Source organism: Sylvia atricapilla, chromosome Z (genome assembly GCF_009819655.1).
Source record: "Sylvia atricapilla isolate bSylAtr1 chromosome Z, bSylAtr1.pri, whole genome shotgun sequence".
In the NCBI taxonomy this organism is placed as follows: Eukaryota; Metazoa; Chordata; class Aves; order Passeriformes; family Sylviidae; genus Sylvia; species Sylvia atricapilla.
In genome coordinates, this window is record NC_089174.1 from 83,034,704 (window position 1) to 83,178,882 (window position 144,179).

Sequence of the window (144,179 nt, forward strand, 5' to 3'; positions counted from 1 at the left end):
AAACTCCTTTCAGGCAGTTGTAGAGTGATAAAGTCTCTCCCAAGGGTGTGGACTGACTTTAAAGCACGTGTGTAAGATGCAAGTGGTAAACAAATTCAAACCTAAATTTCACTTCGGGGTCTCATGGGACTAATATCTCATACAGCATGAAAAAGTACATTTTAAAGGGGCTCACAAACTTCTGTCAACTTCTATCCCCAGGAAATAAAAATAGCATAAAGGAGCAAAAGCTCCTGAAGCCTCAGAGTTTTCTACATGTTCTGCTTTGGCAGACTTGCAACTTTCAAAAGCCCATTTGTCAATGGCATTTTCTGGGGACATTTTTGAGGACAGTCTAGGTCCTGGTATTAAGTACCTTAATTAGTGTATAAAGTATATTAGTATATTAACTATATAGTGTATATATATATTAATATTAGTATATTAACTTTGTATTCCTCTCTTTACTCACCCTTCAGAAGAGGAGATTTTTTATTGAATGACATAAGTAGACTTGTGGGGGGATAGCCTTGGCAAAGAGTGAAATGCTCACCACCAGCAGGATCAGAGGGAAAAGCACAATGGGAAAAGCACAAGCTTATGGGTCAAGAGAAAGACAGGAAGATTGCTGCCTGGTTTTTGTTGCAGCAGAACATTCTTGACATGTGGAAAATGAATTTGTTGCTGATTTAAAATAACGGGAAGTTAATGGGAGACAGACGGACAAAACACTAGGATAACTTTCTTGCCCTTTTTCCATAGCTCAGCTTCATTCCTTCCCTGTGGCTCCTCTGCCTAGAATCCTCAAGTCGTTAAGATTGGAAGAGACCTCAAACCTCATCAAGTCCAGTGGTTAACCCAACACTTCCAGGTGCACCACTGCCCCATGTCCCCGAGTGCCACATCTCCACCTTCTTTAAGATTGCCAGGGGCAGTGATTCCAGCACTTGGCAGTTCCAATGCTTGTCTGCCCTTCCAGTGGAGAGCTTTTTTCTCATCCCCTGCTGCAACTTGAGACCATTTCCTCTTCTCCTTGTGCTTGTGAGCTGGGAGAAAAGACCAAGCCCACGTGGCTACAGCCTCCTTTCAGGCAGTTGTAGAGAGCAGTGATGTTCTCCCTGGGCCTCTGTTTTTCCAGACTAGACACCCCCAGCTCCCTCAGCCACTTCTCCCAGGATTTGTGCTCCAGACCCTTTGTAAGCTCCATTGCTCTTCTCTGGACTCACTCCAGCACCTCAATGTCTTTCCCATAGTGAGGAGCAATTATTCCACTCAGTTATGTAATAGGCAATTTGCATCATGATTTCATTACATAATTCGCATTTTGAAAAGTTATTGAGATAATTTCAAGGTTGGAATGACTCGTTAAGTGATTTTGTGTGTTGACAGATAATTCAAGGGCTGAGCTGTGTGTCACTAGTTGAGGGGCCATCATAAATCAAGGGACTACATTAAGTTACAGCACAGACTGAGAAAACCATAATAAACATCAGGTAATTGATGACTTAGTATGAACCTTGGTGGAATGCACGTTATGATTTACTCCTCCCCACCTCTCAAAGCAGGAGCAGTTTCCAAGCTAGATATTTCAGTGAGCTAGCCAGCCTGGTGGCTTGAGACTTGATCCCATTCCTAAACTTGTATTGCCAAAGCCAAAACTAAAGTTGCATGTAATTTTCTATGCTATGTGCCTGTGTTCCCTGGATTTTAAATGCCAAATGTAGAGTGCATTATTAGATATTAAAAGAAACTACTATGAGGAATTAACTTGGAAATTTCAGCTCTTCAGACTTACTTTCACAGGAAGTTTTCATGAGGGAAAACCAAGATTATCCAACAAAAAGTACAATTCTGTTTATCCAGAAACTCTGCCAGTGGTGCCATTTCGTGTGCCTTACAGACCTGCCCTTTTTTTTCACTAATGAAGCATATTTTAGAGCCAGTATTCCCAAAAATTGAACTAATTTTAACCTCTAGTGTTGTTAAACTTGACCAGCTCACATAGAGCTGTGCCAGTCCTCACAGACAAAAGATGAGGAGTGAGATGGACTGCTCTATGTACCATTACAGTTATATGTGGCTTGCTTCAAGTACCTTTTTAAAAAAGTTATTACCCTTAGCAGCATCATTATAGCTGTGCATAAACCTGTGCATTGGGTGGGTGAGAGCTGTGAGTGAAACACTGATGGGGCAGTCAGTGCTGGGCAAAAGAAGGTAGCAACATTGCCCAGTTGTTTTGAAGATGAGGGAACATTTTTAGGGCAGGTTTATGCATGCTGCCTCCATGGAAGACCACGTGTCTGAGATTGCAGTTTAAGGATGATGCAGCCTGTGGCATACACATACTGTGGTTTTGCCTTCCATTTGCTCCTGGAGCCCAGTGATCCATTAGAAGCTGATAGCAGGAAGCAATTTGGCAAACTGTGTTGTGGTTCCAGGTGCAGAGATAGAAGACCCAGACCTGTGTGCCTTTTCTTGTGCTGAGCACGATGGACTTGCCTGCTTGTGGTCCTTCACTCTATGGCCCTGGAAGAGATTTGTAACTGGCATGACTTTTATGGCATGGTTAATTTCATCCTGGTGCCCCAGCTTGTGAAAATGGACTGACCTTGTGGAATTCTTCTCCAGAAGAATAAAGTAAGTAAGGGGAGAAGTTATTTCTTGTGAGGGTGCTGAGATGCTGGAACAGGGAAGTTATGGGCGGGCTATGACTGGAAGTGTTCAAGGCCAGGTTGGATGGGGCTTTGAGCAACCTGACCTTTTACTTCTGGTGGTGGATAATAAAAGAAGAGATAATTTTTCCATTCTGCTGCTGCTGCCTGCCATGAGCTGGAGGTTAATCTTTGCAAGGAGGAGGAAGGAAACATGTCTGGCTCCAGTTGACATCTGGGTTGTGTCTGGTGCACTGTGTCCGTGGGAGAGGCCTCCAGCAGGAGACAGGGAGAGGAAGAGAACTGCATCATATGTCTGTTTCACTGTCTGCCATCAGGCCACAGAACAGGAGGGAAGAATCCTGAAACATGTCAGGTGCATCAGGCTGATGCCTTTTAAGCCTGTGGACTTGGCAATATTTGATTTAGAGTTCGACTCAATGATTCTAAAATTCTGTTCCAACCTAAGTCATTCTCTGGTCTGGTGAAGGTGTGCCTGCCACAGCAGGGGGCTGGAAATTAATGCACTTTAAAGTCCCTTCCAGTCCAAACCCTTCAGTGATTCTAAGAGCTGGTCTTTACTTGGTGTTGTGGATCTCACTTCTTCTGTGGGTATTGGTGCCAAGATCTAGATTTTCTATTTTGGTACAGGCTGTGGCTGGAATGAAATTAGTTGTCTCCATAGCAGCCTATATGAGGCTGTGTTCTGGATTTGTGACTGAGAACATTGGTTACACAGCAGTGTTTTGGCTGTTGCTGACCAGGGTTTGCCAGCATTAAGGTTTTCTTTTGTCCTTTTTCCTCTCTTGTATCCACTGCCAGTGAGTAGGCTGGAGGTGGGTGAGAGGCTCTGAAGGAATGCAGGGAGTCACATCTGATCCCAGCTGACCACAGCAATATTGCCATACCAGATGGCATTGTGCCCAGCACCGAAAGCTCTGGGAAAAATGAGAAAACAGGGATATTCGTGGTTATGGCATTTGCCTTCCCAAGTTAATGCTAGTGTGCCAAAGCTCTGCTTGCTGCTAGGGAATTGTGAATAACTTCTTTATTTTGCTTTCTGTATGTGGCTTCACTTTACCTGTTATACAGTGTTTGTCTCAACCTGTGCCTTCACATTTTTGCCTTCACAATTTCTCTGTCCTGTCCTGCTGGAACCTCCAGGGGGTGAACAACAACGCCAACCCACTGTGTTGTTCTAGAAGGCCTGAGCCCTAGTGGATGTGGGAAATTGATTTGTAGAGAATGCTCAAAGCCTGACAGAAGGCTCACATAATGTGCATCTGTGTGCAAACCTTGAGATAAGAAATGTTGACTTAGAAATGCCATGGAATAGGACAGATGTTGTTGAGTGAGAAATTTAACTGGAAACAAGTTTCAAAGGATGGCCCTGTAATAATAAACTAAGCACACCTTTACATATAACTACAATGCAAACTAATGTGCTAAAAGAGCAAAGTCTTAAGTCAGCTTCCCCACAAAGGGTAATTTTAGATGATTGACTTTAAGACATTTATGGCATTGTGTAGCAAATGCTGATAGGCCAAGAAATGCTGATAATACATTGTAATTAGGAAATAGTTTGACTTCTGATTGTGATGGTGTGACCTGTAACATCTGTACTGTCTCATCCTTCTGAGACTGAAGATGGAGTAAAAGTTTTTAAAACACCTCTCAGTTGCTCCATCTCTGGGTCAGAAAAAAAGGCACAACCCAACAAGTGGGAATGCAATGGGAGCAGCTTATGAAAGCTGGGTGTAAAGCTCTTGGAGTCCCCTAAGAGCAGACTGAAGATAGGATGCTAAGTAATTTTGTATTGTGTAATATGCTGCAAAAGCCCTGTAGCACTGAGATGAGGTTAACTTTGGAAGTAGGAAGTAGTTCACCTGGTGAGCAAGGTGAACCTGGGGCCAGCAGTCATCCCCAGGCAGCTGCAGGTTAATCACTGTGAGGAGGAGGAGAAAGGAAACATGTCTGGCTCCTGTTGACATCCAGGTTGTTTCTGGTGCACTGTGTCCTCCAGGCAGGATGGAATTGTCAGTGCTAGGAGTATTGCTGGATGCACACCCATGTCACTGCTCTGTGTGTGGGCCTGACAAGAATACAAACTTGCCCTGGGGGAAGAAAGAATCCTAAACCATCACCTTGTTTCAGCAAGTATCATTGTGCAATGTAAACCTTCCCTAACCAGAGCCGAAGGGAGAAAGAGGCTACAACGTTGAAAATAGTCATGTCCTAAAGGAAATGGAGAGGATGATGTATCTGACAAACACTCTGAGCAGCAGCCAGAGCTCTCGCTGCACCCCAAAAGGCAGCTGGGAGGAGCAGGACAGGCCATCGACCACAGCTTTTCTCAGGGCTGCATTCACCTTACAAACAAGGTTCACATCAGGGCTGAAAATTGTCCAGCGTACTTGTGCACTCCTATGAGAAAGCAAGGGGTTTCCCAGCTATACACTTTTCCGGGAATCAGTGTTCCTGCCCAGGAATGCCTGTGCTGGAGCCTGGCAGAGCCACATCCCTCCAGGTCAGCACCTGCTGTACCACACTTCTAAGCTCACTGGCAGGGCCCTGCAACAGCCCTGCTGCACTGCTGGAACTTCCACACTAGGCAGCAGAAGAGGGCTGGTGTGTTACAAATAGATTCAGGACAGAGGAGAAAGGAGGTAAAGGGAGAAGCAAGGTGGTACCAGAGACAAACACACTATGTTAAATGGCTTTTTGTCCCCCCCCCCTACAATGTTCTAAAACACTTGGAAAGTCATCAGCAGTGGTAAAAGTACCCAAGTTACCGCAACTCTACAAATTCAATTCTAGACAGGTGGTTTGATTCTGCCAAACAGGCCCCAGCAGAAGGTATCTCTAATGGTGCAGTGAGTTAGTTCTCCTCCTCGGGCAAACTGCCTAATTAAGCTTTGAGGAGAATAAATGAGTGCCAACAGGCTTCTGCAAACAAGGGGAGTTGTTCTGGTGTCACAGCCCTGGCTGTGTTTAGCACTGCTTGCCAGTCTCTTCCTTAGCTCTTAATTTAGACTGTCTACACAAATAAGTAAGCTTAAAATATCACAATTAAGCCAATGTGTTTTCCATGGTTTTACTGAAACTGAAAAAGTAGTTCTGTACCAAAATGTACACAGTTTAGTAATAATACAAAAAGTTAATTCTGCCAGACAGAATGTCAGTTAAATCCACCAAAATGAACACTGAACCACCATTTATTGCCAGACCAGTGTTAAATAAAATCATTGAATGAACATAGAAACAAAATAATTCCAAGTTTCCTTGAATAGAAATAGTAGCAATTAGCAACAATACTGCAGGAAGATAAACATTCATGATATTTGCTTTTTACATGCCATCATAACATGTCTAGCATGTAGTATGTCTTCATGCTTGCACATTACATTTATGAGCTCATTACAATGGATATTAATGTGTAAATATACTACAAAGCAACCCACCATGATGTATATCAAATCTGCACATTAGAAGAGCACCTCTACTAGTCACCCCTTTAGGAATGATGCTGCAGTAAACCCAGCCCAATCCACTGATTCCCCCCACAAAAAGTCAAACAAGAAAAGCCCACACTGACCAAACAAAAAAAATCACCAAGCATATTAATAATTTTCCTTCTGTGATTAACTAGGCAGGGCTATGCATTTAGCAGTATTCCCAAAGGTGAATCAAACCAGAATAAACCTGGATTTTTTGTATTACAGTAAGAACACCTGAGACTGCTTCACTGGTCCAAGTACAGTATTTTATTACAAAAGCTGCTTCTTACATTAACAGGTCATTTCATTGAATCCCCTTAATTAGTACTTTTCATTGAAAAAAAAGGTAAGATTTCTTCTTAAAATAAATACTCCCCGCCTCAAAAAGAAAGTTGAAAAGGAAATGAAAAGAAAAAATCCCCTCCTTTTTCTTAAGAACAGTGTGGTTTTCTGGCTTTGTTTTATCTCAGCTTAAACGGTGGATGAACACCTATTCTTGGAGAATAAGTGTCAAACACCTTATAAAAAATCCCCAACATAAGGTACACAATGTGTATGAATATTCCTAAAGAGACTTCTTGCTAAGTAAGTGTAAACATCTGTTCTTGACTCTTGTTTGTTTGAATGCACTCCTATCAAATAATGTTTGAGAAACTCCATTTACTTTAATACCTGACATGTAACTGTTTTGAAGTTATCATTTCATTTTTTCTACAAAGTAACAAAACAGTCGAAGACACTGTTCTTCCTACTTCAGTACAGATTATATTTAACAGTTCAGAACTTTACTGATCACAAGTTTTACATGAAGGAATAACCTAAATTGTGGAGTTAAACACTGAACACTGCTTAGCTGAAGCAGCAGCAAATTAAGTACCGTCTATAGACAGAGATTTCTATTAAATTAATATTATTCAATTAAACGGTCTGATAGCCTAAGACCTGTTTTACATGTGAAAAAATTAAAACTGGGAGTTCACAGAAATTGATTAGGCTTGCCATCACCTTAAAAAACATGCTTGTCTAACCAGAAAATAAAGATGGCAAGGACCAGTGCATTCAATCCACGTTTACACCAACTTCTTTTGTTTTGTTAATTTAAACATACAAAGCACATTACATTACTTTTCAGTTTAGTAGTTACCAGGACCTTGTTAGGTGAAATAATCTCAACCTGTAAAAACATAAGACCGACTCTTTAGAAAATGATGTGTAAGAGTAAGAATTTGAAAGCCATGTTCAAGATGTCTGACAGGACTTCTTTCACAGTCTCTAACCACTGAAGAAGGTCAAGCATAACTAATCTCAAGTCTTGATCTCGTAGTTGCTCTTTCTCAGACATCATTGAGTTGAAGGCAATCTTTATTCTAAACTTCATAGATTTTGGTTTTTTTTTTCCTTGTGCACCTGGTCAATTCTTCATTTCAAAGCCATTTTAGTATTCAAGCTGCCTTTTTAGTGCAGGTTCCTTGAAGATCCTGTAGATTTATCTTTGACCTAATAAAACAGCAAGAAAACTGCATTAGGTAGTTAAAATGTTACACTGCTCTTAGGTGTTGCAATTAGTCACATAATCATTACTGACTCTCCTGTACTTGTAAGAGGATCATAACAGCAGAAAAATACACAAATTTTTGCCCTTTTTACCTGTTGTGGATCATGTGGCTTTTGACTAGATGCCCTGCAGCAAGAGCAGCCATTAGTGATAATTCCCCTGCCATCACTGTAGCACAAACAATTTTGGCAAGCTGACGGGCATTTTCACCAGGGTTATCTTGGCTTGCACCTTGAACTCCTAACATCTGGAGAAAAATAGAAGGCAGTGTTATCCTATGAAATCTAAGTCAATGTATGATATATTTAGTATGAAAGTAGAGCATTCCCAAATTACATCCAAACAATGAGTCTCTTTAATGTTGTAAATGTCTTAAGCTTTGGAAACTGGATATATAAAAACAATTCATTAGACATTTTTCCTAGTAAAGAATTATTATTCCTATTCCCACATCTTTGCCTGAAAGCCCCTTAGTTGCAAAATTATAATAATTTGGATGGAGGGGGTTTACATTCTCCATTCCAAGGGAAGCTCCAGCTCCAGGCAGACACCTGTCTTTTCAAACCAAGATGAACATTTCCAACATTTTCATGTAAAATACACCGAGTTTCAAGCAGCTGCATTCCCACAGTATTGTTTGCACACCACGTGAAAGCAACCTTTGATTTAAGGATTTCAGAACTGTACCTGCAAACAGGCCTGCTGTGGGAGCAAGTTGGTGCCTCCTCCAACAGTCCCTATTTCTATGGAAGGCATGGTGCAGCTGATGTACAGGTCCTCGTTGGTGGGACCAGTCCTCTCCATCAAGGTGATGCAGTTGGAGCTGCCCACGTTCTGTGCAGCATCCTTCAGATCAAGGAGGAGAAACAACACCCAGACATTTAAATCAGTGTTTAATTAGGAATTACTGAAGTAAAGGCAATGTGAACTGGTGTAAAACAAGCCTACCTGACCACAGGCAATGTAGATTGCTGTCACAATGTTTGCTGCATGGGCGTTGTAGCCTCCTATGCTACCAGCCATGGCAGAGCCCACCAGATTTTTGTTTATGTTGACTTCAACCAGATCTTCCGTAGTTGTTTTCAACACCTGGACAGGGTGACAGACACACTTTTACTACCCCTTTCCTCTGGCAGGAGTAGAAATACTCTATTTATGGTTATTCACCCCTTGTTTGCTCCTATATGGAATTTGGCTCAATCGTTGTCCTAGATAGCTTTTATTTCTGTTCCAAAGAAGAATTTCAAATGTTGGATGTCCAAATAACAATGAAGAAGTCAGTACAAAGGGTTTGGACTTGCACAGGCCTTTGAGAAAAGCTCACAGCTGAGTATCCCATTTCAAAGTCTCCCTTTATTTGGAATGGAACAAGCAAAATCATCTTGGCAGAAATATCCCATTAATTTACCTTGACATGATTGTAACATTCCTGTCAAGTTGTTCCAGACACTTAAGTTCCCAAATTTATTTTGTATATTAATATGGAGCCAAACTGAGAAGTTCCGACACAAACCACTATGCTACATAGGTAAATAAATACTGTGCACAGTAATATAAAATTAAGTGGCACATTTATACTATACTGACTGTATTTTGAGACTTTCAAGTAAGAGATTTGTACTGAATTTAATATAAAAATTATCAAAGCTGGTGAAAAGAGATACTGTTGTTGAGCAAAATTTAAGATACTCCTGCACAGCAGGAACAGTGAATGTTTGCAGACATCTCCACCAAGTCTGCAACACTGACAAAAATGTAACATTTATGTATTAATAGCTCAGTATAAGTAAATGTAGTGACATACAGGACTGGGGTTTGAGGAAAACCTTCCCAAATTTACCTAAAGATTATCAATGCCCATTATGAAAGGACTATCTCCCTATTACCACACTGGAATGAAATCCTGAGCTTACAACAGATATTGCCAATGACTCAGCTACAAAATGCCAACGATTTGAAAACGAGCAAACTACCCCAGAAGACATGAACTATATCAATGTATAAATCTGTTCTGCACATACTGTTAGACTCCTGTGTCTAATTCTCTACTCAAAATTTTGGAAATGCTGGAATTGTAGATGATGCAGAGATAAGGATGTTCAAAGACATACTAGTTAAGTCTGTTTACTCATTGCTGACAGAGAAACTGGTACTTTTCAGTCTGAAAATGAGAATAGCTGGGAAGGTGAAAGGACTGTGTCAGAGCTGTAAAACCTTAAGCAGTAGAGTGAAGATACAAATCTTAAGGATCTCTCCCAGTATAAAACTGGGGCATCATCAAATGGAATCAACAAGAAAGTAGTTCTCACACTAGGTGAAGCTGGACTGTGCAATACTGCTCAGAATACTCATTCCAGAAGTTTACATAGTTTCCCAGAAGGGACTGGACAAATCACCAGGGGAAAATAAGCACAAAATCACCCCTATCAAATATGCAAACACCCACTTATAAGATCTTAAACAAGTGTTACAATGTAGTGAATTCTTCCCTGGATATTTGTCTCCCATGGCCAGTGCTGATGACAAGGTAACAGGCTTTATCTGACACACAGAGGCCATCTTCTGAACTCAGGTAGAAGAGAATCTAAGACACTGTTACAGTGGAGGACAAGCTGGCCAGAGGATGCATCTGGCATTGCTTATAAATGTTACCCTTGGTCATGCAAGATGCCAAGACAGCTTTGGAGTAAGTAAACCACCTGATCATCTGTTTCCATTGTAGTAGGCCGAATATAAATACTGGAGAGAAAGCCAGGCGGATGTGAGACAAAAAAATGAGTGAAAAAGTTAAAAGACTGGGTTTAATGACAGACAAAACACCACATGTAAACATCTGTCAATATGTGGCATAATTTTTCAAAGGTTAATCAGAAAATCCTAATGCCTTCAACTAGATATGCATCATGAAATGCACATTATTTCACACTAGACACAATGAAAAAGAAGTTATCTACTGACTCAGAGAAATGGCTTATCCTACAGAAGTACCTGAAAAGATATGTAAGAACTATCCTTACCTGGCAAACAACTTCCAGTTCATACTGACTACGTAAAGTAAGCATCAGTTTTGCAAAATGTATGTATTTTCATAAACAAGAGATCAGACACTTACTTCTCTAACGACCTTAGCTGGAATGACTGCTTCACAGACAACAGACTTTCCTCTTCCTTCTATCCAGTTTATAGCAGCAGGTTTTTTGTCTGTACAGTAGTTACCACTGATAGCTATAACTTGAAGGTCAGGAAACTCTTCATTCAGCCTTGCCAGTGCTTTTTCAGTACCCTGTTAGAGAGAAATAGGTAATAGGCTAAGTTTATCATTATGGGTGTAAAACAAGCTGTTTCAAGGACAGTGGAACAGCATTTTAATCAGATAATCAGTTACAGTGGAAGAAAAGAACAGAATATCATGAAGACATAAGAAACGGGGGGGAAAAAACCCCAAAAAATCATGACTATCTTTTTTCTAACCACTTTGGGAATTATACTGGGGAGTAACTGATTTTTCCCAGTACATACAGACTCCCTGGATCCATGCTAGGTACATGGATACGTGGTTACCATATTGAAGATACAACAGGAACCAAGTGAAACTTTACAGGCGTGGAATGAATTAATTTCAGATGTTAGGGAAAGAGCTTCTCTACCCCAGGAAATCAGACTAGAAAATCTATACTAGGACTTGTATATGGTCAGATCCACTTTTACAATGGTTCTGACTATCTATTCTCTATATGAAATTTAAGTCTATTCATTTCCTACAGCATAAGGCATCCCAGCAATCTAAGGATCACATCAAGTTCTTCCACATGTTTGCATAAAAACAAACAAACAAAACTAGAGAACACCTCTCTGCTGCCAATCCTAATTATTTAATTACTAGGAAGTGATAGACACAGTAACAAAATAATTATTGCTGGATAAAATTTTTGGCTCAAAGCAACACTGCAACCAGCTTAGCTTCTCCTATTATCAAAAATACTTTCTTTCAATAATTATTAAAATATAAGAGAAAAACCACTTTTTTCTTTCATCATTCTCTTCCTATTATTATCTACACTTGACAAAATCAAACATTTTTTATTATTTTCTGCCACAAGCACTGTGCCTTATCTTTCTGTCTTTCAGATGTCAGGCAATCACAGGTTATTAGGCTATCTTTATTTTTAAAAAGGAATATCCATTTTTAAAAAATACTCAAGAGGACTGGTCCTTACTTTTGAAATCATGTTCATTCCCATTGCATCCCCTGTTCCAGACTGAAAACGGATGTAAAGGTTACGACCAGCCAAACTGATGAGAAGTTTTTGTAGGCGGGCAAACCTGCAAGAAAATTTAACTCTTACTTACAATCCTCAAGGGAAAATTAGCTTTAAGTAGCAAAATGGCAGTAAATCTTTGCAAACTGTGCTGCTAAATACAGACTCACAGATTCCTTTACAAATCCTTTGGAAAAGACTCTAAGACCAAAGAGTCCAGTCTTTGACAGACAATCATCTTTTCAACACGACGACAGCACCAAGTGCTACATCCAGTAATTTCCTGAACAGTTACAGGGATGGTGTTTTCTTGAATAAGTACTTTAAAAATATTCACTGTAAAAGTGTTCACTGCCTTTTTCTATCCCTGGACTTCAAGAAATAAAATATCCTGAACTGCTAATATAAATTTTATTCATTTGTATTCCTTAAAACATCTCACTACCAGATATAAAGTAATAATGAGACCTTTGGAAATACTGATGTAAGTTTTACAGCAAGGCAAGAAGCATTGTATCTTCAACAGTGTATCTTCACAAGTCACTCAAAATGCAGAGAATACTGTGTTTAAAAAGCTCATTCTGGCCAAAATACATATGTATCTTTGGCTGACACCTGTTAAGGAACACAACAGGTAAGGAAATCTCTCTCTGAATCTTCCTAAAGTAAGAAGGTAATCATAAGCCCTAGAGAAGACTCTAAGGCTTGAAATAGACTTATTCTTAGCACTGTTTTACTTTTTTTTAGCATTTCCGTTCTCCCATTAGCTTGCCTTGTATTCTCTGAAACCTCACAGATGAATTATTATTATCAATAACATAATCTGAAAGACTAAAGACCAAATTTTCAGGCTGTTTTCTCCATAGTAACTACAGTTACAGATACTTTGCCTAGTAAAAATCACAAGAAGTTTGTAGGATCTTTTAAAAATGCTTAGACAAATTAATATTCTATTATTATGCAATGTGTATCTATTTGTTGTTAGCACACAGTAGTTCAGCATTATCAGTGAAAAATGTTTATTGCTAGCCTTGGTATGGAGCCAGAGTGACTTCTGTCCTCTTAGATACTCACAACATGGGATAGCCAAAACAAAGGTGTAATTTCCTCTATTGCAGTACTCCAAAAAAACAACTGAGATCTTTCTACCATCCACTGAAGTCTTATGTCTGGAAATGAAGCTGGAACAGCCATTGTACTAACCTACTTGTGCTGTCAAAAGCTTCCTTCATTATTTTAAAGCCTTCAGGGCTTTCAAGCCAGACTTTCACCTCTGCAGCCTGGCAAGCAGTGGGCAACCTTACAACAGGTCCTCGAGTCATCCCATCTGCCAGAATGCGGCTACGTGCTCCTCCACCAAGCTAAAAACCAGAGCAGAAGGGGGACAAAGTGAGATTACTGAAATCTGAGTGTCAAGAAGTCAAAACTACACATTCTATAAATCTGAATATGTTTAGGTTTATGCATATTTTTATGAATTATATTTATATGTGTTTATTTATATTATGTGTTTATAATATAGGAAGTTTTTCAAGCTTTTCAAGTCACACAATACTCACACATATTGCTCTACATCCTCTGTTTGTGCTTGCTACAAGACATCCTTCTGTTGTTGCCATTGGCACCTGAAACTCTTTGTTATCCAAAACCAGTGGTCCTGCTACGCCTACAGGAATAGGCATATATCCAATCACGTTTTCACAGCAAGCTCCCATCACCTTACAGAAAAAATACAAAACAATCACTAAGATTACACTCCAGTGGTACAGCACAGCATGCTACATACTACACCTATGACTACACCAAGGTATCTTTGTAAAACACCCACAAATTTACCCATAAAGCCACCTCAAAAAGTTAACAGCTACAGCTATCAACAGTTAACACTATTCTACACTAGGCAGATGTACTGAATCCTGTACAGTACTAAATGTTACTTAAATAACCCTAAAATTTTAAAATTCATTTAAAATAATTTTGAATTTTAACTTGAGCTCAAGGTAGAAATATCATTCAGTTGAAATGTGGCTCAGTATTAGTAGAACTCTGCATTTCTAAGATAAGTCAGCTGCATACTTTGATAAGAAGTATTTTTTGGATAACTTACAAAACTCACACACTGCCCTAGGTTTAAAAACATCAAGAGCAATTGAAGGTGGTGCCTTATGTTTGCCTTTTATTTTTTTCCTTCTATATGAGTCTTGACCAAGCTCTTTGTTAACTCGCATACATGACTATGGAATTATTTCATAGAACCAAAAACCTGTTTGGGTTGGAAGTGACCATAAAGACCATCTAATTCCAATGCCCCTGCCAAAGACAGGGACACCTTTCACTAGACCTGGTTACTCAGAGCCCCATCCAGCCTGGCCTTGAACACTGCCTTGACTGGGGCATCCACAACTTCCTTAGGCAACCTGTTCTAGTGTCTCACCACACTCATAGTGAAGAATTCCTTCTATCATCTAAATCTGCCCTTCTTCAGCCGAAGGCTATTCCCCTTTGTCCTTTCACTATATGTCCTTGTGCAAAGTCCTTCTCCTGCTCTCTTGTATACCTCCTTCAGGTACTGGAAAGTGCTCTAAGTTCTTCCCAAAGCTTCCCCTTCCAGGATAAAAAACCCCAACTCTATTAGCCTGTCCTCACAGGTAAGATACTCCACCTCCCTGATCAACTTAATGGCCTCCTCCAGACTCCTTCCAACAGGTCCATGTTTTTCTTCTTCATGTGTCTGGAAAACAGCTTTACAGTAAGTTCTGCTTGTCTGCTTTGTACTTACCAAAGAATAATTATAATTCCTATAAGGAAGATACTGCAAAGATGAAGGTTCAGGAAGTTTCTTAGATAACATCTGTCTGCGAATGGATACACCTCGCTCCTGGGTTTCCATCAGGGTTTCCAGTTTGTATGCAGGAATATGCTTAGCATTAACTAAGCTGATAACCTCAGCATCAGTAAGGAATTTTGCTCCTTCCTGGAAACATAAAGGGTGGAGAGAGAAAATACAGATCCTGTGGGTGAAAATCCTTTTAAATGTTTCCAAAAGAAAAAGAGCAACAACTTTACTTTGCTAAACGAGTCAACTGCCAACATCAGATTTTACAGCAGGCCAACATATGATCAAAAACTTTCATGATCAGGCACCCACTTGTATGTGTACACGATGAAAGACTTGGTATGTTATGAATGATGAAGCTGATCACTCCTCCCTCCTTTCTCAATTGACTTGAGAAGTAACTCATTAAAGGGTTTTATTTAAGTCATGACCTCTGCACCTCTTCATGCTATTAAAGCCATGTAATTTTCTGAAGAATGATATTACAACCAGTGGGATTATCTAAAAGTTGGGAAAAGAACTCTAACAATTCTTAAATCAGATGTTGCAGTAGAGGTTAAATAAAAAAATTATTTTCCCATACCTGTGCATTTCCAAGTATACGAACACATTCCTCAATAGAACGTGGTTCTTTAGGTAACTCAATCTCTTCCTCTTTTCCACTGAGAGATGAAGAACTTTGCACAGGGCTGGAATTGCCAACCACAAATGTAGCCTTGGTTGATGACTCTGCTAATACAGGTTTTATGACTTCAGCTGCACAAAGAGAATAAAAATGAACCCTGGGTTACAAAATCCTGAAGTTTTGATACCAAACATAATATGCTACCAAAGATTGCATAATTTGTTCCAAATACTCATTAATGGGTCTAGACTTTAAAACTATAAAAACTACCTACCACTTTCATCTTTGGGAATGAAAGCTTCTTCGGCTGTGTTAGATTTCTGGTTGTTTTTCAGAAGCCCAGCCTGCTTCCTGCAACAATTTTCAGGGACCTTTTTCTGTACCATCACAGGAGAAGTTATGGGGTTCTTCAGTGAGAGGGTAGATTCAGTCTCTGCTTGCTCAAAGAAAATGTATTTGACAGCAAGGAGAAGGGCTAATCCAAGTGTGATTACTTGCTCAATATCCATACTGGCCATTCTAAAAAAAGATCAAAAAGTAAATATACAGTATATACAATTTGTTGCTTACAATAGCATTTTGACATTTTTCACTTCAGAAAGGGTAATAATTCCATCATCATTTATAGTTAACAGAAATTCCAGTCAAAAGGTATTTTCTACGAGGACAATGAAGTATGCTAGGCTAGGGTGGAAAAATCATTTTTCATACTATTATCAACACAAAAATCTTCAGATGTCATTAAAGAATTACCTAAATCTGGCTGAAAAGCAGCCCCAGTAGGAAAAATTACTATAAAATATTCACTTATAGCTACATCAAATTGATTTGACCCCTGTCCCCCAGTCACAAAACAGTTTCATTTATCATCCTCTGCCAGCTATGACTACTATGATGCAAGATGGTAAGAGGGGACAAAACCCCCCTGCCTAAACCAGTAAGTTTTGAGTTCTGAGAAATAACATGAAATGACAGGTGACACTAACTTGAATTGAGCTGAACAAAAAGCCATAGTATAAAATGAATTTTGCACTTAGGTGTAAACAGGCAGAGCCTCTGTGTAAGTAATTACTCTAGTGCAGTCTTAAAATTATTTCCCAGTATGCTGCAAAAGATGCAAGTGGGAAAAGAGAATGTTTTCATGCATACAGGACAGCTAGCTCTTGATCATGTCCTTGACTACTTCAAGGGTTTGGAAAAATGGCATAATACTGACATTTCTTCTGAAATGTCACCTCTGCTTCCAGGAAGTCCTACAGTGGTCAGAGCTACAAGTCTACAAGTGGTATGGTCTAGGGCAAGAAGCTTCTAGCTGGGCAGCAGAAGAAATAACAGCACTTCTGTGAAGCCACCCACCGAGAAAGGTAGAACTGCCAGAGTGAAACATTAGGTTCAATTCTCTTTGGGGCATTCTCATCCAATCCCACTGAATTTTCAGCAGTACTGTTTTGAGCAGCTGGTTCCGCAATCCAACGACTGTGGGCGTGAACAAGAACCAAACCCAGCGACTGTATCAAAAACACAAAACAAGGATTAATTTTTCAAATGTAACTTGGTATCTAACCTACTAAGAGTAAATATTGTCCTTCTTTTGTTTGGAGTTTTTTGCTGGTTTTTTCCCCCCATGCTTTCCACGCTTAAAAAGTCTAGACGCTGATTTTCCACACCTCTAACACCCTTTGTGGCCTTACTATGATGCTGTTATATAGTAGCTTTGCATGTGTCCCACCCACACTTTGCTCAAGAAATAAGCAAAGGGAGCTGAGGGTACTGCAGGGGTAAGAGGGAGAGAACTGGTACACATGAAAGGGTGCTGAGTGCTTGGCACAGAAATGGCACAGGCAGGAAAATGACAGGTGAAAGTACAGGGGAAGTTAATTAAAAACTACCACTGTAAGTCCAACTAATTGGCTGCAGAATACAAGTCTATAGAAAACAAAAGCTTGATTTCTGCTCACTGATTGCATAACAAGAGGAGAAAAAGAGCCACAAACCATGATCATTTTGACCCTCTGTGTTACAGGATTTGGTTTATTCTCTTCTTCTTCCAGAACACGAGCAAAATGACTAAGCTGCCATATGGGGCGCCCTTCACGACTCTCTCTTGAAAGCTAAAAACAACAACAACAAGAAGCCTTAAACATAGGTCATATATAGCACCTATTAGATGAATCAACAAATAAGATTCCACATTGCGTTTTTATTTGATCACTGAGAAATTACTAAGTCTATAGTTAGACTTTCAATAGTGAAAAACCCTGGACAGACAGTAAGTTACAGTATCATCTGTTTACTCTGCTTTAGACTGGAACTACTACTGAGTGTGACTCATTTGCAGTGATATTTACTGACACCAGTTTACTTTGAAAGGAAGATGAATATGCTGGCATGTAACTCCATGATGAAAAGTATAGCCTACAGAAACACGGGGCTGAACACAAAACTTGAGGTTGTCTTGAAGTTGGTCTTACCTCTAACACCAAGGACACACAAGCTGGGAAGAAGGTCATGAAGACAAAGTAGTTGGCAAGAACAGACATACACCCAAAGCAGCACATAATTTCAAGCTGCCGTACACCTAAAGAAAAAGACAGTTTTTACACTTTGAATATGCAATGAGCTATAGTTGAAGAAGTGCTGCAGAACTTAGAAAGAAATCATTAAACTGGCATTGCAGATTACAGCATACACTACTGAGATTAATTTAAAACAAGGATTTTAAGCCCTACTCATTGTTCACTGGCTTATTCTAAGCACAATATGTATTTATGTATTGACAGAGAAGTATTTCTAAATGAATAATTCTAAATGAATACAAATAAAGTTCACCAAGATTTTAAAACTTCACAATGAAAGCTTGCAACTTCCTTACTGATTTGAGAAAAAAAAATAAAATTAGCCAACATTATGTACTAAACTCGCTTTTCAAAGATGGGATGTTCAGGCAAGAAGTAACAGTACACACCCCTGCCTACTCCTTCATAAGTATCCAGAAAAAGCCATGCTAGCCACACTGCACATGCATTACACAACTGCCTTAGTAAGGATTAAAGAGCTAACAGTCTGAATTGTTTTAAAATAAATATGCGCAACCCCAAAGTAAGTTTTCATCCCTAACATATAAAGAAGAAAACACCTTATTAATACACAATACCCTGAAAGAACCAGAATTATCTGAAGAGCAAGTGCTCTGCACACCTTAACAGCAAGTGCTATCAAGGTATGCAATACAGTTGGGAAAAAACCCAACCTAAATTTTATGAAAGCAGCTGCACAGAAGTTTATTCCTACTACACAATGCTCAAGCAAAGCCATTACTTGTATTTCAAACTTCAGTTCAACAAGTACATATTATTTGTATTTGCAAGAAACCAGTAAAAAAATAAGCTAATTAGGAGATAGATAAATAAACAGAATAAGTCACTCACTACACTCTTACGGGTAACACCAATTATTTGAATTTCTCCATATCCTAATGTCTCTCAGAAAGCCTTTTTCAAGTGGAAATATTTAGACCTTAGGCTGTATGGCTCACCTGACATGGTACCAACACCAATTACAAGACACTCCACAAGTGCATCCAGGGTAAACGTAGGGCCTAATATTGCCATCCCACGTGAAATATTTTCTCTTACTTCATCCTAAGATGAAAAATTTCCGTCCATTAACATGAAGACAAAAACCAAATTAAGTTAGACATAACATGACAAGTAAATCGAGTAGTATTATGGTGGTAAGGCCTTGTAAAACATTTACTTCATTCTGCTAACATTCGGCCTAGAAATATGGGGTTTTTTCAGTAGTAACACTGTAACATTTGATGTGTCTTTATATACTGTTCCTGAGTCCTAGAAATTAACTTTTTTTGGTCAATAACCATTTTAAGGAAGACTTTGCCTAGGAACTCTAGCCACCTTGGAAGAGCTGGGTTTAAGTTCCAATTAAATGAAGTCATGCTCATACATACAGTTAACAATGCACATGGCTGTGCACACTAGTTTTATAATATTACTCTTCGCTTGAACACTGATCTGGCTTGAAGACAAGAGAACACAGAATCTGGACACAATCTGGTCCTTTAGTTATTTATGTATCCCCAAGACAGTATTTGCCTGTATGTCTCTCCACCTGGATTACTCATACAATTATAAAATTGTCTTGAAAGGGGCCTTACAGCTTACCTATGTTTTAATGCCCTGCCATGGGACAATGCTCAATTCTGAACAATAAATTAAAAATCTCCATTGCAAGACGAACAAACAAAAAACCCAAAGCAAAATATCAAACAAAAAAATCCTCCAAAATAATCTCCTGACCTGTGAGTTGGAACTGAGTGCAAATTTGGCTAAAGCACTTGCTCTTGATAAATCGATCAGAAGCAGGAAGAATGGTAAGGCTTCACTGAAAAAAAAAAAAAAAAAAAAAAAAAAAAAAAAAAAAAAAAAAAAGGCACATGTTAAAATTCAAGGTTTATGGTACAGGAGAAAAAAATGTAAGCATGAAATCCAGAATAACAATTACTTACTTTAAACCTGTCAGCTCTTTATCCAAGAAGTGAATTACCACTGTACTAAAAACAAAACTTGAGAAGATTGTGAAGAGGCCAGCAATACCTTAAAAAACACAAGAGAATGGGAAACTTTTTGTTTATATATATATTTTGGAAGAGGAAAAGAAAATAAAAAGTACCCCAAATGCCGCCACTTTTAGATCAAACATGATGAATGAATGAGAATTCCTGTCTCAGTGCATTAACAGCCGTTGAGATTAACGACAAACTGAAGTAAATGCTGTTTTTATAGATATTAAAATCTAAAACTTGCAACACATTCAAAGTAAGACTGAGAAATAAAAGCAATAAATCTCATTTTATGTGAAGTAAAATTAAAACTGGCTTAAACAGCTCTATAATTTTAAGTATTTCACACAATAAGCAGTTATGTCAAGAATGACATTTTCAGTATTTATATCATCCAACACAACCTTACACTAAAAAAAAAAACAACCCACCACTTTGGTACAGGTAAAACATTTTTCCTGCTATCTAGAAAATCATTATAATAATACTGTTGTGAACATAAGGATTAAAGGATTAGTATTTGTTACTAATTTAGGTAAACCACCCCTCCCAACAATTAAAATGCACACATCAAATAAGAAAAATCACAATACCTAAAATGTATTTTGATCCAAGCTGTCTTAGGTTCTGAAACTGGAAATATATATAAAGAATTGCTATGCAGCGTGTGATTGTCAGGATGATGATGTCACTGCTCAGAACATCCTATATGAAAAACAAAGCAATTTAGTCATCTTTTATACTAAGGAATAACTTGTTAAGTTTCAGTAATAAAAAAAATTCATTGTGAAGCTGCATTAAAAGTGAAATTCCAGAATAAAATAAATATCACTGCTAGTCTGGCCTTAAAAACTAAAATACTAAAAGGCTTAGTCATTAGTGCATCACTGTTTGCATACAGCTTTAATATCCAAAATGAGAAAAGACGGCCATGAAGAAGCTTCTGCATGGCTACTTTACTCCTAATACATCACAGCTTGATCATATTCTACAGAAAACCCTGGATCTACTACCAAGTACTATAAAATTTATTCAAACCCTTACTTCTTCAAGTTTGGGGCACTCATAATTCCAGCCACAGATCTTGTCATTCCCAGTGAACATCTTCATGGACATCATGCAAATAGTGAGAGTCACTGTTCCCACAATGACTTCCCATGGATGAGAGGCCACAAAAAGGCCATGCATTCGAAAGAGTCTGGACAGCATTTTCAAGGCTGGCTTTCTATACTTAGCAAACCTGCAACAAAGGAATATTTTATATAAGTACTAGACAAGGTGAAAAAAAGACAGAGCTCTATACTTCCCTGCAAGACATCCTTCACGAAATAAAAGTAAAACCACTCAAGTCAGAGATGTATAAGGAAACTATTCTTTACCTTTCCATCGCTCTTCCATGTAAAACACATCTATTTCCAACATCACAAAATACAGTACAATCTGCTCCTGTCTTCTAACCTTTTTTTTCTGTAATCCATATCTTCCTGTTTTCTTCACAGTCTTTGCCACTGGGATTAGGTCATGCATTAGAGCATGGTGCTAATAATGCCAAGGTTGATTGTTCAATCCTAATATAGACCATCCACTCAACAGCTGAACTCAATGACTTTCTTTTGTGGATCCCTTCAAATCGGAAGATTCTATGATTCTAACAGTCAAGCCTCACAACTCTAACAAGATCTCTCAAAATCTTCCTATCATACAATTTTGATACTGCTTTGACTCAAAATTCTTGTTTTTACCGTCTATGTAAGCACTCACCAAATTCTGTTATTTCTCTGTACTCACTCTTCCTGTCAAAAATACCAGTGAGCTACAAAAAAAACCATCACTAGTAATGCTCAACAGCAAGAATTGCAATGTTGTATTTCTGACTGTGTCTTCTCTACATTCTGTTCAATATTATTCTATGATACAAATTAATCACATTCAAAAATATTCCTTCTTCATCCAAAGCATGCAAGTCCTCACACAACAGTATTGTGACAGTTCTCTTCTACCCTTTACTGTTCCCTGGTTACTGGTGCATTTCATCATCCCTTTGCTTCCAAAAGATAGCAAACATTTACCAGAAATTTTCAGAGCTGCTTTTCACATTACTAACATGAATGTTCAACACATCCTTCAGGTCTATCTGCTCTGTGTTGTATCTTTATGCAAGTTTATTAAAGACCTTTACTTGTGTTTTATGGCATAGAAACAAAACACCATAACATTCTCTCTTACATACACTGGTAAGTGGACTTTCTTTTCCTCACTGCACAAAAACAACAGCTCACAAATAGTACTGTGAAGTTCAAATAATGCTTAATAGCCTGGCTAAAAGGGACAACCTGCAATTTACACACAGCAACTTAGCACTGCAAGATTTCCATGGAGGCCTGAGGGCTCTACAGACCACTACTCCAAAGTGGATCAAAAAAATCCCTTTGTGTTGTCCTAAATGCAGCAATCCAGCCCTAGGGCTTCAAAAGTGAAGCTGACATTCAATGGAGAAAATAATAAATACGGTATAAAATCTATCTGCCTAAGTGTTCCTGAAGATACCAGAATCATCTTGGTTTCCTACCAATACCACACTGAATCACATGAGCACCAACAGCAATTATTTAATTTTCTTTATCCTTCCACAGTGAAGGTCTTGCAGGATATTTGTGGCTCATGGTGTCAAACCAGGAAAATAACAGAGAAGATTGCCTTCCTTATGAACAAATTATTTCATTTCCTGACTGAATGATTTTTAAAAATAAAATTAAAAATCAACCCCCTCTTTTTAAAGCTGATATTATCCCTTCTTTTTCCCTATATCATATAATCTTCATTCTGTTCTGTAAATTTATGTTCTTGCAAAGCTGTTCCACAGTGATATTATAATTTCTCCTCAGTACAGTGGAAGGTACCTTTTATTTAGTAAAACTAAAATAAAACCCAGACAGAAGAACACCTGTGCTGAAGATTTTGAAACAACACAAAAAATAAAAACAGCATCCCAACATCCTCTGAAAATACAAATAATTTTTAATACCACTCTATTTCAGGAAATTCATAGCAGTTACTACATAATTTTATAGAGTTCTACCAGTCCTAAAATAATACTGCTAATACAACTATTTCAGCAAGTTGAAATTATTATCTAACAATCAAAAAAGCAATTAGGAGGGCTAGAAAGATTTCAAAATCTTTTATTGAGAATTTTTTCCTATTTCTAAGCAAAAATGGTAAAAGTAAAATGGCTTCATATAATCAATTGGGGGAGGAAATGCATTAATTCATTTGTTATAATAATGATCCATAGAATTTTGTATTATTATCAGCTGCTGTCCTAAAATACAGGATGCCTCATCACTCATCTTGGGGTTAACAATGATACTAAATCCTAATCTAAAATGATTCCTTTAAGTTTTTGTGTTTATTTAACCTGCCCAAAGTCCAGGATGCTTTTTGCTGTGCAGTTGACTCTTCTAGAAAATATTGATGTTTTTACACACTGATTCTGCATTAGACTGCTGTAAAAAAAATTCAGTACATAACATCAGCAGATATTTCAGTTTAAAATACTTATACACACACACTGACGTGTGGCTTGGAATTAGCAAGACATAATATTAAAGTATTTAGTAAATATTTACTAAAGTATTTACTAAATATTAAAATATTTAGTAAAGCTAAAATTTAACATTTATATAATTCTGTTGAGTGTCAAAATGGTGGTTCAAAAAGGATGTTTTATAAAAGGCTGCTTGCCTTTGTTTTCATTCAAAAATTTCTACGAGACTAGAAAATAAAGCAATCCATTTTGGGAATCAAAACAGAATGCAAAATACGAAAAAACCCCAACTGTGAGCCCCTCAAAAATTAACCAGGGTGTAAAAAGCAAACTAGACCGATTGTACGTAACCCTTTAGAGCAATTACCACCCACGTTAACAGTAGGACTTGCCTCTTAAATTCTTATGGTTTGTTACACAGCTCTCACTAACCTCAGAGCAATCCTCTGCCACACCACCTATTAGACCAGCACTTGTTTCCCATCTCCTGCTATCTGACTCAGCAATACCTACGGGAATCAAGCGGCAATTACAGCCGGGCGAACACCCGTGCAGGGCTCACCTGGAGCGCACACGACATCGCAGACACCCTGACACACGCCCAGGAAGGCATTTTTTACCAAAGACGGGGAAGCCGCCCCCCGCAGGCCCATCGCCGCAGCCCCCGCGCCAAACACGGGAGGAAATCCATCTTAACCGGGACCGCCCCGCGACCCGCGGGCAGCACGACGGCGCCAGGAAGGTAACGGGACGGCGACACGGGCATCCCCCGCACGCCGCCCAGGGCGGTGAGGCGGGGCGGCCGCCACTCCCTACGCGCGGCGATGGCGACGCCGCCTTTCCCAACAGGCACTCGGCACCCGCAGCCGGGGCTCGCCCGCGTGTTGCCAGCCGCACGTCCTACCCACCCTCCCCGCCATGACCCGCAGCCCCGCCATGACCCGCAGCCCCGCCGGTCCCCGCTCACCGCCGCGCTCCAGCCGCACTCCGCGCTCCGTGCCGCCGCGCCCCGGACTGCACCGGCGGCCGCGCTCCGCCCCGCCGCGCCCCGCCCCGCCGCGCAAGGACACGCCGGCGCCGCCATCGCCCGATCGCGCGGCCAATGGCGAGCGCGCGGCACGCCCCGCCCGCGCGCGTCACCCGCGGAGTCGCCGCGGCAACGGCCCGGCGAGCGCCGCGCGGGCCCCACGCGCCATCAGGAGCCATCGCGCCATGGGCCGTCCGCCAATGGGGCGCCGCGCTCGCGGCTCCGCGGCCTCTGATTGGGCGGCGGTACGGCTCCTTTGCATGCGCCGATGGAGCGCTGCCGCCACCTCCCGGGCCCGCCCCGGGCCGCGCTGAGGGCGCGCCGGCGCTCGGCCTGGGCAGGGGGCTGGCGATGGGGCTGGCGATGGGGCGAACTCCCCGGCGCGTTAATGCCGCCCGCTAGTACAGCGCTTTGCCGAAGCGTTAAAGGCCTGGAAATTCGCCGCACCTGCGTTGTGGGAAGCAGTGGTGGCCCTGACCCCCAGAGCGAGGGTGAAGGCAAAGGCCAAGGCAAAGCAATATATGGCTTTCGGCCAGAGGGAAAGTGCAATTTTTGGTTCATGAGGCATAGGAAGCTCTGAGAGACCCATCAGGACGTGTTCCTGTGTAACCTGTGCTAGGTGGTCTGTAGATGATCTCCGGAGGTCCCTTCCATCTCTAGCGATTGTGTGATTCTCTGGGGCACCAAGTCACGGAGCACTGCAGGGTGTCAGGGCCGTTCCGTGTTTCTGGGGCTGAGCATGTTAAACTGCAATACAAATACCTACAAAGGTTTTTTCAGTGCATGATCCGCGCCCTGGCTTTCCCCGAACTGCACCTTACATGTGGCACCTCACTTGCAAATACTTCTGACAGCTCCACATGGCACTGTGCCATGTGAAGCATTAATGTGATCCTCAAAAAAGGAAGTGCTGATGAAAAGGTTTGTGAAGAACTCCACCCAAAGTAATTGCTTCGAGTGATGAAATCGTGCTAGCTCAGTCCTTTAACATGTAAATACACTTTTCCTTCTTATCTTTGATGTTTACAAGTCTTAATAATTAGTGCTGCACATCCACCTCCCCTGATAGCTTCTTTTTTAACAATAGTGGTTTTTTCAGTATCTCACCTTCATTAGCTGAAAAGTGTGAAGTATCAGCAGTGAGATTTCTGCACTCATTTGTTCATACGTGCAGTAATTGCTCTAACTGCGTATGACTACGACAAAGCAAAACAGCAATTCATACAGTTTCAACCATTACATGTAATTCTCGTATCATTTAAGATGCCCCCGAGTGTCCTCGGGGGTAGCGCTGCCCCACTGCCCAGGAGATGGCAAGAAGGCTGTGCCACAAGGGCCCTGCCTGAGGAAAACGTGGTAATTGACAGCCACTGAAGTGTGCTACTCCAAATACTGAAAATACTGCCAGCTAATAATTTGGTTATCTCAACCTTGTTCCCACTCGTGAGCACATGAACCATTCATTGGTAGCAATGAAGAAAGCCACTTAACCATGGCAGAGAAGTGTTGCCAGTTTAGGGACTCTGTAAACACAGGGACAGAGCCTAGTTTAGAAAGGAGACATTGTTTATTCTATGCAGGGTAACGGGTGGAGTCTTCCACAAACAAAGAACACCAATCCCTGAAACTTTGCACTATATATATATATATATATATATATATAAAATCTCCATATCCAAATCACAGTTCATTCACAGTTCATTGCAAGTTACTTAGTTCTCTTATTAATTATTATACTACCTCCTGTTGGAATGATTCTCTTGTTTCTCGTGCTAATGTGTCAGCATGCTCACCTCTTCTCAAGTACGGTGGGTTAGTTGTAGAAATCTCCCACTGTGAGGCTGAAGAGCCCGTGAATTGGCACCGATCCACTGCATACAAACAGCACGGGGAGCTGTAGCTCCAGCCGAGTGACAAGAGGTACAGCAGGAGCCAACAATTCAGTAGGAACTTTTTGTCAGGACCTGTAGTGATAGGACAAGGAGTAATGGGTACAAATTAAGGGAGAGGAGATTTAGGTTAGATATTAGGGAGAAATAGTTCCTGTGAGGGAGGTGAGACATTGGAACAGGTTGCCCAGGATGCTCCAACCCCGGCTGTGTTCAAGGCCAGCCTGGATAAGGCCTTGAGCAACCTGGTCTCGTGGGACGTGTCCCTGCCCGTGGCAGAGGGTGTTTGGCCTAGATGAGTTTTACAGTCCCTTCCAACCTCCCAATATTCTGTGTCTTCAAGACCCCAAACTACACAGTCAAAGCCCAAGTAATCCTGCATTCAGGGGTCCCCTCTCTGAGGCTGTCTGATAAGACACTGTTTTACAACCCCCTTCTCACTCTCTGCCTCTGTAACTCTCTGGGCAGATGACCGTCTCCGCCTCTTGAGCTGCCAGCGTTGGAAGCGCACAGACTCTGAGGGGCGAGCCCCATCCGAGCGCACAGAGCACGCCGCTCGCCTGCCGGCACTCGGCGGCTCTGCCGAGCGCTGCGAGCCCCAGGGGCAGCCGGGCCCGGCCGCAAGATGGCGGCCGCCGCTGAGGGGGGCGCGCGGCGGCCCGAGGAGGCGCCGGGGGAGGCGGGCGGCTGCACCATGGAGCGCCCGGGGAGCGGCGGGGACGTCGATGTGGGCAGCGATGAGACTGTGGTGGAAGGCTCTGTGGCGGACAGTGATGTGGAGGAAGAGGAGTTCCTTAGGAGGAGGTGGTAATGCGGTGTCGCTGCCAGCTGCACCTGCCCACCTGGTTGTGTGAGGGCGCCGGCGGCTGAGGGGGCCGCTCCCGAGCTGAGGGTTTTTTCCTTCTTTTTTTTTTTTTTTTTTTTTTTTTTTTTTTTTTTTTTTGGTGTGTGTGTGTGTGTGTGTTTTAGTTGGTTTTTGTTTTGTTTTGTTTTTTGTTTGTTTTTTTTTAGTTTTTGGGGGGTTTTGGTTTTTTTTTTTTGTTTTTCTTGCTTTGTTTTTTTGTTTGGTTTTTTTTGGTTGGTTAATTGGTTGGTTAGGTTTTGGGTTTTTTTTTTTTGTTTGGTTGGTTGAGTTTTGGTTTTTTGTTTGTTTGGGGTTTTTTGTTTGTTTGGGTTTTTTTAGTTTGTTTTTTTGTTTTTTTTTTTTTTTCCTCCGCTGTGTTCAGAGCCGTTTTATGTGCTCCCAGACGCAATATTTCTTAGCTCTGCAAACAGTTCCGTTTATTTGCACACACCTTGTCTGCCTCAGAGTTTATGCCTCCGGACCCACCATTTTAATAACATTTTAGTCAGCAGAAGTGAAATGTCCCAAAAAAACAACTCGGAGAAAATAAACACTGTTAAATACAGTTCGTGCTACTTCAATTTCCCTTCAAGTTTGCCTTGATGTAATTTTCATGACATTATGTCTTTTATCCTTTATGGTGTAGCAAGGATTTGAAACCACACGCAGATCTCTGTGATGGCTTTGTGGCACGAAAGTTCTTGGAAATACTTAAAGCAGCGAGGTGCCTCCCTAGTTATGGTTTTCTATACAGAAAATCAAATATATCCCTGGAGCTTGAGGGTTTTTTTACTGTTTGTGCCAGCGCTCGCCCAGGTGTGTCCCCACGGCAGAGGCTGTGATGTGTGCTTTCAGATGCCCTTTGAGTTTATAGGACTGTAATGCTTACAACTCCTTAACGACCTTTTGTTTTATTTATTTTGCAAAGCATGGCTTTTCTTAACGGGGAAGTTGTTCCAGCAACTGAGATAAGTATTAATAAAGGTAGGACATATTCTTTTTTTCAGTCTGTGTTGGTTTTTTCTCCTAAACTGTTGCTTTGGTTTTTGCCTGAGTCCCGATTTAAACTTGGGTGTTGCATGAAGTTCATGCTTAGGAACTGTGCACTCTTTGATTCCATTCCTAATTTTAGCTCATATTTTAAAAGATCCTTCATCACATTTTTATTGTTTGCCCTTGATCTGTTTTTCCTGCGCACTGTGACTGAGAATCCCTAGCTTGAGAGGTGTTATAGTCCTATATATAGGGATATCCTTTTTATTTACATGTACATGTATGTATTTTTGTGTATGTGTTTGTGCAAAATGAATGGATTCTATATGCATAAGAGTTGTATGTAACCCTAGCTGCTTATGATATTTTAAAAAAACCATTAATATTGCTAGTATATCTGTTCTCTTTAAAATAAAAAACTTTGACTAGGGATATTTCAGTGTATGATGTTTAGTTTACCATTAAATACTTTCAGCATAAATGAAAGCATGCTCATTTAAGCTATTAAAATATTCCCTAGTAGCTCCCATAGAGCACACTGGATGAACAAGCATGTTTTAGTTACATAATCGTTTCACATTACTTCCTTGACATTTTTATGTGTTCCATTTGACTTGCATTCTACAGGTTTTATTTCAGTGATATTTCTAGACTGGATATTCTTCGAGTGACATACGGTATTCTTCCAGATTTGGTTGTGTTTATCTTTTTGCCAGTTTGAAGAACTGAGTGGACCAAGATTTTTTGTCCATCTGCCCTGAGTTAATGCAAATCTTATCTTCAGCCCATTGAAATCTGCAGAAACTCCAGTGGCTGTGATTTCCCAATGCTGAATCTTTTATATTATATATAGTTGCCCAATAGTCTTAAGTGAGGAGGAGAGAAGCATCATCCCATTTTGAGCTTCCCTATGATTGTCCACTGGGATTAAATCCTTGCAACATTCAACAGACATGGTTTGAGGCATGTCTGACTGTGTCCCATTTGTGGAGTGGGCATTTGTCTGAAATTTGAGTGGGGAGTTTTTGTCTCTGCAAATGTAACAGATTGTGAGATGTTTAGCATTTTGCCTCCATCATATTATGTTTAGTAAACTGGAATTAGAATTTCATCATTCACGATTTTGTCCATACCTGTATAATAGAGGAGATACATAGTGTAAATATTAATTTGATTGGTATTTTATTAATTTGATTATTATTTGATTATTATTTCTTAGTATTTAATTAGTATTTTATTTTATTTTATTTGTCAGTAACAACATCTTCGTTTTCAAGCAAGAGTCCAACCTTAAGAGTTTCTCTCTCTCTCTTTTTTTTTTTTTTTTTTTTTTTTTTTTTTGAGAGAAGGTCTTCATTTGTTTAGTCATTTAAGACATGATGCCATCTAGGAGTACAAGCATATTTTAGTCGTATGGATGAGGCAGTTTACCAAAATAGCAGTTATTAGTTTTAAAAATAAGAGGAAAGATCTAATATCCAATGCAAAATCAAGGATGGTCCTGGAACACAAAGTGAAATAAGTTTCCACTGCTGGCTGGCGTTATTAATTTCTATTTCATTCATGTAGTTTCAAAATCTAGTGTGATAGACTATTTAGTCATTTAAATCCATTGCATATCAGAAGTTTTGATGCATGTAGCTTACTTACTAAGTTATGTAAAAAGTTACGGAATTATGGGAAATTACATACAAATTAAGACAATCAAAAATTTAATTACTTGGGATTTTTTTGTTTGTTTTTTTCTAGAAGCTTTTTCTCCAGAAATCAGTTTTGTACAGAAATTTGGTGACTACACATATAAGGCAGACCAGATAAATCCAGTAAGTCCAACAATGATAATGTCTTCTCTAATCATATCTAGTGGTTAATGATTAATAAATCCACTGGGCCTCCCCTTGGGGTGATCTGGTGGCTTACAGCTGAATTGAATTTCATCATGTCACCTATGTCTGCAGGACCTGTGGTCTGCAGGAATGTATCCAAGTGTCTTCTCTGGTATTTCATGAGATTATAACCTTTCAAATTTGAGGAACAAGCCCAGGACAAAGATGAAGAAGTTGTGGAGCACAGACTTTTTCCTATGTTCCCTTCAGGAGCTGAAGGGTAATCATCTGAGTTGACTGTGCCAGAATACACCCTGAATTACTCATTACGAGATTAGCTATGATCCAATGACTGACGAATTGTTTCTTTCAAAAGGAAAGAGATAATAATCCAAAATGCAGAATAAAATGTCTGCTTGCATGATGATGGGGTAATTATTTTGCTCTGTGGGTATTTCTGCATTTCCTAATCTGCTAATTAGCTTAGCTTTTGTTAATGTATTTACTGTGGTTGGTAGCTAGCCCATAAATGTCTGTTGAGCAATTAGCTTTCCACCTGCCTGTGGAAACAATTATAGACAAACAGGTTCCCTGCCTTTAACTGTAACTGTTACACTGTCTTCAGCCTGGATTCACCACTCCAAAGCCCACAATCTGTGTATCCTTATTCAAGTAAAAGAGAGTTTTTCTAGAAAGATCTAGACTGCTTCCTAGATGACAAGAGGCACATTGAAAAAAGACATGCCTTCTACTGAAGTGAATGTTTTACAGCACATTCTAGAATTGCAAATAAATTTGTCTCAACTGACAGTGTGGGAAACAGTGAATAAAATCCTAAAGATGCCATTATTTCAAAAATTTTTCTCCATAACTTTATCTTTCCTCTTGCATGTCTGAGGGTTGTCTTGACTGAAGTTTATCGTTATTTTCAGGATGGAGGGAATGAGAGAAGAGCACATTTGCTCTTTCCTTTTACCCTCTGTGAGATAATCTCACTAGCTGCTTCTTAACCTTAGCCTTTGGCTTCATGGTTCTTGCCAGATTATCCAATCCCAAGTCTAAGGACAAATGTTCAATTCACTAAAGATAAAGTCAGAAAAGCAAAGAAACCTAGTACTTTTCACCAAATAGTTACGTAATTCTTAGTATTTTTTGTTTTGGTGAGACCTGTATAGGAAGACACTGGCAGCTTGGTCAAACACAGCTTGGGGGCAGTGTAAAATTATAAATTTTTACTGAATACTGTAAGGAATGCTCTTGGCCTGTTGTCTTTGATACCCATATGTGTACATTGCACCAATGTGGCTCTTCAACCACTTCAGGAGCCAACATGGAATGTACTTTCATAGAAGCTTTCCTTCTAGTTTGTCCTCAGAAATTATCATATATGAATACAGCATTTAGCTGTGATGTGATATGAGGGTCATGCAGAGTAGATAGCTGTGAATGTTTTTAGGAAAAGTAGCATCTGTTCCAGTTGTTCCAGAGAGTCTTAGCTTTCTTTGTACTTCAGATGGATTTGGGGGACTTAAGATATGCAATCCTCCCTTTGATTCCATCATGTAAAATATTTTAATTAAGAATTTTCATCTACCAGAGTTGCAGTAGACATATATGCAGATTTTGTAGGATCCAGGTTCTTTTCAACCAGTCCTTTTTATTATCTGTGAACATATTTTCTATAGCTTTTTTAGACAGGTGTAATGATTGTAAGTTTGTGCTTTCCCCTTTTTTATAAATTTTTTTCTTACATTGTTTGGTGAAGTGCACCAGAAGTTGATAGGTAACACCTAACAGCTTTTAAGCATTAATCTCTTTTTGGAAAATCCAGAGTCACCTCATATAGTTTTCTGTATAAATAAGTGTTCAAGTGAGAAAAATTATTGAGATTTTTCAGGAATTTCTTCACCAAAAATGAGGGCAGGATGAAAAGCTGTTCCCAGTACTTCAGCCAGTGGCCAAAAATACCATTTTTGTAATGTATACGGTTTGAGAAGATCTCTCAACCAGTGAGCAATGTACTGATTTTGTTTAGAACCTAACTTTTTAGAAGACAAAACAGAATCTTCCTCTGAGCTATAATGGTATTTTGCTGAGATTTTTAAGTCTCTCTGAGCAATCTTAGCCAGTTAGAGTGGTTTGGTAGTCATTCTGTTATTTTCCTGACCTTGCTTGGTCTCTGGAAAATGTTCTGTGTAAATATTCAGTCTGACTCGCCTGAGGGGCTTATTTAAGCAAAATACATAACTTTCTGCAAACCATCTCATTGCCAGGTTTTGGAACACCATCAGTCAATAATTGTTGCACAAACTAAAGAACTTGTTCTGTTCCAGGGGACCTTTTGGCAGTCCTTGCTACTGGGAAATTTCTAGGTCTTGCTCTTGAAGCAACTGTTAAGCTGTTTGTTCTTACTGTGTGGCTAGTACCTTGAGTAAGCCAGAGAAGCTGTCACTTAGTGTTCACACCAAGGAGTTGTTTCTTAAAGTAATATTGTCCACTGGAAGTCAGTGATTTGTTTAAAATTGCAGCCAGTGTGAGGATAGTCCACTGGTAATACCCGGTCTTAGCTCATCAGTAAAATTCTGCAGTTCACTTGACTGTCTTAATCATTCCTAGTTTGCCTTAGACTTTGTATAAAGGCTCCTTTTTCCCTGCTGAGGAAGATCTCTGCATTATTGGCAAAAACACAAAAAGCAGATCCAAGTAATAAGGGTTTGGTAATTGGCTCCTGCTGTGACATCAGTGCCCTCCTTATCCATGTGCTCTTTCCTGTGTTGGCTTGTGACAGCAGCCCTGTCACTCAGAACTGGCTGATCTTGAATTGCAAGTCTTGAAGTTCCTTAAATACGGTATTTATAGGGTTATTGAGAGCAGTATACTAAACATCACAGTCTTTGGAACAGTACCCTGTCTTATTTAATGAAAAAAGTTATCAAAGAAAGATTAAAACTGTGAGTTAAAATTAAAATACCTTGTGTTTTGGTCCTCCGATATATACAATATCTTAAGGTTGAAGCAATCATATCTTTCTTGCAGCAGTTTGTTTTCCTGGTGGATGAATGTTTTCTTTTATAGTCTTGATTTATTTTTAAACATTTTTGTCAAATAGTACAAGCAAAAAAAAGGTAAAGCAAAATAGTGGAATGCTTTTGTATCTTAGTAGTAATGTGTGTAATAATTGGAGCTACAAATTCCATTTCCCAGCTAAATTACAGAAGGAAGGAGATAAGCCTGCAATAAAGCTGGGAAAATGAACAATAAAGTACTTTGTTAACTAATTGGTTAAGCTTTTTCTTCTTTCAGGTACTTCAAGAGGCATACACCTCTGACCAGTCTCAGTCCTTACTGAAGTGAGTGTAATATATCACATAGGAATTCCAGTCAGGCATAATGTAATTAAATAATTCTGTTATACTTAATTTGTATGTTGTTTTATTCCCTGTGTTCTATTGTTAAGAAGTTTTCTTGTTTGCTAACTGAAGGATCTGTATTTTTGTTGGCAGCAGTTCAGTGCCCAGTATGGTTCAAGCTGTACTTGGACTTATTTTTATTGATGATACTACTTTAAATGGTTTAGGAACATAACCAGCAAGAAAAATGGGACTTGGGGAATACCATTTGACAAATAAAAACTTGTAATAAATAATATTAGGCTTTTGGCTTGTGGAAACTATGGAAAGATTTCAGTAGAAGATAGATTTATAACAGAAATAGAAAGAAGTAACAAAGGGATAGAAAAGGCGCTTTTTTTTTTTTTTTTTTTTTTTTTTTTTTTTTTTTTTAAACTTAGAGAACAAATGTGGAAACACTGCTAGCTCCACACAGGAAATCTGGAAGTCCTTGTAGAGAAAAGTATATCTCTAAAATAACTGCAGCTGTTTCCACAGATAGTGGCTAACTCAAAGTACTGTAAAAATGTTTCTAAGATGAGCAAATTACAATTCCTTAAGAATTTTTTCATTGTGTTATTTAATTCTAGGGGTTGGATAAATGACTCATCACCTACTGAAAATATTTCTAAGCCTGGTTTTTCATTAAATTCTGCTACAGAAGAACAGCAAGATAATTCTGTAGGTATGTTGTATTTGTACAAAAACAGGACTTGCTCTAGCTGTAGCAAAATCATTTGAGAAAATCATTTGGTAAGCTGACAATGAGTATCCACTTAGGTTTATACAGAGTCTGACTATACATGTTTTTTACAACAGTTGTTCAGTTCTTATAGTCCAAGACTGCAAATTCTGTGTTTGTAAGTATTCTGTTAGAATTTTTTTTAAGAAGTAGCTGTTCTCTCCAGCCAGTGGTATATATCCAGTTTAAAATTATTTCATTGCGGTGGAATTTTCTGGCAAAGATTGCAGGCCACATGGTGTTTAAAATGCCTTATAGATGTGTATAGACAGGTAGACAGGTCATGGAGGGTTCCTACTTCTTCTTTCTAACATATCCAAGAATCAGAGGCATCTGGAAGAAAAGAGAAACAAAAGTGCTACTGTTCCCCAGGTTGGTGTACCATGTGCTGCTACTTAATTTGTACTTCCATTCCTCAGTGTTCCCAAAAATGCAGGACTGCCCCGTCTATTTTGCTGTTTTCCACCTGAGCTTCTTTTTGGTAATCCAACAGAAAAACATTCACTTTTTTTCTGATAGGGAAATTTCCAGAGAGTCACATGAATGTTGAAACAGGGTGGTGATCTCAGGGGGGTTTGGGATCACTGCTATCCAGAGGCAGTAAGTTATTGGATTGTTTCAGCAGCATTGTCTAACTGCACTGTAATTAGAGAGGGCAGAGGCTAGGTCTCGTCATGTGAAATGGGTGGTAATTCCATCTGCTGATAGTCTTTGGAAACACAGGACTCTAAACTACAGTGAGGAGATGTGACAAAATAACTCTGGCATATTATTTGGTGACTAACAGAGCCTAGCCAGAAATTTTACTGTCTGTTCCACTTAGGGAACATTACTATAGTAATTTTTAAGGTTTGAAACCTAAGCCTTAATTAGGAAATTATACCATTTTTAAAGAGATGATAACTTTCAGAAGTGGAAAGTAAAACTGAAATATTTTTCTATTCTCCTAAATTTAGATATCAAATTAAATGGATTTCAGAAGGATTCAGAAGAAAAGGTAAGCATATAGCTGTTGACACTGATGCTGAGCATGTTGAAAACAACTTGAAAGCTAAGCTTTATTTTCTGTTTTTTTTCTGTAAGAAATGTAGTTGCTAAGCTTGCAACACACAAGGGTAGAAGCATAGTAGTGAAAGTGAGGTGGGAAAGATATCATCATGAGACATGATCTATAAGTGATGTTATTTAAGCTGAAGTAAGGAAGACACTTGTAGCTTATGTTTCCCACCAAGGAAAGCCATGAGACAGGCAGTGCATTTGGAAAGTCTCTAAAGGAGGAAGAGCTTCTCTGTAACTGTCCTTTTGTTTGGTAGAGTCTTACTTGTGGCCAGAAATAATCAGTGGCAGAGTTTCTGCTGCGAAAGACTCTGCTTCATTCAGATGTTGTATCATTATGACCATACCATCTATTGATTTGTACCTAAAAATCCATTGATTCGTACCTACAAATAAAAAGTTAGGATTCTGCATCAGTTTTATTTGTCTTTTTTCAAGGACCTTCTCTAAGGTTTATGTCAGGGAAGAAGCAGTTCTTGATAGAATTCACCAAAGGCAGACAGATTTGAGACCAGTATCAATATGGAAATTGGCCAGATAGCAACTTTCTAATGCAGTTTTGAGTATTTGAGAGCAGGCATTCTTTACTTTACATTCTTTACAGCAGTGGTCACTTGGAGGATCCTTCCTCCAACTGAATGCCCTGAGTGTCCTGTGAACAGAGCGTTTATCATACACACCGGTCACCTATTCATTAGCTATCCCCCCATACTTGATGTGTATCTATTACTTCATTTTACATAGTTGCAACCCTTATCAGAAGTTCCTGTGTGGTTCTTTAGGGTATTCTTTGGCTGTTTTCAATGTCCCATGTCCTTTTTAGGTGCCTGTTCCTTGACCTCTGCTTTTGAGTAAGCACAGAATCACTGTTTTGCATAACTTCTGGTTTGTCAGCCTTGCAGAGCTGAGCTGTCATTCTGTTTGCGCTTTTCATGGCTTCTGTTTGCCTAAGTTACATCCTTTATCTATTTCTCCAAGGCTGTGCTGTTCTATCCTACTGTCCTTATCAGAGTAAAATACTCTTCTGTTCTACAGTCCTTATTGTTCATGTCTTCCAGCAAATAGGAGTGATGACAGGGTCAAATGTTCTATCTCAAGAACAAAGGAAAAAAATGAAATCTCCTAGGATATTATTTTCTGAAAAATATACAGCTATTAATATAAAACTATAAGTTTATTAAATGAAACATTCTCATTGTACAGGATTAGTTCCATAGAACAAATTCTAAGTTCCTTGAAACAGATTGCCTATTATTAAAAATCTCTGGAGAACAGGCAGATTGAGTGGATTGAGAGTATCTCCAGAGAAGATATTTTAGGAGTCTGGAGTAAGAAGGCTGGAAATAATCACTACAGTGGATTTTGCTTTTTGGATATTGGCTGTTGTTGGCACTAGCAGAGTCTGAGTCTGCAAGAGGATCTTTACTGAGATGAACCAGTGGCCATCACAGGCGTGACGTGCTGATATGAGGCAAGGTTAGAACAGATGCCTTGACAACCAGCAGTGAGTCACTGAGTATCTTAGTTTTGTGTATCCCTGAAAGTACAAAATAAATCTATGAATTATCTATGCATAGAATTCTGACGCCTAATAATTATGCTTGCTGAGTTTTCTTGGTTTTGATGATGTAGCACCACTGATTTCTGTTATGGTTATTCTGTCAATAATGGGGGCAGTACCATTCAATGTCTTCATTAGTAGCCTGGGAAATGGAGCACACTGCACCCTCAGCAAGTTCAGAAGTGGTACTGGGAGGAATGACTGATAGACTGGATAGTTGTGTTGTCATTCATAGGGACCTGAACAGATGGGAAAAAAGGGAGGATAGGAATCTCTTTAAATTCATCACATGGAAATGCGAAGTTCTGTATCCAAGGAAAAATTACCTCAGGTGCCAGCTGGGGGGAAGCTGACAGGAAAATAGTTCTGCTAGAGAAAGACTTTGGAATCCTGATGGACTCTCTACTCTGCTCTTGTGAGTCCCTTCCTGGACTACTGTGTCTGGAGTTTTGTGACCATGTCACGTTTAAAGGTTGGATTTCAGTTGACTTTGGGGTTTTTAGGATCTTGCAAAATTTTACCCACTCTTCAACAAGCGCACTGAGGCTTTTTCTTGGGAATTTTGTAATACATATAACATCTGTTTATATCGGAGTTCTTCAAGCAGAGAAAGTTATACCAGTGAAGGCTTCTTTTCCCCCATCTAAAGTCTAGATGAATTAGAGAAGTGGTGTAAAAATAAAGTGTATTTCAATAAAGTGAAGTAAAAAGCAATCACTACCTAGAAACAATCTGATGCACATATAAAAGATAGGAAACAGCTGGCAGGGAAATAATTTTACTAGCTTACAAACTGAACCTGAGTGTATGCTGTCAGATTTCTGCTCTTTCTAGTTTATTGTGTATACCTTTATCTAAATCATGTCACTGGTGGTTAAAGGTTTCTTGCATTGCCTAATATTGCCACTTGCTGGCAGTAAGACTCCAAAAATTCATTGATAGAGATTTTCTAAGATCCAGTATTACTTGTATAAGTGCTATTATATACAAATGTTATATAGAAAAAAACCATAGTTTTGGTCTCTGGAGGCATATTTTTTTTCCTGCAGAGCATTTAAGACAGGGAGAAGGAAAAAATAGAAAAGAAATTTCTTCATGTAAGAATGGGTGCTTCTATTGAATGTAACTCAAAGTGATTAGAAAACAGCAATATTACTTCTCCAAGAACAATTATAATTTTGTGTTCTATACTCAGTGTGGAAACTGCATCGTGCAAACTTCTCAAAATTCTAAGATTCTGAACTGAAGTTTGTGAGACACAAATCCTCCATATCTGTTTTGGATCTACATAAACACATAATCAAAACTCCTGTATTGTGTTTTGCTAACTATGTATTTTAAGTAATTGTGAATACGTTTACTTTCATTATTTCTGTGTGACAGAAATTTTTAATGACTTTCTTTTAAAGCCTTATAACACCCTCAGGTTATTTGCCATTGCCATTGGCAATGACAATCTTTGACTAAACCAGGTTTAGTCTCTTTTGCCCTGGATTTTCACTGCTATACAAGTCAACAGCTAAAGCTGAAACTTCTTTTGAAACTGAGAGCTCAGTCTAATTCTTGTTACAATATTGTATGAAGGAAGACTTTGAGTCTTGTGGATTTGGCCAAAAATTGATAGTAAAATGTACACACATATATAGAAAGAGAGATGACTTCTAAAGCAAATTTTAGGTAAATCTTTTTAGAAAGAATTGCTCCATTCCTTTCTGTAAAGTTTATAAATTCAATTTTTATATATCATGAAAATTAAGTAATTGAGATTGCTTTCCAGTAATAAGCCTCTGTCTACATGATCCTATGGAAGGCATAATAACAGTTTGAAAGGAACAGACAACAGATGATACATTTCCACACATTTTAGATAATTGCCACAGAACCTGCCATGACCATTATTGACAGAGATAACACAGTAAAAGAACACTCACTTAATAATGATACAGATCTCTCTCTGTCATGCCCAGTGAAGATTTTCATGGATGTATTCAGAATATAGAGGAACAGAATATAGAGACTAGTGAAGTTGACATCAGTGATTTGTTGAAATACCTCAGTGATTCTGAGAGTCCTAAAGTTAAAAACCCATTGCCTGACAAGTAGAGTGTCAGGGTCATGCCTGTTCCATCAATCCATCAGCAGCTGAGAGTGAGGTGCCCTGCCAGTAGAGCTTGTGGAGCCTCTGAATGCCTTGTCAGGATCAATGGTACAAGCTCCCACTCCCGTAGTGCCAAATGAGACAGCTTAACACCAAAGAAGAGCAGCTAAAATCAGAAACCAAATGTTCTGCAAGTAGATGATGACTGTATGCAAGCATAACCACAGTTTAATTCGTATTTGAAATTTTATGCTTCTCATGAATTATTATGTAAAGTAGCCAAATTACTTGAAGATGGGAATTTTAGTAAGGAATAAACTAGCATCAGTAATTTGCATATTTAAGTACTTTCAGTTTTTGTTTTACAAATCCAATGCTGTGTTTCCTGCTCAGATATATCCGTGTTATGAAAATAGCTAAGTTTGCTGGGATGGGAAATCCTAGTAAAGTTAATTTATTGACTGACGTAGAAAACTAGAATCAGCGTGGGATTTTCAAAAACTCTAGACCCCTGTACATCTTCTGTGTCTCATGTTCTCTCCAAATCACTATTTTGTTACTTCATTGTAGCATACTGGCATATATCAGCCAATTCCATTCCAGGTTCCTACTGCATCCTGTTCTGTTTTTGATCCAGACAATAGTGAGGTGTTTTCTTTTGTAGTTCTCACTGCTGCAAATGCAAATGCTTTGCAAGTATCACAAAATAGATTATAGCTATGTCTTTCCTATATACTAGGAAGATTATTCAGTGGGGATTTTTACACATGTATTTAGAAGTGTATTTACTGTCCTTAGTTCTGCCTATGCAAAACATACTGAAAAAACTGGGGCATATGCTTGATGTTCCTGTCCTCCCCTGAAGAAACCAGTATGTATGGGTACAGAATGTGATTCTTCTTGTTGCTTCTTGTGCTGGGAAAGTGTTCTGTAACAACACAGCATTTCTATTTGGTAATACCAATGCAAAATTATGGAGAGGAGCATGAAAGGAAAGCCATAGTTTCTTCCTGTTTAGATCATGATGGAAAGAGAAGGACAGATAGGAGACATAGATTTATGCTGCAGAGTACATTAAGCATCTTCTGTAAACCTGCAGCCTGATTCTCTGCTCTGTGTTGTATTCAAATAATCTGAGCTGCAAATCAATAATCAGCCAGGTAAAGCTGGCTATTTAAGGTAGTTTTACAACCCACAATGGCGTAAAGCATCCTAAAACTGTAAGTTAATTCTATCTTTTCCTATTAGTATTAACTGGATGTATCAGCATGTAATTAAATGTGCCACAGATATACCTAATTTCAAGGTGCTGAAGGGTCCGTAGGCTGATTGTCTCAGAATCATAGCACTTTGCAAAGCCCTGTCAGTGAAGTATCGATTTCTGAAATTTGTGGTACAGCTGGGTGAAGATTAATGTATAGATTTACTCAAGATTGCAGTTAAAATTGAGAAGCAGAGACTTGTGGAAATTGAGATCTCTAACCTCTTGTCTTGTTAGACAACAATCAACTTTATCTTCTCTTTGTGCCTTTATCTGATGTTCTTAAAGGCTGAAGGAAGCAAATTACTAAGAAAAAAACCCCAAACAAACAGTTAATTTGTTACTAAGTGTTGAATGTAACAGTATGTTGTTCACTTTAGTCTTTTCTCACCCTTCTTTCTTTAGAGTATTCTTGTGGTGAAACGAGTATCCAAAAGAGGAGAGTCTGTACTGACTTGTAGAAGCAATCAGGATGCTGGATATCCCGTCTATTTTTGTATATGGTCTCTTACAAAGCAAGTGTGGTCTTTTTTTTCTTTGAAATGCGTTTTCCTCTTTCACTAACCCTGCTCCCACTGCAGATATGGATCTATGGAAAGTAGTACTGTGATAGTTTTCTAAGCTAATATATTTGATTTCCCTAGCTGCCATACAATCATTAAGGTTCGAAAGGACCTTTGGGATCATCAAGTCCAATTGTCCAACAATGAACCACTGTTTACCACTAAGCCATGCCTTCAAGTGCCACATCCACATGCCTTCTGAACATTTCCAGGGATGATGATTCCACCACTTCCCTAGTCAGCCTGCTCCAGTGCCTGGCCACACTTCCAGTGAAAAAAGTTTTCCTCATACCCAATCTAAGCCTTCTCTGGCACAACTAGAGGCCACTTCCCCTTGTCTATTGCTTTTTACCTGAAAGAGGAGATCAGCCCCCACCTCACTACAAATTCTTCTCAGGTAGTTGTAGAGAGCAATAAGGGCACTGCTGAGACTCCTTTTCCTCAGGCTGAACAACCCCAGATCCCATGTTAACGTGTATTGTCTCTTCACCCAGAGGGTCCACTGCTAAGAAGGCAATTTGCCTCTTTAGTAACCTCCCTGCTAAATATGTCAATTAAAAAAATAATCAGCATATTCTCCATATCTGTTTGTACTGCAAGAAAGGGCTAACCAGTTCTCCCACATCATTGTGAAAGCATTTCTATGCATATGTGCTGAGGGTGTGTCCTAAAAGCTTTCAGTGTTACTCAAATATATAATAAGCTAATGAGTACCCAGATTTCATGAGGTTGAGTGATACATAAGCAGTGTGTTGCAGTTACATGCCTAAAACAGTGAATAAACTCAAGCAACTCAAATTAACTTCTATGTGGTGACCTGTCTTTAGGATGGGATTAGAGTTAAGTCTCTGGTATACATGAATCATTTAGGTTCCCCTTCGCACAATTTTGGATGAGGTGAATGTCTATAATCTCAGAATAGCTCTTCCTCTTTACAAATGGTGGGGTAATGAGGATGCCTAGTGTCATCTACATGCTTGGCTTTTAGAAGGTTGAAGGTAAACCTCAGTTGTAGTGGCTGTAGCTCAGGAATGGTACATCTTTAGAAATAACTGCTCAGCTGGGAGTTAATGAACTTCAGGTGAAAAAGAGATCTCACCTTTTGTAAATTTTTAGGCTTCTGCAATGGTGAGATGGGCTATCTTAAGACATTTCAAGCATCATGTTTTTTTTAGGACAGGAGCTCATATCTGTAGGAAACTGAAAGGAATCCACTGTCATTTCAAACGTCTAATCAAATAACTTTTGGATTGAACAACTTTTGTTTGCTGTCACACAGCTGAGATTTATGCTTTAAGTTGTGAGTCTGAGTAGCCTAATTCTCATGGCTAATTCTGCCAGGAATACATTGCATGGCATACTACTCCTGGCATGGGATAGCATTTCCTGTGGCAGCCTATGTCTTTCATACCTGTAGAATTCCAGTTATTCACTTAAACAATCCCTCAATTCTTTGTGGGCATACAATTTAAAAAAGAGTGTCCTTTGACCTCTTTTATATACAGCCTTTGTTTTAACTTTGTGCCTACCAGTTGCTTCTAATATTTCTTTTTTTCATCCACAGGCTGTGGATGGTCAGCAGAGAGAGACAGAAGAAATTTCAGATTACTTGGATGCTACCTTTACTGAAAATGAAACTGTTGAGGGACATTCATATTCAGTTGAGCCTGCAGCATGTACAGAAACAGCCCAAACAACATCAAGGTAAGCAAAACCTCCTCAGGAAAGTACAGGGATTGTTTCCTCTCATCACCAAATACTAGAAGAAACAGCAGGGAATAATGGCTCACAGTGGCATTATAACAAGAAACAAACCTAAGCATTATGAGAAATTTATGCATAATAATTTGTAATTTTTTTTTTATATATTAGTGTAATAGAAACAGTGCATGTGGTGTACACATTTGTCATGTGAACAACTTTAAATGATCAAAGAGAAAGATTTTATCTTTTATTTAAGGATCTAATTTCTCTCCTGATTTACTCCTTATTTAGTACTATGTAAGTTAGCCTGCTGTTACAGAGTTCCTTTTGAAATCAAATGCATTCATATTCTTAGCTCTACTGTAAACATTGATTTATATGGAGAATATTTTGTTGATTCTAAGCAAATCTCTTCTCAGTAAAATTCAGAAATCTATTTCTGAAGACAAGCAGGATCTAGAAACCATCATGTGGCAAGAAATAATTCTGAATGAGTATGCAGAAGCTAATCAGAGGAGAAGGAGCAAGAGAATTGACAAAAAACGGAGTAAGATACTCTATGTTCTTATCATACAGATTATTATTTGAACAACTATGCCAAATCAAATATAATTAATAATTTTTCCAATGTATTGGCACATTATTTTCTTTTAAAAAGATGGTATAAACATTCATTTTAGTAGCTAAAGTTATTGGTAATTTCCCTTCTTCTGAAACCCTTTATATTAGCAACCTAACAGTTAACTTGTTTGCATGAACTCCTTAAGAATCGTGGGAAGTTTTTCAGGATGCAATTTTTATTGCAGTGTTTCAGATGAAAAAATTATGGCATGTTGTGATAAGGAGAAGAGAATTGGTTTTTGCAGAGTGAAAAGCTAGATCTTGATCTACATTTATTTATCCTTCTGCCATTTAGTGTTCTGTGTGCAAAATCATTGTCAGAGCAGTGCCATCCTCAAGAATTGACAGTTTGTTCCATTTTGAATGCCTGCTGTTGTTACCTTGTCTACAGGATTACGGGGCCTTTACTACCACAGAGCACTCTGTTGAAGTATTTTTATTTGGAATATGCTTTGTTAGAGGGGATGATTGCTATTTTTATCATTTGAAGGTATATGTAGAGAAATTCTTTACTTTGCAGAGGAATTCTGTGGAAGAATAAAGAATTTTCTCACTTGAGTGTTCATCCCAGCACCTTTAAGATTAGGTTTTATCTGTTGAGGGTTTTTGTTTAAGTCCACTCAGATAGGGTTTTTCCATTTACCTACAATCATTTAAACTTCTTCATCTTTCGGAGTTTGTAATTATTTGAATTGCAACAGCTACAGTATAGATCTTAAAAAACACAAAGAAATCCACCTCCAGTTAACAGGATTTAATTCTCTTTCACAGGATTTTAATTATTCCCAGTGGAAGCACCATTTTGATGAGATTTAAAGTTGAATACCTAACTGCTCATCTATTTCAAATCAACTTGCTAGTTCCCACCCAATAAACAAGTTACTGATTCTTTAGCATGGTTTCTATAGAAAGAGTTGCACTGTCAAGAGAGGTAGATTCTTGAACCAATCTTACCTCCCTTTCACATCAGACCAGTCAAGAGCCCATGAGTCATCTTAGTTTGGTAATTCCCTCTAAAAACCACCCTGTGTTAAGTTTTGGGTTGGGTCTGCATGGGTCACTTGTTTTGCACGAGGTCAGGTGCATGGAAAGCTCTAGGGGAGGCAACTGGAAGTAATGGGAAATAGATCCCTTCAAGGAAGATTTTAATGAGGTAAAGTGTAACATAAAACTTCACATGATTCTGTTTATGTCTGTGTAGTTTAATCCTTCCTGAGCTGCTTTTCTGGCTTAGACCAGCTTTGACTAGTGACTGCATGTTTTAAATGATTGACATCTCACAAGGCTAGACAGCAGAGAGAGACTATGCTCAGCTGAGGGGAGCCCCTATCTGTTAGATTATAAAAATCTACTCAGAGTCAAAAATTTAAGAATGTTTGGAATTATTCCAGGCTCACATTTTATCACAATGCACAAAGCATCAGACTGTGTGAGTTACAGCTCTAGAAGAACTATAGCTTTCAAGATCTATTTCTGGTGATGCCAAATTGATTTTGTCTTTTTTGCTTTTATATATTCTCTATATTCTTTACACATACATTTGTAGCTCTGTAGCCCATTACTGTATTCATAGTTAGCCCCACTACTTTTCCCTGCTTTTTCCTTACCCTGATAGGCAGAAAGACAAAACACATTCCAGAGGCTCCAAGCTGGGGGTCCATGGCCCCATCCTATCTTGGTTCTTCCTGGGAGTCAATATTGAAATCAATTCTTAGAGACACATTTTCATAAACAAAGTTTAGTTCCTATCTGAAGGGAGAGTATTCAGAAAAGGGTTGAACTGGGGGCGGGGGGGAATTACCCCACCATTTATGTCTCTAATTGGGGATTTTTTTTCATTTATTTTAATTTGATAAACTTGTAAAACTCTATTCACCCTTTTCAGGGATGTGCTTTCTCAATATCTGACTTCAGAGGCCTCCAATAAAGACCAGGCTCCAGATTATCTCCTATACTAATGTTGCCTTGAAAGTGTGTTGTTTGATTTCTAGGTTCTTTAAGGCAGAATCCAGGATGCTCTTCCCCACGATTTTAAGGGATGTTGGAATGACAGGGCTGGTGAAGTACAGAATAGCTCATCTGTGTACTGGAAATAATTTAGGCTAAACTGAAAAGTGTGATGACTGCATAATGGGAGATAGTGTTTGTTTTGTAAAATACTAAACATCAGAAACAATCTCTTTCAAATTTTACCTTTTGCAATTAGACCACATGTTCACATTGCAGAAATGACTGAGCTGGTTTTGAGTAATGAGAAAAAATAACCTGAGGGATCACTATCCTGTTGTAAATACTTGCTCACAAAGCAGAGGTTTTAAAAGGTAGATGGGTAAAAAAGAATGATAGATAAATTTGACTTTTAAGAAAAGTTAAATTATTGGACAACTGACTAGTTAGTGAAATAGTTACCTTACAATGATTTGAATGCAGAATAGTGGTTTTATTATCCATTGGGAAACAATGCACCTAGCAAAAATGTCATTAGGAAAGAAGTCTGAAGTTAAGACACTTCTACTTTGTCATATTTCTCTGTGTTGAATTTCAGTTGGAGCTTTGTTATGAAATGCACTGTGACATCTTTTATTAAATGGCATTATTATTCAATTTGTGATGTGTTTTTTTGAATTTTTCATTACTACTAAATTGAATGAACATTTGTTTCTTCAGGAAGCTTATTTACTACCTTTGGTGAAGTCAAGATAAGAGAGAAAAGATACTTCTCTGTGCAACAGATCTTTTACATTGTTTTTCAGAACGAGAAGCCTTTGGTAGGAATTCTGTAAGTCAAACTCGCCCCCTTACACTTTCAACAATCCACAGGAGGAATGTGTATGGTGAGAACTTACTGCACAGAGCTGTTATCCACGAAGACATAAACCTTGTACGTAGGATAATAAAAGCTGGTGGAAATGTAAATGCTCAGGATAATGCTGGTAAGTTGCAGTTGTACTCAAATACTGTTTTCAGTACAAGTACCTGCCTATAACTCATAAAAGCATATATTAAGAGTTTGTGCAGAGGACAAGACTGTAAGTTTTTGACTGGTCAATTGATTATTAGATTTTTATTGGTTTGACTTAGTACTTGTTCATGGGAAAGCATGTAGATCTGTTTATAAAACTATTCAAGAAAAGAAATCTTTGAGGGAGAAGTTAAGCACTTGAAAAAGTTACAAAGTTATGTGCCTTAGTTCAATGATTCCATCCATGCTTTTCACAAAACAAGTCCCTAATTAAATAATCAACTTCATAAGTCTTAAAGTTGGGGGATATTTTTTGTCCATATCTATGACCAACTTGTGACATCAAGATACAGATTTTCCAGTTAAAATTTTCAGGAAGTTTGATTTCACCCTTTACATCTTGAGAGAAGCTGAGCACTATTCTAAATATTCAAGCTTGTGACTACTTGGTATTTTCCATTTTTTCTTTGTTTTGGGTAGGGAAAAAAATTTTGACAAAGTGCAGCCCTCTGATAATGTTTTGATTCAAACACTTCACCTTATCCAATTTTGTGGGTGTTGGTCTGTGTCAAGGACTTCACTACACCTTAATTATTACTTGGTTGTTTCCAATATAAAACTGTTCCTAATCTGCACTTCCCTTCTCATCCACTAGTCTCTGAAAAATTTCCGTTACAAAAGAAGAAAATTGTTTCAGACAGCTGGCTCTTCTGCTAGAAAACTTAATTCTTACAGTCTTCCCATATTGTGCTAGGAGCTAGGATTTCCCAACAGTCCTGTGGGAAAGAAAAAACCCCACATTCTGCAGTTATAGACTATTGTATAATGCAGGAAAAATGGACCAGAATTAAGACTGAAATTCTCTGTCTTCTGGAATACATTGAGAGATAGATTGGGTCAGCAGCAGATCTGAGACTTTCACAGCACAGGCATTCGAGCTAACAGCATGACTTGTAATGTGTATTCACGTGTGCTGGAGGTAGATGAGGAAATATTTTATTGGTGGGGTTCAAAGCCCAGTGTTGACAACTGATAGTGTGGGTTCAGCTGCAGTCACAGTAGGCAAGTGCACTAAAGTGCAGTGGTTCTAGATTTTTGAGTCACAGCTGCTTCCTTTTTCTGCCTTTGATATTTTGCTAGGCCACCATTTTTTCATCCCCCAGACTCTGGCAGCTGATTGTTTGGTCCAAAGGCAGCAGAGCTGCACAAAAAACCTTTTAGTTGTACTCCTTAAAGAGATGAGAGGTTGACATGGCCCTGCTTCTTTTATTCTCAATGAGGCAGGTGTAATCAGAAAAAGTAGGCTTAACAGACTTGTGTCATTTTGGCATGCACTTTCATCTTGGTCTCTTTGGGTCATTTTTCATAATATTATATTTTGCTTCTGTGTCTGTTCTTCTCCTTTAAAGCTTCCCCCCAATGATTATCTTAGCCTAGTATTTTTTCCTTATTCCTATGCTCTGGTACTCTGCTTCAGTACCTTATTGAGTTTGGGATCTTCTGTTTGTGGGTTTGGTTTGAGAGTTTTTTTCTCCTTTTTATTTCCTGGATATCAGCATGTAGGATATGGCCAGCATATTAGAGATACAGTTGTGTGCTCTAAGTTTGAGTCTTGCCTCACAGTGTGCCAAGGGATCTGAGAAACAGTTGCATTGAAACCTGTGTTTCTCCTTGATTTGGAACATGCACAGTGTCCTTGCAGACTCAAGTTGCCAATCTCTAGTGATTATTAATTGAATGTGTTGCAGGTGCTCTTTTTCCAGGTCTTTTTATTAGATGAGGTAGAGGATACTTTTTACTAAGGGAGAAACGAGTACATTCCCTTAAGTGCAAATTTTTATTATCTCCTTAACAGATTTCATAACAAACCTGGTTACTAGGAATATACAATATTCAGGGTTGGGTTGTGTATAAAAGAGCCTTGGGAGTTTCTCTCTCTAGTGAAATTAAGATAATTTTGCTTAATGGGACTGAAACATCTCATTAAGCCTTATTAATTCCTGTATTTAGTATGTCAATTAGGCCCTGACAACCTTCTGATAATGGAAAATTGTTGAAGAGTAGGACTCCCCATCAAAGTGATCTTCTAGAGGGCATGTTAGTTGCAGAGCTGTAAGTTAGCACGTGGAAAATCCTCTGTGTTTTTCCCTTATGTCTCTCACCCTGCATGTTTAAGGACCTGATGCATGGTTGTGCTAAACCCAGTTCAAAGACTTACATTCCACATTTTTCCTAAACAGGTCATTCATAGAATAGAATTCATGTGATATCTTGGTTTTTTTCCACATAGTTGGATGTGAATATGGAATTTCACTAGGGATTTTTCATTTATTTGAACACTCAAACCATTCTTGGGGTTAAAAACATTTTTAGTTGGTAGTGAATAATTCATCTCTTTATTTTTTCACTTCTTTCTTACTTAGTCTTTTGAGCATAGCCATGTAAATACAAGAGTGCAGTGAAAAATTACCTTGTCCTTAAAATAGCCTATATATTGTACGCCAGGAGAAATTACTAAAATATGGAATGAATCATTTTTATTCTCTCCTTTCATAACAGAACTATCAAATCTAAAACTAATATTGTTACAGCAGCATTTACTCCCTCAGTAGGTGCAAATTCTGTCAAAAGCATGAGATCTCCCAACCCTTGTGGCATTCTCATAAACATTTCTTCATACATCTTACTGGAATGCATCAGTTTTTACCATTTCTGTATATTCTGTGAAGTCCTCACCAGAGTGACAATCGAAAACTGACATATATTTCTAGAAATTTTTTCACCCAAATGTGAAATACATGTTTTTCTTTTTTCTAGGCTTGACTGCACTACATATAGCAAGTGAGGAAGGCTTTTATGGGATAGCAAATCTGCTTTTGAAAGCAGGAGCTGATGTTAATGCTGCACGAAAGGAACAAGTAACACCCTTGCAAGATGCAGTTAAAGAGGGCCATTATGAGGTATGTCTGAATTGAACACAAGGTTCAATGATTTCGGAATAGAAATTGTTGTTGTTGGATCCACAAGGTCACATAATGTTTTTGCATGGGCTCATCTTTCTAGATTATAGATGAATTCAGTAGCTTGTAAGTTCTCTCTGCCTGGTTTGTATTCAAACCACCATGTTTAGCAAGATTTGTCCAAAAGGAAAATTTTTTTTCTAACTGTTTCAGACAATGGCTGAGAGTAGATTGCTACTGAAGAGTAGAAAGCTACAATTTAATACTATTTCATTCACTAATTTTGTAATCACCCTGCAGAGTAACTTCTGACTTGAGCAGTTTTCTGGACTATTAATGACTTTTTTTCATGAGTCATGGATATATGACTGTCATCACAGTCATGCCCACACATGTATTTAACACAGAACATGAAGGAATATGAAGAAATAGCCTTATATTTTGTAGGATCTTAAACTGAACATTAACTGAATAGTCAGTTTGAATTAATGGTAAAATTTCTTGCCAAGTGTAGAGGTTTCATAAGCCTGTGTCTGAATTACAGATCCTCTTTCAGTCTCGTAGTAGGTCACCTATACCTGTCTGTGCATGTTCCTAGGATGGCCCAAATTTATGTAGGAGTTCTGTGTGTCCCTTTTATCTGCTGGCAGTTTTTTTCTATAGACCTGCATATATGCTGCCTAATTCTTAACGATTTCCAAGATTTTAACGGTTTTTTTGAGGGATGGCTAGGAAGTTTTGTTCCTGGACGTTTGGTCTTTTTCACAACTGAGACGAGACTTTTTTTCTCCTGGAAAAGTTTCTCTGGAGCAAAGAGGAAAGGTAGACTTCTGGTTGATAATTTTTCTGAGACTCAAGAGTCCCAAGAATGAATTGCAGCTTGTGCATCACTAAGACTCTTGCAGGTTCATGAAATATTTCTGAGTTTTGTGACTGTACCTAAGACACTCATGTCCATGGTTGTGGATGAAGGATTCTGCATCTCTGCAAGTAATACTTAAGAGGCCAGAAACTTGTGATATTGGAAGAATACTGATCTCAGCTGTGTCATTTGAGGCACACCAAGTTCAGTCAGCACAGAGCTGAGTGAAATTTTTGCAAGCTGGTACATCCTGAAAGAATGATTGTACATGGTGCTGCTGTACTTACTCATTGCTCTGTTTACTCAGTAGCAGTAAAATTGTCTTACTGTAGTGGTCTGTTAGATTCAGTTTTGTTGTGTTTTGATGAGTCATAAAATAGTGATAGTAATTCAGTAACATGACTTCCAGCAACATGGTATTTGGAACTGTGTTTTTCAAAGCTACCTTCTCTGTGTGAAGTTATTACTGTAGATTTGAAACACAACTTCTATCTGCTTTATCATTTTCTGTACTTGCAATATGCAAAATCAATGTATTTCAGAAAAATGGTAAGTATTGGAAAATTTTTTCTAGTAATCTGGTTAAAGGAGAGAGCATAGACTTGTGGCGATGCTCTCAATGATCATGTTATGGAAGAAAAGTTCTCAACGTTACTAGTTGACCAAATCTAAAGACTTGGGACAACTTATGAAACCCAAAAGGGCTTTTGCAGACAGCTGAACCCTTTTTATTTTACTCTGTTGTTAGGAGAATGTGTGAATTAGGAAAAATTCATTAACAATTTTCTCATTAGCATTCTGGTTTAGAAATAATGAGGGGCTTGAACACACAGTTGAAGGATGTGAGTCAAGTTCAATCTGAAAAGATAACAGATGCTGAAGAAAGAAATGCAGAGATATAAGTAAAATCATACTAATGCTGGAATAAGATTGCAGAGTTACCCACAGAAACAAAATAATCAGATTGTAAATTTCCCATGTCTTAAAAAATATTTTGCAAGGGTTGGTGGAACATTTTGCTAAAGTGGTAATTTCTTGACTAACAATTGATTCAGGCTTTATATTTGTATAGTAATCATAACATAGATAGCAAGACCATCTGAATGTGTTTGATTGGAGTAGATATATGTTACAACATATATCAGAAATAGCTGGCAAAATTTCCTTTGCATTCACAGGAGTCACAATAGGCACATCTAGAGCACAATTTATTTTCTCCTAAAGTAGATATCCTAGATGGATAAGCTGACTTAAACCCTAAAATCACCTGTTATTTTATACCATTTAAGAGTTATGGGAGGATGAATCCTGTCCTGTTTTTTTGAGAGAACTTGTTTTAATTGCATTAGGTTAATAACTGGAACAATTTATAAAAATAATAAGGCTATAGGATAATGATGTATTTAGGGGAATACTTGGTGTGCATGAATTAGAATAAAGAGGAATTTGGTTTTAGTTGCTCATATTGTCAGGTACAAGAAAGAGAAGCCTGTATAAGGATCCTGAAAAATACTGTCAGAAAAGAAATTACCTGAAAAACTTACTTTTCTAGATGGTGAGCTTACTACTTTGGTACGGAGCTGATCCTTTATTAAGAAATCAGACGGGAAAGTGTGCATTAGACGAAGCTTCTGACCCATCTATGGTGAAAATTCTTAAAAGTTCTATAGAAAAGTCCAGAAGATACTCAGTAACAGGTAAGAAAGAATTACTCTGATGTAACATTACAGCTAATTGGAGAGATTTATAATGTCTGTTGAATTATATTTCTTTAATTTGAACTGCTAGTACTCTATGGCCTTCACTGTCTCATGCCTTGTTACCAGTGAGCACTCTTTACCCTCCACAGTTGCTGTACATTGACAAAGTGTAAAAGATAATGATGTCCAGCTGTTTCTTGGGCTGGAGTTACCTTTAAATTTAAAATTAAGATATGAAGCACAATAATTGTCTATCTAAATGGAGGATGCAGCATTGCTTGACTTGATGATGGATGAGGTATGGTTTAGAGGTAAAGTTTGGTTTTAATTGGGCATGAAGTCTGAATTTTGAAGGCTCCATAAGATAAAAAATGGGGTCCTAGGATTAGATGTAGATTTTAGGGGTTCCCAAGCCTTAATTGCTGCTAGGGCTGGATACAGGAAAATATTACTGTAAGTAACAGCTAGTGAGTGTGCAAGGAGAAGGTTGGATTAGAAGGTTGGCTAAGGAGAGAATGGGTCTGGTACAGTCTTGGGAGCTAAATTGTGTAGAAAGTTGGAAGAAGGCTGTTTATCCGCAGCAAGTACAAGATAAGCCTTGATTAGAGCTAGGATTAAAAACTAGGATTAGGACTAGCTCATGTATACCCATGGGCCAGTGTGGGCTGTAGTATTATTAAGTCAGAAGGAGTTCCAGTCCCTCAGACTATTATCCATTTCTGCTTTTCCACATGGGTGGCAATGAAGCTGTAACATGTAGTCCAGGGATAATCAAAAGAGACTTCAGGGCCTTAGGATAGCTAGCAAGGGAATCTGGTAGACAGGTAATTTTTTCCTCTCTTCTTCCAGTTGTGAGCAGGGACATTGGAAGAAGTAGACAAACCTGTCTAAGCATGACTCTATAGCTAATGTCACTGCCACAGTTCTGGATTTTTCAGTAAAGGGATGGTCTGCATGTCCGCAGGCCTTCTGGTGTCAGGTGGCATTCACCTTTCTCAGAGAAGGAAGAGGGTCTTGGCTCATAAGTTAGCAGGGTTCATTGACAGAGCTCAAAACTAGGCTTGAAGGGAGACTGAGATAACATCAGACTTGCCCATGAGAAGCTGTCAGGTGACATGAAGATTAGATGGATGAAGTGCTAGTGAGGACTTTCAGTCTGCTGCTCCGAGATTCCTTGGGTATCCTGAAGCACACTTGAAGTCTTTCTGAGAAGAGTCAGGAGTTATGCTAAGTTTCAAAATTAATTGTTCAGGTCATTAATCATCAAGAAATTTGAAAATATTATGCCATTCTTTACTCTCACCAAACATCTTGTGAACAAGACACTATTTGGAACAAAGATTAGACTCCAAAATTTGATAAAGATTTTATATATATTGATATGGTTTAGATTCCAGTAAAAACCTTACAGGCTTGATAATTTCTCTGGGAAGCTAAATTTGTAAGTAATGTTACATGCAATATTGTAGACATAAGATGGTATATATGTAAAGTAAATTACAATCTCTTCTCAATTCTGGTTTCTTTTTGTCTTCATTTTTCATTTCAGATGGAGATGGTTCAAAGAACATGTTAAATACTCCATGTGTAGAAGATACAAGCCATCACCGGGTACATATTTACAAAAAAATCTGATTTGATCATAAACTTCATCAAAGTTAAGGGCTTGCTGACAGTCTTCAGTAAACTGAAGCAAATGACTGTTTCTGAAGAATGTTTCAATTCCAGCACATGATGTACCAGATAAATCCAGCAGGGACTGGGAGTGATGGTGTTAGGCTCGTCCTTACTGGTGCTTGGGATAAGGTACAGCCTCATGAGGATGCAAGACAGAGGCAGGTGTCTCATGGATGGCAGTTCTTTCTGTTTTTGCAAGTGCTGCAGAGCTACTTACTGAAAGCATGGTGCATCAGTGCCTGTTTGTACTTGCAGAAACCTTACTGAAACTGCCATTTTTTTTCCCTGGCTTGTAGCAGTAGGATAAATGTGTCTTGCCTCTGTGTAGGGTAAGCCGTGTTGGATTTTGAGAGGAAAGGGTTGGGAAGACACTGTCTTGTGCAGGGATTGCACAATTTTGCTGTGGGGTTTCAGCAGGATGAGAGAGCTGGTGCCTCATGTGAAGACAAGACACCGTGATCAGTCACTTGGGTCAGTGTTTGCTTATAGAACAACAGCTTTTAGCATTAAGAACTGCATTTTCTCCCTCGGTTTTCTTCCTTTCAACAATGATAACAGATAATATCTGAGATGTAGAATGTAGTGTGCATAAATACATCTTTTGGAGCTTTTGAAGTTTTATGTGGTGATGATAACTGTCCTTGTTACTGACAGCTGTGCAGTCTATGTGTTCTCTGAAATGTTACAGTGTAACAGCATCCATGGCGTGTAGCCTTAGATTATGCTTTTGAACATTAAATGATTGGTAAAGATGGTACAGTATACATTTAATTATGTAAACCTATTACTGTAGATTTGTAACTAATAATTTCAGTAGATGTGTCAGATGTTGCAGTGTGTGTTCTGGTTCTGTCTCCAGATATGAGGTAATCAGAAGGATAATGCTACTTAGTCACTGGCCTTTCAGCCTACTGTGTTTGGAGATTACCATGAGTTAATTCTGTGTGGTTTTGATGAGTTATTTACCCTTCTTTATCATTTCCTAGAATAATTGCAGACAGGCTTGTCAGAAATGTGAAACTAGAGCTCTGGTTTGTGACCACAGAGGCAGTTTTAAAGGCAGATCATTAATTCAAGCTCATTCAATTTTCAAAAATAAATACAAGTTTAAAGCATTTCAGTAATATTTATTGTTGAATTTTGCCTGTGAATGTTTGTTATGCGCTTATTTCATAGTTCCTTAATTTCTTGATCCTGCAAAAAAGCAGCAGAGAGAAAATCAATTAGTTTTATAGCAGCACAGTTTTCTTTGATTATATAATAAAGGAATTTATGAGAAAATGAAGTTAATTATACAGCTTGTTTTGGAGATAGAATCGAAATGCAGGTGTACTTCAGCATGATCATACTGGAGCATCAAAGGAAGTTTTGCTAAACATGAACAAAGCAGAAAAACAAATTTGGTGAAAAACACAGTATTAAACTTCTTAGGAACTTTTTTCAGAAGGCAGAAAAAGTTTTTAAAAATCCCCCAAGTTCAGAAAAGGCAATTCTTATAGCAGAGGTTACAACAAAGAGTAAAACTATTTAGAAATAATATCTCATGTTATATGGATCTCAAGTTTAGTTCCACTTACAATCCAAGGAGCTTTATAGAAAACATATTTCCTTCATGACTGACCTAATGAAATGATCCAGACTATTGCTGTATCTGTTTATAACTGTTGCATCCCACTTAATGTTGTAGGGAAACTGAGCTGTCAGGTGGTATTGCAACAGGAATGTAATCAGCAATGGCACAGTGAAAATTCATTTGCAGAATAGAAGAGCAGCACCGGTGGAAGCTCAGCAACTTCTTTGTAAAGGGGAGGAGATCACCAATTTGTGTTGTTTCACATCCGTGGTTTCTGGAGAAAAAGTGTGCACAAAATTCTCTGACTGTCTATTTAAGAGCACTTGATTCTCAGTCAATACTGATTTGCTTTGACTTCCTCTCACAATGTATCTGTTTTAAAGTTACAACAGGATGTGACAGGGATCAACATAGTCTCATGCAGAGTAACAGTAGTAGTTTGAGTGACAAGAGCCTAAATACCGATATGAGAACACCTTCAGAATGACTTTTTGCAAAACTTGACAAATCAAGCGTAATCTGATGTTAATGGAAATAAAACTAATGATCAGCCCTAAGTTTAAAACTCTCTTTGCCTTTGTTTTGATAGATTTCCTTACAGACAGAGGAGTCAGAACCACCATGTGAAAATCCTAAAAAGACAAGCCAAAAAGCAAAGGCAGCCTCACATTCCAGTAGCAGCAACAACAAACCTCCATCACAACGGAGTCAAGCATCAAAACAGCAAACATCTAAGAAGTCAGGTGAAAAGTTAACGAGTTTTTTTCCAAATATACATGAGGAAGGCTTTTTGAAATGTGTGAGGGAAAATTTGACAAGGACTATATAGCATATTGAGTAAATACTCTAATGAATACCTAAATAGTTCCAGAAATATCTGCGCGCTATTTTACAGAATACACATTTTGTTTTATGTTATATTCATCAGTCTTCCAGTATTGTGGTTTGAGGGGGTGCAGGATCATAAGTGAGAGCTTCAAGCTTATCCTTACTTAAGTATTTTACATAAACAGCAGTTTAAAATAACATTTGATCATCTTCAGTTACCTGCTTTATGTGCCACAGATCAAAGAACAGAAATATCTCGAAATACTTGGCACACAAAGATCCACTTACATTTTATCGAATATAATAATATATAGAATATATCCTCACCAGGCACAAATCAGCATAGACTCTGATTGTACTGGTACCTTTTGGTTAGCTTTATTCTAGATACAAACCTACTTCCATGAGAATTAGGATCTAGCATCTTCCTGTAGTTATATTCTCTTCTGCCTGCACATGCAGCTTTTTTGTTTAGCATTTTCATCCCAGTCTAAGATTTGCATTTATCTTGTAGCCTTACCATCACAATAGAGCCCTGGTCCAACTTATCTCAACCTCTAAACCTCTAAATATTTCCCCTTAGTGATTTTTTTGGCAAAGCTGGCACTCATTATGTGCACTTTGGTTCTTTCTGGGACCAGAGAACCATGGTACTCAAAACTTGCTAAAACCAAAACCTGTAGTTCTGATAGGATCCCTCTCCCCTTTAGCCTTTTTTTACCTCCTATTTGTGCCATTATGCTTTTGAAAGGATTTGTTTCAAGCATGTGTTTGATATTTTGGTCTCCTCTGGGATATCATGTTCCAGGCTACTTTTTTCCTCTTAAGAGATTCTTCAGGTAATAATAATTTGTTAAATTAAATTAATTATTCACTTCATACCGGGAGACTGTTGCCATTTCAGAGGTAGTGTAAGAAAGTGAATCCCTTTGTACAGTTGAAGGCCTTAATAAATTTGGAGTTCAGGACAATGGCATTCAGAATGCTGTAGAAATAAACTGGAAAATGAGCTGATGTTTTCTGGCTTGTGGAGTTTTCAGATTTTTTGCTTTCCTACACTTATTTGTGTTTAACTGGCCTTTTTAACTCATTGTTTCTATGTCCCACTGGTCTTCCTTGTTTTACTCTAGTGTTGAATAAAAATCTTCTCTTCACAAGTGACAGTGTCACTTTCATCTACAATGAGTCGCTTACTTAGGTTCCCAACATTTCCATTCTGCTTATACAGAAGGAAGGTACAAACAGCTTGCTTCTTTTCTGATAGTTCACCCAGGGGAAATAATTGCTCACAGACCCATGTGGAGGTATTGAAGGACAATGTCCTTGAAGTTGCTGAGGTATGTCAGCCTAATCCAACCTGACTGCTGGTTACAGTAATCTCTTCATTTTATCTTTATACTGTGCTGACTGGACGTTGTATTTGCCAAGAACTGGATCTTTCCTTCTCGTGACCCACCTGGCAGTGCATCCAAAAGAGAGACAGTATTTTGTGATTCACAAACCAATGTCCCATCATGCTTTTGCAAACATTTCCTAACAGCCGTGAAGCAAACTGTTGTGCATGACAATTTAACTGGAAAACTTTGCAATTATTTCTGTTCACTTGCAGCCAATATTGCTAAGGTTCATTAGCTTAATGGGCTGTTGTGTGCCCCTTTTTTTTCTTCGACGTCTCTAAAAAGTCCCTAGGACATTCTCCCATGAATCAAAAGGGAAGAAAAGGAAGAATCAGAAAGTGGATGATTGCTTTGGGAGTTCAGACTCAGAAGCTTTTAGACAAGACAATACATTATCTTATGGTAAAGTAGGTCTCAGACTGCAGGAGTATTTTAATAATGTGATGCCTTTGTGTGCTCTAGAATCTCAAGTTTTCATTTAAAAAAGGAGCTCTTGAGTTTTTCTTGTTGACAATACAGTGTAGGCCATGCAGCATCAGTGCAAAGAGGGTTGCCTGAATGCTTTCTTAACATTTCATCAGCCTTTCATTTAAAACCAATATGGGTATATCCTCACTGTATGTTTGTCTCTACTATCACTTCAGGCTGTCTTTCATGTTCTTTCAAGTAGTCTTGTATGACAAGCTCCATAGTTTACTTTGAAGGAAACATTGGAAAAGCCAATTATCCAGAAGGCAGGAAGAAAGGCAGCTGTCAGCTGCAGAAGATTTTTGATACTAATGGATAATACTGACTGAAAATATTTGAGAAAAGAGCCTGTTTGATGAGACAAGGAAGACGCAGAACCTAGTTGTTCATAGGAATAAAAGGGGAAAAAACTTCATGGATAAGAGTCACAGAATGCTCATTTAAAACTTTACACTTTTGTGTTCCTTGAATAAATTATGTATTTTCAAAAAATCAGAGAAAGAACACCAAAAACTTCAAAAAAATATCTGGGTAGTATGATATTGTAATAAAAGGAACAGTAGATTGAAAAAAGTTTGTATGGATGATAGAGCTTTAGAAGATTTATATATCCTGTCTCTTTCATAGCAGTTTGAGGAGGGGGTTGTCCTTACTTCACATGTCTTTTTTTTCTGTTGCATCTCTTAGAATTTAGTTGATCTGTTCCCTGAAACTTAAGAATTAGAACCTCTCTGATGACCACCTGATATCATTAAAGTGAATGCTTTGTGAACCAATAAGGATTAAATCAATTTTATCTGCAGTTATGGGTCCAGTTGTGCACAGGTTTAAATAACAGATTTTCTATGCCACTAAACATTACTCAAAAACTTGTAATCAGTCTACAGTAGTTTTTCACATCACAGCTGTAAAAAAACCTTTTCGTGTGTGTGTCAATATATATGTATATATATATATATATTCATCAAGCTGTGTGTTTATATATATATGTATATATGTGTGTGTAATATATATATATGTCACACAACTATCTTTTTCCTGATACAGAATTAGGAACTGATAAGGAGTGGTGGTCAAGTCTCCAATTTTTAATAGTTTTTAAAATGTCTTTATTTAATTCATATATTTAGCAGCCTGGAAACCTGAAAGCAGTCCATGGAGAAACCTAACATGTTCCCTGTCTCTATACAGCAAAAATTTCAACCTTGGTACATTTCTCGTTTTTTCCTAATTTGTTGTATCATTGTTGAATCATCTAGGTTTTGACTGGAAATTCTTAAGTATAGGATCTGCTTGTTTTCTGAGCTGTTGTACAGTACCTTTCAACTTTTTGCCGGTTAATATTGCTGAATAATTAAAGCAACAGTATTACACACATTTGCAGTAATTCAAATGAATTATGAAGTTAATTTTCTGTTTATACTTAAGCATTCATTGTGAAAAAGAATCTAATGAACACCCAATATCTGTTTAGAATCTATCAGGGAAGAGGGTGGAATTGTACATGGTACCTGTAAGACAAGAGTTGGAAGAAAGATGAAATTCAAGAAAAATGCAAAAGGGGAAACTCAGCTGCACTCTGCTGCTAGGAGAGGAGATTTGTCTCTGGTGAAGACTCTAATATCATCTGGAATTTCTGTCAATGAACAGGACTATGCAGGTTTGAAAAATACTCCCTTAGGGGCTTGTTTTATACTACAGTTTTACATAATCTAGTAGTAGTATAGACATGTTTATATAATATGTGTCATTTTAATAAAATTATGGATTCTTGGCTTAAAATTTTGAGGACGAAAGGAAGTCAGATTGTTTATATTATGCTCCTTAGTCTTTAAAGTTTATCTACTCCAATGTTTTGTTTCTTCTATTATTTTTAGTACTGCAGTAGAAAAGAGAGCAATGTTTTTCTGCTTAATACTGGCTAAGTTTTTCTTTGAAGTAAATTGAATTACACATTAAATAGTTTACTTTGACATTTCAAGATGATTATTTGTGTAAGATTTATCTTAAATGCAGCAAAATGTAGAGCTACTATTCAGTGACCTCTGTGGATCTTTCCAAATCAAATGCATGCTGTATTGTGTTACCTTGTTTTTATTAGGTTGGACAGCAATTCATGAAGCCTCCAATGGGGGATTTGCTGATGTGATCTTAGAATTACTGAAAGCAGGGGCTAATGTTAACTGCAGAAGTCTCTGTGGTGTTTTACCAATACACGATGCTGTTTCTGGCAATTATTTTGAGGTATATTTTTTTTTTTATGTAAGATTTCCTAACCCCAGTTTCCAACAGAGCGTCAACAAAGCAAAATCCCCATTTCATTTAAGTTACTAACAAAATTTTAGTGTATAGTTTTCATTTAGGACATAAACCGGTATTCTTTAAATTGATCAAAATTAGAGGAAAATATTCTTCAATAGTGACAGTTGAAATTGTGCAGTTAATTGACTTCTTTATTACACCAGAAAAACCATAAAAATTCAGAAACTCCCTGTGGTTCTTTGCCAAGTTTGGGCTTCTTAAAAACAGTATTAAAGTTGAACATTCTCAGTTTATTGATAGTTCAGTGCTGCCACAGATAGGAGTGGTGTACTTCACATTTAAGAGAGAAGCAATAATATGCTTTTCTGATATAAAATAGTGAATTAACAAAGTTCACTTGTGAACTTTATAATTGTGACAGTTGTTTAACACAATTCTATGGTTTACTGCATAAAGAACAAGGTCTCATCTGTAGAGAGGGACCTCCTGTTGAGTCATGATGTTTAGAAAGGACCCCCTTGCTTTCTAACCTCCTTCTCAGATGGCTAGATCAATCCCATACTCAGTCAGCAATTTATGTCTAAAGAACTACATGTGTACAGTCAATCCTTTCTATCACTTAGCTAAGATTGCGAAGTTTAGTGTCAATTACTGAAAATCTGTTGTGACAAGAAATTTCTCTGTCTTGAGGGGCAGCCCTGAGATGTGTCACTGCTCGAACGGAGGTCTGGTGTGCAGCCCTTAGTTGTGTGAGAGAGCTCAAGGGGCTCTGGGCTGTGCACTATTTATGGAATGAAGTGATTGACTTATAGTCATATTTTGCCCTAATACCAAATTTGCCCTAAACCAGGACATGGAGTCGCTGTTGACAGTGGCCTTTGTGCCCCCAAAAGTCTGGAGTAGGCTGGATACAACTCTCGCCACTGCCCCTGGTGGTTGTGGCTTAAGCCCCTGTCTTGAATGGGGCACTTTTTCACTAGCTCAGCTTGCCAGACTTCGAACATTTCTTGAGATGGGATAACCACAACTTCTTTGGGCAATCTGTTTCAGTGTCTCACTACTTCAATTAAAAAAAAAAAATCTTTTTGTAAAGAAAAGATCCTGGGCCTGTTGTTTAAAAATAAACAAATTTTTATTAACTGGTCCCTTCCCACCCAAACCATTCTATGGTTCTAGAAAACAGAATATTTCAGTTAGAACGGACCTACGTGATCATCTAGTGCAACTGCCTGAACCCTTTGGGGCCAACCAGAACTTAAATCATGTTAACATTGTCCAGATGTTCCTTCAAAGTTACCAGGCTTGGGACATTGACCACTTCCCTATGAAACTCCTGTAGCACAGCTTAGACCCATTCCCACTTATCTATCACTGGATCCCAGGGAGAGAAGATGGGTATTTCCCTCCCTATTTCCCATGCCCAGGAAGCTGTAGAGAGCAGTGAGGTCATCCCTCAGTCTCCTTTTGTCCAGACTAGACACGCCCGAGTTCTCAGTGGCTCCTCACGGGACATGTCTCCCAGCACTCTCACCAGCTTTGTTGTCCTCCTCTGGACACATTCAGAGACCTTATCTTGTGGTGCCCAGCACTGCACAGAAATAAATAAAATGTTCTTTTGGTAGAGTGAGTTCTGGGGAACTGAAGTGTAAAGGTGATGCCAGATTGGCTCAAAGATACTTCTATTTCTGCCAGGACAATTCATGTTTAATCACATTTATATTTTTCTGTGAGCAAGGGTAAAAGAAAGAGGATGATTTCACATGCTTGGAGACAAACTATCAGTAGAGTTCTTGTAAATATTTATTATTCAGTATTTTGGGGGAAAACCAACAGAGAACATCCTGAGCTTTGAGTTAGCATTCTTGTCCTGATGCATTTTCCTACTTAACTGCCCTGTGAGGGTAAGAAATAAGAGGAAATGCTAGAGCTGAAAATAGTACATATGAAAATTCTTTTACCTTCCAAGCTTTGACCTCATCAGTACTTCACATGATCTGAATTTAGGGGGTAGATCAGCATTTTGCTGATGCATTAATCTCATTTCCACATTTTGCGATTAAGCAAACTTGCAAGTTTTTTTGAATTAGGAAAAAAAAATCAGTTCACAAAACCCAAACCAATATTAAAGAAAGAAATGCACTTCTATTCTGCACTTTTAATGCAGTTGACTAGCTCTTTTTAATTTAGATACATGGTGTTTTGTAGTTGTTCTGTATAACTGTAAAATCATAAAAATTAGCACTGTAAAAATTACATGTTTTCTGAAAAATTGTGAATTATTTGTGTCTTTTAATGGAAAAATCTAAGCAATGTAAGATAGAAATCTGTGTTGATAATAGCCTGTTACTTGTTTTGTTTTATTTAGATTGCAAGTAATGATTGTAGAGTATCTTATTTGAACCTGTATTATTTGTGTATTATGTAAGTTAGATATAATTGTATAATTAATTGACAAAATTGCATAATAGGCAGTCAGGATTCTGCTGCAACATGGAGCAAATCCCAATGAGAGGGATGGTTCAGGAGAAAGTGCTTTTGATCAAGCTTATGATGAAGAAATGAAAGAACTGCTGAAGTCATATAGTGCTATGAACTCTGTACTTCCTGTTCAAACTGTTGAAGTTACTGGTATGTTAGTTTTGTAATATAAACCATAGGATTACCCTGTAGTTTTAATGAAAAATCATAGATTCAAATAGTATGACACTGATATTTTCAATTCTATTAACTATTGAATGCTATTTATTTATTTACAGAAAACAGGATGCATGAATGGGTTTTGTTTTTTCTGAGAGAATGAGGTAAAATAACATATTTGGATATTCAGATTCTTGTTATTATCCATACTTCCCAACACAGGAAGGGAAATGAGCAGTTTTGAAAAAATTAGTAGCTTTCATTTCTTTATGCGACCTAAATTTGATCTCTTCTGCATACACAAGCTACTTTTCATTAGTTGATTTGCCATTGCATCTTTGTAACCTATATTAGCTAATCCAACCTATGATGCTCCTGAAAATTAATTTTAAATTTTATTTATTTTTTCTTAATTGTGGAGAGGGGAAATCAAAACATCATTGTTACGACTGCTATAAAAATGATGATGCAGCTTTGGAGACACAACATGAGAAATATAGTGTGGTAAGTATAGATAACATTTTGTTAAACTGCTGTGTAGTGTATGACTGCATAGTGATATTTGCTGACTGAAAAATGTATTAATATAATTTAAACTATTAATAAAAATTAAATAATATTTCTAATAATAGATAAATAATAATTTTATTTTAATAATATGTTTTAATATTTATAATAAAATAATCATATTTAAATAATTAAAACAGCATAATGCAGAGAGTTATAGTAGATAACTTGTGGTTTACATATGTGAGTATATTTATTATCACGTCTCTCTGTTCATTCCTGTGCATTCAAATTTATTGCCAAACAGTAGCCAATACTGACACACATTTCTTATTTCTTATAAAAACAGAAAAAAGATCATGAGTTCTGAAGCTTTTAATTCCAGAATAGTTCTTTTTGAAACAGTAATGAATTGTTATCACGATGATGATGATCTTTAGATATTATTTATCTCAACATAAAACAACAAGGAAGATTTTTGCACAGACTATTAGCTCTTCCTGGTGTCTGTAACCCATGTCTACACTGTCTAGATGAAGCTGTCACGGTGAAATTCACTGTCCAGTCTTTGCTGTGCACTCAGAGGTTTTTGGAGGACTCTGAGCATGGACTAGTTTGAATGCCACAGCAAACACAGGCTGTGACAGCCCATTGCAGAGCATGTTCTTGGCACCATGTACTCTGTCCTACTAGTGCTTCGTTGCTTTTACACAGTAATTCCCAACCTGGAAAGACTTGAGTCCACCAGTACCTAAACTGCAGGCCATATGTCTTTGGCCTGTTTGGTATGGTGCACTTGGCTCTACTTTTTACATAGATAATTTCTGTGTTTGTTAACAGGAGTCTGTTGCTGCTGTACAGGATACAGAAAAGAAGCAGCAAGAACTGTTGCTATTTGAGTTGAAAACTTCCAAAGATGAAGGTAGACATGAATTGAAGTATTTCATCTGTTTTTAGTTATTAAATATCTTCAGCAGTATAATAATGTTTTTAAAACATTATTGCACATAATATATTTGAATAACTCCTCTGGAAAATGCAGCTTCAGAGAATAAGATTTTAATAACACTTCTCAGGTGTGGGCACTTCCTGAAGTACTTTCTGTTACACAGGAGTGAATATTATGACAGAAAAGGAAGGCATGCCACTTGGAGGCATGTGTCTCAAGTCAACCTAATTATATAAAAAGGGATTATTAGATAAGAATGCATACTTCTGTCGGCATTATTCAGTTATGAGCACATGACTACCTACCTGATCAAGAACAGCTATGTCTCTATGTAAAGTAGAAGATGTAGCATTTTCATTCTGGTGTGGCTAGATTTCCAGGAGCCTGAAATAATTTATGAGAGCAAAAACAAGAGAATTCTTTACAGCAGGCAATATGAATGATGGGCAGTTTCAGAAATGCTGATGCCCAGGGGTGTAATTTGTCTTAGGCTATCAAATCTCAGTTCAGATTAATCTCAAGAATTTACTAAGCAGCAGTGATTTCCTAGGGGATCATGATGATGCCGCTGTGTAGCTGTTGGAGTCTGTTGTGTCCATGCCATGATGCTCCAAGAGCTTATTGCCAGAATGCCTTTGACCAAGGTCTCTCTCCCCAGCTGCCCTTGCCCATCTAGACAGAGCTGTTTAATTGGAGCATCTCACACTCACAAAACAGTTTTACTTGCTGACAGAAAGAAAGAGTTTGTTTTTGAAATTATATTCCTAAATACAAGCTGGAGCTTTCAAATAGTATTTGTGAGTAAATTTATCTCTTTAAAAACAAATGTGAAATATGGAATTATGTGGATTAATAGCTTCCAACTCAAGTTTATGGTGTATGGACTGTTAGTTAAAAGACATGTCTTGAAAAATGGTTGACAGATAGATGATACAATAGATAGACACCTGTGCACATTTCATGAATGAGCAAAAAAGAACTATCAGACTTCTCCTTTTCAGGGGTAATCAGAACATTCTCTTGTTCAGGGATATGAGAAAAATTTACATGGTGATCTGTTACCATTACTGACAAAAGCATTGGTAAGGTAGCCCCTCTTAAACTAAGTCATAGCCATTACTATTGATGAGGCACAAGACTGAACAAATACGTGGAAGTACACTGACAAACTTAAAAAGTAGAGTAAAATCTCAAGGTATTTCCGTGCATTGAAATCTACTATAAATAACAGATTCGAATTCTCTATTAAACTCCTTTAATAAGAACAATATGTACATATTATTAAGTAGGAAAATATTGGTAGGAACTGGGAAAAAGGTTTGGGGAAACATTTTGTAAATTCCAATTTAATACTATAATTTCTCATTTTTCCTGATTATGTGAAGCTTGCATTGACTTTTAGAATTTCAGGAATTAGGTTACAATTTTAGCAAATTATCCCAGTGGTATCCACTGCTTCTGTTCTCTAACCCTCATGTTGTAAGTCTATGAGTTAGGGTTTATAAAGAAGAATTTATAATTGCTCTTCTATATAATTTAATTTTATAATATGAGTTAGAAATCATGTAAAACTGGAATAGATATGCTTTTACTTTTATATGTAGCTTGAAACAGTCTAGCTTTGTTATGTTACTTCACAGTACTTCAAATGAAAGTTTTAGGCACCTTGTGAAGATTCTGTAACGTTTGCAGGTGGTTTCAGTATAATTGCCATGTTACCTAGCTACTTGCAACACAAAGAGCTTGAAAATTTTCAGGGCTTATCATCCATAGGGCAGTTTTTTAATTTATTCTTTTTTTCTCATAGTAATTTCCTAAACAATCTACTTGTACTTCACAATTTTCCAGTACTTCAGCTAATTTTTTAAAGTTAAAGTTGTATTTAATTCTTTCTGTAAGAATTTCATTAAAAGTACTCCAGTTGTAAGGAGCTACCAGCCTGCACTACTACAATATAAGCAATATAAGGTAGTACTCTAACAGCGTCTTCATACATCACCTGTGTGTTTGCTACACTGAAAATGCTATTGATGTAATTATTTTATACTTCTTATTGCCGTCATAATTTTGATTATTTCAAAATATTGAACAGATGTGTATGTCCAAAGGCTGTCTCAGATACAAGCTACTTTGAATGAAATACTTGCAGTCCAGAAAACAGAGAAGGATACCATTGCTAAAAAATACAGGTAAGTAGAATACAAGGATTGTATTCATAGGAAGCTATTCTTTGCAGTAGTAGTGATAGAAGTTGTTAGGAGATTAGCTTATAGTGGCATAAAAGTTAATATATGTGGTTTTCATCCAGGTTTTTTGGAAGCATGATTGGTATTGGCTTCAGTTACTTATATGAAAGAGGGACTTCAGGGTTTAGCTAATGCAAATCCATCAGTTGCTGTGCTCACATTAGGCATTAAAATTAGGTAGTGAACAATACAAAATGCATGGAAAAAACACAGAATCACAAAATATGGTGAGTTGGAAATGACTCACAAGGATCATTGAGTCCAGCTCCTACCCTGCACAACACTATCCACCATGTGCCTGAGAGCAGTGTCCAAACTTCTTGAACTGTCAGGCTTGGTGCTGTGACTGCTGCCCTGGAGAGCCTTTTCCAGTGCCCAACCACTCCTGGGGTTAAGAACCTTTTCCTGATATCCAACCTAAACCTCCCCTTACACAAATTCAGTCCCTTCCCTTGGGTCCTGTCACTGTGACCACAGAGCAGAGATCAGTGCCTGCCCCTGCTCTGCCCCTCACAAGGAAGCTGTGACTGCACTGAGCTCTCCCCTCTCTTCCAGACCAAATTACCTCAGCTGCTTCTCTTAAGGGTTCCCCTCAAGGCCCTTCACCATCCTTGTGGCCTCCTCTGGGCACTCTGTATGCTTACATTGGGCTGTTGTGGCCCCCAGAGCAGCCCCCAGCACTGGAGGTGAGGCTGCCCCAGGGCAGAGCAGAGCAGGACAATCCCCTCCATTGCCTGGGATGCTGTGCCTAGACTGAGCAGAGGTGAACCTCCTGGCTGCCAGGGCACTGCTGACTCCTGATGAACCTGCTATCCACCAGGATGCCCAGGTCCTTTTCCATGTTGCTGCTGCGCAGCTTCTTATTCCCCAGTCTGTCCACAGGTTGAGTGTTGCTCCATCCCAGGAGCAGAATCAAGAACTTTTCCTTATTGAACTTCATATGGTTGGTGATTGCCAAGTCCTCTGATTTGCTGAAGTCTCTCTGCAGGGCCTACCTGCTCTCAAGGGAGTCAACAGCTCCTCCCAGTTTTGTATTGTTAGCAAACCTGCCTAGTATCCCTTCCAGTTCTGCATCCAAGTCATTAGTGAAGATGTTGAAGAGCACAGAGCCCAAGGAAGAGCCCTATGGCAGATAACCAGCCTCGTGTCACCCCATTTACTAGAAGCCTTTGAGCCTGACCGGTGAGCCACTTGCTCACCCTTCACATGATGTGTTTATCCAGCTGTGTGCTGGACATTTTGTCCAGAAGGATACTGTGAGAGGCAGTATCAAAAGTTCTACTGAAATCCAAGAAGATTACATCACCTGGCTTCCCTTGATCAGCTAGGTGGGTTACCTTGTTGTAAAAAGAAATCAGGTCTGAGAAGCAGGACTTTTTCCCTCATGGAGCCATAATACCTAAGCAGAAATTAGGAAAGGGAGGTATTGAGCAATTACATTCATTTTGCAGTATCATGGAGGAGAGTAGTAGCAACTCAAGACACTACTTGGAGTGTCCCTGCCTCTGATTTGTTTCTTTAGCTCTCCTAGATTAGGAGCGTTCAGCCAAGCCAATGGCCAACAAGAGCCATTTAGAGAAATGGTTTGAAGCATGCTTGCAGACTATATTTTTTTTTAACAAATAATATGTGAGCTAGGATTGCTCATCTCAATGTGAGCATGGACTGTTCATGGTGCTAGTTCTCACAAGGCCTCCTTTTACTTCCTTCTGAGAAGGACTCAAGGTTGGTCATGTAGTGAATGCTCACCTAAAAATACAGCATCCTATTCAACAGATGCTTCCAGGCCAGCTGATGAGGATGTTTCCATTCCTGCTTGTATGGGCAGGATTTGGTTGGTCATGTGAAAACAGCAGTGTAAAGCTTTCAGGTAATCTCATGGCAAAACACAGAGGTTTGTTGAGCAAAGAGACTGAAGTATTTCTGTCACAGGCCATTTTGCCAGCTATAAAAAGTAAGATACACAGATTACACAGATAATTGAAGAAAAGATGTTATGATGAGTTAGAATTCCAAATCATCCTTGCGGGCAAAATAGTGACCAAATTAAGAAACAAGGACAGAAAAATTAATAGTGACACAAATGTATCTGTTTTCTAGTATTGAGAGTGAGACTGTGTTCCAGAGTGAAGTGATAAATATTTCTGGATATTGCAGATAGCCTGCAGCTAATGTAACAGCCATCCATCAGTAGTAATGAGCTATATTCCAAATCACATTATATTTACTCTTTATTATTTATAAAGTGAACATATTTTTTTAATTAATTGGCCTATAACTTTTGTCACACAAGCCATAGAAGATCAGGAGGCATCATCACATTTTCCATCTTCCAGTTCAGTTAATTGGCTCAGAGAAAGATACTACTTAGATTGTTCTTTTTCTGTAAGATGTAGGTACTAGCATCTTCTGAACTAAGATGTATCTCTTACCTGAGAAAAATAAGCAAAAAAAGAAGTATTGTATTTGTTAGTGGCTATAAGTTACTTTGTCATTTTAGTCACACTGTCTTTGCCTCTCCAGTTGCAACTTCTTCTGTAATGGTATAGCAGTAAAGCAACAACATTTCCCAGAGCAAAAACCGCTAGAAAAGTGTGTGTAAGCCTCACTGGCCTATGTAGAAGTCCATAATTGTCATGGATGACTCAGTGATTGACTGTATGCTGATATGTTCATGGTACATGCATTCTAAGCACGTGAGATAACAAGCAGTATCACAGTACAGGCAGCAATACTGTCAAGCTGTGTTTTTTCTGTCCTTGTTCTGAGCCATTTAGTCTTAGTGTACCTTTGTCCTGGTCCCCTCAACAGTCTCTTTTGATTAGCTGCATGGCACCTCTGCAGTGGGTGGCCTTAAAAACAAAGCATACTGCAGTTCCTTTCTCCACAGCTTGTGTCACTTCTCTATCTTCCCAAAATGGTGCCAGAGTAGCAGTGATGCCACTTATCCCATGAAGAGGAATTAGGAGAAAAGAGTGTTATGCTGAGTTGATGGCTCTTGTACCAAAGAAAGTGGAGTGAATAAAGAATTCCCTTCCAGCAGAAAGGAAGTAAAGTCTCTCCCAGGGAAGTGGACTCACAGGAAGGAGATTCAATCTGGGAACAGGGTCTGATGAAGGGTACAGCATTCCCAGATTACACAGGCAGCAGTCTAAACTGTTCTGTCCTCTTTAGGAGGACTTAAAGGTCATATGACATTATTACAATGGTATCATTATGAAATCTTCTGTTGTGTACACCATAAAAAAACCCCTTATAGTATCATCCTTCAGGAGCTCATCCTGAACTAATTTTAAAAGGTCTAAAATAGACCTTCGAGATATGGAATGCAATGTGCTACTGTGATTGTGGTAAAAAGAGCAGTTGGTGATACGACAGACACAGTTTTGATTCTTTGAATTAATGGGTGTGTAGGAGTATATATTCTGTGAATTAAGGAGTGGTATAAGCAAGGCTATTTCTGAAGTTCTGATGACAAACATTATCTATAGGATTTTGATGACTAACAATTCTCTAGGATTTCCACTTAATTCTGTATCCTACTATGGGATTCTGCACTCCGCTGTCCATAAACCTGGGATCTGAACATTAAACTTCATTCATGATAAAAATATTGTTCAAATTTTCACAGAGTTCTTGTTCTTTGTGGATTATGTCTGTTAAACTGTTTTAATTTTGTATTTACAGTAATTCCAATGTCCTTATTTTTTCATTTTCTCTAGGGCTTCAGTGGAATCGTTTGAAAGAGGTGCACTAAGGAAGCAATTAGTTAACCTTGCTTCTAGGCAAAAGAGTCTGTTGGCTGTTGCCCAAAACCAGGAAAAATTATTGCAGAAAATACAAAATTACAGAAAAACAAAGCAGATGTTCAATTCATCATCACAGAAGCAAACCTCAAACTTAGCTATTTTTCATGGAAGTGATACAAGACAAAATTTAACTGCTAATGAAATCATGTGTCCTAATGCAGTAACATTGAATATGGGACTTGGTACCAGTGTGCCTAATGGAAACAAACTAGAAGCACATGTCCCTTTAGAAAATAGATTTTCAGCTCAGGAATGCATCCAGCATCCACACATCTGCTTGGATGACACAGCAGCAAATAAAGAAGCAATTACAAGCAAAAAGGCTTCTGATCATGCTTTGGCATCTGAAAACAGGGGAAGAGAATATCCCTTTGACAACCTGTCAAAGCTGACAAATGCTGCAGAAGTGATGACATTGCCTTCAGAACCTACTATTTCCACTGCCAAAACAAAGCACTCACAGCAAAAATATATTGATTGTGTAGCAATTGTAGGACAAAGAAACAAGTCTTTAAATCCCACTTGGATGACCAACACATTAAATATTGTAGAACCCCGAAGCACTGTTGTCAATAAGGATGTCTATCAGACATCCAGTGACTGCAGGCAGGTTCTTTCACATGAAGATCTGCACAGATATGTGAATAGGAAAGAAGCTTTCCAGAAGCAGCCTCAGCAAGCAAATTTGTCAGCATCTACAAAGAACTCTAATACTTTGCAGCAAATGGTCCTTCAAAGTAGTGAGAATTCATTTAATGCCAACCTGATGCTTACTAATCTTAACTCAAATACAGACTCTCCAGCAAACATCAGTGAGAAATCTTCACAGAGTTATGGTAATCAAGAATGGGAACAAAAACAAGTGAGATACGTATGGAATAGTAAGAAAAAGCCTCAGCTGATAGATCTGCTTGAATTGGGATGGATAAAGCCTGGAGAAAACGTTTTAGAGTTCAAACTGCAGGTAATGGTTGATAAATAATAATATTAGCAGATAATGAAAATACCCCACACACTAAAATGGAGAAACAGCAGTTCTCACAGTTTAGTCTGCATCTTCAGCACTTATTAGTGAATATTTTTATTCACTGGTTTTTAATAACTGTTCATGGGTTTAAAAGGAAAATCATATGGGTGAAGTCTTCTGTCAGCCCACAATTTTAAGACCCAGAATACTGCATAAATAAAATTTGTGTTTAACTTTGCATTACCAGTTTGCTAATATTTCTTATTTCTTATTTCTTATTCTAGAACCAGAGTAGGCTCTTCAGTTGATCTACCTTGTGTAATAACTGATTTTCATACTGGAAAGAGCAGGAATGTAATTGTTGTTATGACTTAATGTCATTCTTGGAAAAAACTGTCAAATCCCTCAAATAAAAATCATGGCGTCAAGGATTTCATAGGGCTGTATTAGGCATGAATGCATGCAAAATTACTTGCTGAAGTGCTTGCTGGTTCTATAAACATACAGTATGGTATGAACCATATTTGAAAAAAAAAAAAAAAATAAACCCCCCTGTTTAATACAAAGGCATTTCCCTGTCCCTCCAAATATAGAGCAGATTTGCACAGCAGTTGCCAGGGGCCTGGTATATGAGGGAATTCATTGACTGAATTCCCAGATGTGATCTAGTGTGATGATTTGACCCTGGCCAAATGCCAGACACCCACAAAATTGCTCACTTGCTGTCCCCTGCCACAGCAGAGCAGAGGAGAGAGAAAAAAATTATTGGAGGCTTTGTAAGTTGGGATAAGGACCAAGAGAAAACACTCCAGGGGCAAAACAGGCTCAACTTAAAGGTGCAAAGTGAATTCATTTGTAACAAAAACAGAGGCGATAATGACAAGTAAAAATAAGCCCTTAAAACACCGTTTCTTCCTCCAATCTCCTCCCTCCTCCCCGCCAACAGCACAGGGAGACAGGGCGTGGGGTTTTGGTCAGTTCATCACCCGAGGTTTCCCTCCCCTGCTCAGGGACAGGAGTCCTTCCCCTGGGAGACCATGGGGTCCCTCCCATGGAGACAGTTCTCTGGGAACTTCCCCAGCGTGGTTCCAATCTCACCAGCAGCAGTCCTCCCAAAACTGCTGCAGCCTGAGTCCCTCCCACGGGCACACAGTCCTCCCAAAACTGCTGCAGGGTGGGTCACTCTTCCACGGGCTGCAGCCCTCCAAGGACACGCTGCTCCAGCCTGGAAGCTGGGCCCCCTCTCTGCATCCAGTCCTCCACAGGACCACAGCCTCCTCCTGCAGGCATCCACCTGCTCCAGCACGGGCACCTTCCCCAGGTGCTGTGGGTGGATCTCTGCATCCCCCGTGGATCTCCAAGGGCTGTGGGTGATCTCTGCATCCCCCGTGGACCCCCAGGGGCTGTGGGTGATCTCTGCATCCCCCGTGGATCCCCAGGGGCTGTGGGTGATCTCTGCATCCCCCTGGATCCCCAGGGGCTGTGGGTGATCTCTGCATCCCCCTGGATCCCCAGGGGCTGTGGGTGATCTCTGCATCCCCCGTGGATCCCCAGGGGCTGGGGGTGATCTCTGCATCCCCCGTGGATCCCCAGGGCCTGCAGGGGCACAGCTGCTCCACCATGGTCCCACCATGGCCTCAGAGGAATCTTGGCTCCGGGGCCTGGAGCAGCTCCTGCCCTCCTTCTCCACTGACCTTGGTGTCTCCATGTTGTTCCCCTCACATGTTCTCACCTCCTCCTCTTCTCTGGCTGGAACTAAAACAGTGCCCATTTTGTTTTGATTTTGTTCTTACATCTGTTACCACAGAGGTGTTACCAACATCTCTAACTGGCCCAGTCTTGGCCAGCAGTGTGTCCATCCTCAGAGCCATTAGATATTTACTCTACCAGATGTGGTGGAAGCTTCTGGCACCTACTCACAGAAACCACCTCTGTGGTACCCCTGCTACTGAAAACCAGGCCGTGCAAAACCAACACAGCTTGTTAATTTCCAGGGTAGGATATTGATAAAAACATGAAGTTCTTTTCAGCCAACTCACCAGTTTAGTTAATATAGGAAGAACTCCTTTTCCTGCACCTGTAATCTCAGGAATGCTTTTCTGCTGAGAGCTGGCATTTTGTGTGGTCTTGTGTTCTGGAATACAGGGTAGTGTAAGTCACAAGGCCATACATCAAGCCATATGATAGGTATGGAGACATGTTGGGGGTTTTTGTTTGTTTGTTGTTTGTTTTTTGTTTGTTTGTTTTTGTTTGTTTATGGTTTTTTGTTTTGGTTTGGTTTGGTTTGGTTTGGGGTTTTTTTGAGTCATGTAATATTCCTTTAAACTTCAAGATGACTAAGTGGAAGGATGAAAAATTCAGTATGCCTACTGTAAATTTTCAAGACAGTTGTCTGTGATAGGAGCTTGATGCACGTGGGTCCTAAGGAATTATAATCCAATGCTGCAAGTACTGGTGTATGGCACATAGAGAAGTCAGTTTAGTGTCAGTTTCATCTTTACTAAGATGAAAATGACACTCATTTATGTCTTGGAAAATGGTGCTATAGAAAGCGAAATTTAGAAGCCAGTGTCTGTTGCATTGCAAAGAGATGATCAGTAAATTTCCCTCCTTTATCATTATGGTGAGGTACTTGATAACAACATTCAGCTGATACATAGTCCTTATTTAAAGTTAGCTTTGGGGAGGCAAAATGCAATTGTTGTATGCTGTAGACCTAGGATGTGAATTCGATTCGATTGAGTGTTCATTGAAATATTTGAGTTAATTGTCTTAATTTAGTTCTTAAAGCAACCCCAAGCCAGTTTATATGATAGGAGATGGTTCAGTATTTGCTGGTGCATCACTCTCTTCCTTGGATTGATTAACCTTATGAATGAGAAGTGACCTTACTAAGTTCTAACAGAATTGATTAAGAGGCAATTGTTGCATTATTTAATTGTGTTGGTCCAGCTGTGGCCAATATGACAAAATCATATAAACAACTATAACATGTGCTTCTGGAGAGGTAAATGTATGTAGAACTGGGCTGTATTAACATGAAAGAGGCATTTAACAATAAGCTTGTTTGTACTGAATTTTGCATAAGGTTGTCAGGTTCCCCCTAAAACATGTAAGTGATATCCCTTGATATAAGTGAAAATTTTTGTGCAAATGTGTTTCATGTTTGCATGGTTGCTGAAACTTAACTCTGACATACATGTACCTCACGTAGCAGTTCCTTGTTGCACGGATTTGCCTCATGTAAGTGCCTGAGTTCACTATTGCAAATTAATTTATCCAAGGCCTTGTTATGTGTAAGAGGAACTAAGATACAAATACAGTTCTGAGAAACACACAGGGAGGTTTGTCCTCTGATTGGCTAAAGCATATTATTCTCGTGGAATAAATCATCTTGTTTTATACAGTTTTTGATAATGGCATTAAATTACGTAGCTTTTTTTCCTGAGAAAAACAGGATTAGCTGCAGCTTTACAGCTATATTGTTCTTTGGCATTTTTCATATTTCAAGGATCTTATTTTATGTTTGTTAATTTATGAATTTAAATTATTCCTTACTATTTTTTAGGAATTTAGTCATAAAGCTACACTCTTAAAGAATGGCAAGATCAGAACCAGTAAAGGACAAATATTACAGAATCCAGTTCAGTGGATTAAAGATCTGCTAGGGGGTGATATTTCTGTGACATGGAAGTATGTGTGGAATAAGGTAGGTCTGATTTGATTCCCAAAGTTAGCAATGAATGGCTGTAACAAGTTTTACTAATCTTGATCTCTTTACTGTTCTTAAAGCAAAAGAGGGTACAAGCCTAAGTTTTAAATTTCTTACTTTGAATGAATGAGCAGCAAAGAAAGAGCTACACAGCTGTAGCTGTACAGTGATTAACTAGTCGTAAGTGTTGAAATAATGTGGAATGCTCACACTGTAAACTAGCAGGGATTTGAAAGAGTAGCTTCAAAGACAATTAAGACTGATAGAGAAAGATGAAAGGCAGTTTGAATAAAAAGTATCAAACTTATTGAAATATCAGGGTGTCATGCACAACTGTTGCAAAAACACTGGCAGAGTTTAAGGGGCATTACAGATGGACTGTATAATGCTTGGGGTTTTTTTCAATTAGAATTCAAATTAGCATAACATCTCCTTGGATCTTGACAGATGCAGATTATGTTTGCAAGTGCATAAACTCAGTTTTAAAGGAAAAGTGAAATTTCTACACCTATCAGAAAAAAAACCCCCAAAATACTAATTAAAACAATCAGTTATCCATCTGGATTTCTTTGTACAGGTTACATATCTTGGAACAGAATTGTCAAAATTTAGTGTCGGTGAAGTGTCAGCATCCAGTGACGTGGAGTTACCAACACAGAAAGGAAACCATTTGGGTACGTATTGCTTAAAATCTAATATTCTTCATAACTGTAAGGAGTAGAAAGTGATTTCTAAAGGAATTAAAACCCAAAATTCCTCGATTGCTTTCTGATTTTTTCTGGGGTATATGGTTATCACAGATCTTGATCTTGAAATGTAAATAGTGCCAGAATTTGTACATGAAGTCTAAAATGTAGACTTCTTCCATAAATTTGTTACGTGACGAGAATAGTTACTAATGATTTGGTTGCAAGTAAAAAAAAATTATGTAACACTTTATGTTAAAATATATATTATGAAGTTTTGAGGAAACTATTTTAATATTTTTTAATTCTATTGCAAACTCAGATGCACTAGCATAAACTTTAATCTCATACACATCTTTAAATCATATTGAATTATCTGTGTGATGGAAAATCCCAGTATGCCCAAGCAATGCTAATAACTAACAAAGGAGGATATTTTATTCTCTAAAAATAAATATCAAAAGAAACCAAGAGCATTGATATGAAAATGACAGTAAACAATTTTTTCAGAACTGCCTAGCAAACTTAAGAACTTCAGTCTAATTTTGATAAGCAATGTGTTCTCAGAGAAACACAAGTCCCTTTTATAGCCAATTGTACTTGGATCCCATAAAGCTTTTGGGCTTTTGGGATTGTTCTTGTTAATTTCCTAAGACACTGCACTTCATGTGGACTGGGATTCCAGGGTTGGTCTGTTTTTAACATACCGAAAATTAATTTAAAGATAATAGTTCAAAAGAACTAATTTGATATTCAAACTACTGTGTTCTACTGGTATTTGGTTCAGGCTAAGATTTTCCAGGTGATGAGTTTATTTTGCCTTGCTTCAGTAACTTCAGTTTACACCAGGTGTAAGTGACTTAGAACTGGGTTGTTTCCAAACTTTTTTGATAGATCTTTGAAAATTTCACTAGTTCTTCTGAATTATTTGTATTGTGAAAAATACATGATAAACATTGTAACTTCTAGAACAAAGAAATCAATTTATTCAAAAACTACTCTCAGCAAACAAAAATCAGTCTGAAGATCCGTAAGGTTTTTCCCAAGTAGTCCAGGATCTTCTGGAAAAGAATATTTGAGGATGATTTTTGCGACACGTGATTTAAGATGATGGTAGCCACTGCCTAACCATTAGTCTCAGGTGAGAAGCTGTGAGAGGGAAAGTCAAGGTGTTCTCACTTTCAGTTCCATTTTAGATACTACATGGCCAGACATGTAGGACATTAAACAGTGCTTTAAATTGTTTCAGAAGAGGATTAATCTGCACTGTTGTTTTGTGAATACAGTTCTGGTCATTGGACAACCCTCAAATGGTTTGCAAGCTCAGTTCATGAGTTAGCTTGTTCCAAGTGCTTTTTCCAACAGGCACTTCACCTGCAGCCAGCCTGCTCAAAAGCAGAGGGAAGTTTGCTGGTGTGGATGTTCCTGGAGACATTCCCAGGCACTCTTTTATCTTTCTAATAGACTTAGGACCAGTGTGTATTATATAGGAGAAGGTTTTTCTGCTTTTTAGAGAACCAAACTATTTTTTTCCATACTGTATTAGTGATTTTTTTTCTGTGCATCCCAGAGCATTGATAAAAAAGAAGACTGGGGCCTAGGAATTGGAGTGATTTTGGAGGAGAATGCTATTATTTTAAATACTCCTCTTTCACTCTCCTTGTAGCTTCCCATACCTTGGCCTAGTGTTCATTCAGCTGCTCTATAAAGAGCATGGAGAAGTGGGAAGAAAATGATATATGCAGTGGCTGCATCTAGCCATCTTGTAATGAAAAGAAGTAGCTACCAATGAACTTTTTGGACAGCTCAGTTTAGGAATTAGGAACCTCCTAGTTCCTAGGAACCTCTACCAAATCAAGGCCCTTTGACAAGCAGAGAAGCAGTTGCTGTGGTGGCCACATTAAGAAATTAAGCAGTTTTCAGTTTTTTGAGATTAATAAGGTGCTTCAAGGTTTATATAGCATCAGACTTCTAGATATCTTAGGCGTCTTAGTAAAAAAACTTGAAGAGCCCATGAAGTAAAGCAGTCCCAGACCAATGCAGGCATTTAATAGAAGCATTAAAGATTGCAATTTTGGAATTGGTCATCTAAATCTTGACTAAATTTCGGTCTATGCGTCTTCTTTGAGTCTGAGTCTTTAGTCTCTTCTAGGATCATGATAGCAGAAAGCAAGAATTACTGTATTCAAGCCTGACTGAAAAGTAAACACTAAGCAAATAAGCAGTACTTTTAGACTATCTGTATATAGGAAAACTGAAGAAACAGTTATTATATGGCTTAGAATTTCTTTGTGCTTTCTGAATGATGACATAATGTTTCCTGAAAATGACCAAGAAATAACAAAGATTCAGAAGCAGATGTCAGTTGAGGAACAGATGTAAGTTGCAGAGCAAATGTTGATGTTAGATATTTCACATTGAAACTCCAGCAAAGTGGCATAAAAGAAAAGCTTATTCAGTTGTTACAGTCAGTAAGTGTGATATGCACATTCATTTTGCACATTGCTATTTCAGGAAGGCAGTCTTTGGAAAACAGCATGACGAGTCCAATTCCTATACACAGGCAATCCCTTACTGCCTTTAATAACCATTAGCCACCTGTAAAGATTAAAACAGCTCCTGTTCACCTTTACTTCAGGAAAGGTCTCAAAGTTTTATGGAAGAAGAGTATTTTCAAGGGAATCCAAATGATTTCTTAATGGCTGAACTATAAGCTGTTTTGAAAGGTTTATGTTAGTGTTAATTCAGGTATGGAGTATTAAGTTTTGAACTGAACTCACTAGGAATGGTTGAAAGCAAGTAAAAAAAGTTGTGCTATGATTGTATGTAATACGGTATGCTTCCCTTTTCCTTGAGGCAAAAAATGAAATACACACATTTGGTAGAGTACTTTTCAAGTTAAGAGTTTTGTGGTGTCCATTGTAATTTTGCCAAAGAAGGTATAGATTAAAAAAAACCAAAAAAGACAAACAAAACCCAAGCCCAAATCATCATCAGCAACTGCTGGGCTGGTAAAGGAGCAAAGGAAAGTCTGCCCTTAGATGTATTAGGCGATATAAGGCTGAGTGAAAATACAGAGCAACAAATTAAGAAAAATAAAAAGCATAATTTCTCTGTGCATTAAATCATCAGTTTTAAGTCATACTTCTAGTTCTTCGAACAAAAGTATCTGTTCATGCTCCCAGGAGAGAATTTTATCACAAGGGACACCAGTGCTACCAGAGTCCTGGTAGTGGCTCCATTGCTCAGCCTCATAGGAGCTTTGACCTGAGTAATATATGCAGCCAAACACCACATCCTTGCCACAAACACTAGTTGTGAGAGCTGTGAGCTTGAGAAGCAGCTGTTGCCAGGGAATTTATGAGTAAGTGTTTTTTTAGCAGTCTAGAAAACCTAATGGTGGATGCAAGGGCTATGCAAGAGATACGAAATGAAAAAGAAAAGTAGGTGGCATGGAATTGATTTGTGTGTGGGAGGGAAAGAATGCTAGGGAAGAATGATGCTGCTGAGGGTTTAGATGGATCTAAATGACCTAATAGCAACACTTTTTACAGCTCAATATGGTCGACTCTCCTGTGTCCAAATTAGAAACATTTTGCTATTTTGGTGTCGTTAACAAAATAATTTCATACCATTTTGAGTACTCAGTTAAATGTCTCAAAAAAAGAATAGTGTCGAGAAATGTCTTCTGCATTTAGATGGAGAAATATGATACATAAGCATTGCTAAATAATCTTGTGTAATCTAATTTAAAGGGTGGTGTGGAAATGCTCCTGAGGAGTCTCTGACCTTTGTGTAGTTGATGAAGCTTGTAACTTTGTGTTTTCAATATTGCATTTTTACATCGATTTGACATTAAACCCCATCTGTAATACTTGTATGAATTAAATAGTGCCTATGGCACTTGCTCTGGTATTTTTCCCTCTACTGCCTTTGATTATCTACAAAGGGACTACCCTGGCTGTCCTCAGTGCAAAGCTAGAGTGATCAGCTCAAACCCCAGTGACAGATAACACTGCACTGGCACAGGTAACAGTGCCAAGCCAGGTCTGCTGTGGGAGGCAGTAAGATGGAAAAGAAAAGAGAATCTAGTCTTTGTCAGTCATTGTGAACAAAAAGCGCATCCACACTTTAAAGCAATTCTTAATGCTTCTCTACATAGGCCCCACAGCTACCTTGCAAAAAATTAAGCTGAGAAACCTCTGCCAAAAATGCTTTTTTATCCTCCCCCCGCCTTTTTTTTTAAGAGAAGCAAACCAGCTTATTATCTTAAATTCCAGGGCAGAATATTTGGAGGAAGGTGGTCTTTAAAGTTACAAAGAATAGATTGTGTAGTAGATTGCTACATTTATTTATATCAAAAAACCCCAGATTGAATGGCTCTTTGATATTAATTGAAAAGTAACAAATATCCTGGTTTATGGGAGTTATGTTTCTCTGCTGAACAAATCAATAGCCACATTGACATTTTTCTCAAATATGGCTGCTATTTATATTCTGCTTACCAAAATGATGGTCTTGTAGCATGTATGGTCACTGTCAGCGTACCATCTGGGTGCTCAGTTCTGAATGGAAACAGTTACAGCAGGAGCGTAGAGTAATTTTGTACCAAAAGTAACTATTAACAGACAGTGAGGATGATGCAAAATTAAAGATACATGTTATGATAAAAATTAATAAATTGGAAATTTGCAGGAATTTTGTTCCATATATGAATTTTTGTTCATACTTACTATAGTTACCCAGTTAATTGAAGAAAAAGCTGCTGAACATGAAGTATAATACATAAAAAAATTTAACCACCATCTCAGTTTTAACATCTCTGCCTTGTGGATCTCAAATCTTTTGCATACAATTTTGAGTAGAAGCAAACTCCTATTTCAGAAGGAAATTCCTTTGCAAGCATCTCAGGACTAGTGCTTCAGTAAGTCTCTTAAATGAAATTTTTTAAGTGCTATGTGAATGCCCATAGTCCATAGATGGATTTACTGCATTGGTTTGCCCTCTAGTTCTGTTTCCAAAGAACTGGGCACATACACAATGCAACTGCTGTTTTACTTTGTGCTAAATAAAATCTGAATGTAAAGCTCACCTGTATAAATTTGGTTTAAACTAATTGACTCTGTGGGCTTTACTAGTCCCAGAAAATTCTAGAAAGGTAATTGATTTCAGTTTTCTTGATGGTCAATTGTCCTGTTTTGTTCACTAGTACAAAGTTGTGATGCTGAAATAACAGGCTGACTTAACAGGAGGGTATTTAAATCCCCGTGAGTCATTCCAATAAAATGAAACTTAGCTATTATATGTGTCAGTACCATCCTAAAAAGGTGTAAAATCAAGCTACTAGAAAACATTGCCTGTGCATGTTTGCAATTGTCTTCCATTGTACTTTAAATTGTAAACTTTTCAGGACAGGGATCTCATATGCATATTTGAATCATCGAAGATACTTTGTAACATAATCTAAACAACAAATCAACCCACTGTACAATAATTTATTTTGTGGTATACTGTACTCCACATAGAAAACCCGGGTCCTGGTTAGGCTCAGACAATTCTGTCAAAAATTACTTTCACTAGAAAACTTTACTATTCTCTTCTTCATGTTTTTGGAGCAAAGCAGGAAAAGATGATGAATAACATAACATTATTGTTTCTAACAAAAATGGCATAGCTTAAGCTGTGAAGCATTATTGAAGAAGTAGCTTATCATATCATCAACAATGGCAACAGTGATGTGAAAGAGAAGTACTCGAAATATTTAAAAACCTTCAGTGAACAAATCACATACAAACAAAAACAAAACCCTGACATCTAATATATATTTTTTCCTCCTTACCTGTAGTAGAATTTTCACCAACTATGTCCCCATTTATTTGACTCTAAAATGGGGAGATGAACTGACAGGGAGATGAACTATATTCTTTTTATTTTGTACTTTGGAAGAAATGTGAGATTGTAGACAAATATGTCTATCCATAATATTTTTTAGTCTCTGGGGTATTTTAAGGTGGAACAGTTCTACTGTTCTCTCTTCCTTATGGCTTACAGAGAAAATTCTTGAATATACTTTCCAGTAGTATGAAGTTCCAGGCATTTGCTTTATGTGCTTACATACATACTTTACGAAGAAGTGCACCATTCTTTGTGCAGAATTTACAAAGCTGTATTTTCCCATAACTGCATTCCGTGGCTGAGGTATAGGCTTTCTTCATCTTGCTTTTCACAATCCTCTACCTGCTGTTGGCTGTCAGCAGGGTAGGAGGTAAAGTGTCACATGATTGATTTAGACTTCAGCTATGTCACCAGCAAGAGCCAAACAAAAATCACTTCTCAGAGGGCCAAAAATTGTTTGTAGTTGAAGGAGGGTGGGGAAACAAACAACAAACCAGGACTGCATGCCATGGAAGCCAGTTCTAAGTATCTGATGTCTGTATTTCTTATCTATAAGCCAGATTTTTTCTGAAACAGGAAGATTACTTCAGAAGAAACCAGATGGTACCATGATTGCACAGAATCATAGGCTAACATAGGTTCAGTGGGACCTTTGGAGGTCTTAAGTCCAATTTTCTTTTCAAAGTAGGACCAGTTTCTAAGTTAGAGGTTTCTCGATGGCTTGTCTAGTCAAATTCTGCATATTTTCAGGGGTGAGTATTCCTATGCTTAACCATGCTCATGATGAATTTGTCCCCCATTTATCTAGATGGAAACTTGCTTGTTAAAACTTTTGCTGCCTTTTTTTTTTTTTTTTTTTTTTTTTTTTTTTTTTTGGTACAGAAACTATGTTCTCCTGAGAAGTCTTGCTAAGAGTATATAAAAATGACTCCTAGCTGAGTGCTTTGAACATTGGCTTTCTGGCCTTTTTAGTACCTGTGAAACAAGTGGTACAAAAATCCTTTGATAACTGACCTATCTTCTTAATTAATCAGGGGCATTATAATATTTCTTCTGCTTTGGTGTTCCTGTAGAGACTGAGACAAGACTGAGACAAACAACTGTTGTAGATTATCTTCCTGGAACACATCTTTTCTTGTCTTATTTATGGAACCAATAAATGGAAGGCAGTGTGATACACATCAGCCTTCAAAATGCACTGGCTTCATCTATTGCTTTGCTTTAGACAGACAACACAGACTGTTTTGACATCACATGGGTAATATGAAGTGAAAATATTTAGGAGATTACCTAATGGTTTTACCTTGGGAAGTGTTCAAATTTTATCACGTTTTTATCTTGGTTTTTTTTCAGGAATCACTTTTAACAAAGTTGCGACAAATCTTTTAAATGAAACGATTCAGCCTTTCAATCACCATGTGGTAATAGTGTAGGAGAAGGCTCTAGAAGTTGTTCTGAGGTTGCACATAAAACTCAACAAATGAATCACAGCCACTGCAGATTTTGCCAGTGTATTCAAAACAGGAGCTGTTGGTTTTTAAAATGCTGTTCTGACCTGAACTGGAACTTGATTTGTAACTTGTCTTCTGTTTCTTCCAATCTGCATTTTGGTCTGCTATAAACTGCAAGAATTTTAAAGTGTTCTGGTTTTAAGTACCCAAGTTTGGAGATGGAACTTTTTATACATTATCTTGACACATTAATTTCAGGTTTTCTAAAGTGGTTAGAAATAATTTTAGGGAACCGATTTCCTTTCAAGTGAGTATACAAGTGAATCATTATATAATCAAGGCTACAACAATAACATAATAGGTTAAAAAGAAAGAATCATATGTTGGGAACCTACACCCTTCTAATCATACCGAGAAATAGTCTCCTACAATTATTTTTAAAGCAATCTTTGGGTCTTTTAAGAAAGGATACTAGTATATGCCTTTGTTGATGTTGAGCACAAATTCAGTAATATTGATATTTAAATTGAGTGATTGACTTAATTGAGAAACTGAAAGGTCATCTAGACAGCTGTGTAATTTTTTTTTTTTTTTTTTTTTTTTTTTGTGAGAAAAATGGAACCAGCCATTTTGTTTTATTTTAGAAGTACTTATTTATTTTATGTCTTCTTGATAGTATTGGTCTATATGTCGAATATACCTCTATCACCCTTTGGGGACATAATCATTTTACAGCAATAGTGAAAAAAGAGCTACTACGATTTAAATTGTTATTTTGTTTCTCTCAGAGGCTGTTGAAACATTGCTGGATTTCTGCAGTGCCTTGGTGGACTTGACTTTGCTACATTGTTAAATGAAATGTAACAATATCTTGATGCGCCAATCCAAGGTCCCTGAAAAATAATAATTCAGAATGTGTCACATACTAAGTATTTGTTACTGTGTAACAGCCATACACCCCGGGATATAGAAGATGACAAAAACCAGTTACTGTGTAAGATCGTGATGTAGGCAGAAGGTTAATGGAAAATAATATATTCCTATCACTTATCTGGGTAATGCTCTAAAAAAAGCTATAAAGCAATATTTCTACTGTACATTTTTCAGACATTTAGAAACAGATAAACTATTAGCTGTGTCTCTTGAAAAAGCATAACACCTTTGGGTTAATTTGTGGAAATAATACTTTCTACCGTATGAAATAAAGTAATTTGAGATTTCAGTGTAAACCTTGAAACTGGTGCTTTGGAATAGAAGACACGAATATTGGGTCTCTATTCATACCTGCAAGTCCTTTTCCCATGCAGACACAGTGCAACAAGAAAGGTCACTGTTATAGACTACTTTGAAAGAAGAATGATTCTAAATACCTACTATTTTTTTTCTTCTTTGTGACATTGTTCTTGCCAATGTCACTGGAGGACAAAAAGAGAGCATGAACTTCCAAGGAATACTATCCTTTATTGAGAGGAGAAAGAAATGTTTCTTTCTCAAATACACCATTTTATCTCAGAGGAATAGAATAAAATAATTAATTGTGAAAGTATGAATTAAAATCCACATTAGTGCTATACAAATTTCAGTTATAGAGGAACTGAACCTATAGATCATCCATGATGAGTCAACCTGATATATAAAGAAAATAAAAAATAGGCTAAGGTACTATCAGGAGGTGCTCTATGTCCTTCTGGCACTGTTATAGCTGTTTTATTAATTATCTGGTCATTATAGTCCATTAAGGAGCTTCCAAACTGAAATCATTTATTTATTAGTAGGATGCTATAAATAACCCTTGACTTTTTTTTCAAAGGTTCATAATTACAAATGCAAAAAAATGCAGTGTGCATGATTTTGGTCACTTGGGGAAAAAGTACTTTCAAAATAGGGATAGAGATGGACACAAAAGATCACAATGCAATTGGTCAAAATCTCTGCTGGCCTGTATCATGTAGTGGGTGGACACACCTTAACTTTAGGTGTCTGACTGTCTGTCTGACTGACATGATTGGTCTGATCATTAGAAAAAGATGTCTCCTTACTGATTGCTTTGTAAGGAATCAGTAAGGATTCCTTACTGATTCCTTACTGTGGAGACTGTGGACTCCAGCATTTGAAAAGAAAAAAAGAATTGACATCTATATCATGTGAAGTGAATCAAGAACTATGGGGAAACCTGAAGAAAAGTGAATTCATTTAGAGTGGAAAAACTATTAAATTACTGGGGAAACATTGTATTTTGTCAGATAAAGTTCTGGTCTTACAATGGCAATCAATCTATGCACCAACTCTTTTTCCAAAATACCAGGTCTCTACCAACTTTTCTTTCCGTTTGATAGATCATGAATACAAATTTTAAAAAAAACAAAAAGCAAACTGAAGAACACAAAAGGCAGTTACTTGCTTTCACTCAACCTCAGGAAAATAATAGGAAAAATAAGTTCTTGATGTGTCTGTAACAGAACAGAACATTGAAATATTCTGATCTTAGGAGAGAAAAAGTGCAATAAGCACCAAGCCACTACATATCTGGGTTAAAGGTAAATAAGGCAAAGGAAAGCTTTAGTTTCCGGCTAAACTGGCCAAAAGCTCATATTCCTCTAACTGAGATTTCTTGTTTATCTTTAATAATTGTAGAAGATAATGAAGAAGAATATAACCGTACCATGTTGAGCTGCTCTGGTAAATTTTTCAGCTTAGTAAATTTCAGGTATTAATCCAGGTTCTATTGTCCAGGTTCAGTGTAATAGGAAATAGAAGACTTCATCTGAAAGAAAAGTTACTTTCAAAATTTCCACAAGCATGGGCAGAATTATTGTGCCTCAATCCAGTAGCAGCCTTTTTTTAAAGATTCAGAAGGCCCAAAAATGTTTTTCATGTGAAGTGCTGGCTGTCATTTCTGAGGTCTTACTTGGTCTGAAGAGACAATGCCTGTTGGAACCCCTTGATTGTGACTGATCTTCTCTAGGTTCTTGAGGGGAGTGTGGATAAGGCCCAAGAAAATTCAAAGCACTTCAGACAGATTTTTGTTCTATTAATATTCCACTGTGGCACTCTAGATCAAATGCTGTCACCTTTAAATGTGTTGTTCTTAGATCTTCTCTTTGCTTATGCGTCTGTGGCCTGTGTCTAGACTAGCTGTGCTAAAGCAGATACTTTTGAGACAGAAGAATAAAATCTGTGACTATGCCAGATACTGCAAATCAGTTCATCTTTCCCTCAGATGTGATAATAATCATTACCTGTTCTATAGAAGCATTTAAATTGGATTTCCTGATCTTGTGAATTTACTCAAATATGTTGCCTAAACTGAGAGGGCATTTAAATTCTTTTTCAGATAATTTACACCAGTAAGATATAAAATAAACCAGTAAGATAATATAACAACCTAACGCTGGTTTTGGACAGTTCCTGTACTTTCTTGCTTGGGAAAAATAAGCTAGATACTAGTCATAATTTTAAGACCTGGTCTTTCAGGAGCTATTTTAATGATCAGAAAATGGTGACTCTGCACCGAAGTGGCCATCTTATCTTCACTGACTAACCTTAATGCAGCTGGAGATTATGATCTGACATTCATGTAGTTGCACCACTAGTAGAATTTCTCCTAAAGTACAGTTTTCAGATTCTTAGCAGCCACAACAGACAAGGTCTGGTAGAGATGCAACAAAATGGAAACACAAGTTGAAAACATTTAGAGTGGTTTCACAACTATAAGACTAAAATAGATGCCTTCAAAGTCAGAAGAGATGTTGATAAGCAGGATGAAAAAACTGTCAAGAGACAACATGTGTTTTCCCCATATTTATGGAAAAAAACCCACTCATTCTGATATTGATACTTTATCTAACAGTTCAATAAGATGATAGAAAACTGACAGAATAGGACAGCAAGGGTGGAAAAGCAGAGAAAGACCCTCCCTGTGTGTCTAAATTTGCTAAGTTTGCTTCTGTGCCTGAGACATTGAGTTTTGGATAACTGTATAGGAACCCTTCTTGGCTGCTTACAGCCTCTAAACTGCCAGTCTTCTTTATGGTGATTAGAGTTAACAGTCAGCAGAGTGCAGGAAGAAAACCTCAAAGTGGGTATCAGAAGATTAAATATAGTAGCAAAGGGAGAGAGAAAGGGGAGAAGGACTTGAGAAAGAGAAATGCAAAGGACTTTAGTCACTGGTGTCAGAGGAAGAAACATGGGGACCAAAATACTGATTCATACCTACTGGTGAAAAATTTCTGTAGATATGGAAACTTTGTTCTCAAACGCTGGTGTCAGAACTGAGGAAGGCAGCTTTAGGATGTATAAATTACTGTAGTTTTGCTAGATATTGACTGTTACCTGAAATTACTGAGAAGTCGAGAATATAGAGATTAGATATGTTAATTATCCACTCAGGTAAAGTATTCATGGCAGAATAGTGATGTTTATTCGACAAAATGTTATTCCAATAGATAAAACATAAATTTGACGGAAAGGAATCAGCAAAGAAAGCTGTTAGCTGCTGCTGAAAAATGCGACTTCAATAGATTTATTTGGTCTTATCTCTCTTACACTTCACATTTGAGTTGAGAATTTTTAGTCATAAAGTTAAATCACTGCAGTACAGAGAAGAGCATTTCCAAAGTAAGAAAATAGCATCCTTTCTCCGATTATGATCTATCAATACAGAATGTGAAATGAACTTTGGGCTTTGCTAGGAATTTTCCCTCTACTTGCGTACAAAGGGTGGACATTTCAGAACAAAAAACAAAAAAAGCAGCTTTTCAACAAACTAGAGCAGGTTGAAGTCATGCCTATCATGCCACTGTATACTCAGCATTAATGAAAATGTTTCATCTCAGTTTCTGCCAGTTTATATAAAAAAAATCCCAGGCATACTTTTAAGATCATTTTAACCTGAAGTTGTCTGTTAGACTACTTTGTGATTCTTTTATCCAAGCATTCCTTGTGCCCTTTAAGGCATCACTTCTAAATGAGTGTGTAAGTTGGCTTCTTTTGGCGTGACTGACTGCTGCTTCATAAGTGTGAGGAGTGTTGTAACTTTTTGCGTGGGTCTTGTGTGCAGCCTGCCCAACTTTGTTGCAGTCAGTGATACTAAAATTTATTCCAGACATCAGATCATACATTTTGTTCCATTATGTACTGTCTTATGTGTACTGAACATGCATTGAGCTTGTAAGAGACCACATGCAATCCTGTCCTCATTGGAGTTTTGCCCTGGGTGTCATGGGTGTTCAACAACACATATCCTCACACACAAGACTCTGTTTGCACCTCTGAACACCCACCTCTCTCTTATGATAGCAATTTACTACTTTGCTGGCTTTGGATGGTCCTGGAACTCAGGAAAATAGCAGGATGGTTGCTATTGGAATTATTGAAATCATCATGGAATTAAAAAGTTTAACGCCTCCAAATATCACTGTTTGTTTTAGCACTGGCACAAATGATGTTGTCCATTCAGTGAGTGTATTTTGCTTTTTAGAATCAGTGTAGGAGATTCAAATGAAAAATGGTGGTAACAGAGAAAGACTCTTGGGATGGCATAAGTACAAGCTAAATGGCCAACTGATGCCACTTCAAACATGTTTTCTATGCATTTTGACAAGGATTTGTCTTGACTGATCGAATGATTCTGAAATACGTATCCTAGTTTGTTTCTTGAGACACTTGAATGTTGTTTGGACACAATCTTTTGTTGTGGTTTGTTGTTTTGGTTTTGTTGTTTTAAACTGAATCCATCTCCACTTTCATGAGAGTTCTCTCTTGACACCATCTGCTCTGTGTGACAATTTTGCCCTAACTGGTAGTTTTCTGTGTTGGGCTGGTTGTGGCAGCTCAGCAGCTCTGTTACTTTGTGCAGGGATAGTGAAGGGAGAAAGTGGGGGTGAAAGATGTATGAAAGCAAGTAACTCTGAAATCTGCAGTTCCAAGTGCCTTTTGGAGTCTGTGCTTTTATGGATCGATGTCTTCTAATATTTCTTGCTGGTGGATCTTTACAATGTTATTTTGTTACTGATTTTAAATGAGAAAATTTCAGCTTCTCCTGTACTGACAAAAGTGCTTTAAATTTATGCATTCCAAGAGTTTATTCAGTCTAGCAGATACTCAAATATTGAAAATACCTATAGTTCTGTTCTGCAGTTTCTTCTGTACAAGTGTACACTTTCCTTTTTATAAAGTCGTTTCAGGACAGGCACTCTCTGTGAGAGAGATTCCTTATTTTGGGAAAGTACATTGAACATACCTCTGTAGCCATACTACATGAAATTCAAGCAGTACCAAAGAACAGCTGCCTTTTCCTATTATATAATTGGAAATGTCTGGGATGGGTAGCTTCTCAGGCTGGGCACCAGGAGGTGTACTGTGGCCCTTGTCTCATTGAAGACTGGGTCTAAGTGAGACATACTGGTAAGATGTTGCAAGTCTTGCCCCACAAGATTCCTAGGGTACATTACAGATTATTAGGGATCACTAAGGCTTACAAGGTTCTGACAAAGTGCAAACACCTTTTTAGTGGCAGTGATTGCCTTCCATTAATCTAATTTACACTGTGTAATCATTTGCATTTATTTCCACAGGCTCTTCTGTCCAGTTTAACTCAGTGGAAAGCCCAACACATTTTCTTCAATTCTCTGAGATAGTAATGGCACAAAGAGAGGAGTTTCTACCATGCTCTGCAATGGAAAAGCACTGGAATTTCTACAAGGAATGCAAAGATTTTGGATTCTAAAGACTTCTTCTGTGCTAATACCTTTTTCTTTGCCATCACTTAAAAGCAAACTTTGAGCTTTTATAACTAAGTACTTTGCTACTGTCATTTTGATAAGTCATTTGTCTAGCACTTGGGATGATGTTTGGGTAATTGGTATGATGATTGTTTGGGTAATTGAGGAACAATGAAGTACTTGGTAGCAGGCAAGGATAACTGTCAATATTTAATTTTGTGCTGGAAGATTAGGAAAGGGGGAAGTAGATACGACTTACACACTGATACTCATTGTGAATTATATTCCAGGATGATTACTTGGTATGAACTTCTAAATTTTAATTTAAGATTAAAGAAGCTGCCCATGCTTGATGGGGCAGGACAGAAACAGACAGGCATCAACACTCAAAGTCACTTCTTACACCTAAAGCTGGAACTGCTGAGGCTGAGTTTGTGCTATCAGAAATGGCAGTGTGTGTTTGCCTAACAACATAAACTGTTAGGTTAGGCAAAAATCAAGATAAGCAGACTTGAAAATCATCAACAGCTTTGCTTTATGTGGCATATATGTATATGGAAGCATTTGAGAAGGGAGGCAGGTGCTTGGAGAGGTTAAAAGAGGAACCTTAGCTATTGGAAGTGCTCAGGAAAATTCCATTCATGTTCCAGCCAAATCTCTCTGGTAGGCAGAAAGTGTGCTGGCATATGACAGGAAATGCAATTAGCCTGTTTGCAGAACACAGATTTTTCCAGGTAACAGCATCTTAGATATTCATCCCAATCTCTGGGGGATTTCTGTTTGTTTTAGTTTTACAATGTTTGAATCTGCTTTAGCAGCGTATTTGTAAAACGTTGACTGTGAAGAGAGTTATCTGCATTCAAGTGGTATTCTTGCTCTTTTATTCTTTGGATTATAAGAAGAGATGGAGTAGTGGTACCTGCTACGTCTAACTCCAGTGAAGAGGATGGGAAGCATCTCCTGCTAATACATAATGTCAGCAAACTGTCTGGAGCGTGTGAAGAGCTCTTCTGCAAAGATCTGATTAGTGTCTTAAACAGAAGTTGGTTTAGGGAAGTGGGAGGGGTGTGATGTGCAGAGCTAGTACTGTGCCCTGGGACGCATGAGCAATCAGCCTGATGGGCTGTAAGGATAAAGAAATGTCAACTGCCTGGAAGTCAAAAAAGGTAAAAGCTGCTGAATGACAGGTATTTTGCAATCTCAGTTTCACAAAGAAAGAAAATGGACTGCTCTCACAACTGCAGCAGCCAAACAAACCTGAAGGCATATTGTTTCAAAGGAAGTGCTCATTCAAATACTGCACTTTGACTGTTAAAAGACCTCTGCTACATGTTTGTTTGACATTTTTTCTTTGTTGCAAGATGTCTAATAAAATTAATGTACAAAACCTGGGAGAATTTGACAGGAATGTTTTGGTCCATTATATTAATGTGATTTACATGACCTAAGGCAATCCTAAGATACAGTGACAGAAATTTGAATTGATTCTAGCTGAGCAATGAGGTAAAAACGCAAAGTGCTACATGAAAACCAATGTCTTACAGATGCTGTATGTGAAAGTAATCTACTGGTAAGGCTTTCTTCAGTTTTTAAATTGTATATAAGCATCTTGAGAAAGGCATTAGCTTGACAACATTTGGCTTAATATGACTAACAAATGTAGGAATCTACTCCCCAAGTCTTAAAACTGAATATTCTCTGATCTCCCTGCTGGAATCCTTTTATCTTAATGTAAAGATCCATTAGGAGACACAAAAAACTTACACCACTATATTTTCTCAGTGTAAATTTATGCTTTGTAAGTGCATAAAAATGTAAGTGGTTGACACTGGTCAAAGTTAGGCAGCTGTTAGTTTTGCTAACTGCAGCAGAGTAACAAAGCTTCTGCTCACAAGTGACAGTTCCTCCTCCCAGCCCCTTCTGCTGCTTTTATGATTCAGTTTTTTATTTAGTAGACCTCTTCTCCACTCCTAGCCTGTGAATTAGCACTTACTTTATGTGGTGCAGGCTAAAGTAAAAAAGGATATCAAATGCAAATAGTAAGACAAAACTCCTGGCATTCTGACTGCTGTTAAGATTCACACAAGGAAGAAAAGGAGAAAAAAGGTGATGCAGCGAACAAAACCCGCAAATTCAGATTCGTATTTCCACATGTTTATTTGTTTATTTATTTATTGCTGATACGGAATTTAAAAAAAAAAAAATCAGTGGGGAGATTAATACCAGTAAGGAAGAATGCAACACTCAATGAGTGAGGAGGAAGATAAGCAGCTGAGAGGCAGACAATACAACAAAATGTCCATAGATTTCAAAGCCAGCAGGAACTAATGTGACCTCCCGCGTAACACAAGTCAGAGGTCATGAAGCTCTGTAAGAAAGGGAAACACATAGAGAAGAGAAAAGAAGTAAAGGCAGGTACAGAGAGAGCTAAAGTCATTCTAAGCAGAGTATCAAAACAAAACATTGCACCTTTTTTCCAGGCAAAGCAGAGCAGGTCAGGGAAGAAAATAAAGGGAGTGAAAGCTGGCTTGGGAAAGGTATTTACAGTACTCTAAGGCACAAATGCTGCTTGAATTTTTGATGGTAGAAATGTTAAGATAAGGGGGAGGGAGAGGGATGAATAATGTTGCCATAGGAGTTTGGATAAATTCTTGAAGCACTTGCAGTTGGCGAGTATTTTGTCATGATGACACAAAGACTTTTTTCTGGTCTTTAAACCTTAATACTACACTGGAGGAAAATAGTCTGTTTACATCAATAGAATGAGCAACTGCCTACATGAGACTTGGGCCCTTTTTCTTATCACTAGTAGTCAGTTAGCTAGTTGGGTAGGAAATTATGTAGGTGATCTGAAATTCTAGCTGATAAGCTATTGGCCATATCAAGAAAAACATGGCACAGGAAGGGCGTAAAACATTTCTAAGGAATGGGACTTTGGAACAGGGTTCAAAGAACTTTTATGTGATTTTTGTATCTATATGTTTTTCTGCGTTATGGACGTGGGATTTTTTGTTGTGGTGTTTGTTTTTTTTTACTAAGGCTTTGGCTTTGTCTGTGGCAGGAGGTGTTACCACTTACACCGATACTGCCTTAGCAGAGTAATCCACAGGTGAGTTTTCTAGCGTCTGTGGCCTTTTGATTTCACTTACACTTTTCTGTGGTGCGAGCTCGAACACCCAGTTACATATAACTTGGTCACAGTGGCTTATGCAATTACCGGCCTTAAGCCGAGCTGTCACAGCGGTGCCCAGCTGCAGGGTCAGCGCTACAGGAGCAGACAGATGCTCTCGCTGCGGTGGCGGCTTCCACATTTCTCACCGCACCGGTGCACCAGGGCCCGAGGCTCTCTGCGAGCAGAGCCAACAGCTCGGCCTGACCTTAAAACACCGGCCTGAGCCTGTGGCTGGGGAGCTGCAGTATTCCAAAGCAGCGGCAGGTTATTTCACTGCTAAATAAAAATAATAACACTTCCCCAAACAAACTGCTAAAAAGCAGAGGCTTAACCCCAGGCTGCAGCTTATTAATTCGGAGCTGCAGCGCCTCTGCCCTCCCGCCCCGGGAGCGCAGCAGCTCATCCTCTGCACGGCTCTGCCCCCGGGACAGGCGAGCAGGGGACAAGGAGCCTCGGCCGGGGAAGCCCCAGCCCAGCCCCAGTCTTGCCGCCCGTGGTGTTGAGAAGCTCTCCGGCCGCTCCGCCCCGCAGGAGCAGCCTGGGGAAGTCGCTGCCGCGTTTGCCGGAGGGGCGGCGAGGAGCCGGCGGGGTCCTCCCGCTTCCAGGTGCTGGCGAGGACCTCACCGTCACCTCCCACTCGTCCTCCTCCTGCTGCCCGCCAGGTTTCGGGGCGGGCGGCGGCCCTTCTTTTTTTCCTCCACGTCATGGAGGAAAATGCTGTGCCGCGCACCCATCACACGCCCCGTGCACACACGAGCGCTCCTCCGAGGCGAGCAGGGCGCCGGCCCGGGACGGCGGCGATCCTCCCGGGTGATCGCCCGTCCGGCGGGCACGTCCCGGGACAGCGAAGATAAACCCTAACTTCGCGGGGCGACGCGCTGCGGTGGCTGCAGCTCCCATTCTCCTCCCGGGGGCTTCTCCGGAGGCGCAAATTTGGACGCTTGGCCGTGGCGGCGGAGTTTGGGAGGAGGAGGAGGAGGAGGAGGAGGAGGAGGAGGAAAGGGCGGAACTGTGTGGCTCCGCGGGAGCGCAGCGGGCGGCGCTGCGCGGGGGCGAGAGGGCCGGGCCGGGCGCGGCGCTGGAGGCGGCCGGAGCAGCAGCAGGAGGAGGGTCGGTACCGATGCTGCGGGAGAGCTCCGGTAAGAAGGTGCCGTTTGTCTTAAAAGTTAGTTACGGGGGGGATTTCGCGTCTCGGTAGCAGGGTGCGGGTATCCGGAGCCGGGGCACACACCTGTCCGCAGCTCGGCTGGTAGGCGGCGTGCCCAGATGTTGTAGCCTCATAAGCTGTTCTCCAGATGCAACAGTTACACCAACTTAGAGGAAGGCATGGTAAGAGGAATCGGGGTTGCTTGTGATGTTGGCGTTTTTCCGTTTCTCAGTAAATTGTTCAAAATGTTCGTGTAAGCTGTGTTCAAAACTGCCAAGTGCACTTAGTCATTTCTTTAGTATGGAGGTTCTTTCTCCTTGTGAGGAAACAGAAAGTAACAATAGCAAGAATCTGTCAGAACTTTTTTTCCCCCTCGAAGAGAGACGGTACCGTGTTGTCCGTGATTATTGGGTGAACAGATTTACTACTGCCAGAGTAAAGACTAGAAAAAGAAGATGTTATAGGGAACTTCAGCTGTGTCCCACCTGAGGATTTGCTTCACTTAACACCTTCTAACGCACTGCAAATATCTAAGCCATAAACCAACCAGTTTCATTTTGAGATAAGCATGTTTCCTTATACTTAATAGTAGCCTTTTTGCATAAATAAATTTCCTTAGTAGTAAGTTCATTTTGCATTTGCTTGCTTGTGAGAGAAACAGCTGAGGGGTAGAGGTGGTAGATAAACTTGCAACTGAAGTGGAGGTGATTAACAAGAAAGACCTGCTTGCTTCTTTCAGCAGGGGAATTGTAACAGTCAAGTGACACTGGGAGGCAAAAGATTGAAAGCAAGTTCAAGACAGTGGGTTTTTACACTACGCTCAAGTGAGCTGTAGAATGTTGCCCCCACACTCCCTAGTTTCTGCATGTCAGAAAACTTATGTGGGTCCAAAAATGACTGGATGAAAGAACTCAAAATTTCATAAGAAACAGACATTTGTAACCTGTCTTTGAAAACCTCTAAGCTGTAAGGAAATAGAACCGGAAAGGACCAATGGAAGAGTGTTCAAGAGTTCTTGGTCTTTCTCCTGTTTCCAAGCATCAGCTTTTGACTGCTATGAGACAATATCCTGGGCTGCATGGGCTCCATGGATATGATATGATTGTTCTTTCATGTGTGTAGCTTTCCTGAGATGGTCATAGAAAGGGAAGTGAAATGCTACTACATTTGTGCAACTGTGGTTTCTGGTTTTATACATCTGATAGTGGCGGGGTTTTAGCCCAGTTCTTATGTATTTTTGTGTGTGCCGCCCAGCTGTAAAGGCATTTAAGGATTACCAACAAACCTACCTAATGCTTTTTGATATATGTATAGTATAAGTTAGTAATTCCTAAGGATTATAACTTTTTGAAAAGCAGTAATGATGGTAAGGAATATATTCAGTTGCTTGGGCTGGCACCACCTCTGTGTGATATTACACTGGATATGCAGGCACCCAAGAAAGGGGTCCACACACTGAAAACTGCTTGTGTACCAGGTTCTGTAGGTTTCGTGGTTCATAACCTCTACTATGCACACTAGTTTTATGGCCTAATATGTGCAATTTATTCTAGTCAACAGGCTGGCTGTGCCATCCTATAAATGCCTACCTGAGAGGCAAGAGGTTATATTGGAAATAAGTAGTCCAGGTAAATTCAGAGGAATTCAGCTTAAAGCATTTACGTAGTAGTTATAGCTACAGAAAGAGTCATCAGGAGTCATATGGTGACTCCAGCTTTTGAGGTCTTCCAAGAAATATTGATAAAGGAACTAAGAAATGTACCAGATGAGTCATAAAAAGCTCATTTCTGCAACATAAACAGCAGGGTGCTGAATCCAGCAAGCGAGCACATTTTGCGTAATTGTCAACAAGTCAAGCCTCATCACATGTCTCCCTGAAACACTCAAAAATGAAGAAGACTTTGCCAGGGTTTGCAGAGTGACCAAGTGGGAGGCAGAGGTCACTCTGCTTTTGGTTCAAGAGAGACACCTGTGAAGAAAGAGGAGCTCTCTGATTGCATCACACCCAGATAAAGGCAGGTGATGGGGTAATGCCAGCCTGTCAAAGACTCACCCACCCTCCTGCAACATGCTCTGGTGGATTATCAAAGTGCTGCATGGCTTGTCTGGTGGATCAAGTAGCTAGCCTGTGGCCTGTGCAGGATTCCCTGGTGCAAAGCAAAGACCTTCTCCTTTTGGATTGACTGTGGAGTGCAGTTGGCCTGTGTGTGTTTTTGTGGTGCATTGTTGTTTGCTGGGGGAGGTATTTCTACATGCTTGATTTCCAGACAGGAACAAGTCAGCACCCTGAGTCTTACTCAAAAGATGCATAGCTGTCTGCAGACCTTTTCTACTTTTGCATGTGCTGGGAGCTTTTGTCTCAGAGGTGTCTCATTTTCCTATTTTTTTAAATCAATTTATAACACGTGATATAATTGGCCACTGTACCCTCCCACCATACCGAAAAGAGGTAAAGTTGACCCAACTACTGTCCTGCCACATTGCATCTTTTACAAACAGAGAGTGCCAGTATAAAGTATTAATATTCCATATTAAGGAATCTTGATACTGTTATTTCTGTATAATTTTGCAATGCTGGGGACAATGAGCTAAGGCAGGACTGCAGGATCCCTTGAATCTGTGATACTCAGAGCCCTCTTTGGGGTTTGCTTATGACACTCAGCCTACTTCAGTCACAAAAATGCAGTTTATAATTCTGTATCAGCTGGGAGACTGGTGAGGAAGAGGAGGCTGGTGTGTTTTGCTTGAAATGTGGATGGAGAGGAGAAGAATGCTACATATGTGGTGTGTTTTATTTTGGTCAAAATGTGGATGGAGTGGAGGAGAATTCTACATATGCCTTAGGAATAATGCTGCAGTGCTTCCCTTGAGGGAAAATACCATGGTAGTTGTTTGTGGAATATACAAATAGTGTGTTGTTTAGTTCCTCAAATTTCTTTGTAAGCATCACACACAGAAAAGTTAGGCATAATAGCCCAGAAATGTATTTATTGCCCTGGAGACTTTGTATGCCTTAAAAAAGTATTTATGTATAGGTGAACATCCAATGCAGGTCATCATATCTAAAGAGAATTTCAGGAAGTATCATGAGGACTGTGGGTCTTGTAACAGTAGCCCAAACTTCTGGCCTTGACTTAGTATCACAGTTATTTTATTTGTGAAGGGAGCAAGGCCTCTGAGGTCTGGAGTCTTGGTACCTGAAACACTGTGTGCATCTTAAACTTGGTAAAGCTTTTGACAGAATCCTCCTGTCCCAGTGCTTTCCCACCTCCTCCCAAGTCCTCTTTATTCTACTAGGGAAGGAAATTAGGTTGCTTTGATGTGATCTGTTCTTTTTATGGTGTTCCTTTCTTCCCGCCTTCTTGGCGCTTAGAAATGCTATGTTGAGTAAACAGGAATATATGCTTGTAATAGAGATAATGCCTTCCACAGCTTAATAATATCAATAGAACCTTCCCAACCAACCTGCTAAAAAGCAGAGGCTTATTAGTTCAGAACTGCAGCCATAGCTACCCCTTGTGCCCACCCGCCCTGGGACTTGCTGTGCCAAGCCTGCGTGCTCACTCTTCTTCACCTAACATTTTACAATTTTCCTTTTCAATCTAGAAACAATGTCATCCCTACTACTTCTGTATCCATCCCTATGACTTCATAGACATTTGAAGCACTGATGCTGGTGGAGGCTGCAGGCAGTGGCGGGATGGAGCAGACACTGGGAATTTGTCCACCGAGCTGGCTGTGCCCATATTGATGGGACAGAGAATCCTAAAGAGGGAGAGAGAGACCACAGCAAAGCCCAGGAGGTAGGTCTGCAGCTCTCTTTGATGTGATCTTGCTGATGTGACAAGCTCTGAGGGGAGAAATGACTTGAAGAGGGTGACTGTCTTGCAGTCTGCAGGCAGCTTGGTGGTGGGGTGAAGGAAATGGAGAAATATTTTGGGCTGTTAATGGCAGCTTTTCTGCAGTGCGGTGCAGTTTCTGCTTCCCTGTTTCACAGGAAATTTCCACCCTCTTTTATGGTGCATCTCCTTGCCAATGAACACAAATTCTGTACCTTTGGGTGTAATTTTTATGTTATCCGATAGTTTAAAGGTTAACCCTCTCTCCAATGTAGTACTATTGCTTTAAACTCCTATATGAGGTGGAAAAAAAAAGCTGTTAAACTCTAGATTGCCACAGATTAGAAGGGGCTAAACTCTATTTGTTGGAGTATGTGTTTGTTCGTGGGATTTTGTTTGTTTTCTTGACTCCCGTCTTTATAGTATGCTATGATGTTCTTGGCAAGCATAGATACCCCCGTGTCACAAAGTCAGAGAACTGAAATTCTTAATGTATAAGCATCAGGCTTGGAAATTTTGATAACTTTCTCTGGGCCTTCTTAACACTTTCTTTCTTTAAGAGGGCTGCAAATCCTCTGACTGGCATGACACAGTAGTATGAAATGTACCAAGGGATTTGCTGAAAGACTTTTCTGGCCTCCAGCAAAAGAGCTCTCATGAAAAGTTACTGTAAAGCAGTTCAGATTATTTGGGGTTGCAGAGGAACCACATTCTCTCTTGTGCTGCTTGTATGACCATGCTGAAATTGCGTGCCTCTTTTCTTGGTCAAAGAGCTGAGATGCTGACTCTCTTTACTTTGACATCTCTCTGGGACATGAGCGTGCTGAAATTGATGTAAGGTATTTTGCTGAAATTATGGGGATTGACACTGGAGCCAAGCTAATAGGAGAATCCAGCCTTTTCAAGAGAGCCCACAAAGAGCTGAAACTGAGTGGTAAACAAGCAAAGCAACTTACTGTCTGCACAGGAAGTTCTGCTGGGAAATACAGATCAAGAAAGAGTCCTCACGATTAGTACTGGGACAAAGTTGTGTGTGATACCCATAACTGCCAGATCTTTGCTGAACCTGTTTCCCAGGCATATGGTAAGAATCTGTCTTTCCACTTCCAGAAACAAAAACTCCACTGTGCTAAACTGTAGCAGTTTCTTACTGTTTTTCAACGGGACACTGTATTGTTTTAAGTCTTCAGGGTCTTAAACTTGGCAGGTTTATCATCCTACTACCTCTAAAAGTAATGACATATTTTCCCACATCTTGAATTTAAATGTTTAGGTAATTGAAGTTACTTACTCGTCCATCATTCAGAGAAAATTTAAGTGAAAAGTAAATAATTTTACATCAGGTGGGCAAGCGAAAACCAGGGGGTGAGATGTGCAGAATAAGGCTGGTGCTAAGTGTGACAGTGTTAGAGGGGCACAGGCTGAGGCCCCAGTGCAGGGCCAGTAGGTGGAAAACCAGACAAAATTGGTAGAATCAACTGATTGAGAGTTAATGCAAATAAAACATACTCCTACAGAAGTCCCCTGATTCCTATCAACAGATAATTTTGCAATGGAAATAACCAGCTAGCAGCAGTAAAAAAATAGCACACTAATAAATTTACTCTTCCAGTTGGCAGCATTGAATAGTTAAGTGGTGGTAGAAGTTTAATTCAGACAGAGAGTTTACAAAAATTAAAATAAATAGCTTAGGAAAGCACAAGATTACTTTTCCTCTTCCCTGGTTTCCCAGGAACATTATCTCCTCTGTGTTTCCCATAGACCTATCAAGACTCAGACCTGATTTGTATAGACCAGAGGAGTTAGCTAAATTTTTGCACAGTTGGTCATGCAAAACACCAAGTTTGCATTGCTGTGTGAACAGCTGTGTTTTAAACAAACAGAGATATTTTATCAGGGGGAACTTTCCTGAAGTGTTTTTACTTGGAGGAGGGGGAATTGTTCCCATAGTTCCTGCTTTATATAGTTATGGTGTTGGCTGCTGAAATACACTGTGACCTGGTTTCCAAGGCAAGGTGTATTCACTGTTTTTGCCTCAGATGGCTTTGAATGAAGGGAGTGTAACAGGTTGGAGAAAGCACTTATTCTCCTACTCTGATTTTTGTTTTTGCTGTTAATGCTACCTACACGAAAGTACTTACTCTTATCAACCCCTCTATCAATTCCTCTCTTTTGTAACTTCCCAACCTCTGTTCTGCTGCTCCTGCTCTTCTCAGCTGAAGAAGAGGGGACCTTTTTAATTATTTTAACACAGGTGTTTTATCCTTCTACCTGGAGTTACATCTGCTTTTTTAGCTCCACCAGGCTCTGTGCTTCCTATGACAGACCTGGATGATTCATAGTGGCTCCAACCTGCAGGCAACATCCAAGGAACTTGTGGTGGGCATTGTAAATCCACCTAGAAGCTTCTACCTTTAATCACTGAAGCACTGGAGTTTAATGCAGCATGGGCTGTATCAGAAAAGACAATCAGGAAAGGGAATGGAATGCTGGGGAGTTGAAAAATTCTGTATTTTCTCAAACAAGGTAGTTCAGAAGCTGCTAATTCAGAGTACTCTGAACACAGACAAACTGGGAACACCACTGCACTGCGTGGATGGCAGGTGAGACTTTCCATGTTGAGCAAGAAGAGTGTGAGACTTGATAATTTGCTCCTGCTCAGGGTGAAGGGAGCTGTAAGGCTCCTCCTGTGCAAGGATGACTTTGGCATCACAAAGTTGCACAGACTGGGAGTCTGGATACATAAGGTTTGTGGAAAAAGCAAAAATAATAATGTGAGGAGCTGCAGTGAAGCCCTGGTCTCTCACAGGGCTTTACTGCAGGTTTCCATATGTATATAATTAGAGTCTTACTAAAGTGAAAACTCGTCTTCAGAGACACAGTGTGAGCCCAAAGCCTGCCAGGTTCTTTGTGTTGATGACGGGAACCTGTCCATTCCTCTGAGCTCTCCTAAGCACTCACAGAAGGGTGGCCTCAAAGAGAGCTGAAGTTTTTGCAGTGCTGCCGTATATGAGCAATTGGAGGACAGCCAGAGCAGGGCCTTGGTTCTCTGTGCTAACTCAGAATTGTGCTGCCCAGAGCAGCCTTCCTGGCTTTTCTCCATTGCCACTCTGAGAGGGAGGAGCTGCTGGGGTGTTCCTGGCAGAGGTCAAGGGTTGGGTGGAATACTGCTACCCTTGGAATTCTTCACATTAGAAGTGCAACAAGGCAGTGTAATTGCAAGCAGAGCTGGTAGAACTGGCAGTTGTGGTGTAAAAGCTGGGCTTTTTCCTGGCTTATGTTTGTTGTGACCATGGCTTTTCCAGGGATGCTTCATCCAGCCCATCTCACAGTTCATGCTTTGGGATAAATTTGTGATCATTTGCAGTCCCTGGTATCTTTCCACCAGCCGCAGATTGCTTCAGATGCTTAGTTTGGGCAAGGTGTGCATAGCAGAGCAACTAGGATGCAGAACAGGTTCTCTGCTGTTATTTTCAAGGCCAAATCTACAAGTAGCCTGTGTAGTTTCACCAGATTAAGTTCTGCTTCTTAACATTCATTATTACTAGATGTTTTATGACAACCTCAGGCAGTCCAGTGGAAATTTTCCAAGCCATGGTGGGGGAGTTGGACTAGATGACATTTAAAGGTCCCCTTCCAAGCCATTTATTTCCATGTTTCTGTAATTCTATGAAACAATGTATGATGGCATTGAGTTTCTCAGTAGGAATGAGAGTTTAAACTTGATTTTACCCTGAAGGAATGATAAATTTTTTAAAAATACATTTTCCCCGATGAATTAATGTATGTGCTCACAGGCGGGTCTTCAGTTTGGACCACCACATCTCATGATGTAGTTTCACATGACTCGTTCTTCTTCCAATTAAAAGCTACAGCAGTTCCTATTTTTTCTTTCAGGGGCTTTGTGTTTACAGGAAGGTGGATAAGCCTTTGCTCCTCCTTCTGTAGGTGATCTGCCTCCCTCCAGGGAAAAGATGCTGGACTGGTAGGAGGTATCCAATGGTACCTAGGTATGCAGTTCCCCAGCTGGCACACAACAATTCCTTTGCATAGCACTGAGAAGATGTAAAGCTGAAAAGGTTCACTTCTCACTGATTTGGTAAATACAGAGAAAATTCTGGTGGGCACACTCAAAACCAATTTAAACCTTACTTACACTGGTTGGTATTGTTTCCACAGCATCTTAGATATTCACTATTATGGAACTATGAATAATAAAAAATTACATAGGAATCATAAGCTTCGATCTTGCAATAACCTTGACACTTGGTATGTGATAGTGCACAGTGGCCTTAGCAAGAGTATTTAGATTAGAATGTAGAAAAGAATTACAGCACTGAAGTGAAACAGCAGAATAAGTTTTCAGTTAGAAAGATCATCACTCCCTCTTAGGGTCTGCCTTAGAGGCCAGAAGTCCCACTGCTGCTTTTACCAATCCTTATAGAAAATGCCATTTTTTAAAGTTATTAGAAGATATAAATGAAGAAGCAAACATTGTTCTAATCCATCCTAATTTTGATGAAAATACTCTAATCTGTGAAATAAGCCAAATGTTGGATTTTTGCCCTCTGTAATACTTTGTTCTTATTCAAAACTGAATTTCTTTTAGAACTCAGTTCAGTTCAAACAGAAAAGCCTGAAGCAGGAAGTATTTCTGTTGAGTTTATAAGACATACATTGACTTGAGGCAATGTGCATGTTATTTGGGGGTGCCAGTGAAATTCAGAGAGCAGCATGTTGAGGATTTGCCAGCCAAGTTGCATCCGGTGTTAGCAGCACACCTTACCACTTTTAAACTTCAGTATCACAGAAGACACACTTAGAGCCCTGCTGTCAATCAGAAGAATTGCAATTAATGCCTGATGTTCAAGACTGGAAGCTTTTAGCTGGGCCACTTTCCAGCTATCACTCTTCTGAAGTCGAAGTCCTCCCACAGGAAGCCTGAGGACCTGGGGAATTATTTTTTGTGTTTCGCATTACAGTGATAGTGATAAGGGATCCTTCTGGTGTGTCATGTGATGGGTCAGACACAAAGGGTTACAGTGGGTGGGGTGGCATCAGGCTGCTGACCTGTCACCAGTGGGGTTCCACAGAGCTCCTCCTTAGGCCAGTGCTCTTCAGCATCTTCACCAATGACTTGGATACAGAACCCAAGATAAACTCAAAGATGTTCTCTTTGATGTTCTCTTTGATAAAGATATAAGCTGGGACACTAAATTGGGAGGAGCTGTTGAACAAAGCAGAGAGGCCCTGCAGAGAGAGCTCAGCTAATCAGAAGACTGGACAATCACCAATCTTAACAAAAACAGGTGCTGGATTCTGTACCTGGGACAGTCAGGCCTGGATATATGCAGAGACTGGGATGTGAAAGGTTGGGAGAGCAGCTCTGTGGAAGCAGAGTAGTGGGTCCTGGTCTGTGGCAGGTTGAACATGAGCCAGCAGTGCCCTGGCAGCCAGGAGGGCCACCCGTGTCCTGGGGACATCAGGGACAGCATCAGCTGGGCAAGGGAGGGGATTGTCCTGCTCTGCTCTGCCCTGGGGCAGCCTCACCTCCAGTGCTGGGGGCAGCTCTGGGGGCCACAATGAAAGAGAGATATAAAACTACTGGGGAGTGTCCAGAGGAGGGTCAAGAGGATGGTGGAGGATCTGGAAGGGAAGCTGTATGAAAAGCAGCTGAGGTCACTTGGTCTGCTCAGTCTGGAGGACACTGAGAGGAGGTCTCATAGTGACCTACAACTTCCTGGTGAGGGGAAGTGAGTGGAGAGGTATTGATTTCTTCTCTGTGGTGAACAGTGACAGGACCCAGGGGAGCAGTTTGAAGATGTGTTGGGAGAGGTTTAAGTTAAGTATAAGGAAAAGAGCCTTCACCCAGAGGGTGGCTGGGCACTGGAAAACCCCCCAGGGAAGGGATCACAGTCCCAGCCTGACAGAGTTCAGTACCCTGAGGTGGACCTTGCTCTCAGGCACATGGTGTGACTCTTGGAGTATCCTGTGCTGGGCCAGGAGTTGTAGTTCAGTGCTTCCCGTGGGCGCCTTCCAACTCAGGACATTCTAAGATTCCATGGCTTTGTTTGTTTTCATAGCAACAGGATGTTTGGCACTGGGCAGAAGCTGGCCAGGGCTGACACAAATAGAGAGGTTTGGGAGAAGTTTGGAAGGTGTTGGACTTTTCCCCCTCCCTTTTCATTGTCCAGACTTGCCTTTTTGAAGGAGAGAGTAAGAGAAGATTCACTCCTTGATTTAAGCAATCCCTGTTCAGCCAGGGGTGGTGGGTGTTGTCCCTGGCAGCAAGGGAGACACTGGGCAGAGGATTGGGGTGGGCTTCACAGAAAGGCCACATCACACAGGTCCTCTCCTTCCAAAGAAAAACCCAGGGCAGGTTACCTGTCTTCCCCTCTACAGGACTTTTTCTCATATGGCTGAAAACCTTCCTTTGGTTAGGAGCTTTAAAAGTGATTTCTCTCCAGGAACACAGATACATCAAGGAATTAGGTAAAGGGGAAACCCAAATTAGACATTGGGCTGGGATTAATTTGAAGAAGTGATGAAGGAAAACACCTGCTTGTTGTGGGGGAATGTGGGATTTTTTTCTTCACAGAGATATGAATGCCTCACTTCATTTTGAGCATGATGAGGCAGTGCGACAGGTTGCCCAGGGAAGTTGTGGATTCCCCATCCCTGGAATTGTTCAAGACCTAGTGGAAGGTTCCCTGCTCAGGGCAGGAAATTTGGAATAAGGTTATCTTTAAGGCTCCCTCCAATTCAAACTATTCTATGATTCCATGAGATCTGTTTTTTCTTTCTTTGTTAGCATACCTGGAGACAGTTTCTAAAAGCTGCAGAGAGTTGCTGAGCTTTGGTTTCTACAAAATAGGTATGTGTTGGCCTTCCCTGGTCTGCACGTGCCAACGCCCAGGTGGAACAAGGAGATAACATTTCCTTCTTTCTGTTGCCCTAGAATAGAAATATTAAGGGTAAAAGTCCACAGGGAAGGGCAAAGTCAAGGGAGAAGAGACAAATGAAAAAACTCTGCCTTGACAAGCTGCAATTTAAACGTAGCTGTAGCTTGCAAGACCTGACATTCAACGGAATGCTAAAGATGCCCAAGTAAGTCTTGTGATTTATTTGAAGACACATCTCAGTACTTGATTTTACAAGCATATCTGAGACGTGGAGGCATCTGAGCCACATCTGCTGGCCCCACCAGTTTATTGGCTCTGGAACCACTCTGAAACAGCTTCTATTCAAAAGAAAATACTGGAACTGTATAATTTAAAGAAGTAGAGCTTTGTCTAAGCTAAGTAGAGCTAAGCTGACTGCTGCACTTGTATGTGGTTCTGGTCTAATTTTAATTCAGGGATGGCAACAATGCTGATTACACATCTCCTCTCTTTGTAAAGCAAAGCTGTAGGAAGAGGATCTCTGTATTTACCTTTTATTGTTAATGTGCTACACAGGAATATTATTTAATAACATGCTGTATAAAAAGGGGCCACGTGTTTTTTGTGGTCACATCCAAGGCTGTGTCACATGGCAGAGAACAGGACACATGTGCTATTGCTTACTACTACTCATCTGCCTTCAGAAGAGTACATTCCTTATGTGTTCATTACCAGTGGATGAAAGTGTTATGCCTTTATTCACCTCTGTCTTCAGGGCAAGTTACAAGTATTTCCCAGAAGAAATCTGAAGAGAGAAAGGACTTTGGGCTTGTCAGATCCTGTTGGGACAGGACAGGAAGGAAATTCGTTTCTCCTTTGACATCTTTATGAGACAGCTCCAGTGTTAGTGATAATGAGAATGCAGTGTTTGAATTGTAAAGCTTTCAGTTTTGTGCTTTTTTAAAAAACACTACTAATATCTACCAGTAGGCACATTTTCTTTGCAGACTTACTAGACATCCCTGTGCTGCTCCCACTGAGTGCCTTGCAGTTACTCAGGAAAATAAGCAATCCTTCCTACTTACATGGATGACAGTAATATTTTTGCCAATTCAGGGGTTGGTGTACTTCACTTTGTGGCTCATTAGAAATTTTAAAAAGGTTTGGAAAAAAAAACAACAGTGGTAGTCTTGTTGTGATACTCTTATTTGGCTGGAAATCATCAGGTTTATTGCTTTCACTTAACTAATTCAGGTGAATTAAATTTTAAAGTTAGGGTTAGGAAGAAACTAGAGATTATCAGTCCTCTTCTGAATAAGGTGGTGTCTATGCTGTAGGCAGACTGGTGTGCATGTGTCTTTCTTAGAGGTTGGAATGGTCTCTGATGATTTCTGATTTAAAATAACACCATTTCCTTTTTTTTTCCTGCAGAATGAAGATGCACAAGTGGTCCTACAAATGTCCCTCACGAAGGAAGATCTTGATTCTGTGTGTTACTGGGTGGCTGATTGCACTGCTGAAGCTCTTCCACGTCGAAAGACACTTTTTTCCCTCTAAAGGCATCTACTTAGTTGAGCACTTCTTGAGCACTTCCTCGTATGTTAGAAACAGATATTCATACCCTAGAGATGAGTTTCAGTATGAAATTAATTGTTCATCTATATATGAGCAGGATCCTCATGAAATTGGCAAGAGTTTAGAGATAAGAAGAAAAGAAATAGTTGATTTAGCTGATGAAGATGTTGTAGCAATGACAAGTGACTGTCACGTGTATCAGTCACTTAGGAAATACCACCTAAAACCTGTTTCTCCAGTGGAGGAGAGTTTCCCAATTGCCTATTCTCTGGTTGTTCACAAAGATGCAGCAATGGTAGAAAGGCTCATACATTCATTGTACAGTCGTCAAAATATTTACTGCATCCATTACGACCAAAAAGCAGCAAAAAGTTTCAAATCTGCTTTGGACAATCTAGCTAAATGTTTCCCAAATATTTTTATTGCTTCAAAACTGGAGACAGTGGACTATGCACATATTTCACGTCTGCAAGCAGATTTCAATTGTTTGTCTGATTTGATGGACTCTCCAGTTCCTTGGAAGTATGTTATCAATTTGTGTGGCCAGGATTTCCCTTTGAGGTCAAATTTCGAGTTGGTCACTGAACTGAAGAAACTCGGTGGAGGAAACATGCTTGAAACTTCAAAGCCAAGCAGTAGCAAAAGAGAACGGTTTACTTATCACTATGAACTCATGAAAGTGCCTTATGAATACATGCAGATGCCTGTAAAAACCAACATTTCCAAGAATCCCCCACCTCATGATATTGAGATATTTGTAGGCAGTGCCTATTTTGTTTTAAGCCGAGAGTTTATTCAATATACCCTTGAGAGCTCACTTGCAAAAGATTTTTTCGAGTGGTCGAGGGACACGTACTCTCCAGATGAACACTTCTGGGCCACGCTTGTACGCGTCCCTGGGGTCCCTGGGGAAGTTCCAAGGTCATCCCAGGACGTGACAGACTTGCAGAGCAAAACTCGCCTGGTGAAATGGAATTATCTGGAGGACTATTTGTACCCTCCGTGCACTGGTACCCACCTTCGCAGTGTCTGCATCTATGGGGCTGGAGAGCTGAGATGGCTTCTGAACTACGGGCACTGGTTTGCCAACAAGATCGACTCCAAAGTAGACCCTGTCCTGGTGAAATGCTTGGCAGAAAAGGTGGCAGAACAACAGAAGGAGTGGGTGCTTTTGTCCTCTGATGAACGCTTTCTGCACCTGAGTTCTACGAATGCCTCGATGTAGCAGTGCTCTGTTCCCTGCTGTCAGTGCTGTGTGCATGGCACCCACAGCTCTGCTCCCTTGACCTGCTGCAGGATGGCAGTGAGAAAAAAGTCCATTCCGCATGGAATTCCATAGGGAAGAGCCCATTCCAGGGCCCTGCAGAGCCAGGTGCCTGGATATTTATTTATATAAAGTAATTTCTCTCTGATTAACTGTTTTGCCACAATAAACCTGTAATTGTCTTCAGGGTGATTCTGAAATGATGAAGTTTGCTTTTGGAGGCTCTTGTGCTGTCTGTCTCAGTGGAGTATTTCAGAAATGTATTTTACTTCAAGTGTGTTTATAACTTTTAAACTCCAGCACTTCTGTCTGCTTGTCCTCTTTTCCTTCACTTCTGCTTTTATTAAAGGAATAAAGGGAAGACCTCTGTATGTGCTACCTCAGGAAAACTGCAAGTGCCCATCTCACAGAACAAAACCAAGAGATCAGCATGACACCAAATGAACCATGTGACCTCACCTGAAGTTCCATACTTCTTGTGTGTGGGAGCTGCATGGATCTTTGCAATGTGAATATGACTGAATGATTTGAGGAAACGAAGATCCCTATATACTGCATTGTGTGGACCATTGCTCTCTTCCCCCAGCTAAATTGTGCCCTGCTTTTCCTTCTATGAAGCTTGTGATCAGGTGCTGTGCCAACACTGTTGGCTCCCAGGGAAAGTTGGTTGAAGCAGTTGTGCACTGTTGAGTGCACACAGCTGTGTGTTCTCCAAAGGCAGAACACATATGTGCCCTAAGGACAGTCTCTGCAGCCTCCTGGGGGAGGTATCAGTGCCAAAAGAGGTCAATCTTCATTTCTGTCTCTGCCTGTCAGAATATCTTTCTGTGAAATCCCAGTCCTCTTGAGACAGTGTGTCTACACACAGTGGATAACAAGTGCTATTTCTAGTTGGTGTTCAGCAGGGCAGTGCTTTGTTGAAGTGCAGAGCACACAAAGCTGAGCAGTAATCACAAGAATATTTATACTGCAGAGATTAAGACCCTGCATGAAGTGTCTTTCTGTGCACTGCCATGACCCCAGGCTGGGAGGTGCCTGGGTTGGTCCTGGTTCAGCTGTAGAGGAGTTCTCCAGCAGCCCCTGCTTGCCATGGCCCTGCCAGGCCTCCTGGCAGTGAAAGTGGCTCAGGAGCCTTCTCCCAGCTGGGCTTCCCACTCTCCAGCATCAGGGAAGTGTCTGCAAGAGCAGGGGTCTCTGCAGAAACTCCTGCAACTCAGAAATGGCATTTTGGGGGTTTCCCCTGGGGTGTTGTTCTGCCACAAGTTCAGTTTTGGTGGTTCCAGTGGATCCTGGGGTTTAGCTTTCTCCATGCCACTGTCTTCTTTCTAGCCATCTGTCTTTTATTAAGGGATCTTTTCCCATGAGTGACTTTGGGATATCTATATCTGGTCTTACTGATCCACAGATTGCTGCAGTAATGACCATTAATGAGGAATCTTTCTTCCTTACTTGAGCTGGGAGAACCAACTTGCTTTTTGGTCTCAGTTTCTTTTCAGAAATTCAGTCACAGTGAAGTCATCTGTGGCTCAAAACTGGTTTGAGAGTCAGGATTCTCAGGCATATTTCCACATTTGTGACACTGATTTTCAGTAAGACCTCAAACAAGCCACCCAAGTTTTCTGTTTCAGCTGTTCCTGCTGTAAAATGGGAACTATAATCTTCTATTGTCTTGCTAAGCACTTTGAAACCTTGATGTTGTGGGTTTGGTTGCACAATACTAATTATTTAGTATTAACTTATTTTGTGGATAATTTATTATCCACAAAACTATTTATGGAGTCTGTGGCTGCACAGCTCAAGTATTTCTTAAATGTACTTTTTCTGAAATAAATGGGGATTATTTTTAAAGTCTATGTTGCTTACTTCAGTGACATGCCATGTCTGCCCAAGGCTGTCCTGACTTGATGTAATTTATACTTTGTAGAAAATGAAATATTGATAGTATTCACAGATTCATATATTAGTACTTGCATATGAAATAGAGTCCTTGTGTTGTAAAAAGGTTAATAAAAGAGAATGTTAGGGTCCCAGAGGGCCAAGCTACAGCCTTCTGTACATACAAATTGATGCTTAATGATCTATTTGAACTTTTGTATTTATTTAAGCTGGCTTTATGTATGGATGCACACATATGCCCATTTTGGTTTAATTGTAGTTGTTTGATCCACCACAAATTTATAAAAAAAATAATGCGTCAGCACATGAAGCTTCATTGGAGTATATAACTTTAATCAACATGCAACTTTGTGCTATTTTAGTTGAACTGGGTTGAATGATGAATCATTTAACTAGTTTGGGATAAGGCACTCTGTTCTTCCGAGGTGGTGGAGAAGGGGATGTGGATGTGGCATGGAGTGAGGCAGCATCAGCCACTACCACAGCCTGTCTGCCAGGTGGGGAGCTGGGAGGTGTGCAGACACAGCTGCAACTTCATGAAGTCCCGATTTTCTGACTAATTCTAGGTATTCCTGCTGCCCTGAAAGTAACTTTAAAGCTTATTCAAGGCTGTAGAAAGACAGTTCACAAAAATGGATGAGGCTGAAAGGTCCTCTAGTCCAGCCTCTTGCTCACGACAGGATCAATACTGAGTTTGAGCTGGGTTTCTTGGGGTTTCCATGGACTCTTTCAGATCTCTAAGGAAGGAGGAATATTTTCCATTGTTTCCAAAGAAAAGAACAATCAAAATATAAGTGTCTTAAATTTTGAGTAGTTTTCTCTCTGGTTTTTGGCTTTACATTCAGCAGTGTTGCCTTACTGATGCCTGTATCACAGTTAAGTGATTAGAATACAGGGGTGGGTAACATCTTCATCATCACTTCTCTCTACACAGGCAGGTCTGCCATTGCTGGACCCAAGGCATGATGCACAAACTTTCTGTGAGGAAAGTGGCTGAGCCTAGTTTATACCAAAACAAGTAAGTTTTATTTCAGCTGAAACTTAGGTTATAGGCACTTAACCTGCTCTCGCATGGTTTTTTGGTAGTTTTGTTTTGGTTTTTTGTTTTTGTTTGTTTGTTTTTAGTGTTTTTATTTGTTTGTTGGTTGGTTTTGTTTTCCTTAGTAAAGCCTTGATTTCCTTCTCCTCTTCATTCTTGTTCTTGCTTCTGAGAGATACCCCTTGTAAGCTATTTCACAAATTTAAAGTACACATACATTTACGCATACTAGTTTTTCCTGTATTTATTCTGCTAAAGAAGCACTGTGCTGGCCTTCTTCCATCCACCCTGCCCTGTGCTGGTCACAGGGAGAATCTGGACTATCAGCTGACCTACTTTTCCCATTCAGGAAGGATGGATAAGCAGGGAAATAGCACTGCTCCTGGCTGTCACCAATGGTGTACATGTCCAGCCCACCATTTTATTAGTGTCCTGAAAACAGAAAAAATGCTGAACACATTCCAACACAGAGATATTAAGTAAGGAAGAAAAGGAAATAATGAGCTTTAGTGAAAGACATGCAGAGGCAACTTTTGTACTACTTGCCTTGTTAATGAATTTATTAGGCTAGACATGTAACCCAGAGAATAGTATGTACGAACATAAATGCCTCACTATGTGTTTTCTTTGGCGTGGGAATAAAAGGATGTGAAAGGAAAGACTAGGAATTAGACATCTAATCTGTAATTGTAATTAAAACAGACTTGGCCTGTTGAGTATTTCTATGACTACAATGTTATTACTGTGGCATGAAAATCAAAATGTATAAGCATTAGAAAACCAGTACTGGGGCAGCAAATGTGGAGTTTATGTGGCACAATAATGTATGTTTACAGTGTGACCTTGGGTTTTATCTCAGGTACAATACCTGTTTTAACTCGATGTTTTTACAGAACCTGGGTTGTTCTTGGTGATGATAATTTCCACTCATAGAAGTGATACTTCAGAACAAGTGATGCTTCAGATCTGTTACTGAGATGCAGTAAACCTGTACTGAAAGTACTCCAGTGCTATTTAGTATTTCCAGCTGACAGTTACACACTCTGTCCCAGTCCTGTTTCTTCAGAGCTACAAAACTCATTTTCTATGGCTAAGGGGTGTTCATCTTTATAATACCAATCTATTTTTAGAAAACAGAGAAAGCAAAACCCACAAAACTTTGCATGAGGCACTTTCTCAAGTAGGAAAGTCTATGGCAAGTTTGTGGTTGCAGGAGGAGGGTGGGGGTGGATTCTGTGAGAAGATGCTAGGAACTTCCCAACGTGTCTGACAGAGCCTGTGCCAGCCAGCTCCAGGATGGACTTGCTGCTGGACAAGGCTGAGCCCAATGGTGATGAAGAGAGCACCTTTGGGACAATATATTTAATAAATGGGGAAAACCATACTGAGTAAGAGCAGCTACAGCCAGAGAAGAGAGGACTGAGACCTGAGAGGAAGAGCTCAGTAGGTACCAGGTCAGTGAAGAAGCAGGGGCAGGAGTTGCTGCTCCACATGCTGGAGCTGAGATTCCCCTGCAGCCCCTGGTGCAGACCATGGTGAGGCAGCTGTGCCCCTGCAGCCCATGGAAGATCCATGGAGGAGCAGAAATCCACCTCCAGCCCATTGAGGAGCCCATGCTGGACCAGGTGGGTGCCCAAAGGTGGCTGCAACCCCATGGGAAGTCCACACTGGAGCAGAGTCCTGGCAGGACCTGTGGCCCCATGGAGAGAGGAACTTACACTAAAGCAGGTTTCCTGGCAGGATCTGTGGCCCCATGAGGGTGATGCTTTAAGTTTTAGCTTCCATGTTTTTAGATTCTGAGCCTCATATTAAGTGTCAGTGAGCTCTCTTCACAGAGTAAGGAGACAAAACAAATCCTTTTCCTGCTGAAGACCAAGGACAACTTTCAGGGCCAAAAGCACAAACAAGGGTGGGCTGAAGGGAGGAACAAGAAGGATGGGACCTCACAACCTACAGCTGTAATTGCACAATAAAACCCCAATATGCAAATAGAGCAAAACTTACAAAAGTGTAAGACCTCGTGACTGGCCACCCATTTTGTGACCATTTTGGGTCCACCTTGGGTGCAGCCCTGGTCAGGCTCTGTCCTGCCCAAGGTGTATCCTAAAGGCCTTTCAATAAATACCTGCTTTATTCTCTAGCTCTGTCCAGTCTCTGTTTCAGGTCAGCCTTCCCAAGGCATCAAGGGTCCATGCTGGAGCAGGCTGTGGCTGAAGGGCTGCTCCCTGAGGAAAGTGGGCATGCTGGAGCAGTTTGTAAAGAACTGCAGCATGTGGGAAGGAGCCACACTGGAGAAGTTAATTAAGGACTTCCTCCTGTGGGAAAGACGTCATGCTGGAGTAGGGAACAGTGTGAGGAGCCCTTCCTGTGAGGGAGAAGGAGCAGCAGGGATAACCTGATATGAACTGACTGCAAACCCTTTCCCCACTCCCCTGTGCTGCTGGAGGGGAGGAGGTAGAGAAAATTAGGAATGAAGTCGAGCCCAGGAAGAAGAGAGGGGTGAGGGAAGGTGCGGTTTTTAAAGATTTGATTTTAATTCCTCATTTCCCTAGTCCTGATTGGTAAGAAATTTATTTTCCCCAAGTCGAGTCTGTTCTGTCCATGACAGTAATTAATAGATGAGCGATCTCTCCTTGTCCTTATCTCAGCCCAGAAGCCTTTCATTATATTTTTTCTCCCCAGGCCAGCTGAGGAGGGCGTGGCAGAATGGCTTTGGTAGGCAGCTGGCATCCAGCCAGCGTGAACCCAACATAGATGGGAAGGAGCTAGATGATATTTTTTTTAAGGCAGGCAAGGGCAGCAAGTTTTATTGCTACAGAGCCCCCATTTGTATCTCTTAGCAGAGGCTTGTGTAAGTGGAAAGGCTTACATATAACATGGTTGCTGCTGCTATGTCTGATTGAGGTAAGCAAGACTTGAGTTAGTATATTTTTTAAAAAAAGATTATTTAGCAAAGAAATTCCTGAAGCCTGTATCAGTTTCTTGCCTTGTAAAAAAAAAAAAAAAACTGCTTAAAATTTACTGGAACTTGACTAAGGGGTTACAAAAGACTTAGGAGACTGTGCTGGTTGCATCAGAAAGGGCAGAAAAAGGAGCATTTAGTTATTTTGCTCATGGCCAGTCAGTGGTTTTTAGTGATGCTTTCTGTGTTACATGTAGTAAGAAATTTTTAATATGAGCTAATTTGAAAAACTGTTGACTGACTTCCCCTTTGCATTTCAAGCATTTGCTTCTAACACGTGTGGGCTTACTTAAAAGACTCTTCCCTGGGCTACAATTAGAGATTTCACTGTGATTTAAATTAAACAACAACAGCTTTTTTATTGCTGAGCCTCTTCTTTCTGCCTGAATTTGTGCTCTGAGATGGAAAGGATGGCAAGTCTAAGCTTTACCTGGGGCAATAAGAAAATGAGAGAATATACAGAGATGCTGCAGGTGGCATTATTGCCACCATACCAGCTGTTATGCTACTGGATTTATAGCTGTTAGGCTATTAATGCTGCTGTGGCATAACAGCTGGAAAATAAGAATAACTGCATCTTATACTGTAGAGGTTCAAATCACCATTTATAAATAACTGTGACAGGAATTGGAAATCACACTTGGAAATAGCAACAACACAAATATTTAAGCACTAAATTGCAAGGGGCCATAGGATGAAGGATGTAGGATGAAAATAGAGGTGGTGTAGGCATTTTTATCTGATGCATGGAATAATTAGATCTGCTGCAAGACCTTTCAGATATCAGAAAACAGAAGTATTCTTGCTACAGAGGCTTGATATAGCAGAATTGAAGGCCCCAATTTACTTTCTCCAAGCAATGGTTCTTTATTTTTCCCTACAGTTGTTTCTTACCTTTTAATGCAGCACTCTCAGCTTCTTTATGGCTGTAGGACACCCATCTCAATTAAATTTTATTACTTATTCCTCATTTACTCTAAGCTTCTTTGGAGTCCAAAACTTCCCTTATGTTCCTAAAGCAGTTTTGAGGATTCTTAGTGCAATCAGCCTGTGCCATGTGTGGATTTCTATTTAATTGACTTTAGTGGGACATGTACATATGCTCAGCTATCCTGGGCCTGAACTGGTACATTTATGATTAACTATATTTTACTCCACTTGTATTTGAAGGGAAAATTATCAAAACTATCCTTTGTTCCTATGGCAAACTTTACTTCTTCCTTTTGTGTAGAATTCTGCATGGAACATAAGATAGATAGATGTATATGTAGATATAGATATAGGTAGATAGAGATGATACAGATATAGAGGATATATAAGGCTGTGTCAAGAAGATGCATCCAAAGGAGTAAAATCATGTACACCACAAAAAAAACCCCACAAAAACAAAAACAACAAACAAACAAACCCCAAGGTTGCTTTGGAAAAGTAACCTCACGCAATTGAAAAAACAGATGATGTTGTGACTTGAATAGGGAGAACATACAGCTGTTATTGTAGGAAGCTGGAGTGACTTCTCTGACTTTTGTATTGCTAACAGTATTCTTAAAAATGCACTCTTAGTTCCTCAGCTGTTGCTAAACTGGGATGTGGGTGCATGCAATTGGTAAATCTTCATCCCTCTTTGCAGAACAAAGTTGTACTCTCTGAAACCATGAGCAGGTTTTGGTGGTTTATTTCTTTTCTAGGTCTCAGATTCCAGAATTTTGCATGGTAGAGTGGAACCAGAAAAGCTGAATGTGTCTGTTGGCATGCAAGTGACTGGACAAGTTAGCCTCTTGAAGGTGGAGCTGCCTCCATGAACCAAGCTGGAGCAGGAATCAGGCCACTCAGCCAGCAGAGCACCCACTGTCTCTGTTTCATTTCATTAGAGCACATCAGCATTATCATTTTCCAGACCAGCCAGCTAATTGCATTATCTGTGTTGTTTTTATTGGCTGAAAAATCATGGCATTCTCTCTTATGGCTTTCTTAAATTAAGATTCATTTAAAGTCTCTGTACATAGATCTTTGGAGCAGAAACAGTATGTCTTCAATTACTGCACGTCTTGTCCTCATTTGAAACCAAGGCAGCCAAATCAGGTTGTGCAGTAATAAAATCATAGAGCTGAGGACATGAAAAACAGAGTCATCCTGAAATCGAGTAGCTGTAGCATTTTACTTCTCTGCAGCCATTGAGGGGATAGCTTTACATTCACTTTCAGAAATCTGAGACATTCAATAAAGCAGAATATCAAGAAGAGCAGATATTAAAGAAAGATTTATCTGGAGCACTTACCAAAGGTTTTATTTTATTTTTTTTTCCACTCTGTGTTTTTCCATTTCAGTTCCTGGACAGACCTGCTCACCACAGAGCTGCTGCTGGCACTGTGGCACCATCCCCCGGTTCCCCCAGTGCCTCAGAGGCTGTGCTGTCCTCTGCTGAGGCTCACTGCAGTCACTGGGTGAGGGGGCAGAAGAGGTGGCCTCTGTCCCACCATCCTGGAAATAACCCCTTTGGGCAGTCATGCTTCCTAGCAATGTTTCAAGGCCATTGGATTGGACAAACAAGCTCCAGTGTTGCAGGCTGGGGAAAGAGAGGAGGCAAGGTCTCGGCTGCAAGGCTCCCAACAAAAAAAACCACTCAGGCATGTAGACATGTTCTCCTCAGACCACCAGATACAGGAAGTGGAGGTTTGGGTTGTGATATAGTGATAAGTGCACTCTGAAAACAAATTTAGCTTGCAGCAAGTACTCATTTGCTTAGCCCAAGAATATCTGGTCACCACTTCAACAAGAGAGAGTTTTTTTGCTGTCATATTTCTACTATTTGTGTTTGCTTGGGTTTTTTTGACAGACTTATTTTTCAAATCTGTTTCAAAATTTTCACCAACTGAACTCCAGAGTTTCACATGATATTCAAGTCCAGGTGAGAGGCAGTGATATGATCTGATGTCTTCAGCTGCCTTTCCATAGACTTTCCATATTTTCCAGGTTAGCTGATGGCAGCATGAAGTTTGGGTACTGCTCACAGAGAGCTTAAAATGAAATGTTTTCTGCTAAACAAGAGGCACTTCGCATAGTGTCTGAGAGAGATGGCTCAGGATATCCACTCTCCTGGTGGTGCCTTCTCCCTCAGCAGAGGTTTGATGAGAACCTTTGCACTCCAGTAAACCAAGTGGCTGCTGAGCTGTGAGGAGAGAAGACCTGCACTCTCTTTTGGGTGCTGTTAACTGAAGTCAGTGTCCAAGACTGGGTCAGCTGGCAGCACTGTGATAAGATTGTGTTTGTCCACACAGTCAAGCCACAAGGATGTGAGAGGCAGCTGCTCAGAGAGTTCAGTCCGTATTTGGCTATTTTTGCATGGGGTCAAACAGTGATGCCATTCTGCAGTGGTGCCAAGACAAAGAGTAGGGCACCCAGGAGCTTCTCTTACCTCCAAGGTTGGGGTGAGGATAGGTTTGAAGACTGGAGTGCCAAACCAGGGTGAATTACATAGCCCATAGCTATAGATCTTTCCCTGCTGGGTTACTTTGCTTCACAACAAGCTGGTCCAGCACTCTTTCTAACAGTGGATTAATTCCCCTTGCTTCTGGCTGCAGGGTAAATGCTGCTGCAATATCCTTTTTATTTCTGTTTTCCTTTTGAGTCCATTGTTGTGATCACCCATTTGTCCTTTTGTGTGATGTGTACAAAAAAGCAATTCCATAAGCATCTCCTTGCTGAGAAGTCCTGGGAGGCACAGCTGGGCCATTGTTCAGTGCTGCAGTTGACCCTGCTGATGGGAATGAACCATGTGCTGAATGTTTAATGGAAACTGAGTTATGGATGAGTGCCTTGACCAGATAAAAGTAAAATAGCACCCAGAGGGAAGGGAAAGCAGCCAAAAAGAAATTATGTCAGAGCTTCTGATAAATGGAAATACCTGCCTTTTTTAACTCCAAGCGACTTGATTTTGGACCATAAATGAAGAAAATGAACACATCAGCTGCTACATATTGCTTAATCGAGCAGGCAGAAATATAACAGAGGTCTGGTGGTTGGAACATGGTGCCAGATATTCAAAATAAAATTATAACTCTTTTTCAGCAAAGGAATTTGACTTTAGAACAAAATGTCAAGGAGTATGTTTGATTTTTTTTCATGTGAAGATAGTAGTTTAACAGTAATTGCAAGGCTTGAAATGGGAATTGCTCTGATTTTTCATGGTCTGTACTATGTAAAAGGCAGGCTACATTTGCTCAAGGCTGCAGATAAAATCATGGAACCAGCTTAGGACAAAAAATACAGCTAAACTCAAGTGGAAACGGGAGGTGCTCATATTGACCATTATGAACATAAAGGGCCTTTGTGTTAATTAGCACCAGTGATGGTGGTCTGCACTTAAAAGTGATTAGCTTAATTTTTTCTGCTCTTGTTCAATCAGCTGAATCCATATTAGCAGGAGAAGCCACACATGTTTAGCAGTGTAGTTTATCCTTATGTGATTTAATCTTGTTAGGACAGAGAATAAACAATAAAAAGAATGATCATCTGTACAGCACATACAAAAGCGGCTACATCAGTAACAAGTCAGAAGCCTAATCAAAGTTATTGAACCAATACAAACACTTCAATGTGAAGGTCAGAAGATCTGAGATTAGTAATCCAGCTGTGGCCCTGGGAGTTTTAAGGGCTGTCAGTCTCAGCTCATGTTGTTCCTGGGCTGGGGGAAAAGGCTGCAGCTGGCCCTTGTGATTGCTGCCCTTGCAGCAGTAGAACCCTGCTTGTTGATTTTGGTGCTGCAACCTTCCATACTAATACACCTACTCAGGATGCCAGCCTAGAGGGTAAAGCAAAGTCACCAGCTAGTGATGCTGTGAAAAACGAGATTCACTTTTCATGTAGATTTTAAGAAATTGGTTTAATAAAAGATAAGACAATTAGGAGAGAAGGAAAAAAGCAAAGTACGGCCGGCTGGGTGACTTGGCATTTAGCCAAGTCCACAAACTGCTATTTCACAGACTTTCTTTAAATACCCTTTCTGTTGTATCCGTCTGTTGAATATTCGTATTTTTCCATAAACTTGTTTCCATATTCCAGGGACTGTTTTGCATGGCCCCTCCTTGGGTCCACCTTTTTAGAGCATTTGTGTTTCTGGGCTGTGTCTTCATTATCACCTCCAGCTTGGGCCTTGGTCCATGCTTTCTTCAGAAGGGAGATGCTGATAGTTGGTGTATCAATAGCAGAGTCTTCTTTACATGTTCATTGGATGTTATCCCAGCCAAACAGACAGTTTAAGCATACTATATCACTACTACCACTATGCCTAATTTTCTTTACTAACAGCAGAAATAAAAACTTATATCCTTGCCACAAAGTTATTATTCATATAGCACACATCTTGCGAAAAGCCAGCTTTATAATAGGCATTTATAACATGCAAACTCAGTCTAAAAGCCAAGCTGAAGCTTTTGAAGTTATATGCTGCTGAAAATCTCTAGCTGAATCAATGGAGAGATGCTGTTGCTTCACAGTCACATCTGATTCCTCCTTGGGGTAAGGTAACCACTTTCTCTCCCAGCCCAATCCCACTTCAGACTTCAAAGTGTTGCTCTTGGCTGTTTGTTTCTTCCACAGGGATCCCCTTCCTGCCACCAGCTTGCCTTAAAAATCATAAATGAGGCTCACTCACAGGCTTCTCAGGAAGCCTTGAGGGTCACCATGCAAATTTTCCAGTTCTAGAAATTTTTCTTCCATTTTCTAAAGCAGACTTTTAGACTTCAGTTTTCCAGACTCTGTGGGGGCCCTCTCAGAGAAAGATTACAGTTTAAGTAAATATTAGGAAGAAAGATAAATGGTGTAAATGAGCTACAGAAGTAAAATGTAATTTCTTCCTGTAATTCAGGCTGTTGTTTCAGGAGCATGCTCCAAGGGTGTGATCCCTTCCTGCTGTGGCTGCAGCAACCCAGACTGTTTTATTACTTATTTTCCAGAGTCAGAAATGGCTTCCACAGCAAATCAGTTTTACACTTCTATTGAAAAATATTTTAAATTTAATGGCTCTGAAATGGATGTTGATGTGTAAGGGAAATTGGAGTGGTTTTAAGTGGACAGTGATTCTGCAGCTGTACTGGACTGATCAACTGGCTTTTCCCCACGGGCAATCTGCATTACCCTACATTTCTGAAATGTTTATTTCACAATCAAATTGGTTTTAAAAAAGGTTCTGTTTGTAGATACTACTCTGAGAGCAGGACTTCTTTGTGAAGACAGTTTTTCCTGGGGCTGGTGGCACAGCTAAAGGACTTGGTACTGCCAGGGGGCTGGCAGAGAGGGAGGGGTGATCCCCTGGGCAGGACTGTGCCATGCCAAAGCAGAGAGAGCTCTGCATCCCTCCCTCCCTGCTGGGAGAGGAGGGAACTCTGTTGAGGCCAGGAAAGGAAGCTGGGGGCTGCAAGGGATGCTGCCTGAGGAGGAGGAAGGCTGGGGAGAGGACAGAAGGGTGTGTCTGTGTAAAGACAGTGTATTTATTCTCATTGTGTAGTATAAAATGCAGATGGTATGAAGGCCCTTTTCCCCTACCCCTCAACATGCATTGTGTTGGTTTAGCTTTTGTTAGCATTTTTCCATTATTACTTTCATGCTTTGAGAAGTGCAGGTTGTCTAAGATGACCTCCAGCTTAAGACAGTGGCCAATATCTTAATCACCTACCTGGGATCTTACCTTCTTCCTGGGATCTATATGTGAAGAAATAGCAATATTTGAGGGCCTGAATACAGCCAAAATAGTGCTAATATCTATATATTATTTTTATTGTGCTGAAGTGAGCCACTATTCAAGTGGCATTTGTTTTGTCTTTGTCCCCTCCCCAGCCTGTATAAACACAAGCAGTGCCTGAATTTTGTATTGAACTTTGCTATTGCAAGTTATAAGATATGAAAGCAAAGCATGAAAAAGAATCAAGATATCACAGGTGCAGGATATCTCTGAAAAGAAAGTGTTTAAAAGTAAAAGAAATTAATTTGCCTGGCTTCTGCTCTGACAAAGCCATTTAAATAGCGTCAGTTGGATGATGGTTACAGTTAGATTTGAACCAAAACTCAGAGCTTGATGTTAAATAATCTGAGGTTTCAAGGAGGTTACCAGTCAACTTGTCAGAAGGTTTCTGCTGAAACCGCTGTTCTACAGAATTCTGGACTTCTGACAGAACTATTTCCTCTGCAACCATTTTGACTTTCTTTTGGGAAAAAAAGTTAAATTTTAAAGTTTACCCTGGGCTTTATTGCTCCTTGAATGTGAAATACTCAGGTTTCCAGGTGAAACATTTGCCCTCTTTCTCAGTGAAACTATTACTGCTTGCTGTGACATAATAAGTATTGTGCTATTGGGAGTGAATCTGTCTGCCAAATGGGTTGAAGAACAGAAGTGTTAATGAAACTTATGCAAACAAATCTCAAGAAACATATGACCAAATATGAATAACTTGATGGTATGTATATACTCTGAAAATCCTCTCAAAAATATATATTTTTTTTTTCTGTTGGCCCCGTTTCCACATCCTTCCCCCATGATTTGTCCTATATGGAACTTCTTTCTGCATTTGCACCGAATAAATTCTGCTCTGCATCCTGTCTGTGACACCATTTTTTCAGATAAACTCAAGAAGAATTAATTACCAGGGCACATATTGCTTTTGATCAAGGGAAAGGAAAACCTGTTTTTCATATTTTTCACTTGTATGGCATAAAATAAGCAAGAAACCAGCATGAACAGTAGCTAGGATGTTGGACTTGGCCCCTCAAAAAGTGCTCACAGAACTGGACTGTTCAGAATAAATACTGAATGGGGATGTCACCTCTTAAAGTGCAAATGAATCTTTCAAAGCAAGCCAGCAGTAAATAATAAATAATCCTCTATTAGGATGTGAACCTCTGCAAAAATCCTGTGGCTCTATGTATGGGTGTGCATGTCCTTGTTGCCTTGCAGCCATGAGTAAACATCTGACTCACTGCTTGGCAAATAGATTTTCAGTCGGGCCACGTATGGTGAATAATGCAACAGTTACCAATGTGATATGTATTTCTAGATGCTGAAAGTTGTTTTTGGTTCAATAATTTATGAAAATTAATCATGCTGTCTCCATCAGCCTTGGGAATGTCTGCAGCATACATCAGCCCAGAAGGTCACTCTGAAGAATTTTTAATTTCTTGCTTCACACTGGCTTCCTCCTACAGTACTAAAGGAAAAATGTCTCTGCTCAGTATACTCTGCCAGTTAATATAAATAGGTATACAAATAGATATATGTTTTTATTGCTGTATCACAGACCCTGATATGGGGCTTCACCTTATTTGACCTGTCAATTGTTTAATTTGTGTTTCTTTCCTTTCTAGCCTACATAATTGTCTTGCCGTCACCTAGAAACCCACAGAGCAGTTCCTGTGCTGCTTGTGGGGACAGAGCTGCTGAGCAGCAGACTTCAATAAGGCTAGCTTGTCTAAAATAAATATGATTTTAGGCTTCAGAATCCGGGGCCAGCAGAACTCAGGAACATGAAGTCCATCAGGAAATGCACGTAAGAAGAAAATGCAATAAATCCTGCTGCAACTGCACTGCCCAGGCAGACCCTAGAGGCCGCCTCTGGAGAGCTAACAAAGTTATGGCCAATGCAGTCTCCTAATAGCAATTTGCTTATTATCTGTCCATATTAACTTACATTCACCTTACTCATGTGCCCTTCTTAAGGTTATCCGTGGTTTTATAGGCTAGAAAGCACCACTGCTTCTCTTGTCACAAAGGATATGGTTGTTGTTTGAGGGACCCCTTCAGCTCTCCTGCAAAATGCTGGAACCCTGGTCACTGAAAATTTCAGACATTCTGTACTAACAAGCACTACCCCACCCCCAAACACTACATTTAACCTAAAGACGTAAAAAAACCTTCCAAAATTAAATAATAAAACTAAGATTATGAGCGTGTAGTTTAAATAAAAGTGTGTAATATCACATAGTAAAATACTCAGAGTTTAAAGTTTTAAAAGATAGTAATATATATAAAGAATGAAATAGAAGTTTTAGAACAAAAGCTAATCCTTCTTTTTCAGCTTCTTCTTCACAAGTCTAAGTAGTATTTTGTAATAAAATAGAAAAGCCCACATTACAAACCACAGGTAGTTAGTTATTAGGTTAAAAGTAAAAATAATTTCAGTGTTAATTTCTTAATTAGACAATTTATCCTTTAAAGAACCTTGTAAAGAGAAAGATAAAGACAATTTTAACTTTGCTAGCTAGAAATGCTATAAAATTCACAGCTTGTGAGACTGTAATATAAATGAGAACTAATAAACATGTAAGTCCAAACAAAAAAATACTATCTTAGGAATTTAATCCCAACCCTAAAAAAAACCCCCAAAACACAACAGGAAATTTGCCCTGTAATGAGAAGGGACTGTCACCCTTCTGCCTGTAGGCCAGGTGTGCCAGCTGTGCCCTTAAACAGCCACGTAGTTCAAGTGGTGATGTTGGTTGCTGGGCCAGGAAGCAGTGTAACGGAGCTGAAAACAAATCTTGGAAAAATTACTGTGTCAAATGCAAGCAAAAAGACAAACAGTAAGGAGAAATGGAAAAACACCAGGAAGTTTTAATTCCTGAAAATCTCTGGTCTGGGTTTTGTGTATGATGCCCCTGTGAATTTCACATGAGGGGGTAGCTGTTTGCCTAACCATAGGCTGTAAACAGTAGAGGTTGCAGGAAGGGGAAGAAAAAAACCCCATTCAGTTAGTTTGCCATGCTGTGTAGGACAGATGCATTATGTAGCAGGTTACTGAATTACCAGGCCTAATGCTTCACTTCACTTTTCATCTTAGACAGTCCTGAGAGGAAAAGCTAATAGGAAAACTCGTTGAAAAACAGTGTGTCACACTTTGTACTGAACCATTGGAGGAAAAGGTACTTACTGTGCCTTCCTGAAGCACATGGTGATAATGACCTGGAAGAGTCACTGAAAGATTGGTTTAGGCTTGGCCTTATCTCAAAGAAGACATATAAGGAAGGCCATTTATGCGCTCTGTGTCATAGGGATGATTTTACTCTTTGATAGTTCATGAGAGCCCTCATGAACCATCTGGAATGAGCTTTGATACATAAATCTCATCTAGTCATCTCTTGAAAACAGTGACTTTCAGAGCAGTGAGTCAGCCAGTGACGGAAGCAGTGCAGAAACACATTTAAACAAAATTGCTGCCTTTGCTTTTGTGAGTGTGTGTGCCTCAAGGGGATGAAAAAGCAATGGTGGTCACCCAAGGCACCACTTCCAAGCAGCAAATGTGATTTGCAAAACACATCCATGTGGTTTGCAAGTGCAAAGCTTGAGACAGCTTCCCCACAAAATGAGGAGGGGTGTGTCTGTGTGTCTGTGTGCCTGTGTATGTTTAAAGGTGGTCATGTGCGTGCCAGCCATCTTAGTGCTTTGTATTGAGCTGTCCTTTTGTGGTTTTTTGAAAAAATTTGACATACTGCCATGTGGGATGTGGTTTCCCTGTGCTGTAGGTGACTCAGGGCTGCCTTGAGGAAAATTTTATGGCTCACCCGAGATATTGGTGTATCAATGTATAATAATGTAATCCACTACTCATCCAGCCCCTTAAACCTGCACCTGGTGGGTGTTGTCAGATGGAGGAAAGGGATGTCTGTGCTTGGCCAGACTTCCCAGACTTGGAGAGATCATTGTTCCAGGCCCTACTGTGCCATACTGCCATGGGTCTGTCTCACTCTGGGTTTCCTCTGGCCTCAGAGAGGGCCTGATGCCATGCAGGTCTCCTTCTCCTCCCTCTAGGTGGGAAGTCTCTTCTGTGCTGTGCTCCATGGACTTGAGCCTTTGCACTTTGGCTTCCTGCAGAAGCTCAGAGTCACTCACTCAGCCCACAGCAGACTTCCTCAGCCACAAGAAGAATGTGCTATCTTCTAACCAAAGCATAAAAATTACCTCAGGGACAAGATAATAAGTCATATGAAGCTACTTTGCTCCTCTTCTGCCACAGCTAGAGCATTTATCTCAAATTTTCCTTATTTTCTGTTCTCTGGAGCTTACATTAGGGCTTACCATGTGCTCCCATGTGAAAAAAACAAAATAAAAATGAGATCCTCAATGAGCACAAGGGCTGATATCTCTGATTTTCTCACCTGAACAGCTTTGATGCATCTTCTTTGAGGCATTGTCTCATGGGAAAGGGCTGTGACCTACTGAGGTTCCAGGCATGACTGTGGTATTTAGTTATTCCTTGGAGAAATTTGGATCAAATACTGATATGGTATAAGACTTACTCTCTAGGGTGCCAGTAGTTCAGGAGAGATTTGTGCAGTGGGAAAAATCACAGTGATAGCAGATGTTCTGTGTAGGCAAGCACAAGCTGAGAGCAGGATGTGATGCCATTTGCACTAACCATTGCACAAACATTAATCTCCACATTTTAGTACCAATTTATTTTATGAAAAAGCTGTTAAGAAATTGTGTAGTGTTTTCAGCACACTTATTTGCAGAGATTACTAGTGACCTGGGAAAATCTTCCTGGGTCAGTGTAACATAACCCCTGGTAATTAGGACTTAAAAAAATTGACAAGAAATTATGATTAATATAATGGAAAGTTACATTAAAATTAGAACAGGTTGCTGTAAAATGGGTCAGCTAGTCATACACATTTATAATCACTAAGAGGATTTATGTTAAACTACGTGAGGATTTAATTCTGCACATTTGCAACAATTCCCCTCCTCTTTCCCAAAACAGAAACCCGTTCTCTAGTCGAGGATTAATGATACTACACGTTTTTCACACAGACAGCTCTGAAAAGCAATCTGATGTCCTGTTTCCAGTGATTGTCTGGTAGTGACAGTAAGTGACATGATGTGTGATGCACCAAATGGAAAGTGTGATGACTAGTGACAGACAAAAGGCCAGGAAAGTGCTGCCTGGATAAGCTAACCATAACCCATCAACACTAGCTGATCAGAAGCAATCCAAATGATGGGAAATAAGGCTGAGTTTAACTGGTAAGCAGAGAAATATGAAGAAGAATTTGTAGCTGGGAGACAGAAGTGAGACTCAAGCAAGTCACTATTTGCAAGAAAATGAATGGAAGTTCAGAACACAGAGGACTTGTGCTGGAAGGACAGTCAAAAGTAGGAAAAAATAGGAAAACTGGCAAAAAAATGAGTAGAGGTAGGATGAAACTGAAGAAAAGGGCAGTGCTGTCTGGGTTGCATGCACATGAGGAGCTTGTCAGGGAATGATTGATGACTCTGTAGAAATTGAGGAAGTCCAATTTTCCACTATACAGTTGAGTTAATTTGGATTTTTCAAAATGAATTGTTACCCAGCAGCCTCCTGCAAGCCTGAGCAATTCGTCATGTTTGTTGCTACCCAGAAACCTGATTTGCTGTAAGAGTTTCCTCCTTTGTACTGAAGACCACTTCTGGAAAGTGGAAGAGAAGATCATGTTTTCCTTGTTCCCTGGTGGAAGGCTTTCAGTCTCTGCAAGGTGCCTGAGAACATCATGAGAACCTGAGAACTCCCACAGGCAAATCCTCGAGGGTTTGGCAGAAAGCAAAAAAACTCCTATATAACAAATAGCAGATTACTCCACTGTCCAAACTTACAGGCAGTACCATTGTCTGGACCAGGGGATTGACTCTGGGAAGAAAAGGAGTTCCATGTGGTTTTCTCAATGATCAAAACGGGGTTTTTTTGTTTGTTTGGTTTTGTTGTTGTTGGTTTTTGTTTGTTTGTTTGTTTGGGGGGTTTTTTGGTTTGGTTTGGTTTTTTGGGTTTTTTCGAGGTGTTCTATAGTGCCTTCATCTGAAAAATTGGGATCATGATCTGTAGGAGCCAGAGCATGGAAGAGAAGATAGGCTGGGTGATGTCCTCTGGAGGGGTGTGTCTGCTTCTCATGATGGGTCCTGGAGCAGGTGCCACTGTGGGGCTGCTCCTCTGGGGACAATGGGAGGTGGCTTAGACTCTGCACACACTCCTGTGAGACTTCAGGTTGTTCAGCTTTTCACTGTACTGCTGATTTCTCACTGTTTTAAATACTTTCGATTCTCTAAATAGGTGAAGGTGCTCAGAAGCTCAGCAGGAAGCAGCTGCAGCATTGCAGGATGTGACTGATGTGTGTCCTGGTGGATGAGTGTGGGCTTTGCTTGAAGCTCACAGCTGAACAACGTTTTACAGTGTGAAGAGTGCGTTTTAAGACAGTAAAAGAAAAAAAAGATTAGAAGAGGCATTGATTTGAACTTGGTGTTAATTTTACTGCAGACATTTAAGTGTTATGTACATGAGAAGGTGATTTAAAAAAACCAAAACAACAATAACTTTAGAGTTTGAGCAGTTAAATCAGCAAAGATCCTGAGCCTAGGAGTTACTGGGAGTGCTCTCTTCTTTCAGCTGTGCAGAGCACCAGAGACTTTAGGATGGTGACGAGATGGTACGTTGGCAGGCAAAAAATACTTTGTTTTGAAACCGTGTTCAGGTGGGTGCACACGACTGAAAACTGTGTCCTTTGGGCTGCGAAATCAATGGGGTTACTCCTGAGCTGTGAGTGAAAGGGTCATAGACTGCCTGCTGAGAAGTAGAAGGCTGCTTGAGTCTCTGGACAAACCTCAGGGATGCTGCAAGCTTAAAGGCTAAAATCTGAAGGAGGAGATGAGGACAGGGCTCTGTGAGGCAGTCTGAGGAGGAATAATTAATGTAAAAATAAGGTATGATTCCAAAGAAATTTCCGAATGGAAAAATCCCTCACATTTTGAGAATTATTATCCTCCAGGAAAAAAAAAAAAGTTTGAAAAAATCGGTTTTTGCAGTGAAATGTAAGAGCACATCTGATAAGTGAGCTCTGTGTGGACAATGGAGGGAGGCTGCAAGGAACTGCGACAAGCTGCATCTCCTATTTCCCTCCAGTGATAATTTAAAATAGTACTGCGTCTGCACTCTGAGACAGCTCTGTGAGGAAGCCTACCAGGAGGGCAGCTCTGAGAGTTTTGGCGAAAACAAGAGACTCTCTCTTAGTGCTCTTTCACACGGCAGAGAGTCCTGCTGCTTCCCGAGGCTTGGCGGGGCTCTGTCACTTGGCAAGTGGTCACCAGCCTGCGGAGAGCAGGGCAGCAGAGTGCCGGGTCCTGTAAGGAGATACTGGAACCCTGGAGGATGAGGATTTCAGGCTTTCTGTGCTAAAAAGGTACTGACTCTCAAGCCAGCACTGCACTTGACCTGAGGCTGTGGAACAGGCTTCCAAAATTGAGTGATAGCACTGGGACTATGGGTGTGTAGTTTGAATAGCAGTGTGTGATATCACAGGGTGCAAAACTTAGGATTTATTGTTTTAGTATATAGTAATATATATAAAGCAAGATGGAGGATTTAGGGTATAGGCAAAGTTCTTTTTCTTTCACCTTCTTCTTCATGGGTTTGGGTGGTGTTTTCTAATTGGGTGAAAAGGTCTGCATTGCAGACCTTTGGTATTCGGTTATTGGGTTAAAAGTATAAATAATCTAGGTGTCATCTCGTTATTGGATGAATAGCACTTAAAAGACCTTGGAAAGAGTTAGAGCCATTTTCTACCTTGTTAGCTAGAACTCACAACTCGTGAGACTGTGCTATAAATAAGAATTAATAAACAAAGTCCCAACACAAACACTGCATCTCTCCTGTGCTTTAATCCCACTCTAACACAAAGAAGATAAAAAACCCACAAGGTGATACTCGGGTTTCTGCATCAGCCCACACTGGGTTCAAAGCCAAGGTATTTTTCTGAAGCAAGACTTTTTTGCACCTGTTCACTCACTGGAGGCAGAATTTAGTGGGATTGTCTCTGTTTACTCACTGTGCCAGAGACAGCAAACCCAGCAAATACCCTGTGAGCACGTGTATGTGCATAAATATATATATGTATTTCTGTGTGTATTTATGGAGACGTATAAAAGTACATTTTTATGTAAATACAGACATAAAATACATATTCTAAATAAAGGCTTTGTCTTTGCTTTCCTGAATCACGGACAATTATGTTCTTGCAGCTCTTCAAATGAAAACATGTACAATTCATGTCTTGCTCCTTGACCTCTGCTTAAGAACTTTCCTGCCGCCCTTTGTACTTAGGCAGGTGCTTTCATGAGTACAAAATGCATATTAATGACTTCTGGTCAATTTCTTCCAATTTTATTGGCATGGTTATTAGAATGTTTTATGGTATTTTGCTCAGATAAGAATGAACTCAAATTTTCAACTTTTTCATTACATCTACTGGCTTCATTATGACATTGCTTTGATTTAATTTTTGGGATCTCCCTTTGACTCTTCCCATGGCCCTCCCTGGGAATTTTTGAAAGCATTTGTTGAGAAGAGTGAGGACTGTTGATTCAGTCACATTACCCTGAATGTAACAGCAGCATTTGGCCCAGTCACTAGGCAGAGCACACAATTCCATGTCCTTTTGAGTTGCTATAGTCCAGCACAGCTTGGTCCAGCAGGGAGAGCACAGGACTTTTGCTGCTCTCCCATCCATTCTTTCAGGATTCAAAAATCAATCAATCAATAAATCTTTCAAGATTCAAAAAATATCCCCATACAGGTCTAGCACAGGGAGATAACATAGGCTGCATAAAATGTGGGGAGGTTTTCTGGTACCTGGGAGATCAACATCCAGGATCTGCTCCTCTGCTTTTGCTAGTCCTGCATGATCTGTATCCTGAGTGCTTTGCTCCTGTTTGTTTTTGCTTTGCTCTGCTCTAGGATGTCAGAACATCCAATTATTTCTTCCCCTTCTTTTTCAACACCAGCTTTCACTATGTCCCACGTAACAGAGACCTCCTTCCCTGCATCTTGAAAATAAAATATTTGTTCATGAAGTCCTGATCTTCTCTTCTGATGATAAAAGTGAATCTCCCACCACTTTCAAAAGGTTGTCATTATCTGGCATGATATCTGTGAGATGTTGTTGCTGACTGTATCCTCTTTTCCTAGCAGGTGCTTTCCTGACACAGTGTTTGTTCCTGCCACTCACACAATGATAGTTTTACGTAAAGTCTTGTGGGTTTTGTGGATGTGAATAGGCTTTATGTGTGAATTAGCTGAAGAGAAATTTTTGGTCAGATTGCAAAGTACAGCAAAAAATCTACAATACCTTTTCCACACTGTTGGATCTGCTGGATTCATAGTGCTGGGGATAAGAACCTGCCCAAAGAAGTTAATTGTTCTGCAAATGTTTGGAGAAGCACAAAATGCGACCATTGGATTTTAAGTTCATTGATGCACAATACCTATGAAATACCTTGGAAAATTCAGCATCTCTTTATGAGTAGGTGAAAAATCACAAAGCATCCTTTTCAGTGCTTTGAACAGAGCTGTTGTTAGGAGTCTGTGAGTGTGTGCACAAGGGTGGCATTAATACTAGGAACTAAGCAGAATCAAGAAGAACTATCTGGTCATAATGATATGAGAAAATGTAGGAGGGGGAAATCAATATATTAGATTATCACTGAGGCATTTGTAAATCATGTCCTATTAAAAGCCCAGGCTATTTGACAGAACAGGAAACTTAAACCTTGGTATGAATGTGAGTAGTTTTGCCAGTGGAGATGTAACTACAGGTTGCAATCGATCTGCTGTGAATAGAATGGATAAATGGTTTTCCAGGCAAATGTTTCACAGACCTATGTGTGAATGCTGCATGGAAAAAAAATAATTCCACAGTTGTCCTCCTTTTTCTACAGAATAGAATTATCAGTAACATCAAGGGTATGGAGTCCTAATTTTGGAGCAACCTTTCCTGTTGGAATTTATGCCAGCTGTTTTCAAGGCCCAAGAAAATACTGGAACAAAGCATGGAAGTAAAAAATTAGGATATACAAATTTTCAGCCTCGAGAACTTGCATATCTGTCTGATTGCAGAGGCATAAGCTTCTAAGATATATTTTGACTCTTTACAGGAAAAAAAGTTCACTTTCATTTCATTTTCCCATTTCCAATGGGGAAAATTCTAATTACTTGCCATACTTGAATATACTGAGTTTTTTATTGAGGGCTGCAGTTGCAGCAACCTCCATGCTCAAATGAGTTCTGCATTTAGCAGCCTCCCTGAGGTGCTGTCTGACCTCTCCTGAAAGTTGTCATACTGACATTAATTAGTGAAAGCAGAACAAGTACAACAAAATCTTCCTCATTCTATGACTGTTCAGGGAGAGGCCATTAAAGTGAGCTGCATGTGTCCCTTTGCTGGCTGACCTCTCCAGTTAGTACCACCTTGATTCATGTTTATTGTGGTTTTGTAGCAAGCACACAGGGGTCAGAAATCAGATGAGGAGAAAGGATTTACCACACTTCAGCTTATGGCTTGGGGCACACACAATCAGTCAGAAGCAGCACTGCAACTCTGGAACAGGATATTGTATAGCTGCCACTGCACTGTCAGGCCAGGCTTAGGAGAAAACACAGCCAGCTGTAGCTAAATCAGAGGATGAAAGGGATCCAGGCAGAAAAATGGCATGGCCTCCTTTTAGTCTGCTCCAGATAGCTGGGGAGCTGTGCTGGCAGGGGGAATTTATGCCCAGAAAAGAGCTGTGCAGAGCTTGCACTGTGCAAGTGGCAACACATCTATTCCCCACATCTCTCACAGCTGATGGCAAAGGAACATGAAGACTAACTCTCTACAATCCCTTCTTACTGCTTCTTCCTTTCCAGGATTCTCAACAGGACCTTGTTCCAGCCCTGGCCCTTATTTCTGATGTTGACAGAGAAGCCCCAAGGCAGATCTGCAGCAAAAATGCACAGCTGAACCTGCAGCACTGGTTCTCCCAGGCATGGGTGGGGAGCATTTGTGTTCTCTGAAAGGAAAATAAATGAGAAATACATCTCTTGTGCTCAAACATAACATGGAGTAATTTTGAGACTCTTTTCTCTATTCCTGTAACTGCTGGTCAGAGGAAATGGAGATACCTTCACAGTTCCTACTCCATTTGGTTAAAGAGAAAGCTTAAATTTGCCTATTATGATGAATATTTTGTTCTGCTGGAAGTGTCCAAAGCACTTGCCCCTGCCTTAGGACAGGAGGCTCAATCAAAGCCTCTAGCAGAGGAGATGACTGCATCAGAACTGAGCTCCATTTGCCTTCAAACTTTTTGGAGATACCCTGTGTTGCACTGCAGTGTGAAACAGGGCAGTGAGCTCTGCCACTGTCAGCAAATACAACTCACTCACTAAATCGGGATGCATTTGGAGCAGCCAAATAAGCCAAATCAAAACACTTGGGATTACTGGATCCTATTTAGGCAGCTAGTCTCAGGCAGGCAGGTTTGACCCTGTATCTTCTCCCTCTTGGGAACATAGGTATTAATTTTAGGAGGATGGCTTTCCAGCTTACCTAGGCTTAAGGTATGACTTCATTGTTTCTGTCAAACAGAGTAAAGGGTTCCCTGGAATCAAAAAAAAAAAAAAAAAAAAAAAAAAAAAAAAAAAAAAGTTGGTTTCTTCTGGTCAGTGGCCAGATTAAAGTGTATTTGATGGAGTTTCTGTACTGACTTGTGCATAAGACAATGCTCACTAACAACCAGGCAGAAAAGGAAATAAGAGACAGCAGTCTGGGTTGCTTGCTTTTTTTGAGAGAAATATCCTAGATACAAATTAGATTCCTACTCAAATCGTTTACAAGTAACCTTCTTTTACTTGCCCTTGGGTGAGAATTCAATGTTCTGCTACATGCTGTGGATTGTAATCACCACAACTTACTCTGCCATCTACAAATATGTGTGGTCCCTTTTCACTAGATTATGTCCAAGCCTAATGCTCAGTAAGTCTCAGGAGGGTTTCTCCACCTCTGATGCTTTATCCTCCTCTTTCTTTCCTCCTTTTTTAACAGTAGTTCAAGATATAGAAGTATCTGTCTTGATCTGATTCTCAGTAGTTCCTGCACTGGTACCAGTGAAGCAGTATATGAGATAGATATATAATATAAATATGTATTATATTAATATATGGTATATGTATATATTATATATATATCTAGATACCTAGATACATAGATGTGTGATGGTCTCCAGTGAAGAAGGCAGCATCTCCTCTGGTGAGAATTATGTTATGGTGCTACTGAATTGCTTTTTGTTTGGTTTTTTTTTTTTTAATTTCCTCCTCACTGCTGAGCAGGATATGGTAACATAGCTAGGGTGTGGGCAAAGTGGTTCATAAGAGGTGGGAACAGAAAGCAGATAGAACATGAGCAGGGCAGAAATTGCTGTTGTTGGTTTTGAGGGTTTTTTGGTAATTAGGGTATTAAATTTCTTTGACTCTGGCTACAAAAGCCAAAAAAGTTAGTTTACATTAAAAGGTTTCCCTCCATGTGAAAAGCTGAAACTCCGAATTTTTCTGGGCATCATATTGTGGGAGAGCATAAAATTCTCTACAGCTCTCCTTTACTTCTGAGTCTATGGGCAAACATTAGACAACATGTAATTTGATTAGGGAAGCAAGCTTCAGGTTTCTGCAGCAGACAGACAAAACCACTCAATATAAATACTGAATCAAACCACTACCCATTTTCACACTCAGTTTTTGCCTCCTGAATAAAGCCAGCTGTGTATCCCTGAGGGCAGCAATGTTAAAAGGAGGGAATTTTCATCATTCATCAGGTTTCTTCTCTTCAGAAACCGGTTGGTCAGGCCTCTTTTCCCCCCAGGTGTTTCCCAGCCCTGGAGGAAAGGCTGCCCTATGAATGTGTAGGGTGGTGTGCTTTGGGATTGACAAACAAAGCTCTTTAACCCTATTGTAGTCTATAAATCTCATGCAGCAGAAAATAAAAAAGCTGGTGACTCTCCTGGACTGATGTGTTTGGCAGACAAGCGGGGCAGTCAACACCAAGCCAGTTTGGGAATTGTGTCTCTTACTGTTGTGTGCTGCTGACTCTAACAATCTGATCAGACAAACATTCTCATTAACTACTGCTAAAAGAAAAAAACAGGAGTCAAACTCCACACAGGCAAGCAGCCAATGTAGTTTGTAAAGAACCAGCTCATTTGGAGGATGAAAGCTTTTGCAGTGGTATTTTTTTTCCTAAGGGGGACAATCTCGAAGACATTCACACTTAATTGATGTTCACTTTTTCTAAAAAGGCAGCAGGACAAGATAAAACCATGCTCTATCAGTTATTTTCTTTTTCCCTCTGGTGTCTGTGTCCCTCACCATCAGGAGACTGGCACAGAGTTTTCCAGTGCTGAGTATCCGTGTAAATCTCGCTTTTTCCCCTCCTCTCTCTGGGCAGTGATCTGGGAAACACATCTTGAACTTAAATTACTCTTACTTTATATATGTTACTTGATCTCTGTGTGCATCTGGTATAACTACCTCCATGACTTAAGTTAAATAGTTTTTTTTTCTCATAAAATACAACTCCTCACCTGCTTTTCTAACTAACTCTTTGCCTGCGGTAAAGTGCAGCAGCTGGGAAATAATCAGCTTCAAAAGGCAGACATCTATCACTTGCACTAAAAAGGGGACCCAGTAGCTGTGAGCAGCAGGGTGCTATAGCTGTTGAGATAAGCAAGACAGAGACACAAGATGAAACACAGAGCTGGAAAACAGCACTTTGCAATCAGAAATGTGATGGTGGCTGTGAGACAGACCTGTTGAGTTTGGTGAAGAGATTTCACTGAACTTGATGGAAGCAAGACCTACACAACAAGGGCAAGAAGCAAGCACTAGTACAAAATGGTGGTTAAAATCAGCTCTAGACTGTGTGTGAAACTGATGAAATCAGATTTTCCTCTGAAATATTTGCTCCTTGATGGCAGGACTGTGAGGTTTGGTGGCCCCACTACTATAAGTACACATAATATTATTGGCTTTTCTCAAATATTAAAATGAATGTTATACGTATATTGTTAGAAGACTTTGCTGTATCAGTATAGTTTCTTTTATTTCTGCTAGTTACAAAAAATAGTAGTGTGGCATATAACATGCCTTTGTTCATGTAGCTAACTCAGAGAATGGTAAAGATAATCAAGAAATCCCTCATATCCTTGGATTATCCTATCTGGATGAAGATGTTGGTGACTGACACCAGAGCCCCAGGGGAGGAATTCATTGACTCTCTGTTGTTATCAGGGAGTGTGGGGGTGACAGGATGGAGCCACAAGGAGAAATAAAAATATTGATCTGCAGGGTGGCATAGGGGAAGGTTAGGGGTTGAAACCAAGTAAAAGAACATATAAAACTCAAGGGAATGTTTGAATAATCCATGAGTGTCTATGAATATGCAACATGCTGATGCATTTAAAGAAGAGTTAGTGCTTGCTTTTGGCTGAATGCCAAGAACCTGGCTGTAAACCTTTGGGGTTTTTTCTGTCTCCTATTTTTCTTTTTACTAAACTTTTTAAATTTTACCAAGAAAGTGAACCTCATTTTTCTCACCCACCATGGCAGAGGGGAGTAGCTGTGTGCCCTGCAGCAGCACCATCAGCCCTGCTCCCATGCAAGGGTGCCTTGCCCTGGTGCAGCCACTGCAGCCCTGGCTGCACAGAGCCCCAGCCTGCAAGGCACTCCAGACACCTGGCTGCAGAGCTCCTCTGCCCCTGCCTCGTTTCAAGGAGCAGCATTCATAAAGAGCAGACAGAGACAGAGCTGCATCCATGGAGAAATTGCCTCTGAGTGTGGATATGGCCTCTTCCTTCAGCACATCACTGTAGGAATTTGGGAAGGGGGTGGTGCTGATGCCAGGCAAGCCAGAGTTGGGGCAGGATAATAGGCTAAGGCTATGCTTCTTGTAGGACGCAGTGCACAGTATGGATACACAAAGCCATGTACCTTTACTGTTTGTCTATAAGGACTTGCATCTGAATTGAAGAAATGATCTTCTGATTTCAATAGGATATTGTCAACATTGCCTTTCCAAGGAATGTTTATGTTCTACTGAGGCTTTGCCAAAGCTCCAAATGCTTTAAGTTCCTTTGCAGATTTCTGCTTTGTTAAGTTGCTATCTCTATGCACAAGTTATTTTAGTATTAGAATTTAAATGTACTTTTCTTTGAAAGGCATATATGTATTGAGGTGCTGCAGCTCATCACTGTTGGTTGGAAAATTCTCTCTAGCCTAGATGAAACACCTTTCTACTTTTTTCCATTCATCTGATATTCATCTGGCATTTCTCAGCTCCAGGCTGGGAATTTTTTTTGTTTCAAATTCCAAATATGAAATCTCAAATTCACAGTTAGAAGGTCAAAGTCAACCAGCTGGATAATTTAACATTTGGTTTTGTTGATGAAACAGTAGTTGCTGGATAGCCCTCAGGGAGGGATTTGATATAGAGAAAAGTGAAACCAGTATCTGGAAGGCAGTTTTAATGATAGGAGGTAGCCAGCAAAGGAAACTGGAGAAAGGTTTGTACAAAGTCATATCAGGAACTATGGACAAATCTTTGTGGTCTACAAATCATGCCTCTTGCTCTTAGAAATGTGGATGTGAAATGTCATAATGCCTGGTTTGGAATGCTAATGAAAGTAGACAAAGATAGTGCTTGTGAATCTGTAATTGCCTTATTTGATGACTGTTAGATTTTAATAAAACTCTAACGTTGCAGTGTTGTTGTGTTTTAACCCAAAAGCCAAAATTATTTTACTGTGAAAAACATTAACTCCGCTTCAGCTAAAATCAGTACAAGTGTGCTGTGCTTCATATTACCAGACCTTATTTTTGTTACTCCAGCTATGATTCTTTCAGTCTGGGACTCACTATTTTTCTATTTGCTGCAATGCCATTTTTCTGATTCACAAACTCTGTTTTCTTTGCTCACATATTCTAGGTTCTTCTGAAATGAATATAAACTTGACATGCTTGAAAACCACTCCTGATGGAAATAGTGCAACATGCCCATGCAGACTAGGCACACAGCTGTGGTGTTTTCTGCCCTATGTCTCTCATAGCACACAGGTCTCCTCCATCTCAAAGCACACATGTGCTGTTTGTCAATGCTATTGGAATCTGCTGTGTTCTACCCCAGATCTGACTGCCATTTTTCCCCCTACAGGGGCAAAATTATGTGAGTTTATTCAACTGGATATTTTTTTCCCACATTTTCATTTCTGTCTCCTGTGCCATGCACCTGACAGGACTAGACGCAGATTAGAGGAATTACTTTATAATTACATAGCATGTTGTGAAAGAAATGTATATAGCATAGTCCTTTTTAGAGGCTTGCTCTCTTACATAACACTGTCCTATATATTGTAAATACATAACTTGGTTTTGACCTTATTAGTTGTTTAGCTTTGTGTTCAGACAAATCAAATCCTTTTTAAGCATCTGCAAAAGCAATGCATAAATTGTTAAATATTTGGGTTTCCAACTGTCTTTCCAAATGTACTGAATATTTCAACTGTCTTGTCATGTTATTGCAATTGCCTTGCATTGGACTCAGCAGGATGTATCTGGCCCAAACTTACAGCAGCTTAATATTAAAATATCTTGGTGCCAACATTGTAATTTGTAGGCTTTATAAATTATTAAGGCATCTGGGTGCAGGAGTATACTTCAGAGACAGCCTTGCAAGCCTTTGCCATTAGCAATATCACGACAAAATAACCTGGGAACTTTGGTACCTTGAGGAACAGAAGCTGCTTGGGGAATCCAAATGTGTCCATCAGCTGAGCTGCAGGGAAGCCCTAAAAGACAGACAGGGATGGGGTATGGAAATTATGTGAGGTTTCCAGATTCATGCAGCAATACTTGCAGAGTGCTAATAGACGGAAATCCATGAAACCTCCAGGAGAGAGTTGCTACTTCCAGCCCCTTGACCCCTGGAGGTGGCAGGTTCAGCCAAACCTCCTGCTCTCTCCAGCTGCTCCCCAGGGCAAGGAGGAGCTGAGAGCCTCCAGATCCTGACCAGATGAGAGAGTGCTCCCAAAGAGTGGAGATATGCAAGGAATAAGGAAGGGACAAAGCAGCATCCAGGGAAAGGGACGCAGAGGCAGCTCCCTATCTGAGGGTCACAAGGCTTCCAGCACTCCTGGGGTGGCACAAGGTTTTCTGATATTTAAACTATGGTTTAAATAGCAGGATGTGTGTGTGCAAGGGTGAGTCATTGGCAGCCTCCAGGCAGGAGTAAGATTTCTCACCAGAGAACAGCTGTTCTGAGGAGATCTGGATTTAAATAAGCATAGAGCAGCTCATGCCAGGCAGCAACCTACTGCTGGGTTGGCAGCAGTTTTGCTTTGCAGAGTCTCCCATGCCAATTTTCAGCCACTGGGGGCCTGTGCCAGGTGCTGTAAATGCCAAAGGAGACCCAACAGCACATCTTCATCTGGTCTGTGACCAAGCCTTCCTGCAGATTAAAACTGTTTTGTCTGTTTAGGTGTATGAAGAGAATTATAAGCACCTAAGAAAAAAAAAAAGAAATGGATACGGTTCCTAAGAGAAAGGCTCTGAGGTGAAAAATATTAAATGTTCTATTTTCTGTTTCATATTTTGAAACATGATTCCATTAGTACACTGATTAAAAGCCATATTAGATATTCAATTCTAATATTAAAATTTTAATTTTATCTAGATTAACGATGGAAACTATTTAATTTCTATATTTAGTATCTCTTTCCTGTCATACAATCCAGAAGGGATTGTAGATGTGATGTGCAAGTTGATATTTCATCTTACTCTCTTACAATTTGGCTACGTTTTGGAATGGTGCATGCAGTCAAGAAATAAATCAGTGCAATGGAAAGGGATGAGATTTTCCCTTCTATATTTAAAAAATAATGAAGTTAGATGAGATTTTAATAAAATAGGCTGAATTCACCAGGAGGCTTGGAAAAGGATATGACAGTGAGAGTGTCTGTTCACTGCAGGGCTAGGAAAATGGAGGAAGGAGTGCAAGTGAGAGATGATATACAAACAGACAAAAATTCCCCCAGAAAACAGAAAGCCAGTCAGATGCAGAAAGCATAGTTTGTGCTTTGGAGAGAAACATCTCAATTTAAGTAGTAGCCAGAGAGTTATGAGAATTATTCTGAACAGTGTAGTATAGCAGGCTTGCTATTTGTAGTAAGAGAGACTTGTGCCTTTTTCTAATAAGACTATCTAGTATATTCTTATTGTTTCTGATTTCCTCAGAGGTGATAACTGGAAGATGGTTCACTACTCAGTTATCCAAACAAATGCTCTACTTGTCCTGTGTCCAGAAGGCAAGCTCATCACTGATGTTAAGAGGTAAATTTGGTATATAAAAGACAAGGTTCCTGGGTCTATTTTCATTTTCTTTATGACTTGAGCTGAAGCCTGCTGAAGTCTCTGAGGTTCTGTGACAGCAGCAGAAATAAAAACTACAGGTTTGTTAGCCTCCCCCTGATTCCTGGGACAGTGACAGAACAGATAGCCCTGGAAGCCATTTTCAAGCACATGAAGAACAAGAAAATCATCTGGAGTGCCCGGAATAGATTCACCAGGGGAGCATTTACAAACTGGAACACAGGATTCACTATGCTTTCTGAATGTCAGGAAACACATTTTTCCTGTGGAAGTGACTGAGCACTACCAGAGGTTTCCCAGAAAGGTTGTGGGGTCTCCATCCTTGGAGACACTGAAGAGCCATCTGAATGTGGTCCTGAGCTCCTGGCAACAGAGGGCCCTGTTTGAGCAGAGGGTTTGGGTAAAATGACCTCAAAAGCCCTCCCAATCCCAGTTATGCTGTCATTCTGCAAACCATAATACAATCCATCACAGGCAAAATCCAGCATGAAAGCATCTTAACATATTTATTTTTTAAATAAACACCTCACCCACTATGCGAGTTGTGAGATTAGGAGTACCAAGATGCTGGTGATCTGCTCTGTGAGCTTTATTAGCTTTGAACCAAGGTGTCAGTGTGGGATTAAGCCCTACTGACATTTACATGACAATGCTTCTGTTCCTTTAGGGTCATCTTCAACAAGAGTTATGCAGTGTCTAGAATTTTCTGGGAATGTAGTGTAGGTGTAGTTCTGAGTGAATTGCCCCATAAATGTCCTCATATGTACCTGGCTCTGACAGTCTGCTCTGATCTTACACTCTTCTGTGAGCTCCCCAAAGAGGGAGGAGGACCCTTGCACCCTTCCCTCCCAATACAGATCAGGTCAATGTCCTGCACTGGAAAAGGTGACATGTCCCTTCTAGGAAACACATCCACAGACGTGATGACCAGACAGAATGACCTGGGGGACAGATATCCTTGAGAATCCAGTATTCCAGCATTATTCCATAAGAGAGGAGGAAGTGGTAGGTTGTCAGCCTTCAAAATGAGGCAGAGATACAATGAACTGGCTATCAGGAGCTGCACATTACAAGTTCAACATGTCTAGGGACTCACTGTTGACCTGATGTTTGCTAATGTTCTGGCTCTCTATTTCAGACGTAGAGAAACTGCATGCATGGAGACATCAGAAGCATTTGGGGGATTTATGGCCAGAACATAAGTTTTTCTCGGAGTCAATAGGGCTTCTCTCTCTAAATCTTTCATCTGCCTTTAAAATTCAATCCTGGAAGCTGTAAATGGCAAGGGTAAAAGGAATTAGCTTCTTGGGAATTGTATTAGAAGGCCTGCAACTGTGCCAAGAGGGGGAAAACTACATCTATTGTCTGGATGTTTCTCGTCTGTTTGTTTTTTAGATTATTTTCATTCATTCAATTTCTCTTCATCAAAAGTATGTGCAGAAGTGGTTCTTGAGCACAGAGACCACAGCTGTGCTTCCTGAGCCTGGATCCAATGTGATCACAATGACCTTTTAATCACCATTTAACTGAATAAGCTTCACATAGAGGTAAGAAATAATAAAACTTTAGGTCCATTTGAAATAGAGTTAATAATTATGGCAAAGTGTTTAACAGAAGCCATCCTTTTGTAGTCCTTGGGAATGAACAGTTTTCACTATCTCACAAAAAGTATTATTTGGACACTGGGACAGCATGACCTCTATTGAATAATTACTCAAATCTTGAGTACATTAAAAAATTAATTTTGAAACTGCAGAGAGGCAGAAGATGAGTCACACGCCTTTAAAGATTCTATGTCAGGTTTCTAGGGAAATAAAGTCTCTTCATAAGAAGGTTTCTATGTTGTTTAATAAAAAATATGCAATAAATGTGATGTAAGTCATGTGATAGGAAACAGATTGGCATAATCAAACTTGTCTAACAATTGGAGCAGGGTAAGGGTTTAACAGCCAGCTCATAACAAAGGCTGAAAGTGACTGTCAAAGAAATTCTAGGAAGGAGAGGAGGAAAGAGGAGATAGGATTGATGCTTACAGGTTAGTACATTAACTATTAGAACAAGCTAATGTAATCCTTTTCTCTCCCCATGAAATTTTTTATGCCCATTTGTAATGTTCAAACTGAGCTGGGAAATGCTTTGAAAAATATGCTATAATTTAGTGAGGAGCTTTTGTGTTTCTAGTGATTTGTGAAACCTTGTAGAGTAGAAAAGATCATATAATAATTTTTGAATCTGTGCTTTTGATTAAAGTTCAAAATAAAAGTTTTAAAAATATAAATTAAGTCTCCTTTTTCTTGAGTCCTGCACCAAAGTTTCTCTGGTGTGGTCATCTGACATAATTGTTGCTATGAATGTAAAAGACAAAGATAAATTTTTTTAAAAAACTTTTCTACTGAGATGTGGATGGCTTTCAGACATTAGATGAGAAGACAGGAAATTTCAATTAAATTTTGGAAGTAGATGCAGAGGAAAACGGAGAAAAAGGAATGCATGAACCATTGTGATATGGCTGACTGTATCTCATATGTTCATGGGAAAGATTTTCTGTCCATGTGCTTCTGTGTAAGAAAATCAAAGCCTAAAGGAAAGCATATCTAGGCTTTACAATCTCTTTATAGAGATAAATATCTTTAAATATCTCTAAAATATCTTGAGATATTTCACTTAAAAATTAAAATATTTTTCTAAAACTTTGGGACTTTTCTAGTATCATTGATACTATATTTATTATAAAGAAATAGTTGATAAATTAAATAGGTGACCCAAAAGTTAACTTGAAAGAAAGTTGAATTAGGATGAATTTTGCTTGTAGAATCATTATATATAGGATTGAGTCTTTTACCACAATGAAGGTCATTCTCTCTATTGATTTTTCAAGAGCAAGGCTTAATGTACAGTACAACTCACATGTACAGTAAAAACTTCAGCACCATAACAAGAATGATACTTCATTGATCAAATGAGACTGGTTGCTAGGAACTTCTTAGAGCATCTTTACTATGGATCATGATGTTCACAGTGTAGGTAAACTAATCCTGAGCAGTTCAAAATTCAGTAGTGCTCACATGTGGAAAATTATTCAAGCATTAGATGTTTCCTCTAGAGTCTATCTTCCAAGAATTCACTTCTCTTGAGAGGAAGAGCTCTCAGCATAAATATCTTGAAAAAACAGGATGAATTCTGCCAGTGTCCCAACGTGTTCAGCATGGCAGGAGAGCCTGAGGTCCTGTGTTCTGCAGGAGGAGCATAGCCAGAGGTTTATAATGCCCTTGGTTTTGTTTTCATACCACTGCCTCCATTCCACCTCCCACATATTTGCTCCTTGCCTTCCAATACCTCACTGCATATATAATCTCCTCACTTCCTTTAGATGTCTCTCATACCCTTCTTGTATCCTCCTCTCATGGTTTTGGTGTATCCAGTTGCTGAGTGTGTCTGTAGGGTCAAGAGAAGAAGTTCTTGTGGTGGTGTTCATGTTGCAGCCTTCACACCTGAATTCCCATTCCCTCCAAATATAGTGAATTAGAGCTGCCTAATATCCTTGGAGCTAGGAAATCTTCCTGTGCCTATTTGCTGTATGACGTAAAGGTTTTCGGAACACAAGGAAATTTGGCAACATTGTCTCTTTGTGGGGAACTATATGCAAAAATTCCACACTTTTATGAGATGGAAATATTGGTTAGGGGGATTATTTTACTTCACCTTTGTGCGTGTTTATTGCAGTGAAAGCAAGTTGCATGGGCACTCTTAGAATAATAAAAATCTTGCCCATACAATTTCTTTGGATGAGAAACAGTACTGACCCAAGAAATTATTTGGTAATATTTTGCCATATACTTTTTATTCAGTTGGAGGGCCTACCTATCTCTAAACTAGCAACCATTACCTGCTCTCAGTATTTCTGGATATATCTCTGTCCCTGTTTTTGGTGTCACCTTGTGCCTCTGTTAAAACATCAAAGATCAGTTGCTGTGGCATCTAAGTTTCATTTTCAAGATCAAACATTTCACTGAGATGAGCCTTGTATTATAAATAATGATAAGTTTGCAGCAGCACCAGCTCTTTCACAGGTGTGAGGGGATTCATAAGTAACAAAATACTGGGGAGCTGCTGGGGCTGGAGCAAGGGAGATGGCCACAAAAACAATAGTCCATAGTCATAGAATGGTTTGGATTGGAAGGCATCTCAAAGCTTATCTAATTCCAACCCCTCTGCCATGGGCAGGAACACCTTCCACTTGACTGGGTAGCTCAGAGCTCCTTCCAGCCAGAGCAGTGCCAGGGATTGGGCATCTTCAGCTTCTCTGGGTACCCTGTGCCAGGGCCTCATCACCTTTACAGTAAAGAATTTCTTTCCAAATACCAAATCTAAGCCTGCTCATTTTCATTTTGAAGCCATTTCCCCTTGTACTGAGCACTGGTTTCAGCTGGCTGAGGTTAAGCCACACCATTCTGTCACTGCATGTTCTTGTAAAAAGTTCTGCTCCATTTTGCCTGTAGGCAACCTTCAGATACTGGAAGGCAGCAATAAAGTCCTCCCAAAGCCTTCTCTTCTCCAGGCTGAATAATCCCCATTCCTTTAGCCTTTCCTCATAGGAGAGATGGTCCATCACTCTGAATAGCTTGGTGGCCTCCTCTGGACTCACTCCAACCACCTCATGTCAAAATAACTAAGCTGCAGTTCTTACACCTGTCAATTCCCTACCTTCAAAAATGTCTTTAATATCAGCCTCATATCAGGATTTTGGCAGAGATTCCCTACTCATTACCATCTGTCTTGTAAGGTTAAGTTCATATTGTACAACTATGATTATAAGAAAAAGTAATTTTTAAATTATATTCCATGTAAAATTTAAGGTTTCATTTAGGTTACATATAAGTGTGCACTCTGTATAAAAATTTTCAAAGGATTTTTGCATTAACTTAAACTGATAGCAAAAGTGGTCATTAACTGCCATCCTAATTAAAGCCCCAGAGGTGTGGAACCTCCTCACTTTTGCGGGAGGACTTGAAATACGAAAGGGACCCCAAATCAGAAAGCAGGCCTAAATATTCCTTTTCTTGTTGTTTTCCATCATAATTTACTTAAGCCATTCTTCTTGTGACTAGGAGGAACCAGATATGATTTTAGTCTTCAACCTGGTGGTGGGCAAAAAAAGTCTTGTGTTTATTTTTACTCTCTTTTCTGACATGTTTGGACAATGCCTGGTGGACATCCTTTGCTGTGCTCCCTGCTCAGACTGGGCAGCTCAATTTCACTGACAAAAGAGAAACTGTCCATCCCATCCTATCCCTCTTCGTCCATTTTTTACAGTGCTTCTTCACGAGGAACTAAATGAATGTCCAGCAAGTCTAATGGAAACCTGTAAAAGCTATTAGATTGCAAGCCAATATCTGATAACAGGAACAGCAATAGATTATTTATTGTCTGCTGGTCAGACTGCACTTGTGGAATGGTCTTGGCACTGAACTTTGTATGCAGTTGCAAAATGCATTAGCAAAGCCCCCACTGTTTAAATATTCATCACAGGGAAATGAAGCATTTCATCAATTAATGTGAACCTTGGTCAACACATATAAAGACAAGGAAAGAGCCTTGAACAGTCCCAAAACAGCTCCTTTCTGGAGGAAGGGACCTGGACAGTAGCAGGCAAACAGATTTGCATCAGCTGGAGGATGAGAGTTCAGAGTATAACACCATCCTCTGACTCTCTGACTGCGCTTGTGCCATGTGTCTTGGAGCTGCATTTACCAATCTGGGTCCTTTTTATGTTTTTTGCTCTGATGGATAAAAAATACAT

The 144,179-nt window shown here is 39.6% G+C and overlaps 3 protein-coding genes across 4 annotated transcripts; 2 read left to right on the forward strand and 1 right to left on the reverse strand.

Moving 5' to 3' along the window:
• Positions 1-5,708: 5,708 nt before the first annotated feature.
• On the reverse strand, positions 5,709-24,578 carry HMGCR (3-hydroxy-3-methylglutaryl-CoA reductase). Of its 2 annotated transcripts, none has more exons than XM_066339359.1 (20): positions 24,496-24,578; positions 21,026-21,221; positions 20,575-20,686; positions 19,928-20,015; positions 19,719-19,803; positions 18,938-19,043; positions 17,874-17,980; positions 17,397-17,513; positions 16,759-16,910; positions 15,677-15,921; positions 15,361-15,533; positions 14,721-14,915; positions 13,501-13,659; positions 13,145-13,302; positions 11,900-12,005; positions 10,795-10,965; positions 8,631-8,771; positions 8,370-8,528; positions 7,775-7,929; positions 5,709-7,624 (listed from the first exon to the last, which is right to left on the reverse strand). In XM_066339359.1, exons 2-20 carry the CDS (start codon positions 21,188-21,190, stop codon positions 7,570-7,572), a joined length of 2,649 nt encoding a protein of 882 aa, XP_066195456.1. In that variant the 5' UTR covers positions 21,191-21,221; positions 24,496-24,578; the 3' UTR covers positions 5,709-7,569. The 2 variants fall into 2 exon arrangements, with proteins under 2 accessions (XP_066195456.1, XP_066195457.1); XM_066339360.1 differs by lacking the exon at positions 24,496-24,578 and adding an exon at positions 24,091-24,334.
• Positions 24,579-27,069: 2,491 nt separating this feature from the next.
• ANKRD31 (ankyrin repeat domain 31) lies at positions 27,070-90,668 on the forward strand. Its single transcript, XM_066339165.1, has 23 exons — positions 27,070-27,248; positions 28,217-28,272; positions 30,031-30,104; positions 33,411-33,457; positions 34,087-34,181; positions 35,195-35,235; positions 42,342-42,481; positions 42,901-43,028; positions 45,856-46,035; positions 48,882-49,024; positions 51,439-51,583; positions 53,136-53,197; positions 55,438-55,579; positions 59,004-59,189; positions 59,631-59,773; positions 62,260-62,419; positions 62,850-62,932; positions 63,776-63,857; positions 65,977-66,073; positions 69,853-70,903; positions 74,475-74,615; positions 75,196-75,292; positions 89,226-90,668. The coding sequence occupies exons 1-23, from the start codon at positions 27,070-27,072 to the stop codon at positions 89,375-89,377; spliced, it is 3,624 nt and encodes a 1,207-aa protein (XP_066195262.1). The 3' UTR covers positions 89,378-90,668.
• Positions 90,669-105,770: 15,102 nt separating this feature from the next.
• GCNT4 (glucosaminyl (N-acetyl) transferase 4) lies at positions 105,771-109,098 on the forward strand. Its single transcript, XM_066338661.1, has one exon. The coding sequence runs from the start codon at positions 105,844-105,846 to the stop codon at positions 107,209-107,211; it is 1,368 nt and encodes a 455-aa protein (XP_066194758.1). The 5' UTR covers positions 105,771-105,843; the 3' UTR covers positions 107,212-109,098.
• The last annotated feature ends 35,081 nt before the right edge of the window (positions 109,099-144,179 follow it).

Excerpts from the sequence above, each read along its gene's own strand:
- HMGCR (XM_066339359.1), bottom strand. The coding sequence starts at position 21,190 with ATGCTGTCCAGACTCTTTCGAATGCATGGCCTTTTTGTGGCCTCTCAT. Across the intron at positions 17,981-18,937 it reads TGGTGTTGGTACCATGTCAG|GTGTACGGCAGCTTGAAATT; the intron begins GTGAGCCATACA and ends CTTTTTCTTTAG. Across the intron at positions 17,514-17,873 it reads GTGTGTCCTTGGTGTTAGAG|CTTTCAAGAGAGAGTCGTGA; the intron begins GTAAGACCAACT and ends TGTTGTTTTTAG.
- ANKRD31 (XM_066339165.1), top strand. The coding sequence starts at position 27,070 with ATGGCGGCCGCCGCTGAGGGGGGCGCGCGGCGGCCCGAGGAGGCGCCG. Across the intron at positions 28,273-30,030 it reads TGAGATAAGTATTAATAAAG|AAGCTTTTTCTCCAGAAATC; the intron begins GTAGGACATATT and ends GTTTTTTTCTAG. Across the intron at positions 62,933-63,775 it reads AACATGAGAAATATAGTGTG|GAGTCTGTTGCTGCTGTACA; the intron begins GTAAGTATAGAT and ends GTTTGTTAACAG.
- GCNT4 (XM_066338661.1), top strand. The coding sequence starts at position 105,844 with ATGAAGATGCACAAGTGGTCCTACAAATGTCCCTCACGAAGGAAGATC.